General features: G+C 49.3%; 2 protein-coding genes and 2 long non-coding RNA genes across 12 annotated transcripts; 3 read left to right on the top strand and 1 right to left on the bottom strand.

Annotated features, from left to right (window-relative positions):
* Positions 1-15,256: 15,256 nt before the first annotated feature.
* Positions 15,257-38,859, top strand: TP53INP2 (tumor protein p53 inducible nuclear protein 2). 2 transcript variants are annotated; one of them, XM_054081379.1, is made up of 4 exons: positions 15,257-15,383; positions 24,671-25,013; positions 28,281-28,590; positions 30,654-38,859. In XM_054081379.1, exons 2-4 carry the CDS (start codon positions 24,887-24,889, stop codon positions 30,904-30,906), a joined length of 690 nt encoding a protein of 229 aa, XP_053937354.1. In that variant the 5' UTR covers positions 15,257-15,383; positions 24,671-24,886; the 3' UTR covers positions 30,907-38,859. The 2 variants fall into 2 exon arrangements, with proteins under 2 accessions (XP_053937354.1, XP_053937355.1); XM_054081380.1 differs by having other exon boundaries at positions 28,461-28,590.
* A 2,677-nt stretch (positions 38,860-41,536) lies between these two features.
* Positions 41,537-89,754, bottom strand: NCOA6 (nuclear receptor coactivator 6). 5 transcript variants are annotated; one of them, XM_054081332.1, is made up of 14 exons: positions 89,584-89,753; positions 75,798-75,950; positions 75,435-75,709; positions 73,068-73,223; positions 72,384-72,506; positions 70,821-70,949; positions 68,116-68,925; positions 65,226-65,372; positions 63,146-64,265; positions 55,277-55,398; positions 51,385-54,363; positions 47,474-47,510; positions 45,129-45,277; positions 41,537-42,113 (listed from the first exon to the last, which is right to left on the bottom strand). In XM_054081332.1, the coding sequence occupies exons 3-14, from the start codon at positions 75,667-75,669 to the stop codon at positions 42,067-42,069; spliced, it is 6,054 nt and encodes a 2,017-aa protein (XP_053937307.1). In that variant the 5' UTR covers positions 75,670-75,709; positions 75,798-75,950; positions 89,584-89,753; the 3' UTR covers positions 41,537-42,066. The 5 variants fall into 5 exon arrangements, with proteins under 5 accessions (XP_053937307.1, XP_053937311.1, XP_053937309.1 ...); XM_054081334.1 differs by lacking the exon at positions 41,537-42,113 and adding an exon at positions 47,132-47,235 and having other exon boundaries at positions 45,140-45,607; positions 89,584-89,754; XM_054081336.1 differs by lacking the exon at positions 68,116-68,925.
* Positions 89,755-95,979: 6,225 nt separating this feature from the next.
* Positions 95,980-101,688, top strand: LOC104063206 (uncharacterized). Of its 3 annotated transcripts, none has more exons than XR_008452552.1 (6): positions 95,980-96,142; positions 96,530-96,579; positions 97,537-97,764; positions 98,713-98,857; positions 99,121-99,265; positions 99,452-101,302. It is a non-coding gene; the product is annotated as an uncharacterized LOC104063206 (long non-coding RNA). The 3 variants fall into 3 exon arrangements; XR_008452551.1 differs by lacking the exon at positions 95,980-96,142 and adding an exon at positions 101,309-101,688 and having other exon boundaries at positions 96,366-96,579; positions 99,452-99,613; XR_008452550.1 differs by lacking the exon at positions 95,980-96,142 and having other exon boundaries at positions 96,366-96,579.
* A 5,298-nt stretch (positions 101,689-106,986) lies between these two features.
* Positions 106,987-111,798, top strand: LOC128853795 (uncharacterized). Of its 2 annotated transcripts, none has more exons than XR_008452554.1 (3): positions 106,987-107,113; positions 108,455-108,604; positions 110,360-111,798. It is a non-coding gene; the product is annotated as an uncharacterized LOC128853795 (long non-coding RNA). The 2 variants fall into 2 exon arrangements; XR_008452553.1 differs by lacking the exon at positions 106,987-107,113 and adding an exon at positions 107,676-107,979.
* Positions 111,799-141,723: the final 29,925 nt, after the last annotated feature.

The following is a 141,723-nucleotide window of genomic DNA, read 5'->3' on the forward strand; positions in this document are numbered from 1 at the left end:
GCTGCCTGGCCTGTCCCAGTCCCAGCCGTGTCCATCCCAGCGCCACCTCGCTGTGGGCTCAGAGGGGAACCTGACCTGGTGCTGGCCCGTTCGCTCATCGCTTCCACCACTGCAAGATCGGAGGGAAGCAGGACAGGGAGTGCACTGCCCTCCGTGGGTTGTTGATCAAACTAATTGGTCTTTGTTCCACTCCAGCTTTATTTCTTCAGGTCACTCACAGAAATAGGCAGCGATGGAAACACCACCTTTAGCTTCTTAAAAGTTATAGGGCAGCACAGGAGCAGGTGGGAGTACTGCTGACCTTGGAAGTCTCTTCCTAAGGAGGAGCATGTCTGCAAGCGTTCCTCTATAACAGCAGCCTCTTGAACCAGCCCTGCTGATGTCAGCCCCAGTGGTGGAATTACAACATTCTGCCTCCATCTCAGTTGCAGCATTTGGGATGCTGGACCAGGCACATCTAAAGTACTTTGTCGCTATCCAAAGTATTGTTTCCATCTTCTCTTTCACTTTACCACATTCCCACCACCACAGAGGAGATCAGGCCTGGCAGTTGGCTCTGTCTCCAGCATCACCTTCACTCCAGTTCAGTAAATCCCCCCTTGCACAACGCCCTGTGTACCGAGGGTGGGAGAGTGGGGCTGGCACTGGTGCCTACCCTGGCTGCAATTGCAGCTGACTCTTGCATCACCTTGCCAGTGGCCTTCAGCTGCAGAAGAGCAGGAAGTAAAAATGGTTGGTTTTATTTAATGACCTGAGTTGTACACACACACATCATCCAACTGGAGCAAAACCAGGTGTGCAGGAGCAGCAGTTCTGCAGGAGCCTTTCCTTAAGTGTGTGATAGGATGAAGAGTTTTCCAGCCAGAAAAGCAGCGTTGCTCCTAAATATGGTGCCTCTGCTGCCCTGGGGTCATCGCTTTCATTCGGATGAGACCTGGGAAAGAGTTTATTGAAATAAAATTCCTATCCATGACTCACCAGGGAAGGGAGGCTGCGAAGGTGCCTAGGATGCTGGTGCAGGGACGCGGATTTGTTGGTGCAGGAATGGTAGTGGGGTTGAAGAACATGGGGGTGATTTTTCCCATTGGATTCATGCTTTGGGCCCTCTTTTGTGGATCAGCCTCTAACAAATTCACTGGTATCTGTCCTTGCTCAGGGCAGTGTTTCCCGGAGGCTAACCTCCCCTGGGCACAATCCCACACTAGGAGAGAAGCGGTGTCGGGAGGATTTAGTCCTGCTGCTGCCTGGCTGCAGCCCAGCTGGCTCCAAACACCAGCTGTGAATGCGCTTTGCTGGATGAGGGTCACAATGCCCTCAGTAAGGCAGAACTGAGCCACATAGTTTTGAGAAGCAGATGGCTCAGGGATGAGGCAGAGCTCTGGGCTCTGGTCACCCTGTCTGTCACCCAGGGAGACCTTCTGGAGACCTTCTCCTAGGAGAGCCATCCTCCTGCATGGGCAAAATTCCCTTCCTGCCTTCCTTCTGACCATCAGTGTCCACCTCTGCTCCTGTTGACCGTGCTGGTCCTCCTTGGCAGCTTACATGCCTAAACAGCTTGGTCACTCCAGCACCTCAGTGGGCCAGGAGATGGGGACTGGAGTATTTATCGGCAGGGCTCTGGCGGGCTGTGGTAGGAAAAAGTGCCCCCAAACCTTACTTTAAAGTCCTGACTTAAGCAAAAATCACTGAATCTCAGAAACACTCAGAGCTGATGGATCTGCCTTGAAGCCCACTCAAAGCTCTGGAGATCTTCTCTTGGGAGAGCCATCCTGCAGTGTCCAGGGACCTCCTGCATGGGTGAAATTCCAGTGTCCCATCCCGTCGTCCCCCCCTTTTGCCCACCCGTGTTCACCTCTGCTCCCCTTGACCATGCTGGTCATCCTTGATACGTTACATGCCTGAATGGCTCTGTCACTCCAGCACCTCAATGGGCCAGGAGATGCAAATGCTGTACTTGTCAGGCCAGAATGTCAGCAGAGGTCTGGTGGGCCTCAGGAAGAAAAAGTGTCCCCAGACCTGACTTTAAAGCCCTAACTTGGGCTCCACTCGGGAGACCTCACTGCAGAGTGCCCAAGGCAGAAGTGTCTGCTCGGAGCAATGGACCCTGCTGGACTCAAGGCTGCTGGGAGGCCCCTGCCCCAAAGCATTTGCTGACAGTTGCCATTTTGCGCCATGCAGGGCAGAGGGCAGGGTTAGACCTTCACAGGGTTGTGAAGTGCCAGAAACCTGGAACGTTTCCCACTCTGTGCTGTAAATTGAGCTGAATGACCTGCTCAGACGAAAGGACGTCCTTCCTGCACCTTCCCCTCCGGGTTAAACCAAGAGCAGGGCTGTTTCTGAAGATCAGGTTGATTTGGGCACTCTTGTGGAGGAGAGATTGTTCCTGTGCAAACTGCTCAGCAGCCCAGCTGGTAGCACTCCCAGCGGGGTCACTTGACACCTACACCTTCAAAAGGCAGTGCAGATCTGCTCTGGAAATCTCTCACACAGGGGCTGTGACCTCTGTTCCACTGGGACTGTACAGAGCCTGGGCTCACTGCCTTTATTCCACAGGAGCATCTTCAGGGATGATCATCTTGGTTACCCACTTTCTGAGTGCCCTGTGAGCCGTGGCAGAGTGACATGGGATTGTATCCAACCGAGCTGTGACATCAGCAACATGATCCAGTGGGAGGTGTCCCTGCCCATGGCAGGGGCTGCTGGAACTGAGTGATCTCTAAGGTCCCTTCCAACCCAAATATCTCTGAGCACATCAGCTGGGATGGACAGGGACCTCTAAAGAGCCCCTCTGTCTGCAAGCAACACTCAGCTCCGCACTGGGCTGGCTGGCACTGCAGCCAAAACTTGTTTGTCTATATTTAGTGCATTTTTCAGATAACCCTCTTGTTCTATTTTGAGGCCATGTGCTGAGTTAGAGCCCTTTTTTGCTCTTGTGCTCAGCTGTATCACAGGTTCCAAGCCTTTCTGTTTCGGCATCTTCAGATACCCACATTTGGAAGGGGTTGGAGGAGAAGGCACACAAAAGGACTTTTTGGCTTCTTTATTAACATTCAAAAAAGGAGAGAAAATTATCTTTTTAAGCATTTGAATGGAGCAATGAATCCTGGAAACCACAAAAGGCCTTTGCCACCACTCCCTCCTTTCAATGAGACCTTCAGAGGAACAGAAATCTGGGGAAATGTGTGAGAGAAGGGAAGAAGGTGCAGGGGCATCTCCTGCCTTGGGTGGGCTTTGAAGGTTTGATTTCCATAGGCATCACGGAGAGAGCTGAGGGGTCTGAAAGCAGTGAGAGGTCCTTATAAGGCTGCCGTGGCTGGGCTCGGTGAAAGCCACTGTCCTGGTGGAAGAACTTGGCTGGCAGGACCAGGCTGCCTGCCAAGACCCAATGAGAGTAGAAACCTTCAGAACAGCCTGTGATTTGCTCTTTTTAAGGTCAGCTCCTTGGAAAGCACCGTGCCTGGGCAGGAGCAAGCTGACAGTACACGTGTCCCCAGCAGCTTGTACTGATGTGGCAGGCACTGTTGCCTGCCCCTCCATCTTGACCTGAACTTCACTCCCTGCCTCCTGAGAGCTTGCTGTGCACTCCCCATCATGCCAGAGCTCTCTAAGGTTTCAAAAAGCAGCTACGGCTTTTGAGGTCATGGAGAGTGGAGCAACCACACACAGATATGGGGTTGGGCTCCTGCAAGGCAAGCCAGATCAGTTCTACCACAGTGCATGAGCCAGGAAGGGCCAGGAAGGGCCAACACTACAGAACTGTGGATTGTTGTGTCTCCCACACGCTCTGCAACCGGGACCCAGATGGTGCAACTCAGAGACACAGGGTGACCAGGGATTGCAGATGTTTTAAAACTCCTGTATGTGTTGTATGTGTCAAAGGTCTTGGGGTGGTGGCCAAAGAGCAAGGGAAAAACCTCTGACCTCCTTTTATTTGGAGTCCCACCTCCAATGTCACTGTGCTCCTTCCTCCTCCAGCTCCCAGGGAGGTGACACGGTCCTCCAGGGTACACACAGCAGGATTCTGCCTTGCTTCAATCATCTGGGGGAGGATTTTCAAAATGCTACAGAGTTGTTGAAGGTTTTTGGTCCCCTCTCACTGAGCTCTGTAGTGTTTATGGCCAGCCCAGCCTGCACGCAGTGAGAGTGGCTGCACAAAGCCAGAGTCAGTCTGGGGCTCATGGAAGGGCTGTGTCTCACCTGGCTTGGAGGTGATCTTGGTCCCAGCCTGCAGCACCCAACCAGCTCACCCAGCACCCAACTGCAGCAGGATGCCAACTCTTGGCCCCCATGCCAGGCTGCTGGAGCGTGCCCTGCCAGCATGACCAGATGCTTGGCAGCAGCTGGAGCAAACATGACTATTAATGTTACCCATCCATGGGCATCCACTTGACTGCAGGCAGGTGGAGGTATCTTGTCTTAGTCTTTTCAGAGTCTTCAGCTCGTGAAGACAAGCCCCGTGAAGAGGGGCAGGCTGCCAGCCATGCAGAAGGCAGCATGGCTGCAAGGTGGTAGGCACAGCCCAGACATGGGAGAGGTACAGCAGGAGGAGAATCAGAGCCAAGATGAGACCAGGACTCAGTCCTCCCACTGGGCCTTAGTGTACTTCATGTGTCCCAGTTCATCTGGGATCTACAGGAACTGCACCCCATGCCTGTCAACTCAGCTTGTGTCAGGCACCAGATGCACATTGGTGCAGTGGAAAGATTCTCCATGATGGCCTTGATGTGGCTGTGCATCATGGTGTTGCCTCCTCTGGTCCTGTGCACATGGCCGCGGCTCATGTTCCTATGCACATGGCCATAGCTCAGCTCAAAGGAATAAGCAAAAGCTCTGACTATCCCCAGGAACACAGAAAGTAGAGCATGGATGTGTGCAGCTGGGTTCACAGCCTCTCTCTCCAGATCATAGAATCATAGAAAGGTTTGGGTTGGAAAGGACCTCAAAGCCCATTCAGTTCCACCCCCTGCCATGGGCAGGGACACCTCCCACTGGATCCTGTTGCTCCAAGCCCCATCCAACCTGGCCTGGAACCCCTCCAAGGATGGGGCACCCACCACTGCTCTGGGCAACCTGGACAGGGCCTCCCCACCCTCACAGCAGAACGCTTCTTCCTGAGATCTCATCTCAATCTCCCCTCTTGCAGCTGGAAACGCTTCCCCTCATCCTATCCCTGCACTCCCCAATCAAGAGCCCCTCCCCAGCTTTCCTGGAGCCCCTTTCAGTACTGGAAGCTGCTCCAAGGTCTCCCCGCAGCCTTCTCTTCTCCAGGCTGAACAACCCCAACTCTCTCAGCCTGTCCACATACAGGATGTGTTCCAGCTGCCGGATCATCTTTGTGGCCTCCTCTAGACTCGCTCCAACAGATCTGTGTCCTTCCTGTGCTGAGGACTATAGAACTGGACACAGGGCACCAGGTGGGGTCTCACCAGAGCAAAGCAGAGGGGCAGAGTCCCCTCCCTGGCCCTGCTGGTCCCACTTCTTTGGATGCAGCCCAGGAGACAGTTGGTTTCTGGGCTGCAAGCGCATGTTGCCAGCTCACATGGAGCTTATCATGCAGCAGAACCTCAAGTCCTTCTCCTCAGTACAGCTCCCAATCCATTCTCCGGCCAACCTGGGTTTGTGCTGGGATTGCCCTGACCCAGGTACAGGACCTTTCCCTTGACCTTGTTCAACTCCATGCAGGTCGCACAGATGCCCATCCCATGCTCTGCTGTCTGGAGATGTGGTCCCAGATTTCACACCGCTCCCATGTGGGAGCTGTGCTCCTTCCCTGGGCTGAGGCCTTGGCCATGGCTCAGCCAGCCAGGCTGTTGGTGTGGCCACTAAGCAGTGTTGCTGGGCTGGCTGAAAACAGCCCGAAGCTAAATTTAACCCTGGTGGTGTTATATTTTTCTGATCATTGGGGCAGGAGGTGGGGAGGACGGGGTGGGGATGTTTGGGGCATGATGTGTGCACACGGGTGTCTGCACAGGCATCAAAATGCTGGAGAGACACCCAGGGTACGGTAACAGGGATCAGTTCCTATTGCCTCAGCACAAAACCAGACTGCAGATTAAGAGAAGACTTTAGTGTTCCCTTCCTTTCCTCAATATAGTGAGACCTGCCCAGGACAGGACATTTATAGCTGCCCGCCCTTACCAGGACCTCTCTTGGGTTTCACTCCTGGGTGGCACCTGGGAGCTCGCTGCTGTAGGCAGCTGAGAGGAGGGTGCAGATTTTTCACTCCCTGCAGAGGCTGCACAGCCCTGCAGATCCTGCTGGTGCTGCGCCAAGTGCGGGCACAGCCAGTGCATGGGGCAGCACCCATCTCATGCTGCTCAGAGCCACTTCATTTCTCTGTGTGCACTAGGCAGGTGAGATCTCTTGGCCTGGTATCATGCTGCTTCTGCTGGTGCCTGTACCATATGACTCCAAAGCCTTTGTTGCATTCACAGGAGCTTGGAAAGGAAAACTCCTCCTTTGGAGAGATCATAGAATCATGGAATCGTTTGGGCTGGAAGGAACCTCAAATCCCATCCAGTCCCACACTCCTGCCATGGGCAGGGACACCTCTCACTAGATCTGGTTGCTCCAAGCCCCATCCAACCTGGCCTGGAACACCTCCAGGGATGGAGCAGCCACGATTGTTCTGGGCAACCTGGGCCAGGGCCTCCCCACCCACACAGGAAAACATTTCTTCCTAATGTCTAGTCTCAACCTTCCCTCTTTCAACTTAAAACCCTTCCTCCTCGTCCTATCCCTGCACTCCCTGACAAAGTGGCTACATACAAATTCGTGAACTTCCTCCAGGCTCTTCATCTGCTCCCCAATTCCTTCCTTGCCATTTTTCACACCTGACTTTACAATCTTGCTTCAAGAAAGAGATAAAGAGGGTCCTGAAAGCAAGGCACTCTCCAGGGAGAACGTCTGAGGCAACGTGCCAAATGGGCAGGAGGAAAACCTGCAGGCAGCCAGTCTCTGATTCCAAGGGAGACCCAGGCCACGTCCAGAGGACAAGGAGTCAGGGGGCTGAAACACCGTGGTGGAAGCTGCCTTCTCTCCTATCCAGCACGTTGGAGTCTGAAGACACCATAAATAGAATAGAGGTGACTGACTGTGTGAACAGCCATCAACACAGCTGAGGCACTGCCTGGGACAGATCCTCTGAGACTGTTATTTAAGGCTGAGGGTCACACCGAGTACTGGATAAACCCATCCTTGTCTCAGGGTCCTACTCCAGCACGAACTCCTTAGATTGCAGAAAACTCATTAATGGGAAAAGAGAAAGTAGAACAGAGTTGGTGCTGGTGCTCTAGCCAGGACAGCTGAGCACAGTGTGGGCATCCTGAGGCTGCCCCTGCAAGCTGCTGGCACAAGGCCCCTGGCCCCTTCCTGGGATGCTCTGGGGAGACCCTTCTCTCCACATCAGGACAAAATCAAACTGCAGGATGGAAAACTCATCTGGAGGGGATGATGAGTTCCCTTCTCCGCACTTTACTTGAACCTTCTGGGATGAGGATGCCCGTGATGAAACTTCGGCCATGCAGTTTGAGTGGGAGCATGAGTGTTTGGAGGAAAGCCCGACAGAGCAGTTTGAACCAGACCCACGCCACCATGGTGGTGGCCAGCAGCAGTGTTGCCCTGTGGACACCAGCTGCTGGGGAGGGTGTGGGGTGACCCTGTATCATGAGGTACAGGGACCAAAGGGAAGGACCATATCTGAACAGCACCAGCAAAGTGCAGGAGAACTGGTCTGCCTGGGGCAAATTGCTCTGACCCCTCTCTAAAACCTTGGCCGAGCAAGCAAGACTGGGCACCCACAGAAGAGAGATTTGCCGTGGACACCCACAGAAGGGTGTTAAAAGGGGTTGCTCTTCTATTCACCTGCAGCCCAGTATCACTTTTCACTCTTGCCATGGGAGAGCTGAGCCTCTCCTGCCCCGACAGCTCACCGGGCTCAATGCTGGTCTCCAGCAGGACTGACAGCCAAGTCATCTTGCACAAGACAAATCTGTGACAGGAGTGAAAAGAACCAGAAACCCTCTTGTGTGAGACCTGACAGCCTGCCAGATTCACCCAGCCTGGACATTCGCAGGGCCCCAGTGTCATCTGGCATGACCTGATCCAGCAGGCTGCAGCTTCTCCACGGACTGCAGCAGGGCCAGCATTGAATGTCTGCTGGCCTGGGGTCAGCTCAGGTCTTAACCCTGACCATAAGGGGGCCCTAAATGCTGATTCAAATGCTCATCCTCCTTTTGGAACACATGGCTGAGCTCAAGGACTTGAGGGCAACCTGTATATCCTCGAGGTGCCCAAGAGCCTCCAGGGTCCTTGTTCAGGCTGGTTGGAGTCATTAAGACAATAGGAAGAGGAGGCCTTGAGCTGTGGTCCTCACCTCCACACCATGATGTTCCCTTTGGGACACGACTCCCCAGTGCACACACAACCTACGGAGCACACACTCCCCTGTATGGAAAACACTCACCCCTACGGAGCACACACCTTCTCCTGTGGAGAATACCCCAATGGAGAACACTCCACCCCTGTGGAGCACATCCCACCCCTAAAGAGCACACCCCACCCCTGTGGAGCACACCCCACCACTCTGGAGCACATCTCACGCCTGTGGCTAGTAGCATGATCCCTTTTAGGGGTGAGGCTGGTGAGTGGGAGGTAACTGCTGCTGCAGGAACTCCCATGTGGAGCTGGTATGAGGAAGGCCAAGCCCCGGGTGGTTGCAAAGACTGAACTGATCTGGGAGCCATGCCTGGATCAAGGATCAGCTATACTCCAGGAGCAGAGGGGTGCAGAGCAGCAGGGTGGGCTGGCTCTTGGCGTTGTGGTGAAGCTGGGTATTGGCCACATTTGAGGGGTCCCAGCACCAAGATCCCCCTGAGGATGAGGTGGCCCGTGGACAGCAGCTGCAAATGGGGCAGAAGCTGGGCTCCCCTCTCCCTGTTTCTGTCCTTGGCTGAGGCGCTTGAGGCTGCCAGGGGGGTGGCAGTGGCGGGGGTGACGCTGCTGTGCCTGGTCCCACACCAGCCCCTGGCTGCATGGGCAGTGACCCCGGCTGCCTGCACCCAGGCTGGTGAGGTTACTCCATGCTGAGCCACACACCCCAAAACTGCCCTGAGTCAAATGATGGGGCTCATCACACCAGCTGCTATTTCCTTCTGTCCCAAAGCCAAGAGAGGAGCTTGCAGAAAACAAGGCAGATGTCAGGCAAAGGGCACAGTGAGTCACAGAGCTCCTGGGCTTGGGTCACGTGGGGCTGCTGATGGTGATGGGCTTTCTGCAGCGTCCCAGGCTGCGAGGGACACCCCATCTCAGCCAGCTGCTGTAGCAGAAGCTGGCCAACTTCTCTCCTGATTACTTCCCCCTCCCTGGACAGCCTTCCCAAAGGCACACCGCTGCCTGGCCAAAAGCCAGCTTGCACCTCTGGTTTCAAAAGATGTTCTGGTGTCTCCTGGCAGAAAGCTGCTGGTGACCCGAATTCTAAATATAGCGGTGACTCTATTTTTTTTTTTTTTGTAATAAACACAAAACATCTGTACCACGTTCATCTTTAGGAAATAGGTCATTTTGTCAGAGAAGTGTAAATATAACACCCAGATTTCTTTCCAGTGAGGTCATCTCCTAGCTGTGGTCATTCTCGGAGTGCTGTCATGGTTATTGTTCTAGGTAAACTCCTCCATGCTCCTTCACCACTGGAAAACCATGCTCAGAGTGTCCAGTGAATTCCAGACCTAGGCTGCAGCTCTTCATGTGACAGACCATCCTCACCTCAGGTGATAGGCAGTTCCTCCGGGACCAAAGTGCAGTGGGAAGACTGCCTGATGCCCGTTCCTTGGGCAAAGAAGCTGGTTAAAGCTGGTGAGCCAGGCCCCGACCTCTTCCCTGCAATCCCAGGTGCTACATGGGCTGTGGATAACTCTTGGTAGCACAAAGAGGTTTCTTGGGTCTGGAAGGCTGTGGGTGCCCCGTAGGCATGATCAGCATCCATTCCCTCTGTGCCTCGCTCGGGCTGGCAGCTCCTGCCCACTGCAGAGCACATTGCCATACCCACCCCATGGGGAGGATCTGTCCCCAGCCTTGAAATAGTCACGGGTTCCCTGAATGCCTGGCTCCTCACAGAGCCCTAGGCACCTCACAGCTCTTCTCTAGTAGAGGCTGGGTGGGTGGGCAGATGTTTCTGCCCCCAGCAGGGCCTGGGAGCTGATGCTGGCAGTGGAGCAAGGGCAGGATGAGGCTGCAAAGTCCTGTGCTAGGAGCAGTGGGGACCAGGCAGCAAGTGACAAACAACTCCAATTTAACAAGCACCTGAGCCACACCGTGTCCACACAGTCCTGGCTGCTGCAGGGCCTGAATTGAACCCTTCACCTGGGTGTGTCTGGCCAAGCACAGTTGGGTTCCCCTGCCAGCGTCTCTTCAGTGCCTGCGGAGAGGAGAAGGAAAGAGGGAGGAGATGCTGCTGTGGAGATCCATGGACCTGATGCGGAGCCTACCTGAGCCAGTCAGGTCTTGGGCATGTCTGGGGGAGCAGGACGATGGGAGTTACCATGCTGGGCTGTTTACTGATGGTTCTTTCTCTGTCCACTAAATCCTGTCAAGACTCTGCTGTGGTTTCTTAGGGTCTGATGGTTTTGCCCAGTTTAAGTGAATTTTGAGAAGAGCGAGTAGAGGCAGAGCTGACACCCATGGGCACACGTCCTGTCCTCAGTGCTGCTGCTCAATGGGCCAGAGCTGCTCACAGGGAGAACAATGAGAATTTTAAATTATGTAAACCAGCACTTTTTACCTTTTCTTGGTCTAGGACACAAAACCAACTTTAGGCAGGAGCTCCTAGGCAAATCCATCCCAAGGGCCAGGCAGCACTAAAACAGCACCCTGAGGAGCTCAGCAGAGACCCAGACACCCGAGGTGTGGGTTAGTGGTGGCACCTCCCAGTCTGCTTCACTCTGGCCCGATAGGTGTCAGGGTTTCAGGGCAGACCCCAGGCTCCTGGAGCTGGTGCAGGGGAATGGGGTGGCTGGGCCAGGGTGTCCTGCTGGGGAAGAAGAAAGAGCAGCATCTGCTCATTTCATTTTCCTGGTCTCCATTGTTCAAGCAGAGGCTGTCTCTGCTGTATGTGTGTACATCACACACATACATCTTCATTAACTGCTCTTCCCAGCCCCAGCTAATGAGAACACAGCTCGCAAAATGTTAGCAAACCACAGGCTCAGATGGTTCATGGCTTGCATGCACCTGGGAGCTGTTAGGACCTCAGCCTGCTGCTGACCCATACCCCCAGGACATATGGGGCCACGGCTGTGAAATACTTCCTGGTCCTCAGCAGTTCCCTGTGTGACCTGAGCATCACCAGGAGAAATGACTGGGGCAGTGCTCCCTGCACTTGGGGAAAAACTCATGCCTGGGATGCCAGGACCAGCACCTGCCTGGGATGCAGTGAGGTAACCCCGGGGACCTGCAGGGAAACCAGAGCAGCAGCAGAGGCTGGAAGGACACCCTCGCTTAGTCCCTCCTGAAGGCTGGAGACACATTCTTGGAGGGCTTTGCAAAGATCCAGTCATGCTATTATTTCCTGATCTCTTATTTTATCACAATTTTTGTGTATCTGAACCCAGCATCCTGTTTTGGTTTTGGTTTTTTTTTTTTTTCAATAAAGGACAGGTAAATAATGAGAGCCCTGTCTGATTTGCATGCCATTTTTTGAGTGAAACAAAGTACATGTGCTAAACTCCTGCCCTGTGCCTTGCCAGGAGCCATCAGCACTGCTTCCCAAAACCTCTGGGGTGAAGCAGAAGCCAACGTGATCACCATTCCATTGCCAAGAGTCACCCAGTGCTGCTGGCTATGCACCTGAGCGGCAGCAGCGCCGAGGCTAGTGCAGACACACCATGGCCACAGTGAACTCTCCGTTCCCTGCAGGCACGGACAGCTGGTGCTTGCCCTTGCCAGCTGCAGCCATCTCGCACCTTGCAACTCAATTCACTGCGGCGTGACTTTGCCCAGCGACCTGATGGCCAGGTCACCCGCTTTGTGTGAAGCAAATGCAGGCAGAGCACAGGAACAACCGCAAAGCAACTGATAGAAGGAAAAGCATACATTTATTCCCCATTACCTCAAAATCTGGAGAAGCTCTGAACAGCACTCAGGCAGAGGGAATGCAATGGGGAATGCAGGCATCATGGAGCTTAGTCTTTTCTAGAAAGCATGAGAGCTAACTGCTGCTTTTCCCCTCTTTATCAGGGGAGAGCAGAGTGTTTTGATCTTTCTCAGAGCAGAGCTGGAATCTCAGAGTTTCACAAGTCTGTGTTACCTGAACACAGAGGTTCTATCTGCTAAGCACACAAGGCTACACAACAATTGGCACAACAAATGTGTTTTTCTACATCCCAGCAAAGCGTCTGTAGGTCATTCTCACCAGTCTCCTGTTATATTCCCACATCCTCTGTTAAGTTGGGAGTCCCTGCCTCTTATCTCAGGATGCCATGGAGAAGTCGCTGTGGTTTTCTTTCCCTTAGACTTACTCAGTGTCAGCAAACCACTGCTTTCCCTGCGGACTGAGAAGCGGGGTCCCCCCAACACCCACAGGTTCTCCTTGTGCCCTGTGGCAAAGCAACAAGGCAGTGATGTGGACCGCAGCTCAGGCTCATAGGCATGTCAGGATGGGGCGATCACAGCGTCCCGACCACTGTTCCCTGCACTGGTGAGATTAAAGTCATCTTCCACCATCGCCTTTTCCCCATCCATCTCCTGCACCCAGCACTCACAGCACCCAGGGCCGGGCCCAGCAGCTTTTGCCGACTACTCCAGCCTGGTGCACAGCTCGCTCTTCTGCTTCAGTGCCTCTACAGCAGCTTCCCCCCACCAATAAATCACTGTGGCTAAAAACCTGCTGTGGAAGAGGGAGGCTGCATCCCGGTTATTGCAGTAAAAGACAGGGCAGCATGCAGCAGAGACTGAAGCAGTTCCCACCCCAGTGGGACAGAGGGCCACCCCGGTATATCAGCTCTTTTCACCTACAGGAAAGCTGGGAAGGGGCTTTTGATCAGGGAGTGCAGGGATAGGACGACGGTTTTGAGCTGAAAGAGGGGAGATTGAAATGAGATCTTAGGAAGAAATCTTTTGCTGTGAGGGTGAGGAGACCCTGGCCCAGGTTGCCCAGGGGAGTGGTGGCTGCCCCATCCCTGGAGGTGTTCCAGGCCAGGTTGGATGGGGCTTGGAGCAACCGGATCCCACAGGTGTTCCTGCCCATGGCAGTGGGGTGGAACTGGATGGGATTTGAGGTTCCTTCCGATCCAAATAATTCCATGATTCCCTGATTCTATGACACATCAGTGCAAACAGGACACTGGGTAAGCTCAACCCTAGCGAGCTTTATTCCAATGCACATATTTTTATCCACTCCTGCATGGCAGTGGTTAATTAAAAGTTAATTTCTGCCCTCCTGCTGCAGCCAGAGAGCCACGTTGTAATCAACCCATGTGAAACAATCTGTAATAAAAGGAGTGAAATGAAAACCCACAGGCAGTGTGAGTTGCTGACTTCGAGCAGGGACCAGACTGGGGGGGAAGCTGCAATTATGCTGTAACCTCTGTCTCCAGCAATGCCTCCACCGCTACACCCCAAGGTGCCGAGCAACTCCAGCTCTTTGTGGCGTTAATTGAAACTGCTGCTCCAGCTGGAAATGCCCTCCACAGACATCCCAAATGAGTAGATTGCCTGCTTAGGAGTGTTTTGAGCTTCACTAGCTTCCCAGCAGAGTGGGGTAAGAGCTCTGCCAGGTGACAGCTCTCATAGAATGATGGAATGGTTTGGGCTAGAAGGGACCTCACAGCCCATCCAGTTCCAACCCCTGCCATGGGCAGGGACACCTCCAATGGGATCCAATTGCTCCAAACCCCGTCTAACCTGGCCTGGAACACTTCCAGGGATGAGGCAGCCACCACTTCCCTGGGCAGCCTGGTCCAGGGCCTCCCCACCCTCACAGGAAAACATTTCTCCCCAAGAGCTCATCTCAATCTCCCCTCTTTTAGCTGAAAACCCTTCTGCTCGTCCTATCCCTGCACTCCCTGATCCAGAGCCCCTCCCCAGCTTTCCTGGAGCCCCTTTTACTACTGGAAGCTGCTCTAAGGTCTCCCCACAGCCTTCTCTTCTCCAGGCTGAACGACCCGAACCATCTCGGCCTCTCCTCGTATGGAAGGTGCTCCACCCCTCTGATCACCTCTGTGGCCTCCTCTGGAGTTGCTCCAACAGATCCAACAGATCCTTCCCATGCTGAAGTCTGGAAACAGTTTACACCCTTCTGCAACTTCCTTCAATTACAGAAGACTAAATGTTATTTAATTTGTGCCTGCTGGTTGAGTAAAACCCAATTAAATTCTGCCTCTTGTGAATTTGCGATGGAGAATTCTCCCCTGTGATGCCAGATGAGTCCTAACTGTACCATGCCTGACTCAGACACTTAAACTGCTCTATTAATGACTGTTTTAGTACATGTTCTCTCTTTATAGAGACCATTTCCTGCCGTGTGACAAGTCTGGCAAAATGTCAAACCAGGTTTTGGTCCCATGGTCAGCCCGTGCTGAGGGTGAAGGCAAACCTGGTTTTGCCCAGCGTCTTCTACTCCATCTGGCCCACATTGCCCAGAGCAGTGGTGGCTGCTCCATCCCTGGAGGTGTTCCAGGTCAGGTTGGATGGGGCTTGGAGCCCCTGATCCAGGGGGAGGTGTCCCTATCCATGGCAGGGGATGAGACTGGATGGACTTTAAGGTCTCTTCCAATCCAAACCTTCTAGGGTTCAATGATATCTTCAGGATGCATTGTTCATGGGATGTCCCCAGTGAGGTTCCGCAGGTTCCAGCTGTCCCTCGGAGCCCCTGCTTGCTTTCAAGTCAGGAAAAGGCTGGGGGCCAGAGCTGAGGGCTTTCAGCTGCAGCTGTAGCCCCCTCGTGTCCCGTCCAAGTTGTGGACGAAGCCCTGCAGCACAGCAGGGAGCTGTCCCCTCCCCACGGCCCCCATCCCGGCACTGCCTGGGTGGAACCCCACTCGGGACCCGGCTCGAGCCGAGCATCCCCCCCCGAGCCGAGCATCCTCCCCCGAGAGACCCCGGCTCGGGTCTCAGCCCCCCCCATCCCCCCATCAGACCCCGGATCGGGGCTCAACCCGCCCCATCCCCCCGAGAGACCCCGGCTCGGGGCTCGGGGCTCAGCCCACACCCTCCACGAGCGGGTCCCGTCCCGGGCTCAGCCCCCGCCCCCCATTGGCCGGCGCGGGGGGCGTGGCTGGTGACGTGTCGGGCGCTGCCGGCGGCCCCGATTAGTGCCGGGGTGCGGTGGGCACTCGGCACAACCTCGGCTTCCGCCGCTACCGCCGCTCGCTCCGCGCCCCCCCGGGCAGGTGAGTCCGCGACCGAGGGGAGGGAGCGGGGCCGGCGGGCTCCGGGGCGGAGGGGGCGAGGGGAGGGGGAAAAGTTGGGGAAGGTCGGGTCCCATCCCCGTCGCCGTCCCCGTGTCCTCCCCCTACCCCCCCACCGCCAGTTGTTTGTTTCTTCGTCCTCGCATTGAGCCGAGGGGGCTCCGCGCTGCTATTGGCTGCGCCGCGGTGACGTAGCGCGTCATTTGCATATGACATTGAGACGTCATCGGGCGCCACCCTGCCGCGTGTCCCGCCGTGACCCGTCTTCCATCCTCCCGTCCCCCAACCCCGAGCTCCTGTGTCCGTTCCCGTCCCTCCCCCGGGCTTCCGTGTCCCCCCCCATGTCTGTGTTCGTGTCTCCCTGTGTTCACCCCATCCTCATGTCTGTCTCCATGCCCTTCCATTTCCTCGTTCCAATGTCCCTCTGCCTGTGCTCATGTTCCCCCACTCCGTGTCCATGTCCCTTTCCCCATGTCTGTGTCCTCCCCTCTTATGGGTCCTCCCCCCTTGCCCCCCCGTCTCTGTGTTTGTGTCCCTCTATGTTCCCTCTCCCCATGCCTATGTTCCTCACCCCCATGTCCATGTCACCCCTCATGTCCGCGTTCCCTGTGTGTCTGTGTCTGCCACATCCAGGTCCTCCCGAGCTGTCTTCACCCCTCCCGTACCCTTATGTCCATATTAGTGTCCCCCTTTGTCCCTGCCCCCCTGCAATCCAGTCTCCCTCTGTCCTCACAGCTGATGGCTCCCCATGAGGCTCTGCTTTCCCAGGCAGACACGGATGTGTCTCCCAGTTTTTACGAGAGGCTGTTAGGGTGAAAAAGGAAAAGGACTGTAAATACCTAATCCGGATCTGTGTGTAACACGGAAATGGCTGCATCTGTGTTTTGTGTTTAACTGAGTGCTTTCCAGCACATACCTGATGTTTTTGAACACCAACTGTCTTTAGAGCTCGATTTACTTTGTAAATCTCAGTGGTTTAATGAGGTTTGGGCGTGTGCTTAGATGTTTTTATTGAGTTCTGCTCTAACGGGAAGGAGCCGTGGGGCTGTGCGTAGCAGGTGAAGGATGTGGTGCCAGGCTGAGCTGTGCGCTGTGTCATCCTGTGGTGCCACCATGTCCTGGGATGCTGAGCCCATGAGTATGTTGGGTACTGCACATAGCAGCTACCTTTGTTATTACTGCTCGAAGTCACCTGCTTTGGCACAGCTCAGAAATGTTAAGTCATAAAATGTCAACTTTCTTAGAGATTTCATGCCCTTTGCCTTGGGACCTCAGCAGCTTGGCTGGGCACTAAACTTGCTCCCATCTGAGGGGCTTTGTGGAGTGTGATTGTAGAAACATGTTAAAAATGGTGTTACTGCTTCTATGATTTATTTTTTTCCCATACGTATCACACAATCATGGAATGGTTTGGGGTGGAAATCTCACCAAGCAGTTCCACCTCCCTGCTGTGGGCAGGGACACCTCCCACTGCATCCGGTTGCTCAAAGCCCCATCCAACCTGTCCTCAAAAACGCCCAGGGATGGGGCAGCCACCACTTCCCTGTGTAACCTGGACCAGGCCCTCCCCACCCTCACAGGGAAACTTTTATTCCTGAGATCTCATCTCAATCTCCCCTCTTTTCAGCTATTTATTTACCTATTTTTAATAATTATAGACAATGCTAAATAAGCCTAACTATGATAAACAGGCATAAACACTTTTTATGCTGCTGTCGCCCGTCCTGGGGCAGGCTCATGGCTAGATGGTTGCCGCATGGTAGCACCGAGCTTGTTCTGAGTTTCCAGAAAGAATTGTGTAATGGGAAATACCACAGAATCATGGAATGGTTTGAGTTAGAAAGGAACTCAAAGCCCATCCAGTTCCAACCCCACTGCCATGGGCAGGGACACCTGCCACTGCATCTGGTTGCACCAAGCCCCATACAGCCTGGCCTTGAACACCTCCAGGGATGGGGCAGCCACAACTTCCCTGGGCAGCCCTCACAGGAAAACATTTCTTCCAAAGATCTCATCTCAATCTCCCCTCTTTCAGCTCAAAACCATTGCCAGTGTACTCTCCGTGCACCCCCTGATCAAGAGCCCCTCCCCAGCTTTCCTGGAGCCCCTTTCAGGACTGGAAGCTGCCCTAAGGTCTCCCTGCAGCCTTCTCTTCTCCAGGCTGAGCAAGCCCAACTCTCTCAGCCTGTCCTCTTTCAGGAGGTGCTCCAGCCCCCTGGACTCGCTCCAACAGTTCTGTGTCTTTCCTGTCCTGTATATATCTGTACTTCTCTCTCTCTTGTGTGCAGGGGAGCTATAGCCCTGCTAGGAGAATCTGAACAAAGGCACCATCACCCTGGGGTGGCTTAAAGTGACTCTCCTGGGAGCAGCACAGCCACTGCTGACTGCTGCACCACAGGGTGATGGTGCCAGGAGCTGTTGCTAATTTGGCCAAGGCTTTGCTGGGGTAGGGATCCATCCCAGAGAGAGGTGCTGGGCTCCGGCACATGACTGTGCTGTACCATCTTGCCCACCAGACTGAGTCTACAAAGTGCTCAAGCTAGTTATTTTCTCTCTAAAATGAATCTTTCATCTCCTTTTATGTTCTTTTCATCCCCAGAAAAGACAAAAGCTTTTTGCCATAGCTCACTGTTGCGGTTAGGAGCCCCTCAGATCAAATCGGTGCTTATCTGGCTGAACACAAAGGGAAAAACGGAATGGAAATATTTCCTGTCAAGAATAAACCGAGATCACCTGCTTGTAACAGGACTGGAAAAACCTGAGATGTGAACTCTTATCTGAGGGCTTCTCAGTGCTGATTGCACCGCAACCCTGTGCAAGCAAGTCCTGCCTGGCACACATGAGCCCCGGGCTGCTGGGGTGCTCAGGCTCCTGTGGTACCAAAGTCCAACTTGCCAGTTGGCATTCAACCTCCTGTGATTCACAGAGGGCAGAATGTTGGGGCTGCTCTCCAATCTGGTTGCACACTCCTAGGAATATTGCATCTAGTGTATTCCACTGAGGAAATTTCTAACATTGCATAGGACACCACGTGGCAAATAGGAGAATTTCCTGCTTGCTCCTGTCTTGTCGTCCGTGGACAGATTTTCCAGGGCTTGGTGTGATGACATCAAGTAGCAGCAGGTTGGGTTTGTCCTTGAGGCAAGAACCTTCCCACGGCAGTTACACAAGGGAGCCAGTGCGGATGGGGACATGGCTCCAGGGAAGCACCCCCCTTGCTGTCCCGGGATCTGGAGGAACACATCGAGACTCCAGTCCATGCTGAGCTCCTGGGCTGGCCTATGAAAGCCCTTTCAGCTGCTGGCTTGGTCTGTGGCCAATAGTAAGAGTGTCATGATAAAGAGGTTTTGGGGGGATCTTTTCCCCTGCCCCCGCTCTGCAGTTGAGCAGGCTCTGGCTGTGGATCCTACATCTGGTTTGCTGGGGTCTGTCTGTCTGTGCTGGCAGCAGCCTCAGCATGTCTCTCAGCTCCATGGGAACCCCATAAATGAGGCTGCTGGGGGACAAAGAGGCCAGCAGGAGCTGTAGGGCAACTGTAGAGTGACCAAACGCATTAATCCAGCCCTGCCAAACTGTCTAGGCAATCCCTGCCAGCTCTGGTCTCTTCCTTGATAGGGGGTGGAAAGAGGACAGTGCAGGAATGCTTCACTGGTCATTTTTAGAGTGAGTCCAGAGGAGGCCATGAAGATGCTCCAGGCCTGGAGCCCCTCCCATCCGAGGACAGACTGAGAGAGTTGGGGTTGTTCAGCCTGGAGAAAAGAGAAGGCTGTGGGGAGACGTTAGAGTGGCTTCCAGTGCTGAAAGGGGCTCTAGGAAAGCTGGGGAGGGGCTCTTGATGAGGGAGTGTAGGGATAGGATGAGGGGGAAGGGTTTTCATCTGAAAGAGGGGAGATTGAGATGAGATTTTAGGGAGAAATGTTTTGCTGTGAGGGTGAGGAGGCCCTGGCCCAGGCTGCCCAGAGCAGTGGTGGGTGCCCCATCCCTGGAGGGGTTCCAGGCCAGGATGGATGGGGCTTGGAGCCCCTGATACAGTGGGAGGTGTCCCTGCCCGTGGCACGGGGTGGGACTGGGTGGGCTTTGAGGTCCTTTCCAACCCAAACCCTTCCAAAGCATTCTAGGGTTCTGTGATTTTTGGGATGATGAGCAGGCCTCCCCCCTGAACTGTGCTGCTGATGGACCCCCTTCTCCTTCTCTTTGTGTTCTTGAACAGGTTTAGAATATTGGTACATACAGTGTGGTGAAAGCAGCCTGCAAAATGCTTGTCTAATTTAGGTAAAAGGAGCTGGAAATAACGTTTCCCAAGTGGGTTGGCGGAAGGCACCTGATTCCTACCTCTGACGCTGGCTATGATGACTGTGCGGGTATTCTTAGCTCTGCTGAGGAAGGACGGCTCCTGCTGCTTGTCAGCAGCATCCCTCCTGCTGCCAAATATTTATGGAAACTTTCAGGGAACCTGTTGCTGTTTCCAAGCGGAGTTGCTGTTGTTCTTACAGCCTGGGACTTTGGAAGCTGCCAGCCCTGTGAAGCTGTGGCTCCTGCCCTGGCGAGCTCCTGGCACATCCTGGGGCTTTGCTGCTGATCCTTTTGCCTATTCTTAGCTCATGGGGTTATTTGCAGTGGTGGTGACTCAGAAAACTAATTATTGTGTCAAGATTTCTGAAGGGGGGGAAATAACTCTGTGCATCATGGTTTCCTTACTACTACTTTAAAATTTAATAATTCATGCCCTCCAGCTGATTTTAAAAGGCTGTTGGACGTTTTGGAATTTCACTCATTAAGAAACTCATCTGTCCCCACGTGAGTGTCACCTGTGGACTGTCCCCTGTGGTGGCAGCAGCCTGAGATGAGGTGGTCATGCCGATTAAGAGGGTTTGTGGAAGCCTGGGAAGGGTCCCATGGTGGCAATCTTGGCTCTGGTCACCACAGTGTGGGTGGGTGTGTGATTTGCAGCTCAGTCCCAAGGGCATGGTGCATCGACAGTCCCCTTGTGCCCTTGTGCTGGCCATACCTCTTTCATGGACCATATCTGGGCTGCATCCAAAGCAATGTGAGCAGCCGGGCAAGGGAGGGGATTCTGCCCCTCGGCTCTCATGAGACCTCACCTGGAGCCCTGTGTCCAGTTCTGGAGTCCTCGGCACAGGACTGCTGTCTTGGCTTTCTGGGCTGCAAGTGCACATCACTGGCTCACATCCAATTTGTCACCCACCGATGTCCCCAGATCCTTCTTGGCAGGGCTGCTTCCAGCCCCCAGCCTGTGCTGGTCCCAGGGGCTGGTACCATGCAGGTGCCCTGTGTTGCCCTGATTGAACATCACTAGGTCCCCACAGGGCCACCCCTCCAGCCTGCCTAGGTCCCTCTGGATAGGATCCCTTCCCTCTGGCCATCAGCTGCACCACTCAGGCTGGTGTCCTTCACAGACTTGCTGAGGGTGCACCTCAGGGATAAAGCACCTCATCCTGCCTCTCTAACCCAGAGTTACTTAGGATTTTAGACCAGACAGGATAAAGTGAGGGTGAGGATTAAAGCTCATTTTGTCCCTCACTGGCCAGGATCTAGCTGCTGCCTCCATCCCACAGGTTTGATCCTAAAGGCTTTGCCAGCTCCCCTGAGCTCCCTTAGCACTGGCAGGGCTGTTCCGACTCAGGACAAGGGAAGAGATTCTGATCCTCTGCTCTGCTCTCATGAGACTCCACCTGGAGTTCTGCATTCAGTTCTGGAGTCCTCAGCACAGGAAGGACATGGAGCTGTTGGAGCAAGTCCAGGGGAGGCCACAGAGATAATCCGAGTGCTGGAGCACCTCCTGTACAAGGACAGGCTGGAACAGTTGGGGTCGTTCAGCCTGGAGAAGAGAAGGCTGCGGGGAGACCTTAGAGCAGCTTCCAGTCCTGAAAGGGGCTCCAGAAAACCTGGGGAGGGGCTCTGGATCAGGGAGGGCAGTGAGAGGACGAGTGGAATAGTTTTCATCTGAAAGAGAGGAGATTGAGATGAGATCTCAGGAAGAAATGTTTTGCTGTCAGGGTGGGGAGGCCCTGGCCCAGGTTGCCCAGAACAGTGGTGGCTGCCCCATCCCTGGAGGTGTTCCAGGCCAGGTTGGATGGGGCTTGGAGCAATTGGATCCCATTGGAGGTGTCCCTGCCCATGGCAGGGGGTTGGAGATGGATGGGCTTTGAGGTCCCTTCCAACCCAAAACCATTCCATGATTCTAGGATTCTGTGAAAAATTCAGTGCTTGGATCCTTTTCCAGGTGCCCTTCCCCTTGTAGTGGGAGGCTACCAGCCTCCCCCTGTGCCAACTCTTGTCCCCAGCTCTTTCCTGTGGCCTGGCATGCCTGTCTAGGGGAAAAACAGATTGGAATTTGCACATAGGCCACAGACTGAGGCAGGCTGAGAGCATTTCCAGTATCCTCCCCAGCCAGGCAGGCACAGTGTGCAGGTCAGGGGACCCTGCTGTCCTCTTCAGCCTGGAGCAGCTGCTGCATGGCGATGGTTAGCCTTGGCTCAGAACTGCTGCTGGCCTGGGAATGCCACAGGCAGAGCTGCCCCAGTTGAAAGATCATCAGAACCCACTCCTGGTCTTGCATGGGGCCAACGCCACGGTGACCTTGGGATCCAGAGCCCCACATGCCACCCATGGGCTGCTGGGTGCTTCCTGGCCTCTCCTTCCTACCTGGTCACCTGGGGAGGAGACAGCAGTGGGGAGCCCCTTGGCATTGCCAGCCTGGATGGGTACCTGGGAGCAGCGGGGTTTCTGCTGCAATTAGGTATTGAATACATTTATTAAATAAATAATATCAATAAAATATTAAAAGACACCTAAAAAATAGGTAAGTGCTCCAGGCAGGTGCCAGATTCCAGACTGCATGCAGGGAGAACTTGCATGTAATGAGGCCAGGGCTGCCTGAGGTGCCCTTTGCCAGCCTGGCCCCGGAGAGGGGGGATGGATGCACCTGTGGGAGGGAAAGCCCTGCTATGGTTAGCACAGAGCACACGAGAGAGCCCAATGGACCAGTTCACTCATTGCCCAGCTGGTGATCAGCCCCTCTTCAGGTTGTTTCCTAACTTATGTTATGCATTAATGCTCCAGGAAAGGAGGGTGTCTGGATAATTCAATGGTGAGCATACTGGAGGATAGGAAAGGCTGTGGCTTTGCAGTTGTGGAGGTAATTGGCGGCCAGGAGATGCCTTAGCAGAGCCTGCAGCTCTTGCTGCAGTCAGAGGAAAAGAGCAGCTGTGGCTGCCCCATCCCTGGAGGTGTTCCAGGCCAGGCTGGATGGGACTTTGAGCAACTGTATCCAGTGGAAGGTGTTCCCGCCCACCGCAGATGGATGGAACTGCGTGGGCTTTAAGGTTGCTTCTGACCCAAACCATTCTAGGATTTGATGATTAAATGATTCTGTCACATCTCAGTGCACCAAACTCCTCTGCTGGGTGCTTCCACGAGAAGTCAGGTGTGCCTTCTTAGAATACAGTCGGGAGTCATCATTGACTTCCAATTCATTATCGTGAGAGGCTCGTAGGGTTTCAGCTGAGTCCATTTTGGTCACACTGTCCCAGCTGCATGTTTAGCAGCCACCTTTACTCCTGGATGGATCTGGGTGCATGGTGGAGTGGAAGGGATGAACCACAGCATTCATCTTGGAGCAGGGACGTGGACCCTGAGGTCTGGAGCCACAGGGTCTGCCCTGCACCTCTGGGGCAATCAGAGTCACCTGGGGTTTGAGACTTGCCCAGGAGAGACGTGCACTAGAACACTGCTTCCCTGACCATGCCCAGGAGGGAGAGCTGGGTGTTTAGTGCTGCTTCATGCTCCGGCACTCCCTTCTGCATCCATGGGGGAAGAGATCAGATGTGTCCCCACATGTGTCCCCGCATGTGCCTGGGGAATCAAGGCTCCCCCTGATTTTTCATTTTCTGCCTTGTGGAGCAGGTGTTGTACCTCCTGAGGCACCTAAAAGCAGGCAAAAGACAGTGATCCCACAACAGACAAATACAAGCATGCCTGAGCCCCAGAACCTCAGCAAGCACCCAAGCCAGTCACCCTTCCCACCAGTGCTGAGGCTGGAGAGGCCACTTTCTTAGGGGGAACTGAACTCAAACTGGAGCTGCTGGAGAGCTGGCACCTTTAAGTTCCAAGGCTCTGGTGCTTCATGTCTCCATGCACCTTTTCCCTTCCATGTTGTCCAGATGGGACTTCACCGGGGCCCAGGACCACTTGTAGGCTCTACGCTGCCTTGGTCAACAGAGCCATGGACTGGAGTTATGCCCTCCAAATTCACCCACAGCAATGTGCCAAGCAGGGCTATACATGGCTGTCCCCTCTTCCCATATCCACCTCTCGATCATGTTTTAATGCCCTTTAATGTGTCTCTGGACCAAAAAGCATTTTCTCCACATGAATATCACTGTGCACCTTGTCTGTCTGTGCCTTTCTGAGGGCTTTGCAGTCATTAACACAATTAGTGAGTCCTAACATCCCCTCGAGCTGGGGGAAGGTAAAACATCAATGAGCGTAGATGGAGCAGTGGCTCTGCCAGGGCTGGGGTAATACTGTCCTCACCCTGCCCTGCTGGGCCTGGGACAGAGACACGACCTGTAGCCAAGAGCTTTGTCTCCTGGCTCCTTGTAAGGTCCTTGTAAAGGAGCAGTGATGTCACGCGTGATGGTGTCATCTTTGGGGGCTGGAAAGTGGCAGTGGAACACAGCTGCATTGGAAGAGCATCTCTGCTGATACACACACATAGAGTGACAGTAACGACTTTTGAAATTAAACCAACCTCAAGCAGGTATTAGCACAGGCAGGGCTTGAGCACAAAGCCAGCAAAGGATGAGGAGGAGGGAGGGCAGCTGTACTGACGGGGCTGTCAGTGTGTCGGTGTGGGGTTTAAGGACAACTTGTGCCATCCGTCCTGAGAGAGGACAGCAGCATCGCTCCTTTGCCCTGCCCTTGCAGCCACACTCACTGCCTGCTCAGTGTCGTGTCCCAGCCGTGTCTGGTGCTGCCTCTGCCAGTTCTGGTGGATGGGTCCGCGGGCCACACTACCTGTGAGGAAGGGGAAATGATGCAGGGCTCAGTGCAGGAGGGGAACACTGCTTTCAGCCACGGTGCATGATACTCTTGGAGATGGCAGCAGCTGGAGCAGCCCGCGGTACAGACCAGTGTCAGAGCTGCGTTTTCTCTGACCTTTCCAGCCTGTCTGAGCTCCAGGATGCAGGAGGGCCACAGTGCCAGTCAGTCCAAATGCGTTATTCCTTTTTCTTTCCCTTTTACAGGTCTTTCAACTGAAGCCAAGTGAAGAACCTCAGCACTGCACTACACACCGTTTAACTCTGCTACGATTTCACTAGCTGCAAAGCAGCTCCACTGCCACCAAGAGCCCGAGTGTTGATTTTGGCCTTGCCTGCCCATCGCTTCCATCTCCGTGCCTGGGAGCCGTTGCTCAGCAATAGCTTGAACTCACTGTGCATCCTGCTGGACCACTCCTAACCATGTTTCAGCGTTTCACCAGCCTCTTCTTCAGTGACAGCAACACACCAGAAGGCCTGGAGGAGCCCAAACCCTTTGTAGAGGAGGAGGAGGAGGAGGAGGATGGCTGGCTCATCATTGATCTTGCAGGTGAGGAAAGCGGAGGGGACTGTTTTCCCACAGCCTCTGTTGCACCTTGTCTCTCTGGAGCTGGGCAAACCTCTTGAGATGACAGCAGATGAGCTTCTACCACATGTGATCAGCTCTCCCCTTCATCCCTCCTCCCCTGATTTCCCCGTCCATGGTGCCCAGCCCAGTGGTCACCACCGTAGCCCATAGCCTGGTCCTCCCTTTTCCCTTTCCTCTCTCAATAGTGGTTCCCAGTTTCCACCAGCATGGGAGCAGCAGCATCCCTGGCTGGGGCTGCTGCTGCCCTGGAGCCTTCAAGTGCCTCTGTGCCAGGAGGAGACCCTGGTACAGAACCTGGGGATGTCACCCAGGGTTTGGGTGCGATCCTGCCTGATGTGGCCTTGGTGGGGGACAGCAGCCCATGCGGGCTGTCTGCCTGTGAGCTGTGGTAACACCGTGGCCTTGGCTAAGCTGCACCAAGCGCAGCACTTTGCTCGGAGGAGCTGGGATTGGGGTTTTCCCCACACAAGGGCAGGCAGTGGCAGTGCTGCCTGTCCCAGCTGGGGACATGCCACTGACCATCATGTGGTCATGTTTGTGTCATTTGAGTCCATCAGAGTAGCAAATCTCAACTCCAAAGGCCTTATTTTCCCAAATTGCTCCCAGTGCCCATGCCAAGAGCACTGAGACAAGGGATGGTCCATACCTAGAGAGCCCTCAAGTGTTCCCCATTTCCAGGGATGATGATAACCATCTGGACCCTGTTTGACACCAGCCAGGCAGGTCAAATTCCTAGTGTGCAAGAGCCTCTCCAGCTCCATTAAGCATTGCTATTGTAGAGTCGATGACTCAGCCAGTTGCAATGATGATTTCATGACCTTTTACTTGCAAATAGAGCAGTGAACTTAGACAAACAAGAGCTCCTCGATGGTCAGAATGCTATCACAGCTCTTGGGTAGTTGTGGTACCCCAGCCCAGGGGATCACAAATCCTGCAGGTTCAGAAGAAGAATTTCTTCCTCCCTCTTGTAGCATCTATTCTCTGAGCAGATGCTCCCTGCCTGTTCCCTGTGTACTGAGCAGAGCTCTTTTTCGTGATGTGAGTTGTTTATTAGGTTTTTGCCCCATGCTGTGAGCTGGCGAGGGGACTGGAGTGTAGACAAGCCTGGGATGGGGGACAGAGACAGCCTTATGCCTGTTGGGAGCACTGTGGAAGCTGGCGGATGTGGAACGGTGGTGTTGGCACAGGTAGCGCGGACGATTCTCTGTCCCCCAGCCTCTCTGATGACTGTCCCGGGGGGGTCACAGTGGTGACAGGAGAGGGAGCTGGTTGCAAGGAGATCTCTGGAGCAACAGGCGTGCAGCTGCCCTGTGTTGAGGCCAGCAGGCAGCAGCCGCAGCATGCCCAAAACATGCCAGGAGGAGCCAGGAGTTTCCCCAGACAAACACTGGGCTGTTCCCTGAGCCCCTGGGTCCGAGACTGCAGGCAGCTCAGTGGGGACCCAGGGATGACTTTGGTACTAAATGCTCCCATTTTTTTTCTCAATCAAGTGGCCAGGCTCCTGGTGCAAAGCCAGCATTCAGCAGTGTCTGCCTGGGACTGGCCACCCCACTGCTAATATCCACCGGCACCGCTGCTGCCTTTTCCCATGGCATTCCCTGGCCGATGCAGGGCAGACTCATTTCAGCCTGAGTTCTGAGGCTGGAGTTATGCAAAGCACTTCAGAAACTACACCTGCTGGCTCCAGCCCCAATCCTTACCTTTGAGCCACGGCAGCCAGCAAACATCTCCCAGCAGCATAGCAGCCTAACAAACCTCAGAACCTAACAAACCTCTCAGCCAGGTCTTTGACCCACATGTTGCAAAATACTTCTGAATTAACCAGATCTCTCAGGATCAGATGCCCCGTTGCCCAGGCGGCACTGCTCAGCATCCTGGGGCAAGCAAAGAGCATTTCCTCTGAGCTGCATGAGCTGCAAGTCACCCATAGATGTGGGAACCCTGGAATATTCCTGGTGACATTAAAACCCACCTTGGCAAAGGATGGGGACAGGTAGCCATGGACAGCTGGGGCAGGATCCAGCCACGCTGGATCCCCTGCTCCCTGTCGTGGGAGTGCTGCTGGCCTGGGAATGCTCTGGCTGGGCTTGATGGCTTTCTCCCGGCTGACAAATAATCTCCAGCCTGGTATGTCAACGACTATTAATAGCCCAGTGTCCACTGACCCGAAGAGAGATGCTCTCGTGTTCACAAGGCTAATTGTGGCCTGCCCTGAGCCTGGGCTGAGGCCGTGTTGGCCCGCCAAACCAGGGATGTGCTGGGTGGGGAATGCTTGCCCCATACATTGTGTGCTGTGTTTCTCCAGTGCAAGGACACCTTACCCTCTGATTTCTTCTGCACCCTCACCCAGCCACAGGGTCACACATGTCCATGTAGGCACTGCACTGCACCCCTGCCTAAGCCCCCTTGAATTGCTCTGACAAGCCAGGGAATGGCTCTGGGTGTCCTGATGAGCCCAACATTAGGTGCAGGATCCCTTCCCATAACCCAGCCTGTCATTCTGAGCACAGGTAGAAAGAGCAGCAGCCCGAGTGCCTTTGCGTGGTGCAGGTGAGGCAGGGGAGAGGAGGAGGGGTGTGGGGAGCAGCTCCTGGCTCAGCCACCCAAGACTCGGCCTCCAATGGGCTGAAGCACAGTGAAAACCTTTCCTGAAGAATTTATTCCCTTGGTTTCTTCCAGAAAAAGGTGTGCTCTGTTTTTTTTCCTGTGTATATGCTTGGTTCCAATGTTTGTGAAGTGCCAGGCAGTGTTTGCAAGGGCAGGCGGGCCGGTGTTCCTCTGGCGTGGCATGGCACGGCTTGGCTCGGCTCGGCTCGGCTCGGGTGCCATAAGGCCAGGCAAAAGCAGTGTTTCTTTGCCAACTGAATTTCTTCCTTCATTTTAAGAAGGGGGAAAAAAGAATTGCTGCGTCAAACCCAGCTGGTACCCCCACTTTTTGGTCAAACCAGACCCATTTCCATTGCTTGCTGGCTTTGAGCCCCGCTACACTGGTGGCCACCGCGGTGCAGAGGATGCAGGTTGGGGCGCAGTGCGGGGCGCTGCTGGCATCCCCCTCCCTGTCAGGTCCCAGTGGTGCCGTGCCCATCTCCAGTGGCGGTAGTGATGGTGGTGGGGTGTCTCTCGCACTAATGATGCCCCTTTCTCTCCTCCCTCCCTCCCCACTGTACATGGTATGTGTGTGTGTCCCCGCTGCGCCCCGCATGGCTCTGCACCCCCTGCCACCCCCAGGCAGCCGTGCCCGCCCTGGCGCAGCTCGGCGAGTGGGTGCTGGTGGGACTGGGCGCTCCACGCGATCCTGGCCAGGACCCCCAGCTCCACTGCCGCTGCCAGCCACTTCTCCGGCTCCAGCCGGTCCCTGCTTGATGGATGAGAGTTGGTTTGTCACCCCTCCCCCCTGTTTTACTGCAGAGGGTCCCGGCCCTGATGGCATGGGGAGCAGCCCCATGGAGGACCTGCTTATCGAGCACCCCAGCATGTCTGTCTACATCACCAGCACCCTCGATGTGGATGGGGAGGGCCTCGAGGACGATACTGCCGGGTGAGTGTGGTTTGGGGGTACTCGCTGGGGGCTGCCGGCTCTGACACATGCTGGAACACTGGGGTGGACAGTCAGTCCTGGCATCCCAAATCACTGCTGGAGCATTTCACCCATGTGTGGCACATGGGGACATGGTTTAGTGGTCATGGTAGGGTTGGGCTGATGGTTGGACTGGATTAGCTTAGAGGTCTTTTCCAACCATAATGATTCCATGATTCTGTGTGTCCCACCTCAGAGAGCACCTTGCACACTTGGCAGGGTGCCGTGGCCTGTGCTGTGCATAGATGGCAGTCTCTGTGTCCCGAAATACAGTGCTAAGGGGATCACAACACCATGTTGAGACGGCCACGGGTGCAGGACCATGACCTGGCCTCTAGGCTGCAGCTGGAGAGGGCCACATCCTCCTCCCATGCTAGGAGCAGAGTCTCCCAGCGCAGCCGCCCATGCCAATGACGCCTATTACCCCATCGCCTCTCCAGAGTGGTTTGCCAGGCTGGGCTCGAACACAGGTGTTTGCACAGGTCTGGCACAAGCAAAGCAAACCCAACAGGACAAGGTGGCCTTGGGTCCTCACAAGATCCCCAGCTCTCCCAGGCAGAAGGGCGCTCAAACTGCCAATCCCCCTCCTGCCTCTTGGGTGTCCCACAGCCACAGGGACACTGCCAGCCCTGGATGCAGATGTTTCTCTGTGCCCCAAAGCCCGGCTTAGCAGGGGGGAGCATTAAACAGAAATGCTTCACATCAGCCCACTGCCCCTTCTCCCCCACAGGAGCTGTGTGCTGGAACCCCTTACCCTCTTTCCCTGGAGCCACAGCCTCACTGGAGACCCCAGGGAGATTTACCCTCTCCCCGTGGCTGCCCTCTGCAGGGCTAGGACAACTCTCCATGGGCACAACTCTACGTGGGGACAACAGTGCAGGGACAACTCTAACTGTAACCATAACCCCAGCCCTAACTCTAATGGTTCCCGGTGGACAGTTGTCCCAGCAGCATTTTTCCTGCAGGCAGTTGTCCCAGAGAGAGCTGTCCTGCAGAGAGTTGTCCCTTCCTGGCCTCCACTGCCCCACGGCACCTGGAGAGCCCTGACCATACACACACTCAGTTCTGCTGCTGCCAGCCAAGCCCTGGCTCCCACCGTGCTGCAGGACCCCTGCTGCCCACCAGTCCCAGCCCTCCAGCCCCTCCCCTGCGACCCCCTCCCCAGGGCAAGGCAGGAGGAAGCGGAGGAAGCGCCTCCCCTGTGCCGCAGTGCAGTTATTCACCCACAGCGCAAGGGAGCGAGGCGAGCCTGCACCCAGGCCGGGGGACACTGTTCCTCCAGAGCTTCATAGACTCACAGAATGTCCTGAGTTGGAAGAGACCAGCAGGGATTGTGGAGTCCGACTCCTGTCCCTGCACAGCACAACCCAAACATTCACACTGCGTTGGCCAAATGCTTCTGGAATATTGTCAGGCTTGGTGCCACGACTGCTTCCCTGGGAGCTGTTCCAGTGCTTCACCACCTCCTGGCGAAATAACCTTTTCCTCATGTCCAACCTAACCCTCCCTGGTGCATCTTCCTGCCATCCCCTCGGGTCCAGAGAGAAGAGCTCAGCGCTTGCTCCTCCTCTTGCGAGGAAGCTGGAGATAGCGATGAGGTCTGCCCTCCGTCTCCTCTTCTCCAGGCTTCTCCCTTTGCAAAGTTCCCCTGAGGGCCTCAGCTTGATGTCATGAGCTTCAGAGGAACCTCAGCCCTGGAGGGTGCAGAAAGGAGGCCAGAGAGATCTAGAAACCAGCCAGGAGATCAAATGGGTTGCAAGTGAGATGGAAGTGGGGCAGAGTTTGGCTTCCCTCCACTGGGCTCAAGGGACTTTGCCACTGTGGGGACATCCCCATTCCTGTAGTGTCTGAACTTAACCCAGTTGTCCTAGAGCTGCCTGTGCCAGAGCTTCCCTGCCCTTGACAGGTTGGATCCATCCTGGGAATGTGGTATGGTGGGGATGGGATGGAGGCCCTGATTCTCTTCTTGCTAGGGTGGGTGAGGGCTGGGTTTCAGCAGCCACTGACAGCTCCTTTCTCCGCAGGGAGGTGCCAGAGCCACGGCTGGAGCGGCACGTGCCACACCACAGCCGGTCCCTGTCAGCGAAGGCTGCCATCCTGGAGAAGGTGGGGCAGGCACGGCGCACGCAGCGGGCCAAGCAGCTGGCCGAGAGGCACCAGCTCAGCCAGAAGGCACTGCAGCGGCAGAATCGGGCCCGACAGCGCCCGCTGCGCCGGCCCAGCCAGCATGCTGGGACCTTTGTCCACCAGCCCTGCCAGCGCCACTGCAACTACTGACCTCGCCAGGATGCCCGTGCTGCTAGGCCCCCCGCCACCTTCCCTGGCGGAGGGGTCAACCCCTCCCCAACACCCACTGTCCCGATGAACACCGGTGGCACCGGGCTGTGGGCTCACTCCACAGATGCGGCTCCACACGCCTGGCCCTGCTCCTCGTCTTCCTCCCCACCCTCACTGCTTCCCTTGATGCCGGTTGGGCCAGCAGCCCCTGCTGGCATGGGAGCTGTGCCACCCCTTCTGCCCTCGCAGCCACACCAGCCTGCACGCAGGAAATCGTTATTCCCGGTGAAATCACCCGTTTCTGGAATCCATGGCAAATCCTGTTTGTCCTGACGAGCCTGTGACATCAGTGCCTTTCTTCATGATGCCATCACTCTGCGATAGCTGGACTGGGATGTCACAAGCAGAGACACCGAGCACGAGTGAAAAGAGCAACAAAGCAACAAGAATTGGGAGTTTTAGGAAAATCTCATCAGTTGCACTAAATAATGCTTCCTTCTCCCAAAACCAGCAACTCCCCCTTCCCTCCATGATTTTTTAACTCCATTTTTACCATGCTAATACATAAATCCCACTGCCAGTCCCACCAGGGCTGGTGGTGGGGAAGAGCTGGTGGGAACCTTCAGGGCAGGGGCAGCCAGGCGGCTCCTGTGGCCTCATGGTGTATTTTTTAAAGGCAACCTTAAAAGCAATCTCAGGAAACAAAGCACCGTCCCAGTGTATCGCTGCCACCCTCAGCCACTACGACAGAGATGCTTCCAGCCCTGGCCTAGCCACAGCATCTCTGTGAGCAGGCATCCCGCCGAGCCGCTGCTGCCTCACCTGAGCGAGCCCCTTCCTCCTGGAGCCACCTTCTGCCCAAGCTGCACCGATATCCATACATGTGTGTAGGTATGTCTACATGTCCCTGTACACTCAGAAGAGGCACCATTTAAGCCCAGGAGAGTTGGCTGCCCAGCGCTGACCCGTGGGAGGGGAGTGGAGGCAGGGATCTGCGCAGCATCCACGAGGTGGCGAAAGCATGTTGAAGCTAGTGGTGGAAGGATGCTGAAGAGGCTGAAGTCGAGGCAGAGATAGACCTGGAAGCAGCCGCAAAGGAACAGGATGGGACAGGTGAGAGGGTTGCTGCAGTGGAGCTGCAGTGGGAATGCCTTCTCCTCCCACTAAAAATTCAATCCTTTGTCATGAAGGGCCAAATTCCATCATGGAAATCCCTCCCCTCCCTATCATGGACTTGTTTTTGGAGGACACGATCCAGAGTTCTCACTAGCTCCAGCACCAGCTGAGATGGCTCCAAAGCCAGCAGAACTTTGCCGATCTTCCCCCAGCTTCCTCCCATAAGGGTCTGGTTTTGCACCCTGTGCCAGGTCTGACCATGGTGTCCTGCTTATGGCCAGCTCACAGCCCAGATTCCCATCCTCTGAGACAAGAAATAGCCCCACCTTCCCCCCGGCAAATGCTGATTTCATAGGTTTCTTCCATTCTCCGCGTTAACATCCCCTAGTATCAGCTTGGGACCTGGGTTGAAGGATTCGTAAGCCTAGACAGCTGGTATTTGTTGATCTTTTTTAAATGCGATTAAAACCAAACTAAGCCCTCTTAGGAGCACCAGCCCTGAGGCTGTGCCCGGGAGCCTGGACTGTGGAGGAGCCACCTCAGCATTTCTCTCTTGCTGCAATGCCATGGCATTCCCAAAAGCACAGAAAGAACTGAAAACCAACTTCAAGTATCTCTTTTCAACCTTCTTCCAGGCCAGTTTCTTGTTTCAAGTCCTCCCGAGACGCAGTGCTCTCATCACATGGATGCTGAGATGCCTCCTGCCCCTTCGGCTGCAGTGGCCAGTGCAGATGGGCAAGTGCAGTGCTGGCGGCTGGGCTAGGGGAGATACTGGGCCGTATTCTGCACGTGCCAGACTGATTTGGTCCACTGCTCTTTTCAGCCTTTCTGGAAAGTATGCTGGCAGCAGGATTGGTTTCTCCAGGCAGTGGTTTACCAGCAGAGAAAGCATCGTAGGGAAGCCGTGTTACCGTTGAGCCGCTTCTCCTTGTGCCGCATTACAGTCGCCATCCCTCACCGCCAAACATGAGGACCACACTGGAGATTGCCCTACTTCGTCTCTGATATCTGCTTGGCAAAGACACTGACTTGAGGGGAACGTTTACATCGTTTGGCTTCCTGGGCTTCACATAAATGCCTTCATCCCAAAAGGATTTGTGGTGTGAACCGGGAGCACGGCATTTGTAGGGATACTGGTGCAGGTGCTTGTGAAGGCAAGTAGGGGCTGAGCCTGAGCTTCCAACTGTCCAATGGATTCGAGGAGGTGCTGCCTTCCCCGTGCTGCTCTTTCCCATGTCACTGGATGATTCGATCCATGGCCAACAGGCAACAGCGTTAGAGGAAGCATTTTCTCTCTACACCAAATATACATCAAGCCAGGCCGTGTCCTGCCTCCCAGCTTGTTCTCCATTGCAGATTCTGCTTCTGTACATTCAAGCTGCTGCCAGTCCTTCCGAAGCCCTGCTGAAGCCAGAGCCTGGCTGTGACGCTGGCTGCCGCTCCGCAGCTCCAGGGCAAGATGAGCTGGGGGACAGCAACGCTGTCTGGGAACAGTGGCTCCAGGGTGCATCCTGCCATGTCTCACCTGCCAGCCCTTCTGTGTCCACCAGGCTGGCAGCAAATGGTACCGCAGTAGGAAGAACCCCTCATCAAAATCCTCCCCTGCATCCTACTCATCCATCGTGAGCCAGATGACTTTGGCCATGCTGCCAAGTCCTGGCCAGTTCCCAGCACCCATTTCAACTGGCTGATGCTGTTATTCCGTCCTGCTTTTTGGAAGCAAATGCAAACTGATTTCTTTTCCTTTTTTCTTTCTGTGTCAGTCTCAGACATCTTTCATCACGCTGTGCCCAGCCAGTACAGGACATGAAGCAGAACTATTATTACACTTTATATCCAGAGTATGTTTATAAAGGATTAATAAATTATTAATGATGTTTTCATGAAGAGGTTGGTCCAGAGCCCTAGCATCCTGCAGGTCAACACAGCACGCTTACCACAGCCTATACCGGCTCCTGCGATGCCCACCCACCCCTCTTCCGCGGTTGTTTGCACACTCACTCCTGTAATTAACATTAATAATCACCTATTAACGCCCTGCAAAATGACTGTCATCCGCCAGCATCAGTGTAAGAAATGCTGTAGCAGAGAGTGTGCAGGCCAGGCTTTGCAGAAGTCCTGCAAGACTCCTCTCCTGCCAAACGCTGAACACAAGACCTGATACCAAATCTCCTGCCAGAGCAAGAAAATCCCTTCCCACTGCGGTCATGAGTCTCCTCGAGTCTTAAAAGAAGTGAAAGGTGCTTAAAAAACTGAGAACTCTTCCTGTTTGCAGATGTGTGCATGTGTAGGTGTTCAGTAAGTTCTTGCGGGGTGTGGGTTTTAGTTTTATAGGGGTTTTTTGGTTTTTTTTGACCAAGTATTTTGAATTTGTGGTGATCTCTGCAATGCTCCTGATGGAAGGTGAAACAAGCACAGTGCTGGCTGGCTGGGAGGTCCCACTCAAATGGCTGCAATGAGTCTTGCTTGCTTTGCTTTATTTGCATAGGGGGAAACTACAGCACAGACTCAGGGACAAACAAATATGTTGGGGGCTTTAAAAATGTGGGGTTTTTTTCTGGGCTTCTCCGCTGGTATGTGGGGTTTGTTTCTGTTCATGAGGCCTTTGATTGTGCAGTCTCAAAGGATACTGCAGGGATGTGGCAGAAGCCTTTGGCAGCGCTGATTGCTGTACCTCGCAAGAGCTGCAGGGTTCGATGTGCCAACAGCTCCAAAAAGCAGCTCTGGCCACTTATGGTAAATCCGTCCCTAAGCAGCAGCCGCCTCTCTTCATTCACCCATGTCCTAAAAATTCACCTTACAGCTGTGAGAGTGTGGCTGGTCCCTCCTTGGGCCTGGTTGTGAACCACCAGGTATGGATTTTAAGCAATGAGCCCCCGAGGACTTGGGAAGGGAAGTGGAGCTGCGCTGGCTCCCACCACAGCCCTGGGATCTGAAGGCAGCTGGGATGGGGGAAGCTATTGGAGCAATCACATGGATAAACGCTGATGCAGGTGGCAGGCAGATTTGTGGGAGAAATTCTGTGTTTCTTGCAATGAAAGCATGAAAAGGAAATATTCCCTGGTGGAGAGACCTGGGCAACTCATGTTCAGTAAATGCCAGCTTTGCCTGGGTAGCGTGGCAGAGCTGCAGTCGTGACTACTGGGGCTTGGATGGGCGAGCTGGCTCTGGATCTGCAGCAGCTTCCCAGCTGCGTGCTGGGATCGCAGGGAGGAGCAGGCATGGATGGATAGGCTGGGGCACAGGGACACTGGGGACAGCACTGGCAGCACCACTTGGAGTTCATGGATGCAGCAGGAAAGACCCTTTCCACCACTTAGAAGTCCACGTGGTGCAGGGGATCATCTCTGAGCAAGGCATGAGAGGTTTGCATCTCAGCAGCTGCCTCTCAGTACTGGGCAGGGCAGCTGGGCTCTGTCCCAGTGACGAATCCGTGGTGAGGCTCCCCTCGCCAGCAGAACAAGATCGGCACAGGAAGCCCCCTGCAGAAGTGCCACCACTTGATATGACAACCAGATTACAGCAGAACACATTCAAACCCTTGTACAGCCCTGCGACCACCTCCCACAGCAGCTCTGCACAGGGTGATGGCAGGCTAGCGGCTACGGCATAGCCACGGCACAACCATGGCACACACAGGACACTGCTGGCAGCCATGGCACATGTGGGACACCTCGCCAGAGGCCACCACGCACACGGGGCACCTCGCCAGCAGCCATGTCAGACGCAACAAGTCCTTTAATCAAATTTTGGTTCCCGCCTGCGCTGCGAGATGAGGGAGCTGCCAGGGCAGGGACAGCCGCTGCTCTGAAACTCACATTCACCAATGCACTTTCTGTAAAATTGTTGTCAAAGTCTGATCTGGAAGGAAAATTATTTTTTCCATGGGAGTCAGCGTTTCTTTTTCTTTATGGATACCCTAAACACATGGCTCATCCCAAGGATCACCACTGGGGGAATCTTCACCCTTCCTTTAGGCATGCTGCTAACCAATGGATAACGTTCCATTTACATCCTACTGACACCTCTCCTTCTTCTATCTAGCCCCAATGGAGAGGAGAAAACCTCTCCCAATGTCTTATTGTCCCAGTCAGAACAGAAAAACAGATGAATAAGTGCTTCAGTGAGATTGTCAACTGGAATCCCACAGCTTTGCCCTCACTCCTGTGGAGGAGAAATGCCACTTCTGGCATAAAGTGGAATTAAATTTCAGGTGAATTTACTCAAAACCAAGCAAGTCTCCAAAGACTGAACCATATAATAATGAGAAAACGGCCAGTAAAAAGGGATGGGAGACCACAAGTCAAGAAAGTTCTCAGCCTCTGCCTGTTGCTGCCTGATGGAGGACAGCACCAAGCCCTGCTCCCCTGGGATGAGGTGACGGCAGTCCTGGAGGCTTCCGAGTGTCCAGGTGGAAAACCAGAGGCCACCCTTGTCTGGCTGGTGCCATGGTGACTCTGGCCACCGGGGCTTGTCAGCGGCCCTTGGTTCCACAAGTGCTTCCATTTCACTGCTTCTCCTTTGCTGTCTGCACCCAGAAATAGCTGCTGGTCGGAGGGATACCCCCCAGCATCCCCTTCAGTCCCCAGAGCTCCCCCATGTCATTGTCCCTCCTTGGACTGTCTCTGTTGACCTCCTCAGCACAGCTGCTAGCAGGGACCAGAGCCACCACGCTCACAACCTCTCCATCGCAGCGCACTCCCACCTGCAGACCAGTTAATGGCGCTTAGATGGGGTGATTGGCTCAGGGTTTGTCTTCTTCAAGATGGAGCTTTCCATCTCTGCCCATCAGATCTGCTCAAGACAATGTCACAGTCATCAATGATTTCCTGGTGTCCTCAAGGGCTCCTCCTTCACCCATTAACATGACCAGAGTGGCTGTCATGGGTTGCATGAAGCTGTATGAACTGGTGTGAGCTGCTCTGCGGGGTTGGCAAATCCAAGAGGTGTCCTGAAATCCATTGGACATGTTACCACCTCCTCTGCTCCACTCTAGTGGTGGGAGCACTTGTCAGCCACAGGCTCTGGACAACCTGACCCAGCTTGGTCAGGAGATCTCCCCTTGGGCCCTGTTTCATGCTGTTCATCAACCATCAATCAGCCTTTCTTTTTGCTTCTTAGAAGATCTGTGTCATTAATGAAACCCACAACTCTTTCCTTAGAGAAGGATGACGAAGCTGAGCACCTCCATTTAACAACAGAGAAGGCTTTTACACGCAGTCTTCTTTAAAATCCGTTTTTACAGAGATGACGTGAGGTGAGCCTCCATTAAACTCACATTGAGCCCCTCCAGCGCTGGTTTTGGGGTTGCTTTTCCAGCCCCTGGCCCAGACCAAGTACAAAGCTCTGTTAGAGAGATGTAACAGAAGCAGGAGCAGGAAAACCCTGCTGCAAAGCTTTGGCTCTGTCACAGCTACTAACAAAAATCCCTCTGCCTTCTGCTCTTATCACGTTTTATCCTCTGGGCAGAAGGGGAAGATTATATTCCTTGCAAATGGAAGGGGAAATCAGCACAGTAAATTGTCAGCATGGCTTAAAAATGGGTCATGCAGGCAATCCCAAAGCTTCTCTACTCTTTCCCAGTCCCCTTGCATCTCCACATGGAGGAAGCCAGGAGCAGCCATGACCAAGTCTTACTGAGATCTTCTCTGCTTTGTCATTCTATGATTCTATGACACGATTGTGCTTTGGGACATCTAAAGGTAAGGGAACAGCACGAGGCAGAACACTACCACACTGATATTTTCTCTTGCATCGCAACTGTATCCATACAGAGCCCCCGAGCACAGCAATGTTTTATTGGTATATATCATCCTAAGGTGTTCCGCTGGTAGAACTCATCCATGTGCATCACCTGCCTCCACATCAGACTGACTGTCCATGTGCCTTTCATTGTTTGCCATGGTTTGTCATCTTTTTTTTAACACAACTGCAGAACTTGAATCAATCCGTAAACTCTTGTTACGAGTCCTATGCAAGGGATGACTGGGAGTCAGTTTTCAATCTCTCTGTGCTTCTATGTCATTTTAAAAGTAAAGACTGGGATTTTCAGAGAAGCTGAGCAGAACAGATGTATGTTTTTTAGCTAAATCTCTTTGAAAAGCTCAGCCTAAACCCCAGTTGCTTGCTAGGTTTTGCGTGGAGAGCAAGAGCTGATGGCTGAACAAGCACCAGTGCATGGCCAGGACAGACGGCATGTTCAGTAGCCGGTGTTTCCCTCTAAGAGAAAGAAGTGATAGTTGGTCAGAAAAGGTTGCCTTATGCCTTCCCTAACCCTAAATTGTGTTGGAGACCATTGCTGTCCAAGTCACCAGCCCTGTGTCTGCCACCACTAGGTTGACCTGTTGGGTGTTGCCGAGGTCCCCGCCATCCAGAGGCACCCACACAGCGTTCTCCATTGGCCGCGCTCAGCCTGATGCCTTACAACAGTGGGGCAGCTTCTACACCAGGATGGGGAAAAGAGGGAAAAGAGCCCTGTTTTTCTACATCACCTATGCTGTATGACTGAAACCTCATCTGAAACTCAATGCTAATGAAACACGTCCTTTTTGTGAGTTATGCGTTCAGTCGGTGTAAGCGTGGTCAGTAGGGACAGGGCGTCTGCCACGAGTCAAACATTTGCCATGAGTCAACAGACTGAAGGACATGACTGCCTGGGATATGTTAACGTACTCTGCGTGTGTGTGTGTGTGTGTGTGTGTGTGTGTGTAACCTGGTTTGGTTGTTAAGTTGTAATGCTGTCATTTGACTGAAAAAAAATCTAATATAAAGGAAAACCACAAGAAATAATAAAAAAAATATATTTAAGATCAATTTGATGTGTAGTCCTCTCAAACCTGCAAATAAATCTGTTTGTAAAAAGCCTTGGGGTTTGAAATAAGCTTTTAAAAGTCAATGCCATGACTATCAGAGATATATCAATAGGAAAAAGTCCTCTGTGAAGACAAGGACACACGGGGTAGGGGATGGTATGGGCTGAGTCCCTAGGGGGGATTTTTTTTCCCCCCTCCCTGTTCTCATAGAATCTTAAGATCCTTAGTTTGGGTTTATTGTAGCAGAGCCCACTCCTCCCAGTACCCACCTCCGCAAGGGCCTGGCTCCCTCTTCTCCAGTCCTGGAATGGGTGATGAAACCCCTCTCCCTCAATCTCTCCTCTTGTGCATGTGTTCCCAGCCCCTGGCCATTGTGGTGGCCTGCTGTTATGTCCCCTCTGTGTTACCAACATTCTCCATGTGTGGAGGGGTGACAGTGGCAGAAACCAGATGAAAATACTCCAGATGTGGTCTAAGGAGAGGATCGATCCCTGTGGGCACAACTGGGTCCAGCACCCTCCTCACTGCACTGAGCTGGGCTCCACTCGATAGCTTGGACCGCAGAGCTGCTCCCCAGGCAGTCACTGCAAAACTCATCAGTGGGCACCAGTAGAAGGGTCCTTGGCTCCCTCCAGGGCTCCCTCCCAGGTGCAGGATCTTGCATTTGTCCTTTTTCAAGGTCCATGTCCCTGGAAACGGTGATCCTGTCCTCAAGCTCTTGCCTTCCCCCAGCGTGGTGTTCTGAGTAACCCTGTGTGCATCCCTGTTCCTCCCCTTCTTCACTGGAGCATGGACCTTCCTGTTTTGTGAACTTTGTTTAGCTACTCATTCTCCAAAATTTCCCAGCTGACCTGGCCAGCAGTAGCAGCGGCGAGGCCACGCAGGGAGTGGGGTGGACACATATGTACACTCGCCCCTCACCTCCTGGGCAGAAAGTGGTGGGCAGGACAACAACCAACCACACCACAACCCGGCCTCTCCCACCCCACCGGACTTTCAGCAGCCTTGTCTGCCTTGTCCTTAGCACACACTGACACGTGGAACTGGTTTTGTCAGCTGGCAACTAAAGCTGAAGGTTAAGAAACACAACATGGAGGAGGGAAGCAGTAAAGAATCCAGAAACTGGTTCCGATTGGCCGTGCTCGTGTATGTGAGCACAGACCTAGTGACAGCTGTATGGAAACATGTATACGTGGATCTGGAGAAGGGAACAAAGCTGGAGAAGGGTCTGGAGCCCAGGGTCTGTCAGAGCGGCTGAGGGCCCTGGGGCTGTTTAACCTGGAGAAGAGGAGGTTGCAGGGAAGACCTCATCACTCTCGCACGCAGCTCCTGGAAAGGAGGTTGTGGTGAGGTGGGTGCTGGGCTCTGCTCCCAAGCAACAAGTGACAGGATGAGCAAAAACAGACTCAAGTTGTGCCATGGGAGGTTTAGATTGGTTTAGGAAACATTTCTTCAAGGACAGAGTGGTGAAGCACTGGAAGAGGCTGCCCATGGCAGTGGTGGAGTCCCCCATCCCTCGAGGGGTTCAAAAACTGTGTGGCCATGGCACTTAGGGACAGAGGTTAGCTGGCGTGGTGGGGCTTCGATGATGATTAGACTGGATGAGCTGAAAGATCTTTTCCAACTTTAATGATTCTGATTCTATGTTCTATAATCCCACATCTATAACCCTAAAAGAACTAATGCTATTTGTGGGGCCCCCATGACAACTCCCCACTAGGAAGTCCAGGCAATTTCTGTCATTATAAAAGTTGGCAATTTATATTTAATGCCAATTTATATTTAATCATCCTTTTGATATGTAAAAATATGGTTTTTAAATTCATAGAATATCAGAATGGTGTGGGTCAGAAGGGAAGTCAAAGCCCATCCAGTTCCACCCGCCTGCGATGGGCAGGGACACCTCCCACTGGATCAGGGGCTCAAAGCTCCATCCAACCTGGCCTTGAACCCCTCCACACATGGGGCAGCCACCACTGCTCTGGGCAACCTGGGCCAGGGCCTCCCCACCCTCACAGCAAAACACTTCTTTCTGAGATCTCATCTCAATCTCCCCTCTTTCAGGTGAAAACTGTTCCACTCCTCCTCTCACTGCCCTCCCTGATCCAGAGCCCCTCCCCAGCTTTCCTGGAGCCCCTTCAGCACTGGAAGCTGCTCTAAGGTCTCCCCACAGCCTTCTTTTCTCCAGGCTGAACGACCTCAACTCTCTCAGCCTGTCCTTGTAATTCTGTAAGGAAAGAAAAAAGGTAGAAGTATTTGTCTGTGCACAAAGCAATCAGCTCTCTGAAAACGCTTGTTTCTCAGTTTCTCACCACAAGAGCACCCTGGAAAGAAGCCACCCCATTCCCACGTGCATTCCTACCAGTACAGTCATCCAGAGAAAATATCATGTTAAATGGTTTGAAGACTTCCTGAAACGTGTCATGCCATTTAATATGACATTTTTGCTGTGTGTTTCTGCTGAGCAGCTTCCTTTGTGGGGCATACTGTCTTCTGGGTCTCCTCCCCATGGATCCATCACCGACATCCCAAAAGCAGCTCTGTGCTAGAAAAGCTGCACCAGTTAATTCCTTTGTGGTTCAACGAATTCCTTCCTATAGCTCCGTATAAGGAGCTTGCAGGCATAGAGCTTGAAATAATCCTTTCCATTTTCCCATTTGGAATGATTGCTGTTAATAATAATACAATCCAAACTGTAGGACAATAACATTTATTGGGATTCCACATTGTACAAACCCTTAAGTTCTTTTTTTTAGTTTCACTGGTCCATTTCTACAACAAATACATCAGCTCTACTATATAATAAAATTATTTACATTTCCAAATGAGACAGGGTTTGTTAGAAACCCGCTTACTGCTATTCACATACAGTACTTAAACAACAGCACAATACATTATTTTCATACCTAAAAATGACAACCCTGTATTCTGATTTATGAAAAGTGGAAACAAAGAAATTTACAGTTGTCTTCCCCTCCCCTTCTGTTCCATATAAATGCGTTAACCTCGTGCTGACCCTGGACTGCACATTGTAAATCCAGGGGGTTTTAAAAGAACCCAGTTTTTATATCTATTTATCAGTTTTTTAGAAAAAAAATCATTTATTGGGAACAGTAAAATATTAAAATGACTTCACTGTACAGAATTCTGTTTAAAAAAGAAAAATCACAGCTCAAAATCGCTATTGGTAAATTCACACTCATTTACAAGTTTCCTGTTTCCATGCAGTAATTTACTTGGATTTTCTTCTTTTTGACTGCATTGCACTGGCACTCGTTTCTGAAATCAAGAGAAGAAAGAAAGCATGGATAGGGAGTCGGTAAGCTATTCCCCAGGGGTGCACACACCGCCCTTTCGTTTGTCCAAAACCACACTAGAGTGGAAACTAGGATTTCCACAGAAGTGGGACCGGCTTTTCTGAGCCCTAACCCCAAGGGACCCTCTGCCCCACAGCAGTGAGACAGCACAAAGCTCCTCCGAGCGTCTCTTCCAAGCAAGTTTAGCATTTATGAAGTCCTAATATAACAGCCTTAAAACTCAGAGTCATCTATTTTTAACTGCTCTCTTCTTGGGATCCCCCAGGCCACGACTGCTCGACCACTCCAGAGGTCTCCATGGAAGAGCAGCACTGGCTCAGGCATGGACTGTGCCCCAACCACCACAGAGACAGCGTTATAAATTCCGTAGGAGGATATTTTGGAGCCTGCCAGCAAGCTAGGAATCTGGCTGGATGTGTCCTTGGGAAGTCTGCAAGTAGAACCTAAGTCCCTTCAGTGCACATCCCTGTTCACAGCCTGCGCAGAAGAGCACAGAACACTATGTAGCACTGCTTGGAACATCCAGAAGGGCAGTGGATGACATCTTCAGTGCACTTACCAAGTTTCTATTTCAAAACAAATAAAAAAGTAAGGACCAGGTGTATCTGCAGATTTAGCTTTCTTAAAATGTGATGTTAAATGTTAAATGCTGCAATGTAAAAGAGCCCCCCTTTGGCTCTTTACAAAGTTTTCCAAACGAGCTGTGTGTATATTAAGAGTCAAAAGCGAAAGAACATCGAAGACGTCTAAACCCAGAAAAGTGATGGTGCAACTCCACGCTGCTAATGTTGTAATAAAAAACATCGACATTTCAAAATTTAACAAGCTTGCAGTTACAGTAAACACTGAAGCAGCCTCTGCTGGAGAGGTGCTTCAAAAAGTGAAGATACCGGAACAGCACCAGTTTGCAGAAGTGGTAAATCTTAGCAGGCACCACTTCCAGTTTCCTGCCAGAGTTTCCTCCAAGCAGGATGTTAACTCTTAAGGAGCTCGGGCAGCAGAAGCACTAGCCACAGCCATCCCCACTGCTGCTGATGTCTGTGTTTGAGGGAAGGAATGGGGCAGCAGTCACTAGTGGTAAGGACCCATTCCAGTCCTTCATGAGCACCATCAGCATCTCCCTCACCTGCTTTTGCCCGACCGTGAACAGGGAAGCATGCCCTGAACATACAGGTGAGGCTGACTTTCCCTGTGTTCTCTCCTCTTATTCTTCTGCCTCCTCTCTCGTGATGCTTAGCAAGGGAATTCCTACATGAACTGACTAAAGTCTACTTCTCTCTCCCTGCTATATTTAAGCTTTTCCCAGTTGCCACTTCTATAATGGCCTCTATCTTGGAAAGGAACTCTTTTCCCAACCCCGCGTTCGCTCTAATATGGATTAACAAGTTTCTCAGGACACGGATAATGTAACTGTAGAAGTCTGGGAGGAGGCCAGGAGCACACAAAACAGATGAGCTTTCTTAAACTATGAGTGAGGATTCACTCATAAAAATGTGGAACAGAGTAGGCACAAGTGGCAAATCTCGTTACTCCCGCATTCATCCTCCAGCCTCGCCTCTTCCACAACAGCCTTGTTTTGCTCATTCTCTCTACAGTGTGGCAGGAGGCAGCTGCTCCCATGGAGATAAGGGAATCACAGCCCAGGCTACTACTTATGGTATGCTGGACCTTTGTTTTCAAGCAAAACCCTAAGGTACTGTGGCAGTTCCAGGTGTGTTGTTTCAGAAACAATGGGTTTACAGAGGTGAAGGAGTAATAAAGCCAGTACAAACCCCTAAGTGAGCTCCGGTATCATTTAAATTCAATGTTCTTTCCTGTTCCCACGTGTTCAGGCTTTGACGTGCCACTGGTTGTCATCTTTAGGTTTATATGTTACAGCGGGGGTAGTTACGCGTTTCAGATCCCCTCAAATCACCAAATCCATTTTACATTGGCTTCACAATTTTCCAACATGAAAGATAGTTTATTTTCACAATACAGACTTAGATCCTTCTGCACAATCCTGCCACAAGAATTAAACTTAATTAAATTCAGCAGCCACCAAGTGCAGAGCATACAGGTCCCTCCGCATAATCTTTGGGAGCCATTGCACAATTATGCATGGCTGGAAGTCTTCTCCGAAACTCTGAATGCAAATATTCTTACCATTAAACTTTAGTATCTTCACTATGGAAAATGGTTGCTGAATTCAACTTGACTTCCTTTTATAATGATTTTATTTTAATACAAATTAATACCTTTTTGTTCTGGATGTTATCTTTAAAATACTGGTGGAATGTTGCCTCTTGATGGTCTCTCTCTACCCTTTCATCCATCAGAATGTTCCTGACCCTTAAACATACGGAGCTCACACAGTTACTGAGGAAATGTAGAGTGGCACCACGGGCCGCGCATTCTGCCACCTGCTGCAGCTTTGTTAAGAGACTGCAGCCTGAAATAAGCACATCAGCAACTGCTAATGCTGTGGGTTAACAGCGGTAATTCCTCGGACAGAGCAGCCGAGGCTCTGTGCTGGCACACAGCACTGCCCGACGCTGACGGCCGCCACCCTGGTGGCATTCTGAACCACAGCCTTAGCAAGAGCTGACCGTGCACTTGAGCAGACTTAAGCATTTGTGTTGGGTCTTTCAGGCCTGAGGAAACAGAAAAGTCACCTTTTGACTTGAGTACAGTCCTTTTAATGGAAACACATTTCTGCCAAGAGAATTCAGCTTCCCCAGGCAAGCTGTCCAACTGCTACGCTGGTGAGCGCTAGAGAAAACCAGTTCCATTAACTTAACAACAGGAAATGCATACAAAGTTTACTACCAGTACAGATGTTGGTAAGTACTTCAACACCAACCTGCATCTAAACCTAAAAGCACACAACATTTACAGGCCGTAAACCATCATTAGGATCCAGTTACGGAAAGGGTTATGACTGTGAAAGCTCATTACTTCCTGCCCTCTCCAGAGAAAGGATGGTGATGCGTTTTACCTTTTGCAGTACTGGATGCTGACGCTGGTCGGGAAGATCTCTTGCGCTGCCCGTTCTCTACAGTTTCCTGTGAAGCAGCAGAATCCTCTGTTCTTGAATTTCTTCTGTTTGGAGTTTTAGATTTTTCACAATTCTCTTTTGTCTCATTACTAATAAAGTGGGACAAAATATTTCTGATGAAGTGTAAGAAGGATAAGGTTTTTTCTACGCAACTCAGACAAGCTGGAGGATGGACCGACAGAGGTACCAGTTCTGGACTATTAGCACTGAAGATATGAAATGCTAGAGATACCAGAAGCTTTATCAGATGAAGAATGACCTGAGTAAGCCAGAGTATAGTCCATTTCTATTAAAAATTATCAGAAGATACAGAATTGAGAAGTCCTCAAAGAGAATATTTTCAACATTAGAAGACCAAGAAATTAGATGCATTATAAATTGTCTGCTCTGTTTTCCACAGGTGCCACCATTACTGAAGTCTAGGAAAAGCAAACAGGTTACATTAGAGACTGCTATGATACGGGAATATCAAGTTGAAATTGCAGAGGAACACGAGGAGGAATTGTGAAATCTCCAGGGAGCACCCCAGCTTTTGTTTGCCTCACTCCATTCATCCAAGTAAGTTTTTCACACATTAAAAAGCTGAAGGTATATTTCAAACTCTCTTCAGGCTTTAAAGCTTGAAGCTAAAATCTTATTTTTTTAATAACAGAAAGCTTTTTCTGCCATAAAAAATAATTTTAGGTAGTGTGGAAATCAGTGTTTCTTACCACCAAGACAATAAGTACTGTTCTGCACCGTGAAATTAAACTCCTCCTTCATTTTATCACTCTTAACCCTGTGAACTCATCTTGGGGTTTTGGCCTTTTCACCTCCACGCATTAACGCCAGACAATTGCCGAGGACTAAGCAGTTTCTGAAGATAAGCTTACATCCCATGAATTCAAAGATAAGTATTCCTCAAATAAGTGATTCTGCTGATAATGCAAAAGGAGAAAGCAAACTCAATTCCTGCTCTCTCACTTGCAAGGTTTCAAGACAGGCTGCCCTAACTGCCTGAAAACCCAGAGCAGCACTGGGTGTCAGAGGTCCACTACAGAGTTGCTGCTTCAGGGAAGTCCTGTTCTGAGATGAAAAACTACCACAAATACTCATAGCATTCAGTAACAGATATCTGAAATCAAACACAGTTTATCAGTGAAAGGAGAGTCAAGCTTTCCCAAGCAAGGAAACACATAGTAGAGGAGAATGTGGAAGCACGTGGATTTGTCCCAGATACAAAATAAATCATAGAATCATGGAACGGTTTGGGGTGGAAGGGACCTTAAAGCCCATCCAGTTCCAATCCCCCCTGCCATGGGCAGGGACACCTCCCACTGTATCAGGTTGCTCCAAGCCCCATCCAACCTCGCCTGCAACACCTCCAGGGATGGGACAGCCATGACCTCTCTGGACAACCTGGGCCAGCGCCTCCTCACTATCATAGATTTCACCTCAATCTCCTCTCTTTTAGCTTAAAACCATTTCAACTCATCCTATCCCTGAACACCCTGGTCAAGAGCCTGTCCCCAGCTTTCCTGGAGCCCCTTTCAGAACTGGAAGCTGCTCTAAGGTCTCCCCAGAGTCTCCTCCAAGATGAACAATCCCAAACTCTCTCAGCCTGTCCATGGGTGGGAGGTGCTCCAGCCCTTTGATCATCTTCATAGCCCTACAAAAACTTTACAAAAGTCTGCCACCACAGCTGCCCAGACCAAGTTTAAGAGCCTGGTGGGTTGAGAATTTAACATAAACAGATCTTGGACACGATATTTTCTTCTAACAGAACACAACAACCTTAAATTTGATGTTTCAATTACTGAATGGATCGGGACAAGATGAAGTTTCTACCTGCCTTTCCTATCAGGTTTCAGCAAAGTGTCAACAAGCAAACATAGAGGCAATCTGAAGAAAAAGGCAGAAGGACAAACTTCAGAAAGCCTTGCTTTCAGAAAACAAAAATGTACCTGACAGCTAAGCTGCAGGCTTTTGGGGGTTTGGTTTTGATGGTTTCAGAAAATATCGAACAGTGGAATCACCAAGTCCCTTCCAGGACACGTAACACTCAGGCCTGAAAGGATAAGAGGAAACACTGCTGTAATCACAAAGACAGACTTGGGAAAAATGTTCCCTTACATTCTGCATTTCAGCAGTGTTTTGAAAGTAGCCCCGTTTCTTAGCAGGACTGAAAGGATATGGGCAAGAAAATGAAAAGCAGTAGCAGAAGTTGTGCAATTGAAGGAAAGAGAAAGAAAATTCCTCCCGTGAAAGCTACATCTACTCTGGATCTACACAAACCATCTCCTTACCTTTGACCAGCCGCTACCGGAGCATTTGTTTCAAGTTCTACGAGAGAAAGAGATAATTTTAGTCTGCTGTAGAAGTAAGTACCTGCTGACAGGGCACAACTAGCTCACAGTTTTTTCATTATGTGTTAGGTCTGAAAAATAAACTTCCCTTCCCTATTGTTTCTCTCCAAGCAAAGCAAGCAATCACATCAAACCAGGTACCACGTCAGCCCATGCTCTTTCAAATTCTGGCCTGCCCCAGCCAAGACAGGTAAGCTAAAGTTAAAGGGAAACCCGGAGAAGAAAACTGCAGAGAAACTTCCTGACAAGTGCTATAGTCGTCTCCCCTTCTTAAGTTCCATTATAGACAGTTTATTACCTAAAATTCCTATGTTTTATTTGTTTTAAACCTTAAAAATACTAATCTTGATCTATTATGTAGGTAAAATCTTGCCTTGACTCAACCACCTCTCACAGCAGAGGAAGACAATTCTCTAAAGCCAGTTATGCTGCTACGGAATCGGGTAACATCTCCCCGAAGAGGATGTAAAGAGATGTCTGCCCCACCTGCTCTCTCTCTCACAGTGATTTTATACACACAGAGAACGTTTCCTTTTGAGTCTTCACCCCACAGACAGCTCTCCCTTTCGTCGCATACTAATTCTAATCGTTCTACTGTCCATCTTTTAGTTCTCCCCATACCCACAAGATCCTTTGTAGAGACAGAACATCTGTACTCAAACACAGCACCTCTCCTGAGAAACTGCTACTGGTTTTGGGATGATCACTACAGTGTAATTAACTTGCTGTTCGTTTGTACTCCATCTCGCTCTTAAACACTCCGCAGGCTTTGGGACAGCGGGACACCAAACTGTGGCTTTGCCTTACAGACCAGTTTAATACCTTAGGTTCGCTAGGGCATGCACAAGGAGTAAGCGTGTAAAAAAAATAAGAAATGAGATACTGTCTGTCCCTTTCAGGTAAAACCCCCTTAAAACGTGTACTGTTGTAACTCCTCTGAACAAGGATACACAACACTGTCTGGGAAAACAGAGGTCCTGGGTACAAAAGAAAAATTGACTAAACAATGTAGGAGTTCTTCCTCTTCCTGCCCCAAAACTGAGCAGGGAGAACATCCAATAGTAAAAACCAATGGTGTCAGCACCTCCCCTCCCCAGCAGGAATCCCTCATACAGCCACAGCAACTCATGGAGGCAGTGAGTTGATGTAAATCAACAGGGTGCAGGAACCCCTTTGCTTAAGTGGAAGTTCAAATTCAGCCCAACTTCTTCTTTCTGAAAGCTCTAGCTCTAATCATAGTGGAGGTGGCAAACTGATGAAGACTGGCACTTCCATGCACAAGCCCACGCCTATCTGTTTTCCCTACTCATCTTGGAAATGACTTTTTTAAACCACCACAGAACTGATGGTGAAACATCATGATAACAGGTGGCAACAGCAAAAAGTCACCTGCCAGGCTCCTTCCTTGACCCTGCCAAGGGTTCATTACAAGCTGAACAGAAGAAAAGGAACCACAGCTCTCAAATGTACACTCCCAGCATGGCTTTTGGAGATATTTCGGAAGTGTCCCATATAAAAGAAAAAACTGCTTGTCCTTAACTCAAACACGTCTCTTTGCAAACCCAGCTTCTGACTGAATAGCTACAAACTGCACTGGGGATTTTCATGTGTTTTACTTGCTGCCACACTGAATCTCCAAGAAGGCTTCGGAGATTTGTAAAGCATAGCGCATATAACCAAGAATAGCAGTCCCAAGAGCACAAAGACTGATAAAAAAAACCAACCCCAAACTACCAAGCACATTAGTGACCATTAAATATGAAACTTAATTATTTAAAATGCATTCTGAGTTACAAACATAAAGACTTTGGTTCCCCTGTGTTCTGCTTTTTGAAGTAAGATTTATCTGTTCTTTAAACAGCATTTTCTGGTGTTGCACCTGAATTTTTTTTCTGTGTTAAATGTTGAGAGGGTGCTAGAATAAAAGCGGAGGAAAAAAGCATTATTTTCAGAGGGAGTCACAAGAATTTCCTGCTGTGCAATAGGGATGCTATCACAAAATGCTGCATTTGCCCACTCACTGCAGTGTTTCATTTACAGAAGCAATTTTTAACCTACCTTCCCCACCACACACAGTGTCAGTGCAAAAAACAACTTTGGCAAAACTAGCCCAAACACAGAGTAAGTGAGGAAATTAAGTATCATGAACTAGATTTTTAAAGGCATCGGCTCTCCATCAGATCAGGAAATCAAGGAAAGCTTTAGAAGTTAAAGCATTTAGTGTCCCAGTTTAATGCTCAACAGATGTTCTGGGAGAAAAAAGAGCATCTTTGTTAATGAATCAATGCCCTCACTCTTCCAACTCAATTACAAGACTGCAGATATACTCTAGAGGCTCCTTTTGGCAATAAGATGATGTGACTCTGCATTTACTAGGCAGCCAAGTTAAAAAATAAGATGGAAACCCAATTCTTGCCGGGCTAATGCCTTATAGTCTTCTCTGACATGTGATAGTAAACACGAAGACAAAAAAATCAAACATTTCTGTTTAAATAAATAACATTCACTTCCATTTTTCTCCTAACAAACTCAAATTCCTTCTGTGAAGCTTGAATTAAGCGCTTCCTAGTGGCAGGCAGCTACGAGATACAGCTAACAGCCAGAGGGAATGTCACAGTCAGGCTGAAGGTCTCAGTTCCATTGACTTCTTGTGGATTCTCTTTTCTGCCTAAATCCATAGTGTAAAGCACAGCAGCCAGACAGACTGCTCACTTCGAGAGGGGGAGTTTAGTTCCACACCATTTTCAGTAGATTAAAAATGGCATGAAGAAATAACAGCAATGTCACAAATCAGTGACAATGTCTGCCTGTCAGATGCTTAAATTAAAATAGCAGAGGAAGAAAGAGTTCAGAGGGGAAGCTATTTTATGTTTTTGAATTGGGTGTGACTCACTTATAATCACTTTTTCAGCTATTTCTCTGAAATTAGGATTTAAATTTAAGGGGTTTCGGTGTTTTTCCTCCTGGATGTTAATAAGCTGTTTCCCCACAGGATAATGCTTACTCAAAGAGGGAACTACTATTGTTAGGATTAAGTAAAAATATCATAATTAAGACAATACATTGAAATAAGTTACAAAAAGTCTCTGGCAAGACTGAGGCAGAACACCAGTACATCTAGAGTATGAAAGCACCTTTAAAGATTACAATCATAGAATCATGGAAAGGTTTGGGTTGGAAGGGACCTCAAAGCCCATCCAATTCCAACTCTCTGCCATGGGCAGGGACACCTCCCACTGGATCCAGTCGCTCGAAGGCCCATCCAACCTGGCCTGGAACACCTCCAAGGATGGGGCAGTCACCACTGCTCTGGGCAATCTGAGCCAGGGCTTCCCCACCCTCACAGCAAAACACTTCCTAAGATCTCATCTCTCTCTCCCCTCTTTCAGCTTCAAACTGTTCCCCCTAATCCTGTCCCTGCACTTCCTGATCCAGAGCCCCTCCCCAGCTTTCCTGGAGCCCCTTTCAGTCCTGGAAGCTGCTTTAAGGTCTCCCCAGAGCCTTCTCTTCTCCAGGCTGAACAGCCCCAACTCTCTCAGCCTGTCTTTTGTCTCAGCCTTACTCCTGTCACTACTGATACATATACTTTTTCTCCACACTTCTAACAGTTACATGGTCACTTCTGTATTATCACATTGTATCTTCATGACAAATACCCCACTTATGCAATAAATGGAAACTGAAGTAAAACATCTGAAACCTGAATCTTAGTGAAATACAAGCCTGTGTACCGCTCAGAAACAAAGCAATTGTCAGCCTTGCCTACAGTGTCTGTTTACAGACAAAAGCACCCAGGGAGATCACAAAGGCGATCTCCTTGCTCCACCTCTGTGGGGCAGCCCTGGACTCACCTGTACGCTGTGGCAGCTCCTGCTGAGCTCCTGCTTTTTCCTCCACCGCACCGGCCCCGCTTTGCTCAGCTGGCAAAGCACCGTGGGTACTGCCATTAGTGCTCGGCACTGCCGGCACAGGGTCTGCGGCTGCGGGAGGGGCGACAGCCGACAGTGCGCCTGCAGGAGGAGTGCTTGTCGAGATGCCCGGAGACGTGGAGGCAGGAGCAGCAGCCACAGTGCTGACATTCAAACTGCCAGGCCCAGAAGTGCTCTGTTTTATAAGACTGGGTGCTGGGGGTGGCACAGTTTTATTATCGAGCTCTGCTGGTGATTGCTCTGTTCCCGAACTATTTGGAGCTGACGTTTCTAGTCCCTGGCTTTCTGCTTCTCCATCCAGAGCACACTGCTCTTCCCCTTTCTCAAGGGACCCAGTGACCTTCTTGCATGCTTTAGTCAGCAAGAGTTGGCCGATCTTGTCCACTTTTCCCTTCCCCTTACTCGACGAAACAGGACTGCGTCTGTTCCCAGACCCCGGGCTACTTGTAAGAAGAGGTGAAACAACAGGACCCGACTGTGTTGCTGTGATGGAGCACTGGTCACTCATACCACCGCTTTGAGAAGTCTCCTCTGGGCTGAACTCTTTGACCTGCTGGGCAGGAAGATGCGAAGAAGCATTGGAAGAAGTTGTAGCAGGAGAAGGCTGCTGAACAGGAGGTGTCAAGGGATTAAGAACCAGCGGCCTGCTGGTGGGGATACTGGAAACAGGGCTGCCGGATGAGGTGCTGGGAGGAGTGGGCCCAGAAGAGAACTTTATATTCTGTGGTAAATGCAAAGGACCAACAACAGCAACTGACTGAGGCATCAGACTGGAGTTAGAAGTCATCGGGGCTGCAGGAATCGTACTTGACTGAGAGCCCTTCATAACCTGAATTATTGAGGATGAGTTTATAAAAACGGGTGTGATGAACTGTGGGCGGGTGTTAGACTGAGGTGCTGACTGTCCCTCAGAACCCACCACCTTGTTCCCCACATTGGGCATGGTGACAACAGTCGACACTAACGCAGGCTGCAAGTGAGATGGCAGCGATGCTGATGTACTAGCAGAAGATGTAATAGGGTTGGAAGTTACAAAAACTGTTATCTGGTTGGGTGGTAAGGAACCTGAAATGGAAGAGGAGCTAACAGGCCTCTGCATTGCTGCAGGACCACTCTGTGCAATGCTTGAGTTTGTTTCTACGAGTTCCTGGTGCCCTGGATTTGAACACAGCTCATTAATTTGAGGCAAGCTAAGTGAATTAGATGGTTCTTTGCTCGAGGCTGACTCTTGCAGTGGAGGAATGACAGCCACCTTCTTCAGCTCCTCACCAGCGCTGACTATTGGTGCCATTTCAAGCCCAGTTAGCCCAGGGGGCTTAATTGTGACGTTAGGAGCTCCAGAATTATCAAGGAGTTGACTTAAAGAAGTTGGTGCCTCCCTCATAGCTGGAGATACCATGGGTTTACTTTCCTCAAAGACTGGAAGCTTACCGGTGTCCAAGGCCTGCCCGTCTTTTTTTGACTGGTCTTCTGGAACCAATATTTTCATTTCTGGACTAGAGATCCCTTTTAGTTCAATATTGGGCTGGTCTTTATTACATTGAACACCTTGTGCACTTTGAATCTCACTATCTTGTTGCACATTAAGGCTCTCTTTATGGTCTTCAGGAATACCAGTCACAGCAGGTACAGAAACTGCAGGATTCTGATTACTTAGCATGTTGTTATTTTGGAAACTTGTAGTCACAGGTGTTGGCAAAGAAGAGGGACCAGCCATCATATTTCTTTGTAAGTCCATGTTCTGCAAGAGAGGGGGATTCTGCTGAGTTGTCAACGATAGTTTAGCTGCTTTTGAATTCTGCCTGCCAGGGCTTGGTGTAGTTTTCCGACTGGACCCAGGACTGGACCTTCGACTGCTGCTTGGACTTGCTCTCTTTGTTCCTCCAGTGTTGGTTTGTTTTCCTGAATTAATGACCATGCCTTCCAATTTGTGTGACTGTGGAGCAGAAAAACTGGACTGATTGTTAATTGTGAGATTGGATGGGGCTTGTCCGATGGCCTTCAAAGTCGTGGGATTAAGACCCTGCTGATCAAATCCTCTGTTAAGATTAGGCCTGGGAGGTAAAGGAATATTGATCTGGGGAGGGAACAGACCAGCTATAGAAGCATTGAGTCTCTCTGGAGACAAGCTAATTTCTGACGGTTCTGTGCTAGGCGGACGGTTATTTGGAGTCTGCGGATAGTACGGCCTTGGGCTCGCTCTGTTCGGGGTTTTAGGCCTTGAAGTTTGGGATGGGGTGGCAACATTTGGAAAATGGTGAGTAAGAGTGCTAGGCAGAGCATTAGACTGCTGCTGGGGACTGGCCCCTTGGGCAGCGGAAAGTGGGGATGGTCCAGATTTGGGTCCCGTCATCATTAATTGGTTCTGTGAAACTACTAAATGAGACGTCAAATTATTCTGAGCTCCTGATGCTGGGGGGCCTTCAGCTCCACCTCCTTCTGGAAGGGAGGATACTGATGGGACCTCTCTGAGGGGTGAGCTGGAAGGATTCTGTACGTTATCTTGGTAAACCATTTTTCTTGTGTTATTCCCCAGAGGAGGATTGCCCTGCAAGGATATTCTTTGTTTGTCAGGAGACGGAGGCACTGATCCAGGACCCTGGAGGTTCACCATCACTGGCATGTTACCACTCTGCTGCACCGGCACGCGCTGAGCATCTGGATTCAGAGGCCCTCTAGGTAGGTGAACTCCCTGTGGAATGGGAAGCCTGACTGATTTGGGATCCTGCTGCATCATGAGCATCATCATCATCTGCTGCTGCTGCGGTGTCTGTGCTGGTGCCTGGGCTTGCTGTGGCGGTGGCTGTGGTGGCGGCTGCTGCTGCGGTTGCTGCGCGTGTGGCATGAGTTGAGGTGGCACCTGCTGAAGTGGTCTCTGTTCCACTGGCTGAGATGGATAACCTGAGATGACAAAATGATACATTCATTAAAACCAAACACAGATGAGAGAAAGCAGAACTTCCATAACAAGCAGGACAAAGAGAAAGTACCGCAGGGAGCCCGTTTATCCTATGTGAGAACCACAATAATGAAACAGGCTTTACAAATAAGGAGAAAGATTTTATTCCTTCTTCTAGATATTTTTACTTAACGCACGAATGACTTGCATCATATTGAATTAAAGAGATCTCAGTGTATTGTAGCAACTATTAGCTGTTACTCCAGGCTCACGCCACCTGAAAAGTCTCTGCAACTGTCCATGGCTTTCCTTTCACTTACAAATGCAGAGTTGGACTTCCACTAATTAATACTCCTCAAAGAAAATTAAGTGTTCAACAGCTCTGTGGTGCACAGACTAGCTCACCTACTACAGATCTGATGTTTTCTAGTGTACAAAGCACAATCTGCCATGTGATACTTTGGCAAAAACAGTGCTAAGAACCACCTGTGGGGTTTATAATATAAACTCCTTCACAGAGTTTGGATTTAATCCTCCCTACATGCAAAGGATAATGCCAACAGCAAACTCTGTTTCTTAATTCTAGAAAATCTGCTGTCAGTTAAAGTTGAATTTTTAAGGGATGAGTCTGTGCTATAGACAGAAACACAGAACTTTCTATCAGTTATGCTACTGCTGAGTAACTCTGCAGTTTTACAGACAATATCAGCAGGGTGGTACCTGAGAACGTGGCCACCTCTTCATTTTGAGCTAATTCAGAGGAGACAAACAATGGTACCGATTAGTTACTAGGAGGAAAAAAAGCTCTGGACTTGAATATAGGATAACACAAATAAAAGAGCACCATCACAAAGATCAGATAAAAGATCTCCTATAATTAATACATTCAGATAATCCACAGAAAAATTCCGTTACCTGGTGGCCTGCTTGCAAAGTCTGGAAGTTTAGGGCCTGAATTATCTAAAGTCATTCCTTGTTCTCCAGACATCGACGACTGATCACTCTCCTCCAGGCCAGCTGGCCGTGGTTCCGAAGAACTGGAATTAAAATAACTGCATTAAGATTCCATCTTCACATCAGTGTTTGATTTCTGCTTCCATAACTATGTACTCAAGCAATTAATTCCTAGCACCAGCATCTCTGGTATAAGAGGACAAACTGGAACAAAGCCCAGGTCTGCTGGCAGCCTTAAATAATACTGAAAAGCAGACAAGTTGCTTGGTGATCAATTAATCCTAAACATTTCTGTCCTTCATTTCTACTTTGAATCTGAGTTTTATAAGGAAGAGAATGTCAATGGATATTCTGAACGATAAGATATCCACCCAAGAGTATTGAAGGAGCTGGCAGATGTCCTTTCCAAACCCCTTTCCATCATCTTCTAGCAGTCCTGGCTGACTAGGGAAGTTCCACTAGACTGGAGGCTGGCTAATGTTGTGCCCATCTACAAGAAGGGTTGCAGGGAGGATCCAGGGAACTCCAGGCCTGTCAGTCTGACCTCAGTGCCAGAGAAAGTCATGGAACAGGTAATCTTGAGTGCTATCATGAAGCACATACAAGAGAATCGGGTGATCAGGCCCAGTCAACATGGCTCTACAAAAGGCAGATCTCGCCAAACTAACCTGATCGCCTTCTATGACAAAATGACTGGACTACTGGATGGGGAAAAGGCTGTGGATGTAGTCTTCTTGGACTTTGACACAGTTTCTCACAGTATGGTGCTTCAGAAACTGTCTGCCTCTGGACTGGACAGGCACACACTCTCCTGGGTTGAAAATTGGTTGGATGGCTGGGCCCAGAGAGTGGTGGTCAATGGAGTTAACTCCAGCTGGAGGCCAGTTACAAGTGGGGTTCCCCAGGGCTTGGTACCGGGTCCAGCCCTGTTCAATGTCTTTATCAACGACGTGGATGAAGGCACTGAGTGCATCCTCAGCAAGTTTGCAGATGACACTAAGCTGGGTGGAAGTGTGGATCTGCTGGAGGGTCGGGAGGCTCTGCAAAGGGATCTGAACAGGCTGGACCGCTGGGCTGAGGCCAATGGCATAAGGTTTAACAAGGCCAAATGCCAGGTCCTGCACTTGGGGCACAACAACCCTATGCAGTGCTACAGACTCGGGGAAGAGTGGCTGGAGAGCTGTACAGAGGAGAAGGACCTGGGGGTAATGGTTGACAGCTGACTGAACATAAGCCAGCAGTGTGCCCAGGTGGCCAAGAAGGCCAACGGCATCTTGGCTTGTATCAGAAATGGGGTCACCAGCAGGTCCAGGGAGGTTATTCTCCCTCTGTACTCAGCACTGGTGAGACCGCACCTTGAGTACTGTGCTCAGTTCTGGGCCCCTCACCACAAGAAGGATGTTGAGGCTCTGGAGCGTGTTCAGAGAAGAGCAACAAAGCTGGTGAGGAGTCTGGAGAACAAGTCTTACGAAGAGCAGCTGAGACAGCTGCGGTTGTTTAGCCTGGAGGAGGCAGAGGGGAGACCTTATTGCTCTCTACAACTACCTGAAAGGAGGTTGTGGAGAGGAGGGAGCTGGGCTCTTCTCCCAAGTGACAGGGGACAGGACAAGGGGAATGGCCTGAAGTTCCGCCAGGGGAGGTTCAGGCTGGATATCAGAAAAAAATTCTTCACAGAAAGAGTAATTGGGCACTGGAACAGCTGCCCAGGGAGGTGGTCGAGTCACCTTCCCTGGAGGTGTTTAAGGAACGGGTTGATGAAGTGCTTAGGGACATGGTTTAACAGTGTTAGGAATCGTTGGACTCAATGATCCAGTGGGTCCTTTCCAACCTGGTGATTCTATGACTCTATGATAAATCTACTTAACCTAAACAGGCAGGGACACCTCCCACTGGATCCGGTTGCTCAAAAGCCCCATCCAACCTGGCCTGGAACAGCTCCAGGGATGGGACAGCCACCACTTCTCTGTGCCAACCCTCAGATCATCCCCGTGGCCTCCTCTGGACCTGCTCCAACAGATCCATGTCCTTCCTGTGTTGTGCACTCCAGGTGAGGTGTCACTAGAGAGGAGCAGAGGGGCAGAATCTCCTCCCTGGCTCTGCTGGTCTCGCTGCTTTGGATGCAGACCAGGACATGGTTGGCTTTCTGGGCTGCAAGCACAAGTTGCCAGTTTACATTGTCACCCACTAGCATCTTAAGTCTTTCTCCAGGCATACATGATCCTCCAGGAGATTCTCTGGGACAATTTAAAGTTGTTCAGATTCCACATCCAGTAAATCCATTGAATGCAGACAGCTTTTGAAGACTTAGAAATACTCGAGTTTCTATCGCTATCAACACATATGGTCAGAGATGCGAGATAAAGAGGGATGAAGAGAAGACGAACTTAACTGCTTATTAGCTTCATGAATACATGAAGGTTGCAGGGAGATCTACATTATTAAAAGCTCCGAGCTGAAATTAAAGACATCAAAAAAGGCCCACTGCCAACAAAGAGAGGCAGAATCACACAGAAATGCCAAGGACAAAAGAATTTATCAGCAAAATGAGGATCTGAAGTGTATAAAGGTAGAGAGATCGATCCCATTTAACCTTTCTTGAAAGTCACAGTTTCAGGTATCTGTATAGCTGACATGGTGGGACCCAAGCTGTCTGGGTGTCCTAGGAACCATCCAACCACATCCCAAAAGCAGTGCATGACCTTGGAAGTCCCCAAACTTCTGCGGGTCAAAACTGGGGAGAACATAAACGAAGAGAGAAGAAACGGGGCAAACACAGAACCGTTCCAACCACTGCTGAGCGGACAGCTATTACAAGGAAAGTATTTGGAGTTAAACCTCTGTCTAATCCAGCAGAGCAACATTTTTTGTGATGCAGTTGTAGGCTTACAGGCCAAAAAATTTGATGAAAATTAGCAAAATGCATCCTCATGCCCCAGCACCACTGTATTAGCAGCCAGAAATGAATACAAACTCTGGCAGCAAACTCACTCAGAGGAGCAGCAGCCTTTGATGCAGGCATCAGCAAGTGAGCTGGAATAAATGCCTACAATTGGAAACACAACCTCGAATTTGTAATTTTGCATTTGTGATTTTTTTGTAATGGTGGAAGATTAAAAATGCTACAGTTAATAAGAAAAAATGGCAATGCAGAGCATCACTGCACTAAGAGGTTTAACCTAGAAAACAAGCATGGCACAAAATGGATTCTTAGAAACCACCTCCTTGCCAGGTGGGTTGATGAGGAAAACTGCACAAAACCTGCAAAACAGACATAAGAAGAACAGTTACTGTAGGAAAGATTGCATGGTAATTGCTGAATGATTTAAATCTAACTTTGAATGAAGCTGAAATTCACTGGGCATATTTAGCAACCACCACTCGTCAAAAAAAAGACAAATTCTGAATGTGAATAACAAGTCAGATGAGAAGTTTGTGCAAGAGGGACAAATGTTACGTATTTGTTCTTCTTTCCTGTTCTTTTGGATGCATTAAAAAAAACCACCAACTGCACATTAGGTACAGTATAGATTGTCACAAGTGAACATTTTGCTCTACTAGCAGAATTCTCAAGCACAACTTTCAGGTACAAAATCCCTTGGCAGGGTGTGGAGAGACCTGCCGAAGACAAAAGGAAATGAAACCCCCAAAAATCCCAATCCCAAAAAGGGCTGTAGGTGCTGAAGTCACGTGTGGAAAAATAAAATCACAGTGCAGATGCAAGCGGCGTCAGCCCTGTTGACAGGGAACAAGGCTCTGCAACAACCTTTATAGAATCATGGAATCATTAAGGTTGGAAGAGACCTCTAAGATCATCCTTTGTTAAGGATGTTTCCTTTGTTAAGTACACTGAAATCTGACTAAAGCCTTATTTAAGAGCAAGGGATTCTTTTGAGCTGTTATAGCTCAATGGGAAACCTGTCATTTAGGCTTCTTTTACCGTGAACACTTCTAACACGCCAATAGTCCTGTGGGGCTGGGTACGCTCAGAGGAGAGGTTTCTATCTCCATTTATTGGTGTCCTTAAGCCACAGTGAAGCTGAGTGATCATCAGGGAGACCAATGAAAACTAAACCCTAACAAGGCTTTTCTTTAATGATTCATGAATTTTCTTTTCAGAAGAGAGTGCCAACTCGCCCGCTCCTTCTAAATCCTTTGGCATGTCCACGGGAAGGCAGCTCCCTACAGCAGATGTTATGAGTTTTATTGGAACCTGTCTAGAATTGAAGCACTAAGTCCACAGAGCACCAGATCTTTCCTGCCTAGTTTTACAAGGTCTTTGATTTGGAGGAAAAATCCCTTTCTATAAAAGATGCAGATGACAAATAGTGACACAAGGTTTGTACTTCTTACTTTGCTGGAGATGATCAGCACAACCAGTATCACACAAATTGCTGTTGGGGAGCAGCTGTGCAGTGTCAGTGGTTTTGATACAAAGAAAAATAAGATGCTGATATAGTCTGAAAGACCTCAGGATGGCTTTGAGCATCAGGTGAACATCAAACAGGAAAATCCCTCATTACCTGAAACTGCAGGATCTAAGGTATCAAAAGCAGGAAGATGCACATTCCATCCTACTGCTACTATTCTCTACAACCAGACCACACGACACTGCCTTGTACAACGCACTGTCACAGCCCACTCTTAGAATCATGGAATCATTAAGGTTGGAAAAGACCTCCAAGCTCATCCAGTCCAGCCATCAGCTCAACCCCACCGTGCCTGCTAAACCACATCCCGAAATGCCATGGGCACAGTTTTTGAACCCCTCCAGGGATGGAGATGTCACCACTGCCCTGGGCAGCTGGTTCCAGTGCTTCACTGCTCTTTCCATGAATATTTCATAGAATCCTAGAATGGTTTGGGTTGGAAAGGACCTTAGCAGCCCATCCAGTTCCTCACCCCTGCCATGGGCAGGGACATCTCCTACTGGATCTGGTTACTCCAAGCCCCATCCAGCCTGGCCTGGAACACCTCCAGGGATGGGGCAGCCACCACCATTCCAGACGACTTGGGCCAGCGCCTCCCTACCCTCACAGGAAAATTTTTTTCCCAGTAACTCATTTCAGTCCAGAACTAAAACGTTCATGAGGAAATTAATACCATCTTCACGAAGGAATGTCAACGTTGTGCAGAAAATGCAGGGCGGGTCCACGCTCTGACCAAAAATAAAATGACAGAAAATAAAATGTCAACAGTGGCTTCGTACTTGAACACCCTCCGCTGGACACCTCTGGAGAAGGCAGGATAACCTTCAGGTTAAAGGCTCAGAATGATTATTCAAAGGGGTGGGTCACTGCTACCTTTCTGGGTGTTTAAGAATTTACCTCTGAAACTTGGATATTCCCCCAGTATTGTTTTCTGTGCAGAGTTTTTCATGTTTTTTTAAAGCAAGCTGGAAACCATGCCCAGCAGTTCCACCAGGGTTCATGGCACTGCCCCTGCAGCATCTGAATACTCCGATCCAGCTCATTGGCCTGTGCCATCTCAGCTGGGTAAGGGCACAGCAGCTCGACCCGACCCCTGCACCAGTGTGAGCAGTCCAAAGCAAAGGCTCACAGGATGGCTGACAAGAACGAACACACCAGCCAAAAGGAATGGAGAGATTCAGCAACCTCACTGAACGGGCACATTTATTACCTCTCAGTGTCACCCATCCACCTCTTCCCTCCCAAGAGTTGTGGGGTGTACTTCCTTCCTAATCTTTCCCAAAACAAGAAGACCTGCACTGCTTGCACTTGCTATCCTCACACCCAGCAAGTACCAGATTCCTCCTGCTAGATTCTAAATGCAGCTTCAGCTGAGAGAGAAGACCAGCACAATTCCAGGCAGAAACATCTCAAGATATGCATACAATTAAGGAAACAACCCAAAATCTCTATTGCAAATTCAACAGAGGCTTCTGGTTCTTCTGAAAGCATTTCCTAACCTTTGATCATGGCTGCCAGACCGCAGTCTCCTCTTCCAGGGGCTGTGGTACCATGTGCTGCACTCCACACTTCCTTGCCACATTCTACACTCTCCTTCAGTTAAGGAGGATCCAGTTCGAGATCATTTAGGCAAGCCGGACACTCACAAATCCATGGGCCTCAATGGGATTTACCCATAACTGCTGAGGGAGCAGGCAGATGTTATCGCTATGCCACTCTCTATCACCTTTTAAAGGTCATGGAGAACAGGAGAGGTGCCTGAGGACTGCAGAAAGAACCAATGTCACGCCAGTCTTCAGAAGGGGAAGGAGGACCGAGGAAACTACAGGGCAGTCAGCCTCACCTCCATCCCTGGAAAGGTGACAGAGCAGCTCATCCTAGAGGTCACCTCCAAGCACATGGAGGAAAAAGAGGTTATTGAGAGTGGTTAGCATGGATTCACCAAGGGGGAATCATGCTTGACTAATCTGATAGCCTCCTGTGATGGCCTAACTGGCTGGGTAGGTAATGGGAGAGCAGTGGATCTTGTCTACCTCGACTTCAGCAAGGCTTCTGACACACCATCCTCATAGGAAAGCTTAGGAAGTGTGGGGTGGATGAGTGGACAGTGAGGTGGATTGAGAACTGGCTGGATGGTAGAGCTCAGAGATTTGGGATCAGTGATGCAGAGTCAAGTGGGAAGCCTGTGGCCAATGGTGTTCTCCAGGGGTCAGTACTGGGCTCAGACTTAAACATCCTCATCAACAACCTGCATGAGGGGACAGAGTGGACCCTCAGTATGTTTGCTGATGACACAAAACCAAGAGGAGTGGTCGCACCACTGGAAGGCTGTGCTGCCATCCAGTGAGACTGGACAGGCTGGAGAGCTGGGTGGGAAGGGACTTCATGAAGTTCAACCAAGGCAAGTGCAGAGTCCTACACCTGGGAAGGAACAGTCCCTTGCACCAGTACAGGTGAGGGGCTGACCAGCTGGGAAGCAGCTCTGCTGAGAAGGACCTGGGAGTCCTGGTGGACAATAAGTTGATGATGACCCAGCAACGTGCTCTCATGGCCAAGAACACCAAGGTTATCCTGGGACGGATGGAGAAGACTGTTGCCAGCAGGGAAAGGAAGGTTCTCCTTCCCCTCTGCTCTGCTCTAGGGAGGCCTCATCTGGGGTACTGTGTCCAGTTCTGGGCTCCCAGCTCAGGAAAGATAAGGAACTACTAGATAGAGTCCAGTGGAGGCCATGGAGATGACAAGGGGACTGGAGGAAAGGCAGAGAGACTTGTGTCTGTTTAACCTGGAGAAGAGAAGACTGAGAGGGAATCCCATCAATGCTGACAAATATCTAAAAGGTTGGGGGGTGGGAGAATGGGGCCAGGCTCTTCTCAGCAGTGCCCAGAGACAGGACAAAGGGTAATGGGTACAAAAGGGAGCAAAAATATTCCACCAGAAGATGAAGAAAAACTTCTTTCCTGTGAGGGTGACGGAGTACTGGAACTGGCTGCCCAGGTGGGTGTGGAGTATCCTTCCCCAGAGATACAAACCTGCGTGGATGTGCTCCTGTACAACACCCTGGAGGTAACCCTGCCTTAGCAGTGGGTGGAACCGTCAGAGCTCCAGAGGGCCCTTCCAATCCCACCATGCTGGGATTCTTTGACTTACCCAGTAAATGGAAGGAACAGTGCTTTTACAGTTTGGTTTTATACCCAAACTGGAATGTTTGCATGGGGTTTTCTTTAATCTTGAACAAACTCCCCAGCAGCAAAGTTGCCAGTGGGTGATCACTTAAACATTAGAGAAAGTGCTAGAATACATAATATAGGTCCTTTCTCATCCCATACTAGCTGAAAAAACAGTGACGGGTTGTCTGTGGAGCTTCCCCACACCTCTTATAAAAACAAGGGAATATTCAACCTACGTTGTTTGTTCTAGTTGTTGATTATTTTTCTTCTTCCTTGGAGGCTTCTTCTTCTTCGGCTTGTTGGCATTCTGGTTGTTTTGTTTGTTGTTCACACCAAAGTGTCCTGCTGATATGTCGCTTTGCAGAAGGTTAACCAAGAGCGGGCTTGTGAGGGTAACATCTTTATTGACAGGAAAGCCAGGATTCTGCCCACAGGAAATCTGATTGCCATTTGGCGTTCCACTAAACCCTGTATTGAAAGGCAGCCCATGGCCAGAGAAATGACTCCCTGAAGCATTGCTGTTTCCTTGCATTGCTTGCATATGAGAAGGTACCATGTTTGGCTGCTGCACGGGGACATCAGGTAACATTGGTGTCATGTTCACATCATTATTTGTTGTAGTAGCAGTATCCCCAAGTTGCTGAGCTAAGTGTGGACCAGGCCCAGCAGGTCTTAAAACTTGCCCTTGGATTCCCATAACCTGAGAAGGATTCCCATTCACTGGGCCTTGCTGTGCCATCATCTGCCCAGTGAATTGCACCATGTTTCCTTGCATGTTTGGGGTTGGTCCTCTCATCAGCTGAGCTGGCCCCGTCATAACATTGGATTGGTTTTGAGTAGTAAAAGGCTGTTTATTTCCTTGCATCTGCGTGGTCATCATCTGTTCCATGATCGAGTTCTGCTGCAACATGACCTGGCCCTGAGGCCCCATCATCTGATTGTGTGTAGACATCATCTGTTGTCCCTGCTGGGGAATCATCTGCTTGGGAGGGGTCATCCTCTGGGGAGAAGGACCGAGATTTTGGTTTTGTGGCGTCACCATCATTTGGCCTTGTGGCATGAGCTGAGTTCGAGACAGTATCATCTGGTTTTGAGGGTTCAGTGATCCCTGAGCCTGAATGTTTACCATCTGCCCTTGAGAGGATACGATTTGCTGGTGCATTCCCACGAGCTGAGACTGTGGTCCTTGCTGAGGCTGTCCCTGGATGTTGCCCATGTTGACTTGTGGCACCCCACCGGCACCGGCCTGCTGGTTGTTCATATTTCCATGAAGACCCATGAGATTGGTCTGCATCATACTGGGTGGGCCATGCGGTGGCTGCATCTGACTTTGAGGAGGTCCAGATCCTTGGCCACCTTAAAAAACAAATCAGCAGTAAGAAAATGGTTGGAATGGTACAAGAGTTTTCATATGTTTTGATGCTGAGTAAGTTCTCCAAGTGCATTTTCCTCCCTTTTCCAAGAAACTAGAGTATCTGACATATTTGCAGTACTCGGATGCAATATTTGATGCTACTGACATGCGCTGGTTGCCAAAAGGGATCATCACACTTCGCAAATAAACACTTAGATTGGTCCTTCCCATGCACCCCACTGCAAAAGGCACAACAGCAATGTCATTTCCGTTGTTACCTGTACGTAAGTTTGGAGATCTTCCATAGTATTACCTAACTCAACAGAATAATTCCTAATCAAAATGAGCTTCAAACCCTGAGGTTATTTTATAATGGGTTAAAATATAAGCATGCATGGGGTACTGATGAAACGACGCTATCAGGGCATCCATAATCCAGACAAACAATTAATCACAGAATTGTTAAATGGAGACATTTGTGAACTGAAGATATAGTTTTTACAGGATGGACTGTAAGGAGACTTCCTAAGCTTTCAAAGGAGCTTCCAAAGCTTTCAAAGGAATCATTAAATAATCTAGATTATTTTGTTGTTCTACTTGTAAGATAATAACACTTTTGGATTTTTTCTAGACAACAAGTTCCTGTTGTGTTTCATCTTTAATATCCTCGCTTCCAGATGTCAGTGCTACTTCCATTCAAATTTCTTAGCAGATCCTTCCAGATCCCAGTACCCGAGTCCTAATCAATAATGGTTGGGTTGTTTGAAAAGCACGAGTACAGCCTCCAGCCTCCTGCTTTCCTGACCCCCATTTAGCAGCACATGCAGACTGCTCCTGCAGCCCCAGCTAATGAACTCCCTAGTAATGATGAGTTTAATGTTTTGGTATCTGTGTTACACAAGCAAAAGCCTAAACTGCTACAAAAAAGAAAAGAATTGAGGAACACCACATTCCCAACAGACCTGCGTGCTGCATGTTCTGGTTTGTTTGCAGTTGCGGTGCTCCACTGTTCACCGGTGTTCCAGGAGCTGTGGAAGACACCTGACCTTGCATGAAGTTCTGGTTAGCCTGGCCTGCAGTGAACCCCGGTGGGAGGCGCTTGGGCATTCCTGAACACAAGAATTCTTTTATTAGTAGGTATGGAAAACAGGAATTAAAACAAAGAGAAACTGTACCTGGAGCATGACAGGCAGAACAGTTTTTAGTCTGCATTGTCACATCGCAGGGTTGGGCAGAAAGTGGGTTTTGCCAACATATGAAACCCACTGAAGATGTATATAGGTCTTAGTTGTGCAATAATTCTGCCTAATCAGCTACCAGAAAGCAAAAAGTCTGTTTGACTTCTTAGATATTAGAAATTAAAGTAACAGTTTGCTGCTTTCTTTACTGCATCCCAGCTCTACCTCCACATACACAAACCCAGCTTGCATTGCTGTTCCAGTGATGTGCTCCTCTCAACACCAACTCTCCCCATAACACACAGGCACACACTCCTTTGCCCTGCTGCTGGGCGGTACGCACACTCAGAATAACTTCTCCACCCAGAACGGCTGAGAAACCTCAGGAGCTGCTGTGTCCAGAGCCCAGAACAGCTGCTTGTTCAAGGACCCCTGCCATTCCCACTGAGAGCAAACAGTTTTGACAGGGCCCAACCCAGCACAGTGCTCACGCTTTGACATCTCAAAACATCCCCACTGCCCTGGCATGGAGCAGAACCTTCCCTCCACCCACCAACAGCAGCAGCAGCAGAAAGAGATTTAAAAGAACTCACTTGTTAACTCGCTGTCAAACAGACGATGCCACAGAGCTAAAAGCCAACCCTGTCCTTTGTTTTCCTGACCCATGACACACAGACAGAATTTGGCTTTGGCTCCTTCCACAGCTCCAGCTTTCTCATACATTTAATTGTATTGCTTGTGTTAACGAAAGTGGGTTTTAGGTTTGTAATTAATATTCAGAGATAACCAAGTTTAGAGGTCAAACCAATAGACCCATATGCAAATATGGAACATGGGTGAACCACCACGTCACTGTGCTCTGGTTTTAGTGCTGCTACACTTTTAGGAAAACTTTGCATGTAGGAATGCTTGAAGTGAGACAAAAAGTGTTAACATGGCTGATTCCAAATCAAATATAAATTCTGATCTGTTAAATGGCCTGGGTGAAATGGAAGGCATTGGAATGCAATCATCTACACCAAACCTTTACATGCAAGATGGTTAAAACAACTCGGTTAACATAATGCAAGATGGCTTAAGAAGTGAAAGATCCGCAATTACAAATTCATTAATGTACAAATTTCAGCAAGGAATGAGCATGCATGGCAGTCAGGCAAAAATCTCAGCAAGCGGAAGCAACACAGCTTTCTGAAACCACTGTAATCCTGTCCTTTTAAATAAGCCGAGGCGACAGCTCAGAGGATTACTGGCTTTAACAATGAGGTCTATTTTGATTGTTTCATCAGAGTGTCATTTTTTACTCAAAAAAGTGCAGGTTTTGTTTGTAGTAGGTCTACTTAGAAAGGAAGGAGAACTCAGAGGTGATACTGTCCAGAGGTGGTGGCTCTGCTTCCTAGCAAAAGGGATTCCTGAGGGGGACACACTGCTACTGCTGGTGAGGGAAACCTGTAGGGAAATGTGACTACAATAAACAATAACTGCTTCCAGGATGAGAGCCACCAAATCCAGGGCACCAGCAGATCCTAACAGCAACTTGGAAGAGGAGAACTTTGACACACATGCTTCATCTGAACCAAATTAATCTGAATTCACATGAGACCTATGGTACAAACAGTGATAACCAGCAGCTTGGCCAGCTGAGCAGACCAAGAAACAGGTGTTCCTTACAGCTTCTGGACAGACTTCAGACGTACACAGTGAGAACACAAGAAACCAGAGTATACAGAGGTGTGTGTAGGTGGACAAAGAACATGGCTCGTGTTTTGTAAGGATAGAAAGAAGATACTTCAAAGGCTTAAGCAAGAGCTTGTGTACAGGAACCTGAGAGCAGCCGGTATACAGAAAGATGAACAACTTGGTGAGCAGAGAGAAGTGCTACAAGATCTGGCACAGAACTACAAAAGGCTCAAGAGGAAAAAACACCAAGGACACAAAAGAGATCTCGGGACTGACAAACAAAATTCCTTTGCTGTTAGGGAATAACTCTAGGTAAGTAAAAGATGGGAGGAATGCAGAGGAGAAAACTAAAGACAATAGAGCCCAAGGGGAAGCTAAAACATCCCTTGGCCTCTTGATTTTGGAAGAGGGAGTACAACAACACAGCAGTAACAGCTCTGTCCTCTTCTGTATGGGAAGAAACTGATGACACAAAGATAGGGTCAAGAAGAGACAACCACAGCTTAGAAAGAAAGATGCAAAGTAATGCCTCTCTTCTATAGTAGAAAATGTAAACAGTGACAGAAGAAGCTGAAGAGAGAAAGAAAATGTTCATTTTTTCTTATTACACTCAATCTCCCCCAAAACCCCCCCACTCCAGAAAAGAACAACCACAAAACAAAACCTTCACAGCAACTCTGAATCCTGAACTTGCTGAAAGGCACTAAAGTGATTGTCACAAGGACAACTGGCAGCCACAAACAGCAACTGTGCACAGATTCCTTCTGCAGCGGCCCAGGGCCCACCCTTTGGGTACCACTGTCACACCGTGGGACAGAGACAGGCAGCAGAAATGAAGTGATGCTGACACTTATCCACCCATACACTCAGCCTGTGCCTTTATTCTTTATTCTATACATTCCTTTAAAGGATGTTTTCAAAACTCACAGCAACATCAGTTCTAGCCATTTTATGTTCTTTTCTTTTTAAAGCAAAAGTAGATCTTGGTACTTCTTACCTCCTAAACCAGGGTGTAAAACTTGACCTTGGTTTTGCTGCTGCATCACCATGAAGTTGGGGGGCACGTTCCCCTGTTGCACCATAGGATTACGGCTAGGAGAACTGACAGGCTGCTGAAATCCCTGGGGAAGCGTGCTACTCTGGGGAGGCCTTGGTCCCATCTGCTGCTGCGTCTGGTTAACTGTTGGAGATGATGCAGGAGATCCCTGCTGGAAGGAGGAGGGAGAGGAGGCAGGAGACTTGTTGGTCAGGTGGGGTTGCTGTAGTGGCGTAGGAACCCGTGAGGGCCCTCCCTGAAGGCTTTTCATTTGAGGAGCAGTAAACTGGCCAGGATTGCTCATTTGGGGAAAGTTTGAGTGAGCCTGGGAAGCTTGCTGGCTTCCAAAAGGATAAGGAGGTGGAGGATGAGTAGGAGTTTGTACTGTTGCTAGAGATGGTCTTGCTTGAAGTTGCTGCATTTGTCCAGGCAACGGGGCCTTTTTCCAACCCTGGTTTACTGCCAATGTACTCAGTGCTCCCTGAGTTGAAGGAGGCTGAAGTGCTCCAGAAGGAAGCTGGTTCCAGCCAGGGGGAACTGGAACCTGTGCTGGTGAAGTAAATGAAGGTCGAATACCCTGCTGTGGCTGTGGATGTGGCTGGGGAGGACGTGTCTGCAACTGCGTCTGCTGCTGTAGCTGCTGAAAGTTGGCTGAATTCATCTGCCTGTTTACGGGAACTGACTGCATTGAATGGAGCTGGGGAGCTAAAGATCCAGGTGGATGGTTTTGCTGCTGGATATTTAGCCCAGATAAGAGTGGGTCCATTGCATCTATTAAAACAGCAAAGAAAAGTAAAACAAAATAACCTACTGCAGACAAAAAAGGGTAAATTGCTCGCTTGCCTTTGCTTATTCTGCATAAAAGCTGACACTCCAGCGTTCCAGTTTCTCCAAAGGACAGAACAGGCACTGCTCTAACAGTTTACAAAACTTCTGGGAACCCTGAGAAGCCAGGTCTTAGCAATTCATAACTTCTACGATAAGGCATGACAGCGTCGCAGTGCTTGTTGCTGCCTTCCACACACTTAGAATTGTGGAATCACAAAGAATCTTGAGTTGGAAGGGACCCATAAGGATCATTGAGTTCAACTCCGTGCTCCTTACAGGACCACCTGACTAAGAAACCACGTGACTAAGAACATTGTCCAGATACTCTGTGAACTCTGACAGGCTCAGTGCCATGACTGCTTCCCTGGGAGCCTGTTCCAGCAACCAGCCACCCTCTCCATGAAAAACCTTTTCCTAACGTCCAACCTGACTTTCCCCTGGTGCAGCTCCATTCCACCTCCTGTGTCCCATCACTGGTCACAGGGAGAGGGGATCGGCACCTCCCCTTGAGGAAGCTCCAGGCTGCCATGCAGGCACCCCTCAGCCTTCTCTTCTACAAGCTGAACGAGCCAAGTGACCTCGTCTGCTCCTTGGAGGTCCTGCCTCCAAGGCCCTTCCCCATTGGGGTTGCCTGCCCCGGGCACGTTCTGGTGGTTTGATGCCCTCCTCCCACTGGGACACCCAGAGCTGCCATCAGTGCTGGCGCTGGGACCGCACCAGTGCAGGGTGGAACAATCCCCTGCTTCAAGTGGCTCGCAGCGCCATGCTTGATGCACCCCATGCATGGCTGGCCCTTTGGGCTGCCAGGGCGCCCTGATGGCTCCTGCTAAACTCACCATCACCTCAGACCCCTTCCCGAGGGTCTGCTCTCCAGCTCTCTCGTCCCCTAGTTTGTATGGATAACCCACCTGTTTGGGCTATTATCCCTACCAGTTGAAAAAAAGTGGCGTAACAAGGAATTAAGGTATTATCATAAACCAGTATTTCCAGAATAGTTAAACTTTTATGACAAGTGCTGTCAGTAAGAATAAACACTGCAGAGATGTATAGAAGTTGGCAAGCACTGCCACCAGTTTAAGGAGTGATAAGTAATAACCCCTCTCTTTTTCTGTAGTTTCCAAACAAACACTGGCAGAATTATGAAGAATAAACACTCACAGCCCCGAGATCCCCAATCCTTAAACTTCCAATCTGCCTACCCCTCCTGAAAGCACTTGTGCTCAGTCAGGTGCACTTCCTTCCTATTGGAGACACAGAATCCCAGAATCATACAATCATTCGAGTTGGAAAGGACCTCAAAGCCCACTTAGTACAACCCCCTGCCATGGGCAGGGACACCTCCCACTGGACCCGGTTGCTCAAAGCCCCATCCAACCTGGCCTGGAATATCTTCAAGGATGGGGCAGACACGACTCCTCTGGGCAACCTGGGCCAGGGCCTCCCCAACCACACAGGAATTTCGTCCCAAGATCTCATCTCTATCTCCCCTCTTTCAGTTTAAAATCTGCCTCATTCCATCCACCCTTCCCTTACCTTTATCCAAACATAAAGCTCAGTCACCACAGATCTACCACAGAAACACCACTGCCGCTGCTCAATGCACTTGAACAAAATCACAAGTAAGCTGGGGACTTACAGGGCACCCAAATTATTTGTAAAGTTTTACCAGGTTAATGAGGCCAGGGAGGGTTCTGCAGGAGGAGTACCTCCCAGGAAGAGCATGGGGAACACTCTAGGACAGTTCTGGAGCACTCCTACCAGTACAGCCTCAGCCTGTGCACAGCAGAATAGCCATTCAGGATCATGTTCAGCTCAGCACTGCGAGTAAATGTTCCCACCTGGCTGTGAGGAAGGCCGAGGTGTCCTTGGCTGCAGCTCAGCACCAGCACTACTTGCCACCATAGAAGAGGGCACGTTTCCACCCTGGGACATCATGACAGCTGCAGCATTGCTCATCCTTATTAAACCTTAATGATAAAAAAAAACAATGATCAAGGCCTGCAGGTTTTACAAAGAGAACAAGTTTAGATTTTTATTTTTTTCACAAGAAAAAAATATATTTGTTAATAAGACATTTCTTTAGACTTGAGAATTGTCTGTCTGAAACACCCAGCGGACAAGCCTCTCTCTCAAAGCTGAGATTCCCTGAAATAAAACAAGTTCAGGTCATGCTGAAACTTCTCTTTAGCACTAAATGTTTAGAAAGGCCACAGAAGGAAACACTATCAACTCACAAATTCTTTGAGCCTGGCTCGCCATTCAGATCACCAAGCGACCAGACTGCAGCAGTTATACCTGTACTGAGGCGTTTCCAAAATCTGGTACCAAACAGTAGCTGAGGGCATGTAAGAGAAAAAAATTACTATCTTTCACTTCCAGAGGCTGCTATTTTACGAAACAATTTTTCCTGTTGGCCTGTGGCTTATATCATTATTATTTATATTTATACTGTTTACAGCTATATTGTTGACCTGCAGGCAGGAAATGAAGCTCCTGATCATCACAGTGAAGATCAGAGCAGCTGCTTTCAAAGCAAACCTTTTTTTAAATGTTAAGCACAATGATTTAGCTACTGTTTAATCAGGTTTCTAGAGGTGAAATGTTCACTCCACTCCTTCTCATCGACAGCCACACACGCATGTTACATTAACTCAGACAAAAAAATGCTTCCAGTTTTTTTAATTGCTTTAAATCCTATTTACTAAAATACCAATTAGTTTATTTTGTCTTATGATTCAGCTATTAAACTAAATTACAAAGTAGCTTTAACTCGCCATAAAATCTGACTTTTGTAGTTAAACATTACTTATCATGCACATACAATCCGCTAAAACAGAGTTTAATAAAGCTACACCTCTGCACAGAAATGAGTTCTGTATGATCAGATCTCAAAGGTTTATCAGAAGAGAGACCAACAATGAGCGTCCTGTCTTTCTCATAATTATAATGGATTTAATCCAAAGTAGTTCGTTATTGTATACTAAATAAAGGCTTATGTGCATTTTCATGAGAGGTCAAACAGAACGCTGTGAAAACCTGTGCCCGTTTCAAAGTGAATTCACTATCACAGACTCACCTGCTTTTACAGACTTTATAGAAAAAACCCAAAACACCAAAACCAAAACATATCCCAAACCACTAAACCCTCAAAACACACCAGACCAAATCAATCTGCCCCACCCAATTCCCTATGATGTTTGTGGCAGAAAATGCAGCCAACTATTCAATTTACACAATGTGAGACATGGTTTGACAGTACAGAAACAAGGAAACACAGTAATTAAAACACCAATTATGATTCCACAAATAACAGTTGCTATAATCAGTGAAATGTTATGACTAGCTTAGTAACAAATCTCAAAGCGTGTAAGGCCAAACAAACAAAAACTAAAGGAATTTACCTTGTCCCCCTTGCATGGGAAACCCCGTCTCCATGCGCATGGAGTTGCTTGCTCCCAGGGGTCCATTGATCCGCACATCTTGGCTTCTGTTCTGACCTAAAGCCAAATTGATAGCACCTTCCCCTAAAAGAAACGCACAGTGTGGGTGAACCAAATGAGAGGTGGAAAAGCAGAACAGACCTTTTATAAAGAAGATTTAAAAGATAGCAAGGCAGGAGGAACTTCACTATGATGTGCACTTTAGAAGAACAGTTGTGCATTACACTGCCCTCACCTTGCGGGCTTTAAGAAAAACAAATGCCATGACCAGCATTAAATGCACTCAGTTTCATCCCGAGTGTGGATAATCATCCAGAATGGATATTTGAATTGTGACATACACTGAAAACTTAATGAGGAAAGCTTCATATAAAACAATTGGGAAAAAGAAATTAGGCCATGTTTTGGTAGCTAACACTCAAATCTAGGAAGTTTCCTGCTGCTCAGAGGATTTTCAGCTATCATGTTTATTATTAAACCTGTTCTTGAGAGAACAAAAAGCTCCTGAGATGCCTTTTCACTGCAGTCATTCTCCAAATCACTAAATTAGAAGTTTTCCAACAATAATAAACAACACAAAATTGCTGTCTGAGAACACTGAGATTTTAGCTTAATGTCTTCAGAAGTGAGTTAAGTGTGAAATACCTTCGATCTGAACAGAAAGAATTCCCAGGTCACGAAGCTGCTGGTTGTTATTCTGAGCCAGGATCCGCAGTCGCTCAGCAGCTTCCCGGGGGATGTTGAAGGTAACGCGGACGCTGTTCCAAGGCTCGATCTTCTGCAGTTTTAGCTTGTTGGATTCTAGAAAGAAAACCAGTCAAAGTAAGCAAAAAAAGGCAGTTTGCAAACACATATGATGAAATAACTTGGCAAAAAAGCACATCTGAAAAACCTGGAACAATTATTTGTCTTTCGGAATTTGGAGTGGTTGGTCTGCAGAACAGCAGAGTTCAGGCGTGTGGTGACCAATGCTGCCAAACCACTTCAGGCACCTTCCAAAAATAAGTAATATGGAAACTACCCAACAGACATCCAATGCAGCAGCCAACACAATCACCCGATAATATAGATTACTCGAAATCTGAAATCTTCTGTGGATAAACTACTTTGGAAAGATATGAAATATCTGATCAAACCAATTTAGTAGATCTGTCAGTGAAGGAGGTGGATGTGTGAAAAACTGACTGCAAGAATGAAATTCTTGTTCTGGAAATATTTGCCCTACAAATGCCTGTGAAACTGTCTCTTTTTCTCAAAGGCGGCTGCCACCAGAGGCTGAGCTGTACTTCATTAAGTTCTCCCACAGTATCGAGTTTATCTGAGTAGGTCTTTACGTTAAACCCACCACAAAAATTCACACAAACACACACACACACACATATATATATATACACACTTCATTCAGAAGAATGTGTCCTTTCAGAATGCCAACAGATCTCTCCTACTCGGGAATGTCTTGTTCTTAACTAATTGGCCACTGTGCTGTTACAGTGATGGCATTATTAAATACCTCCTTCTACCTATAAACGTATTTTGGGCTGGCAACATGACAGCAGTTGTTTTAAAACCTCCCTTTGTGGAGGTTTCACCAATCCTATATTTACAGTTATTAATGTTATACTATTTTACATGTAAGAACTGCATCAGCACTTTCAGTATTCCTAGATATTAGCATCACTTCCACGTTTTTCAAACATGGTATCTGCCAAGTCTAAACCAATGTTATTTAATAACTTGACATTCAAGTCAGTCCTGGGTGTCCACACAGCCTGGGCAGCGAGAGGCTAGAGAGCAGCTCTGCAGAAAGGGATCTGGGGGTACTGGGTGACAGCAAGTTGACCATGAGCCAAAGGTGCGCCCAGGCAGCCAAGAGGGCAACCGTGTCCTGGGGGTGCATTCAGCATGGCATCACCCACCCAAGCAAGGGAGGGGATTGTCCCACTCTGCTCTGCACTGAGGTGGCCCCACCTTGAGCACTGGGGGCAGGTTTGGGTGCCACAGGATAAAAGGGATCCAAAGCTTCTGGAGAGTGTCTAGAGGAGAGCGGAGAGTTGGAGAAGGGTTTGGAGGGGAAGCTGTGTGAGGAGCAGCTGAAGTCACTTGGCCTGTTTAGCCTGGAGAAGAGGAGACTGAGGGGAGACCTCATCGCAGTTTCCTCCTCCTCCTCTTGTGAGGAAGCAGGAACAGGTGCTGAGCTTTTCCCTCTGGACCCAAGGAAATGGCATGAAGATGTGCCAGGGGAGGGTTAGGTTGGACGTTAGGAAAAGGTTCTTCACTCAGAGAGTGGTGGAGCACTGGAACAGCTCCCAGCCCAAACCATTCCAATATTCTTGCCCAAGCAAGACTACATGACCAAGCAGCTGTAAGCAATCATCGTAAGACACTTTGCAAAGATGCTCAGGCAGTGGCAGATGCCTTTTTCCACATCTAGATGTGCTGGTGAAAGATATTGTCGTTCCCAAAGCCTGGTATCATGGCTGTTGCAGCCCTCAGTGGGCATTCACGGGTACGTGAGAGCACTCCACGTCCTCCAGCAGAAAAAAAAAAAACATCAGCTAGAGCAGGTCAATGTGGCAGCAAAGGGGCAGCAATGCCCTGAACCAGCACAGATACCAGAGAGGGAACATATTCCCAGCTGAACTGCAGTGGTTTAAACTGGATGGGTTTGGTAGCAAAATCCATCTCCTGTGTGGACAAGCCTGGTTTCACTTTCAAATGGCAGAGCAGTATGTCATGGAGGGAAATGGATGAGGAATAAACAAGTGGAACATGAGAACTGAACAGGAATGAATGAACTCACTAATGAAATCGGTTTTAAACAACAGAACAACATTAGAAACTTGTACACTGTGCCTCTGAGAAGAACAGCTCACACATTCACTTAGAATAACTTCAATAAATCTCACTACAAACTAAGTAACTCAAGGCCAGTATAATTCATTCCTCTGTACAAGCACGCTACTAAAATAACTATTTTAAGGACAGTTGAAAAATATCAAGAAGGTACCTTACCCATGTGTAAGAGGCCAGGGACATTCTCCAATATGGTATCTAGTTTCTGCTCAAAGTCTCTGTCACCTATATTTCCTTTAAAAGCTACAAAGATCGTGGAATCCTCAGGAGCAGCCTTCTGCTTTAGTTCATCTTCCTCCAGTCCTGAATCAAAATCCACCTCCAAGTCTTCCATAGCTGAGAAGTACAAGGACGCATACGTATCTTTAAAGTTAGGCAGATCACCCAAACCCATCGATTCCGACCATCGGAGCCTGTCAGACTATAAGATGATTCTTGGAAGGAGAAAAGAGAATAACAATAAGCGTGTAAAGATATTAACAACTGCTTTCACTAGCACAGATCACTAACAGAGACACCTACCGGGTGACCCAGCACTAGGCTCAGTGAGACAAACTGTGTGGCTTTGGAATCGGCGGCCATTGCAGTACCCGAAGTATTCGTCCACCAGAACAGATAGAAGCTGTTTCCTGACAGAATCCTGTTGCACGTGACTTGAGAAGTATTCCAGTTCACCTAAACGACAGTCGGATCGAGGGGAAAAAATAAGACAACAATCAATTACGTTGATTTCTGTACTGAGGACAAGCACGCTCCCAGTATCAATTCTCACAGAGCCTGCCTGCCAGGACATAACACTCACAGCAATACTTCAATTATAGAGCCAGAAAAAAACCCCACATTTCCTTTCAGGGACTGCAGGTGTGATAGGCACTCCTTTGTCCAGCAAATTGCTGCTGAATGGACACCACAAATGAAGAAATAAGCACTCCAAACTGACAACAGACTCCCAGCTTTGGGCAGGCCTCTATGCACAACCTTATTGGCATTTACAAAACATGGGATTTCTGCCCCACACAGCCCCTCACCGCACCGGCCAGGGTACCCAGCACTGAGGCATAATCTCCTGCCTTACACAGACTGACCCCTCCTCCTGCCCTCAGTCCCAAACACGACTCAAAGCCTGGATTAAAAATAAAGCTGATTGTGTCTCACAAGCTCTTCTGCAGCCCTGCAACAGAGAATGAGTAAAAATGTTCCACGGTCACTGATCTACGTTCATAGTGCTTCTATACCTTACTCAGTGTGACCATGGAAATGTTAAAGAGGCTGAACAGAGACAAAACCTGTAAACATTCATGACCAGGTGAACACAGAAATCTTTGTGTTTTCCCCAGACCCCTTGCTGCTCTGCTTTGAATCCCACATTCAGTTTTGGGCCCTTCACTACAAGAAAGACATGGAGGGGCTGGAGTACATCTGGAGATGGGAACGGAGCTGGGGAAGGGTCTGGAGCCCAGAAGCTGTGGGAGCAGCTGAAGGCGCTGGAGCCACTTAGTCTGGAGAAGAGGAGGGTGCTGGGAGACCTCATTGCTCTCTGCAGCTCCTGGAAAGGAGGTTGTAGTGAGGTGGGTGCTGGGCTCTGCTCCCTAATAACAACAAATAGGATGGGAGGAAATGGCCTCAAGTTGTGCCAGGGGAGGTTTAGATTGGCCATTTGGGAAAATATCTTTACTGACAGAGTGGTGGAGCACTGGAATCAGGTGCCCAGGCAGTGATGGGGTCTCCATCCCTGGAGGGGTTCAAAAACCATCTGGCTGTGGCACTTGGGGACATGGTTTAGTAGGTACAGGAGTGTTGGGCTGACAGTTGGACTGGATGAGCTGAGAGGTCTTTTCCAACCTCAATGATACCAGCATTCTACGGCTTTACATAGGTCTGAGTGCTTGGCACCACCGTTACATTAAACAACTCCATAATGCATCAGATGCCCATGAAATGAGAATGACAATTAATCGGCATCCGTGAAAAGCTGATTTCACACATTTTCACACAGATTTCTTGGACAGGCAGCTTCCTTACCAGAGCTGGCTTTACACCAACTAGGAGAGAATTCCTTGTCCTTCTGCATTCCCACATTACTCATTACACACACGCACAGAATTCAGGGAGAAAGGAGCTGTAATCCCCCACACATAACCTTTTTAGTGTACAAGCACACTCATTCAGTGCACTGAATGAGGCAAGCGTCCTGTGAAATACAAGGACTGTATCTCGAAGAAAATTGCACAGAAAAATAATTTATCTGAATATTTCAAGTAAGGTTTTCAGGGAGAGAAATCTCAGACAAATATACAGGCTCTTAAGTGTTGAAAAAGCACATTTAGGTGGAGGGGATGGGGCATTCGGCTTGCAGCAAGAAACACCAGTACTTCAGACAGTCCCTGATACCAAAGAAGTACAAATTTCTCTGTAAGAACACAAACACTGCCAATTTCTTTTTGACTGGAAGCGTCTGAAGCCTCCATCTTCTCTGTCAAAGAGCAGAAGTCTCCCTGACTGCTTAATCTGGGGCTTTAAAGACTTCGTGAAAATGCTGCACCTCAGCTCAGATCCCATCAACTTCGCTTCCATATCCCAAAATCTGGCAGGATTTATTGCAACTACAGCCCTGCATGGCCACTATTAAGATACAGTTTGCTAAATCCCCAAGGACCACATGTTTCATTGGACTGAGAAAATCACGGGACTGCAGGGAAACCTTGAGCTAAGAAAAAAAAAAAACAAGACTGAGCTTCACATTTTACTTTCTGGCTAAGAACATGACAGCTCCCTTCACTTTTTTTATTCACATTATGCTCCTCAAGGATCTCTGCTGCACCCACCTTCCCTCTCTCTCTCTCAAATACACATGTTCAGCCCGTTCTTACATTCAGGTAGGATTTATCTTGGGTCTGACAGGAGGAAGTAGTGATTTGCACACTCTCCCTCTTCAGGCAGGGCACAGCATGTCATCCATCTCCAACCAAATCAATCCCAGCTACATCCCTCATCATAACAATTTCCATAAACTCCTGCTTATAGGGTTGACTTCCATAAATCATGAACCAGCACGTGAGCATAATCAGTGTGTACCTTTGCTCAATGATTCCACATAAACATAAAAAGCCCAAGCACACACAGGTTAGAACTCCAGTCCTTCAGCATTTTCTGTAAACCAGGTGAGCTCCCAGTGGCACACAGAGCATCTCTGACAAGCAAAACCACACCTGAACCAAGCTGCATAAGCACATTACATGAGCTTGAGCGTTCATGCTTACATGACACCACCAACAGGTCTCTGAATACCACCCTCCACTCAAAGAACATGGCCTGCCTCCCTTCCACCCCTGCACCCTGTTGTTTTAGAGGTGCTTTGGATAAAAAGGTATTCCAATTTAATAATGGAAGCTCAGGAAGGACATGGACGTGGATCAATTTCAGCCAGAGGAGGCCGTGAAGATGATCCGAGGGCTGGAGCACCTCCCACCCAAGGACAGGCTGAGAGAGTTGGGCTTGCTCAGCCTGGAGAAGAGAAGGCTGCAGGGAGACCTTAGGGCAGCTTCCAGTCCTGAAAGGGGCTCCAGGAAAGCTGGGGAGGGGCTCTTGATCAGGGAGTGCACGGAGAGTACAATGGCAATGGTTTTGAGATGAAAGAGGAGAGATTGAGGTGAGATCTTTGGAAGAAATGTTTTCCTGTGAGGGCTGCCCAGGGAAGTTGTGGCTGCCCCATGCCTGGAGGTGTTCAAGGCCAGGCTGGATGGGGCTTGGTGCAACCAGATGCAGTGGCAGGTGTCCCTGCCCATGGCAGGACTGTTTATCATAGTTAGGCTTATTCAGCATAGTCTATAATTATTAAAAATAGGTAAATGAAGGAAGTAAGGTGGAGATGAACAGATAGAGAACACAGTAATAACCCAAACGCCCCTGCAACATCGCCTGTGGGCAGCAGGTGGCTGGGGACAGCCCATGAAGTCTAGAGAGTCCAACTGAAGGACGCAGGGCCCAACACGGTGCTGGAGGCTGGACCTCCCCAGCACACTTAGAAAGTGGATAAAACAATGGACTGGCTAAAAAATACAAGATGCAGACTCTCCAAAGGAATAACACAGGTAGGATACAGCAATGCCCCAGTCTAGGTGTGGGCTGAAGGTCAGTTGGGCCCCTCCCTCACCACCCCTGGGGACCTCAGAAGCAATCCGTCACGCTGGGCACTGTCCCTGCCACCAGCCCTGCCAGCAAACACCTGCATCACAAACCCAGTGCCCTGCGATTCTGCAATGCTCAGAAAGCCCTGTCCAGTCCCTGTGAGAGATGGGATTAGAGCAAAATCTGAACCAGCCTGTTGCTGCTCACTGATAACAGCTGAGCAGCAGAAAGCCAGCAGGCTCCAGAGTGATGAAGTATTGGCTCCAGGGCCAAAAACACAGAGGAAAGAACAAAACCCTGCTATTTTGGTGTCCTCATCCCAAGATGTGCTCAACTGCAAACATAACCTTACGTGAATTTGTTTGTTAAACAAGATTTGAAACCTCTTGCACTGCTTTCTCCCAATCACTGTGCTACTCAAAGTGGGTAAACCAAAACAAGGCTTTGTCTCTGAACCCATCCGAGGTTTCCTGCCACACGGTCTATTGATCTCCAAGCTGTTTATTAATTTCAGGTAACTCAGAATAAACACTTTCACAACTGATGGCACACCAGCACATGCACCCTCTTAAAACAAATATGCAGAGAGCTTGATTAAATAAAAAGCAATAGAATCCTGTTCTACACCCGAAAAAGTATTCTTCCAAATTACACAACAGGCTGGAAAGGGTGAGAGTCAAAGGAAAGATGGACTAATATCCTTCACTAGCTGACGGCAAAGTCAGCACTGAGCAGGGTCCTCACCCTCACGCTGACTACAACCAGGTCCTTTGGGGAATCCAAAGATTTGAATCCTTTGGGGAGTGAGAAGACAAAGGTTTGGACAACATAATTCTTGCAGGACACGCAACTCTCCTTGCTGCTGTGACCACTGAAAAATAGCTTTCAAGCAACTTCATAAGGCAAAGAGAAGAAAAAGAAGTGTCTCATGAATGCGCATTCGCATTCAGGAGTATGATTTGAAGGTGCCAGCGAGAAAATACATAAAGGTATTCATCAACATTTTCAGGATGGGGACAGACAAGGTCCAGCATGTCCAGAATGCTGTTGAGAAGCTGGCTTTCCTTCAACAGATAACATACACGAGTGCACCCACACAGGCTGCTTTTAAAGTGTAGCCACCAACCAAACCCAGAAACACACTGATCACAACCCTGCTTGTACTGGAAATCTAGTAACAGCATATCCTCCTACTACTGTTGCAGCTGTTTCCCAAACACAGATCTTGGAGCCTGTCAAATCAGATCAACGAACAAACCTACACACACAGCTATTCTGTGAGAGATTAAAATCCTTTAATTAAGCCAAAAGAAGGGCGATTGAGATGAGATCTCGGGAAGAAATGTTTTCCTGTGAGGGTGGGGAGGACCTGGCACAGGTTGCCCAGAGCAGTGGTGGCTGCTCCATCCCTGGAGGGGTTCCAGACCAGGTTGGATGGGGTTTTGAGCAACCAAATCCAGCGGGAGGTGTCCCTGCCCATGGCAGGGGGTGGAACTGGATGGGCTTTGAGGTCAAACCCAAACCATTCTGTGATTCTAGGGTTCTACAACTGTTTTCAGCAAAAATACTGGGAAAAAAAAAAAAGACTTCTAGACAACTCTCCTGTTGTTACATAGGGAGATTAAATGAGGGCAGGAATCACTGTTACAATACAAAAGAATAACATGCAGTAAGATTTCCTCTGAAACAATTTAATGAGAGAATGTTCCAGATTACTGGAATTTCAAACTTTGGCATTAGAGTCGTAACACCACGAAGGCATCTCAGCTGTCCTCTCTGGGCTGGAGGTCTGAGAGCATCTACAAACCTGACAGCAAAGTCTGTAACGCTCCACACAGAGTGAAAAAGTCTGCTCTGGACGCAGCCCAGCCCTCCCAACACACACAGACAGTCGGAGGCCAGCACTGATCAGCTGGAGAGTCAGGAGGAGAAGGTACAAGAATAAGACACAGTCCACTGCATCACTGCTTGTTTTACCTGCCAAAACGAATCCCACAACTTCAGTATCCTGTGACACGTAATAGGTCTGCAGGTAATTCCAGACTGGCAAACATGGCTAAACAGCAACCCCCAAAAATGTAATCCTTAAAGAAAGCCATCACAGAGATTTATCAGTGATGTAGAACAACAAAAATAGTGAACATAAAAGCAAATGCCTTGATTTTTAATATGCAGTTTTGCATCAAATCCAACTCTCTCCTTAGTAACGCAAAAAGCACACATCACTATGTTCATGTATTAACATCCCAATCTGAGGATCTGGAGGAACCAACCTTTCATTACAGGTAAACGCCAGAAAACTCCCTCTGGCTGGAAATAACATTTTGTTCCTCTAAACAGGGCAAGTTTTATCGGTAATGAGGTATTCAAATCTCACTATAAACTCCTCAAGCTTAAATTAATCTTCAGAAAAGAAAGAGTGGCACAAGGAGGATGCACCTCAGCACATCCCAAGCCGGTGCCCAAAGTGGCTCAGGTGAAGCTCATTCCAGAAACGCCTCCAGAGCCCACACAACGACCTCAGAGGGATGTTTTTATTGCAGGTGGCCAACAAAGAAGGGTTGAACCCATCCCCAGAACTCACTCCTGTTCACAGTCTCATCAAGTCACACTCCAATCTCTCAAGGTAACAAAAATGCAGCAGTAAAGCTAATGGCTTCAGTGAAAACAGAACACCATCCCTAAAACCCAGATGATTTGTATTACATCCAAGTCCTGGTTTTCAGGCGAATTTCCTGCTTACGCGCCAGCCTGCTCCTCAGCAGAGAAGGGGACAAACCAAAACCAAACTGGGGAAGCAGACAAGGGAAGAAGACTCAGAAATACAAAGCATAAATTTGCCATCTTCTATCTAGGTGACAAAGTAAAATGGCTTTAAAAGCCTCAGTATTGTGCCACATCCTTTGCACTTCTGCCAGCCCAGTGATTTGGAGGGGCAGAAGAGTACTCCCAGTGAACCAGATCACATACGCTTTGTAGCACTTTCAGTCAGCACCCAACACTTCTCAGCCTCTGGTATCTGCCTGCACTTTTAAACCAGCACTGTAACAAAGCAGCACTAAGATCCCGAGTAGAAGACCTGAGCGGCGACATCCTAAGCAGTAACTTCGCTGTTTCCAGCTCCATGCAAACCTGCCTGAATGCCATGACCAGACGCCAAGCTGACACGCAAATCCAAAATCTGAACTATGAAATCTTAGTATCTTGTATTAAGTGTAAGCCAAAACTAAATCCAACTTTCTGCATTCCATGGTAGATATTGCATTTGTTTTATTTTCCACCCTTTTTATAAAAGGATGTTCCATGGACTATTTCAGACGGCCTAAAACTGAGTTCTGTACCAAACTGGACAAGAGTTCACGTGAAAGGAGGGTTGTTTGCCCAGTAAAAGCTGTTTTTAAGAATGCCTCAAAGCATCCCATTCAAAACATTCATGCCTTAGGAAAGCAGGGGTGGGAGCCAACATTGGGCTGAAGGGTGGTGAACTGGGGGAAATCATCCAAAATCCTTGGTGCAAGGAATCCAGGGGCATTTTGTTCCTCCCGTTCTCTGTTCTGTGGGAAGAGTGATGCTCTCTCACCACAGTTGGAGGGTACGAGATAGCCTGCAGATACCCAGCTACTCCAGAGAAGAGAGGACTGGGAAAGACAGGCTGCCCCAGCAAGCACCAATACAAAACCAGGGATGGTCAGCCTGGGCTATGGGAAGAACAATTAACTGCTGCTGTCTCCATTCCTGAGACACATTAACCGACACCAGATTTGGCCAAGGAAAAAAACTAATCAAGATTGGTTCATTAACTCCAACTTTCATTACAACAAGTTATCTGATAGAGAGCTTGGAAACGCCTAGGGACTGGATGTGTACTTCAGCACACACCAGGGAATCCACAAAACCAGCCCCTGAAGTCTTCCATACACAGACAAAAAAGCTTTGTTCAGAGCTTACACTTTCCCAAACGTAAAGAAAACAAAACAAATAAGTCTACAGAATGGCAGGCATCATTCACGCATTCTGATACAGAACCAATAGCCACTCTTCATGCTGTCCTGCAGCTCTGAAGCACAAACCACCTAACCGAAGTGTTTCCTACAAAAAGAAAATCACAGACTACTGTAATGCACAAGGGTCTTTGCAGTGGTACCGTAATGTATTCTGACAGCAGGTTTAGTGGGATGCTGCTTTGTTAAATCATAGAACCATAGAAACATGGAATTGTTAAGGTTGAAAAAGACCTCTAAGCTCATCCAGTCCAACCGTCAGCGCAACCCCACCATGCCTGCTAAACCATGTCCCCAGGTACCACGGTCACACAGTTATTGAACCCCACCAGGGATGGGGACCTCACTCTCGGGCATCCAGTTCCAGTGCTTCACCACTCTGTCAGTAAAGACATTTTTCCTAATATCCAGTCTAAACTTCCCCTGGTGCAACTTCATGCCATTTCATCTCATCCTATCTCTTGCCACTTAGGAGAAGAGCCCAGCACCCACCTCACTACAACCTCCTTTCCAGGAGCTGCAGAGAGCGATGAGGTCTCCCTGCAGCCACCTCTTCTCCAGACTAAACAGCCCCGGGGCCCTCAGCCACTCCCACAACCCCTGGGTTCCAGATCCTTCCCCAGCTCTGTTCCCCTTCTCTGGACACACTCCAGCCCCTCAACATCTTTCCTGGAGTGAGAGGCCCAAAACTGAACCCAAGATTTGAGGTGTGGCCTCACAAGTGCTGAGTCCAGGGGCACGATCCCTTTCCTGCTCCTGCTGGCCACACCATGACTGATAAAGTTTCATGAAGTCTGTTGCAACCTCACAACCCCTGCTAGGATGCACTGGGCATGGCTCAACTGAGCCACTAGTTGTTAACCCAGTAGAATTTGACTGACAAGATCATCAGGGTTGCATTAAAAAGCAAGATGGTAACTCCAGAGTGAGTTTCAGGCGCAGCTCCGTTACCCATGTAGAGATCCCAACTCTCGGCAGCTAGGACACCCGCACAAGGACGCTGCCAGCCTTCTTCCCAAGTCACAAGTCAACTTGGAATCAGCAATGCTTGGAGCTGTAGTCTGTCTACTCAGTGTAATATTTGATCAATGAGTTCCTGTTAGCTGCATTATTAGTTTCCTATGTTCAGGACAATTCCCTTTGGAAGAAATACACAACAGTAACGGATGGATACGATGACAGAGCTTTGCAGCATGTCACTTCTCACAAAGATTCATCCATTTCACCAGCAAAAACATAAAATGAGATGCTATTTAAAATCAGATGCATCTTGACAAGAAACTGTGTTAACTTGCCTTTGAAGGCTATGAAAGAACTCCTTTCCAAGCAGCAATCTATTAATTGCTTGTGTTGCAACGAGCTTTTTATTTACAGCTGAATTTAACCTCTGTCAAACCTTTCTGAGCAGAAATGTTCCCCACTCCCCTATCACCAAATTCACACTCAGTTCCATAAATGCTGATGTAATCAGTCCAGGTCTTCCTGCGATTACCAGTCCTGACCTAAGCTTAACTGAAAGCTGCACCTCTGGCTCAGTGCTAGATTCTTCCTTCTCACATGACATAAAAGTCTAAGAAATGTCGCTGAAGTTCTTAAAATTCTGAAACGTTATAAAGCATGTGGAAAATACTTAAGCTAAGTCAAACAGCTTAAAAGCAATTCCTTTGCTACGAGGCACCCAATAACGAGGAGACTGTTTTCCCTGACCAAAAACCCCACCTCCCTACAACAGAATCAGGGACAGCTTTTGTTAAAATCCAGATTGTTCTGAGAGTTTCCTGACTGTACAAAAACTTGCAGCTTCTTTTGTGCTGCTCTGGGCTTTTGGAAGACTCAGATTTCAGATGTGTTGTCTGTTGCCACTGCTGCCATTAAGAACCACGTCATCCATGGTCAGTCTTGCACTTCCCAGTGAAACAGGGACACAAGAGGATTGGACAGCACTGCATCCTTGTGGAGAGCACTCCAAACCCCCTAGAAGGAACACTCCCTGTGTTGTGAACAAAAGAGGTGGCACTGTTTCTCATGCAGTATTATTCTCAACTGAGCCTCACTAAAAACCTGCTCACGTTTTTTCCTGAGGAGGTGCAGCTCCTATAGCCACCATCCTGAGAAGGCAGGTGTGGACTCCTTGACTCTTCTGGGAAGGCGACCCATCAGAACTGCCAGTATGATCCCCACATCCCATCTCTCACGCACTCTCCACTCAGTGCCGGGATGGTATTACAAATGCCAAAACTTCCAGTTGATCAGAAAGCACAGCAGATGTAAATCCTCACTTTTTCCTTGTATTATCCAGCATGGAGGGAGGCTTGCGAGAGTGTTCTTGTGTACACAAATGCACAGAGGGCTCTCATCTCATTCAGTCGCTCTAAGTACAGCCCAGAAACGACGATGAGAAACACAACTACACACCAGCTGCGCAGGCTTGGTCGGCCACTTGGTTTTTAAAAGAATAAAAATAACAATATTAAGACGATATGGACAGGACTTAGGAGAATTTAACAGCATGCGCCTTTTGGTGGGAATAACTACATCATTCCCTGTCACGCATCAAATGTAATGCTCAGGCTCCCACATACACAGCTCAGTATAAGCAACCTCCTGTCCCAAACTATCAGTTTGCATGAAGACAAGTGCATTTAGATAAGGCATCATTAATCTCCCATACTTTTCAATTCTCATACAGATCCGATCCAAACCCCCATGGAGGACTATTCTGCCAGACTCCTCATTCAAGCTGGAGAGCAGGCAGCTGTCCTCCAGTCCCAAAAAGACAATGGTTCTCTGGCACATGGAGTCTCTCTCTTTCACCCCAGCTCCCAAACCAGCCACACTGCAACACATGCTGGGCACCTCTCTTTTCTCAAATCCATAAAGAAGGGTTATTTTCTGTGACAAGGCCACAGTATACACATAACAGAATTCCCTGCTTGTTTCTATTCCTAATTAGGACAACAGCAGGTTCTGATGTGCTATTGAGTGCAGGCGGGACACATCAATAGCAACCACTAATGACAGAGGGCACCGAATAAAAAATGACCCCCAGCGTCCAATGGACTGAAAAAGTCCCAGGCTCCTGGACCTCTGGAGAACTTCCACTACTATCCTTCTGTGTAATCCAAAGCTCAGGTGAACTTACAACTCCAGTAGCAGCACTGAAAAGACCTCCTTCCTTCCAATTCGCCAGGACACCAGACAATCAGAGTTCCTCACACCATCCTCAGCCAGACCTCCAGCTCTCCATGTGTACCAGTGCAAGAACACATCAACTGCATGGCTGGGAGGCTTTGCAAGGTGGAGTTCCTGCTGCATAACATCACCAATCCACTGTGGAGGGATCAGCAGAGTCCCTCACATGTCAAGACAAAATACAAGATATCCATGGCTTCAGTAAAGCAAAGGTGATCTGGCTAGGAGCTGGAAAACATCTCACCTGGAGCCTGATGATTAATAGTCCCTGAGTCAACTTTGTGCCATCAAGGATTCCTTCTCTTTCCACTTTTGCCCCTTGGTTGTTCCTAGCTCTACACATTCCCTCCCGTTACTGAGAATCACAATCATCACTTCTGCTCTAGCCCACCATTATGGAACAAGTTTGTGCTCAAACACTGTTTTTGCAACATCCAGGGTTAATTCTTGCTGCTCAATGCTCTACAGACCAACAGGCATCCTGCTCCCTCATATGCCCTTTCTCTCAGCATTTGTATTTCTCAACAGAGACTTCAGGATTTTGAAACCACCACCACCATCCCACCTTCTGCCCTCCGACTACATTGCTGACCCATACAATGTCACTATTCCCAACGCAGTCAGACTTACAGCCACGTTCACACTCCAGTGACTTAATTAGCAAACACTTTGCAAACCTACTAAATGTAGCATGACTAAGTAACTCAGTCCTAACTTCAGCTTCTGTCCCAAACCAACCAATTTGGTATTAGAAAATATAAATATCCTGTAAATTTGTTTAACAGCTTAGTTACTAGTCTTAAATGCTGAACACCTACTACAAAAGCAAGCAATCTCTGACAGCAGCGTACTCAAAGAGCAGCACCACAACTGTTTGGCAGAATTCACCTTTCCCTTATGTTCCAGTGTTTAACCCACTGGGAAGTGAACGCAGCGGCACTTAAGAGACACGCAGGGGGCCTGGATTTCCCCACACACACTCTCACAGTTGTGTTTTATTTTAAAGAAGAACCTATTTTTTTTTTACTAAAAGTAGTGTAAAACTAGTGCTGTTATGAACTACTCCTCCCTCCAAGTCCTTTGGAAGAACAGGCTTTCTGGAGAGAATGGCTGGAAAGCGCTGCTGGGGGTTTTTCAAGCAAACACCAAGACCGAATGAAATACTCTTCTGTAGGTTTAAACATTGAGAAATTTCATTTCTCAACAGAAGATCAGGTCTGTGTCTGGCCTCCCCCTGCTTTGGTTTGATTTTTCTCTTGGGAGACTCAGGATGCAGTTTTTCTGTGGAAAATCTTCTCTCTAGTAACGAGATAGGAGGAGAGGAAATGGCCTTAAGTGGGAGGTTTCGATTGGATATTAGAAAACATTTCTCCACTGACACAGGGCTGAAGAACTGGAACCGGCTGCCCAGGGCAGTGGTGGAGTTCCCATCCCAAGGGTTTTCAAAACCATGCGGCCACGGCACCTGGGGACAGGATTTAGCAGGCACAGTGGGGTTGGGCTGATGGTTGGACTGGGTAAGCTGAGAGGCCTTTTCCAACCTTAATGATTCTATGGTTCTACAGAAATCTCTCAGCAAAGCCAGTTAACTTCCACAGGAGGCCACAAGGCTCAGTGACCATTTGAAGAGCAGGCAAATTCCTAGCAACACCCCTGATGCCTTGCTGTAGGCAAGCTCAATTCACCAGCTCAAAGACCTGGCTGTTTTGGATAAGTGCCTTGAGACCTTTGTTTCTCTCTCCCCAAGATGCACAGAAAAGCTGGGAAAACTTTCTGAACAGGAAAAGAGCTGCTAAGTCCAAAAGCTGTGGTTGTTACATTTGGTGTACCATTTTAAGAATCGTAGTCATAGAATCATTTAGGCTGGAAGGGACTTCAAAGTCCATCCAGTCCCACCCTCCTGCCATGAGCAGGGACACCTCCTACTGGATCTGGTTGCTCCAAGCCCCATCCAACCTGGCCCGGAACACCTCCAGGGATGGGGCAGCCACCAGTGCTCTGGGCAGTCTGGGCCAGGGCCTCCCCACCCTCACAGGAAAACATTTCTTCCCAAGATCTCATCTCAATCTCCCTTCTTGCAGCTGAAATACCAAATCCGTTCTACGTGGTTGTTCTTAGGAAATACCAAGAGATGCTTTAGCTAAAGAATGAGCCTGCACAATAATTATGGAGACAAACACCAATCAGAGGCATCGTCTTCTCTCTAATAAAACACAAATGAGAAAGGTTTTACTGTATTCAGTCAGGGGAACGCGCACAAAAGCGCGTTCACAACCTCTCAACATCTGGCAGCTGAGAGGTTGTGAAGAGACAAAGCTCCTAAAGCTACAACTCAAACCACATCACGGTGAGCAGCGGAACAGCTCCTGCCTGTCTGTTCCCCAAGGAAGTCTGAAGAGATCAGAACCTGGGTTTTCTGAGACACTTTGAAAGTAGATGTGATTTAGAGGAACACAAAAATCAGACCCGAGGGATGAAGTTAAGAATGCGTCCTCAGGTTGCTGCAGAATTACAGACAAAAAAGGTTCAGACAAAAGCTGGCGATGAAAGAACCATCAGCGCATCCTCCCTGATCCACCTCTCAAAGAACGTCAGCACCCGCGTGAGGTCAGGGTTGAGGAACTGAAATCAGAACCCACGTCCTCGGTAAAAAGGAGCTCCCGGGCCAGAGCTCCTGGGTCCCAGAGCTCGAAGGGGCCCAAGATCCCTGGCTTCCGAGCTGCCGTGGCCGGAACTCCCGGGGCTGACAGCACGGGTCGAGCTCGGGGCAGGGGCGGGAGCCCTCCTCCCCCGGTCGAGGCGGCGGGGCCGGGTTCCCCAGCCCGGGGCCTACCCGGCTGCGGCGGGCGGGCTGCGGGCCGCGTCCCCGCCGCACGCTGTCAGCCTCCCGCCCGTGACTGACCCCAGCGCCGCGCGGCACCCCCGCCCTGCCCTGCCCGTCCCGACTCCTGGGAAGGCCGCGCCGTGGGCCCGCGCCCCGCGCTCACCTGGCACCACCGCCGCCGCCGCCACCCTCGGAGCCGCCGCCGCTGCCGCTGCTGCCGCGCGCGGGAGGGGCGGGGCCGCCTGGGCGGGCAGGGGGCGCGCACGGGGTCGCGCGCCGCCCGGGGGACGCCCGGGACACCCAGCGCAGGGGCTGCGCGCTCCGCCTCCCGCCCCGCCACGTGACCCGCCCCGCGCCACGTGATCGACTCGGCCATGTGACCCGGCACTCCGCTCCTCCGCCCCGCGTGCCCGACCGCCCACCGCACCACGTGACCAGACTGCCCCGCCCGCGTGACCAATCCGACCCCTCCACGTGACCAAAGGGATCAGCATCACGGTGACGAGAGGAACCAGTACCACCTCATCAAAAACCGACCCTATCCTGCGTGCCCAACCTGACCCCTGCATGTGACCGAACGAATACACACCACGTGATCAACTCCCCGCAGCACGTGACCCGGCCCCTTCCTACCTCACGTGACAAAAGCACGGGACCCGACACTTTCCGCCTTCCTGCCATAGACCCACGTCACGTGACTGGTGCCGAGGGGGTGCTGCGGCGTGAAGTTCGGGAAATAGCAGCAATTTAAGGCGTTATAGGAAATTCCCGGGAAACGCGGTCTCCAATGCAGAGTTTTAACTCCAAAAAACTTTTCCTCGAGGTTCCGGACTTTATAAGTGGATCATTCTCTGTTACCCGTGGGATGTTGGAAAAACGTTAATTTAGCTGAAGAATTAGGGCTCAATTAAGTAAGATTAGAATTATAGGTTATGTATATTGTATTTAACATTTGATATATATTGTATTTAGCATTTAATTTTGTTGATCTTTATAGTTAAGTTTGTGCAGACTTCGTGTCTGTCTCTGTAGACAGTGACAGTTTTCTCACAGACCACACATAACCTTCACAAGTATGATATTAGGGAGTGCTTAGAAAGAATGTACTAACAACCTTATCCGAGCAGAGCCTACGCTTTTGCTAACAACCTTATCTGAACACAGTCTACATTTGTGAAGGCCAGAAGCATACCAAGGGCAGTCAACTGAAGATAAAGAAATGCAGGTGTCCACGCAAATGATGAGACAATCTTCAAATACATATGCATGAAGAAATGATGTAATCTGTTTAATATACATTAGATTACAAAACACTTAAGGGTTAATTGCGGACCTGCTGGGATGTCTTGGAAACCTGATTTGGGTTTGAATACCCCAGGTTCCCGGGGCCTCGAAATAAAGCACCACATATAACCTACTGGAATGGTTATGTGTTGTCTCTACGCTAAACAGGGAGATGGGGCAGAAAGGGCAGGGAGCCACAGGACATGGTTTCAGCAAAAGGCCACACTGCTGAACTGTAATTGAAAGTCTGGTTATGAACGGGTCCATGGCCTCGGTGGGGATGCTCAATCCTTACAGAGACCACCACAGCGGAGCTTGAGGTGGAGGGGATCCACAGAGCAGCTCGTGGGACTCTGGGGCCCTCCGGTTATGTCTCCCCCTACAAATCTGCGTTAATAGAAGAAGTGATAAATTGCTGTAAAAAGGCAATGGCACTGCAGAAAATGTCTGGGTTTCCTCCTACCAGGTAGTGCTTTAAGCAGAAAGCAATTACCTTGTGGTGGTACAGAAAAGAATCAGAATGGTTTAGATTGGAAGGAACCTCAAAGCCCATCCAGTCCACCGCCCTGCATGGGCAGGGGACACCTCCCACTGGATTCAATGGCTCAAAGCCCCATCCAACCTGGCCTGGACACCTCCAGGGATGGGGCAGCCACCACTGCTCTGGGCAGTCTGGGCCAGGGCCTCCCAGCCCTCAGGAAAACCGGTGTGGGGGAGAAAGCAAGAAGATGAATAATTAGCTACAGATGTGGTGGACAGGGTGGGCGTACAGAAGGGTCATCCTCTCCTCATCTCTGAGGAGCCCTGGTTTGTGCTGGGACAGTGCTGCTGGATAAAAAGATCTCAGCTGCCAAGTAGCTGTTTTCCATAGAATCGTAGAATAGTTTGAGTTGGAAGGGACCTTAAAGATCATCTAGTTCCAACGCCCCTGCCATGGGCAGGGACACTCCCCCTGGATCAGGCTGCTCAGGGCCCCACACAACCTGGCCTTGAACACCCCCAAGGATGGGGGCAGCCACAACTTCCCTGGGCAACCTGTTGCAGTGCCTACAACACTCTCATAGTGAAGTAGTTTTCCCTTGTGTCCAGTCTAAATCTGCTCCTCTCCAGTTTACACACTTACCCCTAGTCCTATCACTTCAAGCCTTTGTGAACAGTCCCTCCCAAAGCAGGATATTTCAAGCAGATTTTGTCCCCAGGTAGCAGGGTCAGCTCTGGGGGACAGCCTGCCTCTAAAACTGCTGTAGTCGCTGGAGGGGCCTTTCCTGGGCAGCATGTTTCAGTCTGGAGTGTTCCTACTCCATTGTCTCTCCTCCCTCCACACAGACACGTTTCAGTTTCAAATAAGCCCTGCCTCCAGAAAACTAGCTCTGCCTGTCAGAGGTCTCTAGCTTGCCGATGTCCACCACTGAAACATGGAAGATCTTTTCCAAAACTGCTGTGATGAGAACATCTGGATGCTACAGGATCCTCTCCACTGGATTCTCTGTAAAATCTTTCAAATCTTCAGTGTTTCTGATGTATTCATGAAAAGAGATGCAGGTTTCCCCTCAAAGTGTTTACAAGGCGGATTCCCCTTTCTCTCTCAAACAGTCAGTGTCCAAGACCAGTGCCTGCAGTGGTGGTAGGCTCTGAAGTGGTCCACAGGGAAGGGACAAACTCTCCAGGACAGTTCTCCACAGGACAACTCTCCACTGGAGCCATTAGAGTTCGGGTTGTCCCTGTAGAGATTTGTCCTAGACACCCTAGCCAGAGGGACTCAGAAGCCACTAGAGGGTCCAGGTCCCCTGCAGCAGCCAGCTGGCTGGCTGACACTGACAGGGCACTTTAGGAGTCACCGCCCCAGCCAAGGGACATCTCAGAGAGATGCTGGCAAAGCCACAGCAGAGCTGTGGAACACCAGTCGCCATCTCTGGAGACTGGGGACCTGAACCTGCTGCCGCCAGCTATGGCAGCAGCTCTGCACCCTCCCCTGCCCCTGGCAGCCCCTGGTTCCTCAGGCTCAGAGGGAGGCTTACTGCCAGGAACTGCTGGCTGGAGTGCAGAGAACACATGGGTAGTGTCACGAACGTGCCCAGTGGCAGGAGGGGACGCTGGCCCAAGCTACACTGGCAGTGTGGCTCTAACCACCCTGACAGCCCCAGCAGCACAGCACCCGCCCTCATCCAGGCCGCGTGGCAGTGGGCTTCATCCCTTTGCAAGCGTCCCAGTGGCAAATGGGAGTGATGAGAGCAAAACAGCACAGCGGGAGGGCCTGAGCATCCTCAGCCCTCAGCTGCAGGACAGCGGTGCTGACTCTGGCCTCATCCCTCCTTCAGACTTTTATACGCAGCAATCAGTGTTCGATGCTCAAGTTGAACAGCAGTGCCTAAGCTAGTGAGCGCTGGTTCTTATCTGTGCTCATGGGGTGGCATTGAGCCTGTGTGAGACCTACTGGTAACTGAGATAATGCTTAGCAGCAGTGTCTGTCTCCAGCTTATTCCAGTGTAAAAAACAGGATACATCAAATGGGAGCAATGCAAACGTGGGCAGAGATGGCTGATTGTGTCCCAGGTCATAACAGTCACATTTGGCAAAGCCATCTGGTTTTCTTTTCTTTATTTTGTTTGGGTTTATTTGATCCTTCAAAAAAAATTCTTTATTGTTTTTCTCAGCAACTTTATATTTTGTGTCCTGAGCTCCTGACCAACACTGCCATGTAAGAGTTTCAGGACAAAATTCTCTGCTTCAGAGCTGTTCGACCTCTGCAACAGCCAGGTTACAATCGGTGCAGTTGCTCTGCAGACACACAAGCTCCTTTATAGGAGGCCTTATTTCACAGAATCATGGAATGGTTTGTGTTGGAAGGGATCTTAAAAACATCTGTTGCCTCGTGCAAAATAGGCAATTTCTGTTGTCGTAAGAGGTGACAATTTAAATGACAATTTCTATTTAAGACACCCTTTTGATATATATATTTCAAAATTTTTTATATATATATCTCAGATATATAGTTCAAGATTCATAGAATCAGAGAATGGGTGGGGTGGAAGAGTTTGTGTCTCCTATCAGGGTTGTCTCTCCCCCAACAGGGTTTGTATCTCCCCCATCAGAGTTTGGTCTCCACCATCAAGGGTTGTGTCCTCCCCTGCATCCAGGTTTGTGTGTCGCCCCCCCCCCATCCAAAAGGGGGGTTTGTGTGTCTCCCCCCATCAGGGTCTAGTGTCTCACGCCAGTCAGGGTTTGTGTCCTCTCCCCCCAGTCATGGGTCTGGTGTCTCTCCCCCCATCATGGGCTGTGTCTCCCCAATCCAGGGTTTGTGTCTCTCCTCTCCCCCCATCAGGGTCTGTGTATCCAATCAGGGTTTTGTGTCTCTCTCCCCCATCAGGGTCTGTGTCCTCCCCCATAAAGGTTTTGTGGTTCTCCCCCCATTCAGGGTCTGTGTCTCCCCCCATCAGGGTCTGTGTCTCCCCCCATCAGGGTCTGTCTCTCCCCCCATCAAGGTTTGTGTGTCTCTCCCCCCATCAGGGTTTGTGTCTCTCCCCCCATCAGGGTTTTGGTCTCTCCCCCCATCAGGGTTTGTGTCTTCCCCCATCAGGGTCTTTGTCTCTCCCCCCATCAGGGTTTCTGTCTCTCCCCTCATCAGGGTTTGTGTCTCTCCCCCCATCAGGGTCTGTGTCTCTCCCCCATCAGAGTTTGTGTCTCTCCCCCCATCAGGGCCTGTGTCTCCCCCCATCAGGGTCTGTGTATCTCCCCCCATCAGGGTCTGTGTCTCTCCTCCCATCAGGGTCTGTGTCTCTCCCCCCATCAGGGTTTGTGTCTCTCCCCCCATCAGGGTCTGTGTCTCTCCTCCCATCAGGGTCTGTGTCTCTCCCCCCATCAGGGTTTGTGTCTCTCCCCCAATCAGGGTCTGTGTCTCTCCCCTATCAGGGTTTGTGTCTTCCCCCCATCAAGGGTTTGTGTCTCTCCCCCCATCAGGGTCTGTGTCTCTCCCCCCATCAGGGTTTGTGTCTCTCCCTTCATCAGGGTTTGTGTCTCTCCCCCATCAGGGTTTGTGTCTCTCCCCCATCAGGGTTTGTGTCTCTCCCCCAATCAGGGTCTGTGTCTCTCCCCCCATCAGGGTCTGTGTCTCTCCCCCAATCAGGGTTTGTGTCTCTCCCCCATCAGGGTTTGTGTCTCTCCCCCATCAGGGTCTGTGTCTCTCCCCCAATCAGGGTCTGTGTCTCTCCCCCCAATCAGGGTCTGTGTCTCTCCCCCATCAGGGTTTGTGTCTCTCCCCCCATCAGGGTCTGTGTCTCTCCCCCCATCAGGGTCTGTGTCTCTCCCCCCATCAGGGTCTGTGTCTCTCCCCCATCAGGGTTTGTGTCTCTCCCCCATCAGGAGTTCTGTCTCTCCCCCCATCAGGGTTTGTGTCTCTCCCCCCATCAGGGTTTGTGTCTCTCCCCCATCAGGGTTTGTGTCTCTCCCCCCATCAGGGTTTGTGTCTCTCCCCCCATCAGGAGTTCTGTGTCTCTCCCCCCATCAGGGTCTGTGTCTCTCCCCCCATCAGGGTTTGTGTCTCTCCCCCAATCAGGGTTTGTGTCTCTCCCCCAATCAGGGTTGTGTCTCTCCCCCCATCAGGGTCTGTGTCTCTCCCCCATCAGGGTCTGTGTCTCTCCCCCCATCAGGGTCTGTGTCTCTCCCCCCATCAGGGTCTGTGTCTCTCCCCCATCAGGGTTTGTGTCTCTCCCCCCATCAGAGTTTGTGTCTCTCCCCCCCATCAGGGTCTGTGTCTCTCCCCCCATCAGGGTTTGTGTCTCTCCCCCCATCAGGGTTTGTGTCTCTCCCCCATCAGGGTCTGTGTCTCTCCCCCATCAGGGTCTGTGTCTCTCCCCCATCAGGGTTTGTGTCTCTCCCCCATCAGAGTTTGTGTCTCTCCCCCCATCAGAGTTTGTGTCTCTCCCCCCATCAGGGTCTGTGTCTCTCCCCTATCAGGGTCTGTGTCTCTCTCCCCATCAGGGTCTGTGTCTCTCCCCCCATCAGGGTCTGTGTCTCTCCCCCCATCAGGGTTTCTGTCTCTCCCCCCATCAGGGTTTGTGTCTCTCCCCCCATCAGGGTTTGTGTCTCTCCCCCCATCAGGGTCTGTGTCTCTCCCCCCATCAGGGTTTGTGTCTCTCCCCCCATCAGGATTTCTGTCTCTCCCCCCATCAGGGTCTGTTTCTCTCCCCCATCAGGGTTTGTCTCTCCTGCTCTCCCTGCTCCGCCCACCTCCCGCTCGCCCCGCGGGGCCGGTGACGCTTTTCCTGGTCTCTGCCCAGCCCCCGCCGCACCGAGCGGGGCCGGGCCAGGGTCTGCCTCTGCCGCAGCGAAGACCCCATGGGGCCGGGACCGGGCGGGTCATGGCTGGGGCGGCGCGGGGCGAGGCCGGGCTGCGGCGGCAGCTGCAGAGCTCGCAGGAGGCGCGGGAGCGGCGGGGCGAGGTGCGGGGAGAGTCGGGAGGAGGGGAGCGGGGAGCGGGTACCAGGACCGGGGACCGGAGGCGTCCACAGGGACCGAGGGAGCCAGAGGGACCAGAGGGAGCCGCAGGGATCCGGAGCTGCGGGAGAGATCGGAGGGGCGCACTGAGTGGTGCGGGACAAAAAGATCCGGAGGAATCCCGAGGGATGTGGGAGAGCCCGGGAGCGGGGCGCGGGGCTGGGGGAGAACAGGGGAGTCCAAAGGGGTCCGGGGCTGGGGAGGACCCGGGAGGGAGCGGGGCTGTGCAGGGAGAGCGGCCGGGGCTCCCAGTCTGTTCAGCCGGGAGAGAGGAGGCCGAGGGAGAATCGCAGAGGGATGAACAGAACCATCAGTTCAGCCTGTGGCGCCAGGTGCTGACCGTCATCCACCGCTTCCTGGAGATGAAGACGGCCACTGACCGGTGCGTAGGCGTTGAGGCTGGACCTCTTGCAAACTGAAACGTAGCTCTCCTTCACAGCCACCTTTTGAGCTTGATGTTCCTTTAGTTGTGGCTGAAGGTCTAATTTCTCCTTTGGTAGCCTGGGGCGATGCTGTTCAGCGCACTTTAGACTCTTTTCAGAATTGCTTTGTTCAACGCTGGTTTCGGCTAAACGTGAGGGTCTGGGGCTGTGGGCAGGGAGAGGCCCTGAACCGGTGATTGATGTTTGGGCTCCTTCACACAGGTCCAGGCCCGTGTGGACACACTGGAAGAGACCCACGAAGCTGTGCATGTGGCAGGCAGAGAAGTCTCTTTAATAGAATGATTAAAGTCTGCCTTAAATATCACTGGGTTTCTTTTCCTACACCTCCTTATGGAAAGATCATTCATGAATATTTCTATAATTTTTTTCTTCTTTCCATCTCAAGGTTATTCTGGTCAGTTCCTATCTGCTTCTCTCTGTACCAACATCACTGAGAGAAAGAACAGCTTCTCTACCCTGTTACTGCTTTTCTCCAACTGATTGTGCTCAGTTTGATACCTCTTTATAGGACTGTTTTCTTGTTCTTGGGGTCTGGGGTGTCCTGCACAAACAGAAATAGTCTCGCTGTTATAGTGCATTGTTCTGTTGTCAGCATGCAATTCAAATGCTGGGTTGCTGTCAGCCATTTATCGCATTTGATTATGAGCCTTCTTTAATACAAAGAATAACTTGAGGTACTGTTTACTTTTTGTATTATTGTGCTTTTCTGTTACAACATTCTAGGCTTAATGTTACTGTCCAGCATGTCTTGATCCCAGTGTCAGATCAATGATTCGTCACTGAGAAGATGTCATCTTTCCTGCCAGCTTTACTCTTGCACCGTTGCGTGCTCCAGAAGCAAGGCAGCTGCTAAAGACGGAGGTGTGAACATCAGCTCTTTCTTTCCTCTCCTCCAGAGATTTGTCAGAGCTGAAGGCAGAACAGATGAGGATTTTTGGGTCTGTATTTGTGCACTGCTCCTGCCTGAACCGTGCTGTGCAGCTCTGGGAGCCCCTCGCTCTGGGGAGACACGTCCTGAAGGAAGAGGCCCAGCAGCAGGCAGGACAGGAAAGAAGCCAGAAGGCTCAGGAGCTGATGAGCTTAGAAGTGAAGGAGGACCTGGAGGAGTAGGAGCTTCAAGACAGGTAAAGGTGTTTTAAACCTTGCTGTTAACAACATTATCTTTTGTGGCTGCTTCTCGGATTCCTAGTTGGGCTGTGTTCATGTTTGAAACTCCCGCTCTGCACAGCCTTCTGTCTGTCCCTGATCAGACTGTTGCCTTCAAGAGAAAACCCGTCTGAGTGGCAGAAGCTGTGCTGAGTAAGACAAGGTGGAGAAGAGATCACATGTTAGAGTGTCTTTGCCATTGAGCGCTTTGTGGTGAGAAACTGAGACCAGTCCAAAGAGAGCTCTGTCTCTTGTTCAGCCCTTTTGCCACGCAGGGCTGTGCTGAAGGAGCTGGGAGGAATTTGCCCAGGTCACTCATAAGGACGCCTCTGTCCTGTCAGTTGCCAAAATCCCAGATCAGTGGGGTTTGAAGGGCTCTCTGGAGCTCCCCCAGTCCTCAGCTGCTTTGAGCTGAAGACTGGGCTGGAGGCCTCCTGGGGACCCTGCTGGCCTGAATCATCCTGTGATTACTGCAGTGGAATTCATACGTATCTCCTCCCCACACAGATCGCAGGCCCGTTCTTTGTTTCCCTGCTGAGGGCAAGAGTGACTGTGGGAATATAGATCTGGGGTTAAAAAGTCTGTTTGACTCAAAGAAGAACTTTGGGAAGTCTTGTGTCCAGTATGTGAAAAGGGAGAGAGAACTACCAGGCAGGAAGCTGCTCTTCTGAGAGTTCCTCAACTTTCTGGAAACATTCTGTGATTTCTGGAAGTTTGTTTTCCTCTCTCAATGAGGAATGCTTCACCTCTATCAATGATGAAGGGTGGTGGAGCTCAGGCAGGGAATTCCAGTGTTCTTTAGGTGTCAACAGAAAGCTGTTGGAAATCATTCCAGCGACCTTTTCAGGGACATAGTCTGTACTCATGGCTTTGGAAAGGAGGAAGCTTTTACATGAAGGACTTGTTTGTCGTTCCCCTTCTTGTAGCCTGAAGGACGTAGGTGCGCTTGAAGGACAGTGTTCCTTATTATAGAGCGAGTTGGTAGCTGCGAGAGAAGCGCTGGGGGAGCTGCACCTATGGAAGGATCTGCTGTATCAAGAGAAACACAAGCTGACCATGGCCCTGGAGAAGGTATGGCCTCTGCATTCCTAGGCAGCAGTTGTGGGAGAGGGACTTGTGACAGCAAGGCCACCGCAGATGCTGTTTCTGGCAGCAGGAGACAGGGAAAATGTTCTCCGTCTTGGCAAATTGGAGTACGCAGGCTCTTTGAGGTAGTTGGTACCCACGTGCATCTGGGGGACACTGACCTGGGGGGAAGTCAGAGGCACATGGGGGATGTGGGGTCACTGCATGGAGTAAGGGATTTCCCTGCCCTGGTTCTTTTGTCTCTGCAGGCGGAGCAGTTGGTGACAGAGCTGACAGACTCAGAATAGGCTGAATGGTGAGATAGCTGATCTACGTGCTGCAAAAGCCAACCTGAGCAGCATCAATGAAGCTCTTGCACTGGATAAAGTGCAGCTGAACAAGCTTCTGGTGCAGGTGAGCTGAGCTGCCAAAGGTTTTGCCAGATGTTCCTCTCCTGCTGCTGCTTCTTTTCCGAGCTCTTGCCTTCCAATAGTGGGACTGACTGGATATAGAAACATTCCTTTCTCTGTCCAAGCCAAACCTCTTTCTTCCTAGTAAATCTGACTGCGTTTTATGTCCTCTGTGCTTGTGTGATTGTAGCTGGAGGAAGAGAATGAAGTTCTGTCGGAGATGGTGGATAAGATGGAGAGAGGAAAGGAGAAGGTGCGCTTGTGTGAAAGAAAAAATGAAGAGGTCTGTGCAGAGGAAGCCCACCTGGAGGAGCTGCTGAAGAACACAGAGGAGCAAGAGGAGGGACTGCAGGTAGGGCTGATGGGAGTGGTAGAGAAGAAGGAAGAAAGCCAAGAGAAACTCCACTATGTGAGTCCCAAATCCTAGTGCTTCTGGGTGGGTGTTTGTCTGCTGGGCTCAGTGGAGCTGGGCTGTTGGGTTCAGCGTGGTTTGGTCAAGGGAGCAGCTGGTAGTGCTGGAGGGCAGAAGGCTTTGTTTGCTGCTTGTGGGAAAGGTGTCGATGGTTTGCCTGGTTGTTGTGCAGTTCTCTGAGTTGTCCTCTGCTTCTACAGGTGCTTTGAATGCAGCTGTCTGTGTTGGCCTCTGTTTTGGCTCTTGACAAGCAGCAGAGAGTTGATTGTGTTGTCTGTGAGTCTGAGTGGGACTCCTGTCTCGCATGGGGTAAAAGAAGCAAACTGGGTAGCTCTGAATCCTTTTTCTGAGGCAAAGGACACAGTTGCATTTTTCTATTTGTGCTTTGTATTGTGAGGTCTGAAACTTCCAAAACTCCCAGAAGGCCAACAGCCTCCTGGCTTATTTCTGCCATGGGGTGGCCAGCAGGTGCATGGAAGGGATTGTCCCGCTGGGCTCTGTGCTGGTGAGGCTGCACCTTGAGTCCTGGGTTCGGTTTTGGGCCCCTCACTCCAGGAAAGACATTGTTTAGTGGTGGAGTTGGCAGTGTTGGGTTAAGGGCTAGATTCAATAGTCTTAAAGGTCTTTTCCGACCTGAACGATTCTGTGGCTCTCTGAGCTGTTAAAGCCTCTACAGTCTTTGAGGAAGAAGATGGGTAAAAAGGGCGTCAACCATTTCAACCGATTTTGGTGCCCTGCAAAAGAGCTTGGGCGTATCATGGCCCTGGAGGAGAGGAGGGAGTTTGTCACCATGGAAATGTCAGTTTCGCCATGTACGGTCTTGAGTATTATGGGATAGCTTTGAGAGGATTGTTTGTTTCTGATGGTCTGTTCTCTGCCAGAGAGGCTGAGTTTTGGAAGGCCTGGAGTGTTTGGCAAATAGGCAGCAGAGGTTTGTGTTGAAGCACAAAAGTGAAAAGCCTTGGTTAATCTTCAGGCTTGAAGGCCGGCGAGGTGTTCACCAGGTGGTGCCTCGGACCCCTTCTTTGTGTGAGAGAAGTGAACAGTGCTGTGACATGAGGTGCTGAACCGAGTCTGCTGTCTCTTTGGCCACAGCAGCCAGGCTTCCACAAATCCCTGAATGCTGCTGCTCCCAGAGGGGCTGTTCCCTGCCAGGCATCACCCCATGGCATCCAATGCCTCGACACCGCAGGAGGGGACACTTGGATCTTGGATTTCCTAGCAGAGAAACCCTGTGTATTTTCAGTTTCTTCAGTGGGCAAAGTTGCTTCTGCTGAGGCTTTCCTGAAAATTTGCAGCCCTGGAATAGATTCTGATGGGATTTCAGTTGGTGAGGGGGCACGTGTGGAAAAGGTGGTGGTTTTTCCTGACAGCCCTTGCTTGGGGTGCGTGCGTTTGTGCTGGGGGAGCCTTCTGCTGGCACCCAGAAGGCCCTTCCCCACCCATCTGGGTCAGCAGTGCCGGTGCCTTTTGGCAGCATACTTTTTTGGTGTGCCTTTTTGGTGCATACCTGGCGGAATCTCTTCCCCTTCCAGCCCCAGCCCAGGAGCTCTTTCTCCTCCGGCAGGATCAGCAGCGGCCCTGGCACAGAACTCCAGGGACAAGACTCTCACTGCCCGCTGTCCCCGCTCGCAGGTGTCCCGACAGCAGGAGTCGTTGAGCCACGGGCTGGAGGAGCTGCGCCAGGAGCCCTCTCGCCAGGCGCATGCCCTGGCTAGGGTGTCCACGGAGAAGGAGTTGGTGCTGCAGGAGAAGGCTGCCCTCGAGGTGCACTGGCAGCCACAGAGCGGGACAGACAAGGCCTTTCCGAGCAGCTGGAGAGGCCAGGTAAGGCAGGGAGGAGACCTGAGACAGGACATGATGGAATATCTGTGATGATAGAGGTGGTGAGCGTTGCCTGAGGAGTTATTGCATCCTGCCTGCTTTGCAGGTTTTCCATGGACAGAAAATGGACGAATATGGAAAATGGAAAGAGTATCCCCTGATGTGACTGTTATTTTTGTGAGAGCTAAAGCTGAAAACTGTGCTGAGCCTGGGCTCATGGTTATCCCCTTGCCTGTTGCTGAGGGAAGCCCAAAGCAAGCCAGACCTTGACTAGAATGTGAAGTTTCTCCAGTTTTGGTATCTTGTTTGTGCTTTTGGACACGGATCTTTGCTTACCGAGGAGTTTGGCTTTAGGCCTTCGCAACTGAGGCTATTCTGTACGGATGCTGTGACTAGGACATGGCTCTTTAGGCTGAAGTTAGAGGCCCGTGCTAAGACTCTGGAAGGTTTCTGTTCCAGGGTAGCTCCTGTTCGTGCAGCGCAGGAGCCAGTGTGGTTTGCATCATCATCAGAGAAACCTCTTTGGAATTCTCGTCAGGCTTTGGGTCCTGGACTCGTTACCATGTTCTTCAGAGACAGACATCATGGGCAGTTACGCAGGGAAGGAACAAGATTCTGTCCTTCTGCTCTTTCAGGTTTCTAAGATCAAATGTGATAAGTTCTGTTTTCCAAAAAACAAGAAACCAAAAAAGCACAAAAGGTTCAAGGTATTTGTCCTCACTTGGGGGTTCTAGAAGAGCGCAGAACTTGCAGAGCTCTACAACTGATAGTTTAGAGATTGTTTGTCATGCTCCGTAACTGCACACTTCCCCACCGCAGAGTGTGGTGTTAGCAAGGCTGCAAATACCATTTTGAGTCGGTGTGTTTCCCGAGAGCTGCTGCTGCTTCTGAGCTCCAGCTTCTCTTATCTGATCCGGCTGAATTCAGTTTGATCCGTTCTTGGGTTCTTATTGAATTATTTAACGTTCGGCACCTTTGTTTAATTTTTTTTGCAAAGGGTTGTCAGTTCTGAAGAACCTTTGGAACAGATAACAAAAACCCACGATGGTTCTTGCCAGATATTGCTCTCCAGAGCTTTTATTGCCACTTTGGGCCCTCCCTTTTCTGTTCTGTTTTGGAGACTGACTTTGATTTGTGCTTAAAGCGGAGCGTGTTTCCTTTGGGCTGCCAGAGCCTGCTGCCATCAGAAATAGGTGCTTGTTCTCCTTGAAGATCATCCTCATTGTCCATGGAAGTGTGCTCAGGGTTTTATTGTTGCCCCTCACAGGTCCTGTTGCCCTGAAGAACGTTGTCCCGGGAGGCAGCACTGTGCGCTGTGGGAACCTGGCCCACAGGGCGCTGTGTTTAGAGCAGAGGGAACTGCAGCTCCTGCTCCCAGAATCCTGTCTGGTTGAAGCCTGGGGATGAAGGTTTACCTGGCAGGGGTTCATCTTCCATTGTAGAGGGGCGAGTTGGTTGGGTGCTGGCTCCTTAGCAACGCCTGAGAAAGCAGCAAGTTTCCTCTTGCGCTCCCAGCAGTTTAAACTGAATGGTCCTTTTCTCTGTTTCCAGTTCAGATAAAATCTAGTCCAGATTTCTTAGCAATGCTGCTCAAGCACGAGATTTTATTGCGCCATCTGATATATTTCTTCATCCCTTTGAAATACAGAGAGTCTGGAAAATTACCTGCCTATCCCATCCCTGCATTATGAACAGCGAGTTCGGAAGCGCGAGTTACCAGGGAAATGCTCTTCTTCTATGCCCCTGCAGAGCGCTTGGAAGAATGAGGAGAGAGGGCTGTGAGCGGAGCATGGGCTCTTGCTGACACAGCCTTTGTGGGCGCAGCTCCCTGTGTGTCCTTCATCAGAGGAGCAGATTTGGCTCTTGAGACCAAACTGGCTGGCCGTGTGTTCTGCTGGGCGTAAGGGGAGCCTGGACATTCCCTGGAGGGACCTGCGTTGCTGTTTGAAAGGGTAGAAATCTTTTTCTGTCACAGATTTCCATGTACCCTATTTTCTGTACAGAAGTGTAGGGATCTTGAGCGACTTCTTCGCAGACAAACTGCCTGTGGGCATCAGGAGCAAGAACCTAATTTCTCTCTATGTTCACAACTTGTAGGTCAGGGAGGGGGAGCCTGGAATCGGTCCTGTTTGAGGCTCAGCAGCACTTATTTCAGCTGGAGACTGGCAGGAGTCAGCTTGAAGTCCAACTTCATGCAGTCAGGCAGGCCAAGGACGTGTTGCAGAGTGAGAGCTTCATGTGCTTGTTCCTGGTGATCCCTGTGCCTAGGGAAGATGGTGTAGAAATAGCTGTCTGTCCGCAATGCTTTGAGGAGTGATGGAGCTGGAGCGAGATCTCTCCTGCACTGCAATTTCAGTGTCCTCAGGTCAGTAAATTCAGAACCATTGTCGTGTAGACTCTAATCTTGTCCTTTGTGGTGTTTGCAGGGGAAGTTGAAGTGAAGTGCCTCCAGTCTCTCAGGAAACTGGTCTCAAAGAGGAACTGAACAAGCTCCAGAAGGACCTGGTAGGAACCAGTTTACTTCTGAATTCCTCAAGCAAGCTGTGTTGGCTGGATTTAGAAGAAGAAAAGCCTGAGTGTGTGAGATGGCAGCGATCATCTGACCCTGGTGGCAAGTTGCTAGGCCATACAGCAGAGCCAGGGGCATGTACTTGCAGGCAGCATGAGCAACAGGGCGAGGGAGGGCATTCTCCTTCTCTACTGTGCTCTGGTGAGAGCTCACCTGGAACCCTGCATCCAGTTCTGGAGTCCTCAGCACAGGAAGGACGTGGATCTGTTAAAGCGAGTCCAGAGGAGGCCACAGAGGTGATCCGAGGGCTGGAGCACCCTCGGATAGATAGATCCGATAGATCGGATAGATGAGAGAGTTAGGGTTGTTCAGCCTGGAGAAGAGGAGGCTCTGGGGAGACCTTAGAGCAGCTTCCCATGCCTAGAGGTGTTCCGGGCCAGCTCGGTGGGACTTTGAGAAACTGAATCCAGCAGGAGGTGTCTCTGCCCATCGCAGGGGAGTTGGAACTGGATGGTCTTTGAGGTCCCTTCCAGCCAAACCATTCTGTGACCCTGTGATTTCTCTTCTACTGCAGCCCTGAAAGCAAAGAGCCTGGTCAGCTCCAGCTTTCAGCAACAGGAAAGATAGGTTTGCAGCCGAAGTATAGCTGGGCAGAAAATCAGAAATCAGTGGCTGAATGAATGTGATCTTGAGACAGAAAGATGGAAAACCTGTACCTGGTGGCAGGTCCCCGTAACTCGCTCTCCGTTTGTGTTTACAGAACGTCACGGAAAAGCTCCAGGCAGAGCTGTGGGAGAGTCAAAGTCAGATCAAGGCAGTGGAGGACAGGCACAAGCAAGAAATGCAAGCCATCAAAGAGGATATGAATGGTCCTCCTTCAGCAGAGGGATGCTCTACATAACAAGGTGACTGGAACCGCAACAGATCCTCCAGCCATCCACCAGGTGGTCTCTGCCCTTCCTGCCTTTCTGTTGCAGAGGCAGGCTGATGGGCTCCGACTGCCCGCAAAGTGTGGTCTCCATCTGGGCTGGGCTGGAGGAGACTTTACTGGTCAGCTGAACCTCAGCTGCTGCCCTGGACAGATGGGCCAGTCCTTTTGCCTGATGGCCAGCAATCATCAGAATGGATTCCTGCTGGCCCTCTCCCCTGCCAGCCTTGCCTTCTAAGGTGTTCTTTTTCAGATCTGAAACTCTCAGCCTGTCCTCAGGATGGGAGGTGCTTGCATGGATGTGGTGATCCTACATGGGTTTTTAACAAGTCAGCCGTCTCCATTGTCAATCTGGTCCTGTCACTACAGGGTTGAAATGTCTTTCCTTTTCCTCCCAAGGATATGATACAGCTGACAGGGACAATACTTACAGTATTTGACTGCTTTGTTATGTTTTGCCTTGAGGTGGAAGAGTTGACGTCCTCGGCTAGCAGCCTCAAAGAGGCCCAGCAAGTGGCTTCCTGCAAAGCCTCAGCGAAGATCCTGTATGAGGCACATGGAGCTGTCAAGGCTGAAGACTGCTGGAGGTTGTGCACCTCCAGAAGATTCCTGGAGGAGAAGAGGAGTCGAATGGGAGGAGGGTAGAACATCAGAACAAGGAGCTGCAAGACGTTCTGCAGTCCTTGAGGAGCAAAGGAGTCAGATGGGAAGAAGTGCAGGTGTCTCAAGCATAGAACGTTCAGGCTTCGTTCGAAGGTCTTTGAGAGTGAAAATGCCAGGTAAGTGGTTAGGCTGTGAGACTCTCCGTTCAGTTTAATAGACTTCCTCCTTCAGCTCTTTGCATATACAGGTGGCTCTGGCAGCATTGCCTAAAAAGCAGTTCTTACCTATCCATGCAGTTACCTTTCATTCTCTTGAGTGTTTTTGTTTCCTTTTTGTTTAATCCTTCAATTACAGTTTTTCTGAAGACAGTGGCTTTCTGGAGTAGTCCTTTGCTTCAAGGAGGTGTTTTTTTATTAGGTCAGCATCTTCAATGTTGTTAAATGAAACTTGCAGGTGTTCCAAAGCTGAAGCTACAGCCAAAGGAGGCAGGACGAGATGGCAGGGTAATGAGCCAGATAGCTCCATCAGCTCCACCTCGGCCCAGGAAACTTTAAACCTTTGGGCTCTGTATTGGTTTTCCATCCTGATACCTTTCTTGGCAGAAACCCATCTCAAACCCATGATTCAAACTAAGCCAGATTCCCATCTGAGGCCCCCAAGAAATGAGAACGTTTCTTATTGCCATCTGTTTTCTTTGTTCCTCCCAAAAACCCCAACGTGTGTCTGGAGAGGCTCGAGCAGGGTCCTCACAGATGTTGATGTTCCCGAGTGTCCAAGGGTTGCCAAGAAGGAAGGGAAAGGATAGGTAGGCTGCTTCTCTTGGTGAGGTTCTGCCAGTCTTCAGCAGTGTCTTCACTGAAGAGGAGAAATGAAAACAGTGCCTCTTGCTTCCCCTGTGAGGAATCCTGGCAGCTTCTGTAAGGATCTGAGGATTTCCTCCAAGCCTTCATCACCTGTTTGGTATTGTCCTTCATTTCTCGAGCTGAGAGTTCTGTGGGCGCTGACAAGCCTTAGGAACTCCCCAAAGATCACCTCGCTGTCTGTCACTGTTGTTTCCCTACCAGAGCATTGCAAGTGAGGGATAGAAAATGTTCTTCATTTATCTACAAACCTCCCCCTTACGGTCTCATCAGCCAAAGGAGAATCTTCTTCCCCAATGTCTTCCTTTCCAGACTTTGTGATGTTTCTGTTCCCACCCCCATCTCACCGTGCACAGGGAGTATTTGGCCAGGAACTTACCCTTCTCCTGTCGAAAGGGCACAAGTTTGGGTGGGCTGCCAGCCTGGCGCAGGGCTGAACAAGCAGTCTCCTTGTTCAGACAAACCTTAGCAGACAAAGCAATTTTCCCTTGGTTGTGGGAGTCCTAAGAGTTTATTGAGAGTTGTACCACGTAGTGATGAGTTGCCTGCTCTCTCTTTCAGACTGACTCAGTCTCTGGAGGAGAAGGAATGAACCTCAGAGCCTGGAAAACAACCTTGCCCAGCACGAGGAGGTGTTTCGGCTGCTTTCTGCTATTGAACAGGCCCAGCTGCAACATTCAAACAACAGAAGAGAAACAGAAGAGCTCAACGAGCAGGTGACCTATGCACTAGCATCTTCTCCTCCAGGGACATGGAGTAACCCATTCAGCTGTAGGCTCCAACTTTTTTCCCCTCCCCAACACTTTAAGCACCCTTCTTTTCTGCTCAGACTGTGCCCATTGAGGTCAAGGGCTGGATCTGCCTCTCTTTTCCCCATTTCTTTCATAGTTTCATGGCATTAAATCTGTAGGAGGAGAAATAGAAGGCTCCTTGGGAGCATCTCAGTGTCTGTTCCAGATTGCTGTCCCCAGAAGGTGTTCCTCCCTCTGTCGGCAACGAAGCTATCTGGTGACACAGAAGGGGTTGTTGCAGTCACTGGAAGGTGCTTCCGTCTCAGCCAGTTCATCTGGCGTTTCGGAGGGTGCAGCACGAAGGATGCCGATTGTCTTCCCTTCTTCTCCCAAGGGTCCCCTGGCAGCCCTGCTCTCCGTGCAGGGATGCTTGATTCTGCTCCCTCACCTTGGCAGCCACCTCCTCTCACCCACACCGCAGAGCTTCATTCCTGAGGCTGGAAAAGCCGGAAAGCCCTCAGCTGGACCATTCCTCTGGGACGGGAACCTTCTTTTGGCCCTTCAGCCTCTGGGTAGCTCTTTCTAGCTTATTTTGCTCCATTTGAATCCGTGGTTTTGCGTCTTCTGTTTCCAGTGTGGTTTTGTTCGAGGAAATTCTCCTTCCTCCCTTGCTGTGCTTGCTGCTCCGCCGCCTCAATCGCAGCGCTGTTTTTGAGGCTCCGTGCGTCTGTGATACAGACACAGGCGCTGGCGGGAAGAAGTGCTGAAGGAGGAGGCTGGCCTGGCCACTCGGGAGATGCAGCGCATAATGTCTCTCCAGCAGGGAGCTCTGATTACCATGCAGAGGAAAGGTGTGACAAATCCCAAAGTGCTTCTTCAAGCATGACACTGACATCTGTTCTTTTCCTCTAACGTCTCTCGAGTCTCCCTGGTCACGCAGGAAATGTAACAGTCAGTCTTCCTTTGGCTGCTCCTTCCTTTTCCTGTAGGACACTGATCTGACTCTTGCCTACCAGCTCTGTTCTTGTTCCATCGATGTTGTTTCTGCCTGCTCCTAACACTGTGGGGGATGTGCTGCCTTGCCCTTAGCCCTGGCCTTTCAACAAGCAGAAGAGCAAACTGTATTCTGTTCCTCTCATGAACCTCACCACGTTTTTTTCTTTCCTCTTTTCTCTGCCTGGAAATTTCTTTCTTTGTGTCTCTGTTGGCTTTGGGCCTGGAAGACACAAGCAGGCAGATAAGAAAATGATGTTTTCTCTGCAGGGATGCGTATCAGCTTTGGTTTTGCTTTGCTTTTCACCTTCTCCTTCATCTTTCCTACTGCAGAGACACAGATGGTGGAAGGCAAGAACTCTCTCCAAGTTGCCCTGCAGGAAGAGCCTGCTGCTCTAAAGGTGGAGGCTTGGACTCTACAGCAAGAGGTGGCATCTTTGGAAAGGGAGCTCAGAGTCTGAGAAACAGAGAAAGGATGTCGTGGTGAGGCTGGGCAGATGCTAGTGAAGGGCCATTTCTTAGTATATTCTGGCCTTGTGTTAATAATTTTGAGGAGCAACTTTTCCAGTGGAGAGCTGGTTCTGTGTGGGGTTGCACAGGTTCACCCAAATCGGAGAGGAGATGGGGTACACAAGTGCTGACCAAGTATCTCTCATTTTCCCCTTCCTTCCGCTCTTGATTCCTTTGTTAGCCCAGGACCTTTGCTTTCCTGCCAGGCCATGGAGCTGAGTTAGCAGGTCCTCACCTGAGTGAGAGAGGACAGTCCACAAAGGAGAGGTTGCTGAGGTGACCAGTGTCACCGACTGTGTGGAGAGACCACAGACAACACAAAAAGAAAAATATATTATTGATGCCAGTGCTTGGGGTTCGGATTAACATTTGCAATTGTGTTCTTCTGAACGCAAGTAGGCCAAGATGCCGTAGCCACATAAAACTCAGTTATGACTCAGGGTGGTTATTTTCCTCAATTCTGAGGGTTCTGCCCTTGAAGCTTAAGTCAAAGTAATTTTCAAACTTGTCTTATTGACATTGCGTGGTTTGGGCAATAGAATCATAGAATCACTAGGTTGGAAATCGACCCACTGGATCATCAAGTCCAACCATTCCTAACAATCCCAATAGTTTGTGTTCCAGATCCATATTAGATTTCTAAAGATTTGGCTCTGGAAAAGGGCTGAGAAGACAAAAGTCTGCTGATAAGAGAAACTGCTCCACGTTGCCCGCCTGAGAGCAGACAGTGAGGAGCAAATAGAGAAATGTGCGACGTAAAACTGCTGATCCACCTAATTATGCATGGGAAACCTAGTCCTGATTTCAAACACAGAGTGACAGGTGGTGATCCGAGGGTTATGCCCTCAAGAGGGGCAGTGGGATTCTAGAGGATGGTGCCAGGAAAATCCTATGAGGTGGAGGTCAACTCTCTTTGCTTCCTAATAGAGAGAACATTGTCGTGCCCCCACCTAAACCCTGCTTAGCCTGGACTTCAACTCCAGGCTGCCGGTCTGGCAGCTACTTCCCAGAAGAACCCACTAGAGCTAGAAGAGGTTCAGAGAAGGGCAAAAGGAAAGGTGTGTCAGGCTGGGCGAGCTGGGAAAGACGCAGCCTAAAGGGTGGCGCAGGAAGGGTCTACACCACCCCGAGAAGCAGGGAGATACGAGGGAGCAATTGTTCCCTCTCTTCTGCAAGAGCTGAACAAGCGCCGCTAATGAAGCCAGAGCCTCACTGGGAGCAACTGCCCAGAGTGGTAAAGGTGCAGCAGTGCAGCCCCGTGGAGCTCCTTGACAAAGGGTGCTGTGAGCACAGCAGGTGAGACGGCGTCAGGAGGAGACTGAGAATTTCTCCCGAGCGCTGGCGTTGAGGAGATATCAGGTAAGTCTGCCCCAGTCGTAGGCTTCCTACCCTGGGAATGTCCTTACAGGCACCTGTGACGCACAGGGCACCAGCCGGGGCGTTGCAGCCGGTGCAGCTGAGCTGACTGGGATTGACGTTTTCCTACTTCGTTTACAATGCCCTGCAGAAAAGGGTTATGGACAGGGCTGATAAATACAGTGCAGCTCTTGCATCTCTTTGAGTGTCAGTAGAAAATACACATTGAACAGGAAAACCAAGTGAATATTTTGGGTTTTGCTACTAAAAGCTCAGACTTCAGCCCTTGGTGCCACTGGAGCAGCAGTTCAATCCTAGTGTGAAACCCAAATGTATATGGAATGATTGGCTCTCCTCCTCCCTATTTTGCAGCACGAACAGGACAGCCTGGAAGCACTGAAGAAAAGCTGCTTGGTGAGATAAACCTTCTTCAGGAATCACTCACAGCCTCTGAAACTCAAGCAGATGCAGCGACAGATAGGAATCGCTACCTCAAACAAGAACTGCAGACCACACTGTCTGTCTTAAAAGTTAAAAGTGAGGAAGTGGAAACACAGTGGGAGAAGCTCCAGAAAGAGGCAGCAGAAGCAAAAGCTTTGCAGGAGACCCTCACTCACGTGACTGCTGTCCTGTCAGACAGAGAGGGAGAAATGATGTTGTACCAGCAACAGATGAAACACACTGGAAAACTGCATCAAAGCACTCTTGATCAGGCTCTTAAAGACATAAGAGAGAAAAACCAGGTGACAGAATCCCAGCAAGAACAGATACAGGAGCTGGAGAAGGAGCGAGAAACACAAAGGACAGTTATGAGCAGGATGAGCAAAGAGCTGGAGGAGAGGGACCAGGAGATCAAATTCCTGGAGGAGAAAATAACAGATCTGGAAACAGCACGGTGCCTCACAAGTGAGAAACCTGCTCGTGGATCTTGATCGAATGAAAGGAGACTTGAAGGAGGAAAAACACGGGCTTGTGTCTCTGAGCCAGCAGATCCAAGAACTGGGAAAGTAGAGAGAAGAGGTGCAATTTCTGCACGCAAGCCTCGAACACCTGAGAGCAGCTTCTTAAGGACAGAGAGAGTGAGTGTGATTCTCAAAGGGATCAGATAAGATTCTTCCAGCAGTACAAAGAGTAGCAAGAGGCGCCTGCAAGAGCTTCACGGTGAAGTAGGAAAAATGTCCCTTTATCTATAAAAGACAAAGAGCTTGAGTGGCAACAAAAGCAAATCCAGGAAGCCGGAGAAGCCATGGAAAACAGCTAAGGAGTGTCCGTGACCAGCTGGAGCGGGAGCTTAGAAGCCCTTAAAAGAAAAGGACAGACTCCTTGACATCCAAGAGCAACAAAGAAGGAGCCATGAGGAAAAAACAGAAGAGCAGATGAATGCCTTACAGAGAAACTTAGAATGCATTGAGGTGATGCTGGAAGAAAAGGATTTCATGATTGAATCACAGAAGGGAGTGATTGAAGTCTTCCAGAAACAAGAACAAGAACAGCAAAGAAGAATCCTGCAGCGTCTTCAAGTGGCACTAAAAGGAACGAGAGCAAGAAATTGTATTCCCTCCGAAAGGAACTTGAGGTATGCAAGGAAAGGAAGAACTGCACGAAGCTGAGCAGACAAATCTTCAGGCAACAAAGGCTGAGTCTGGAAGAAAGAGAAACAAAGATCAGGGTTCTGGAGGAGGCGCTCTCTAAGCTTCAACAGCAAAAGGAGGAGACAGTGATGCAGACCAAAGCCCTACTGCAAAAACTAGAAGATGCTGAGTCTTCGCTAGAAGCTAGAGGTCAAGAGATGGTGTCCTTGCAAAAGCGTGTCCAGGCCTTCAAGAGCAAGAAGGCATTAGAAGGCAAGCGTGTACTTGATCTTCTGAAGCAGAATGACAGCAAAGTCCAATGGGAAGAGAAGGCACAAGCCCTGACTCTTGCCCTTACCAAGAGTGAAATGGCCAATAGGACTCTGAGGGAAGAAGTAGCTGTCCTGCGGTGCAGGGTTCAGAGAGGGACAAGGAAGAGTTTTCACCTTCAGGTAGGCACTGGAACTGATCCTCAGTCAACTAAAATCATAGAATCACAGAATGGTTTGTGCTGGAAGGGGCCTTAAAGCATATCCAGTCCCACCCCCACCCCGCCATGGGCAGGGGTGCCTGCCACTGGGTTGCTCCAAGCCCCAATCCAGCCTGGCCTGGAACACCTCCAGGGATGGGGCAGCCACCACTGCTCTGGGCAACCTGGGGCCAGGGCCTCCCAAACCCTCACAGGAAAACATTTCTTCCTGAGATCTCGTCTCAGTCTCCCTCTTTCAGCTTAAAACTGTTTCCCCCTCGTCCTGTCCCTGGACCTCCTGATCCAGAGCCCCTCCCCAGCTTTCCTGGAGCCCCCAGTTAATTAAATCAACTCAGAAGCTGGGGATGGGTGACTGGTTCTGTCCTAGAGAAGAACACTCATGGAAGAGACTCTGTTGTTTTGTCCTGTGGAAGGCCAAGCAGAAGGGAAAAGGGGATTTAGCACTGTCTGTTCCCGAGTCCTTTCACTCTCCGTGATGTGTTGATTCTGCCCTCCTGATCTTTCTGTAGCAACCAGCTCAGTCGCCTCTCTGCATCCCCTCAGGCTCGTGCAGAACATCGAGCAGCTCTCCTGGCTCTTGGAGAAGAGAGTGCTGTCACAGCAGCTGGAGTGTCTGCAGCGAACAGTCACAAGGCTGGAAGATGAGAAGACGGAGCTGAAGCACCACAATGCTGAGCTGAGGAGGACTCTTGAGGCAGGTAAAACAGGCTGTCACTGCCTCTGCAAAGCCTCACGTGCTCTGGACCACAACACATCTCCACAGCCAGCACTATAGAGTCCTCCTGCTTGTTGCTTTCCCTCTCCTTGTTTGGGGGCAGGTTTCTCTGACCCTTTCTCCTCCTGATCGTGCAGATGGAACATGAACGGAGGACACTGAAGAGATATTTCAGGCATCAGTCACTGCCAGATGCCTCTGGATTTTCTGTCTCCAACTCTGAGCAGCAGAAGATGCCCCCTTCCAGACAGGTGAGAACGCAATCTCATGTGGTGGGAGGAGGCTTCTGGCCGTACAGAGGAGCGATGGCAAATCCCCATGCAGCAGCCCCCTCCAGCGCAGGCCTCATAGAAGCTGAATATAAACCATGGTCCTGGCCAGGCTGGAGACTCAAACCAAGACCGTGCAGGAGCTCTGCTCCATGCACAGCCCTCGGCTGGCTGGTTAGGGCACCCCCTGGGTCTGGGGAACAGCGGGACTGGGACTGGGTCTCCCACCTGCTGGGAGGTGGTCTTGGCAGCTGCCGGCCGCTGTCCCGCTCCCCACTCCGCATTACCTGCACAGGCGCAGGAGGGTGGAGCTATGGCTGAGCCGGGCAGCGCGGGGCTGTCTGAGCTTGGCCTTTTGCCTCTTGCAGGTGTCCCTTCTGCAGACGCAGGTGGTGCAGGAGCAGGAACTCAAGCAGGGCTGCGCTGAGTGCTGGGTTGTCTTCTCTGACAGCCTGTATCCAATAAGGGCCTCAGATCCCATATCCCCACGTTCCTGAATCCTGTTCCGGAATCAGCCTGTGCCTCCAGCGGGTCCAGCCTGGGAGCTTTCCCCATGCCTGCACTGGAGAGACAGTCATCGAGGGGGGGTTGACTTTGTATCTTTGTACATGTGTTATTTTCTTTGTAATATTGCTTTAATACCTATTCTTTTTGTAATATAGTCAATATTTTATAACATACTATTATGTCTACATACTGTAAACATAAATGTTGTATGGTTTATAACCTATTATTTAATAATGTTTGATTCATAAATATTATTAAATGTAATTCATTAACTTTATTTATATTATTTTCTTGTATTTATTTAATATTACATAATAGTATTCAATATTATTTAAATGAATGCATTATAATATTATTTTTAATAAATGCCTTTATTTCCTTTGGAAATGAAGCAATAGGAGTAAAGCTGATTTAGTTATTGTTTCCAACCAACAAGTGTCTCTCTCTCATTTTCCTTTCCCCTTTCCGAGGGGGGGCGGTGGGATTGGGACACAACTGCCCGTGTTTGGTGCCAAGCTGGAGGGGGCTGAGCCGTGACAGCCTGGAGAAGCAGATGGACCTGAAGAGCAGAGAGAATGCCTGCCTTTTCCAAAGTGCTCTCTCAGAGCAGCCTGGTCAGGCCCCACACAGCCCCTCTGGGCTGTTCTGGCACTTTCTGTGCTGAGGCAGAGACTTTTGTCTGCTTTTCATTTTCAAAGGAATTCTTTCTCCAAAGCCCTGCACAGAAATCTCCTCACAATGGTGTCCTGCTGCTCCCTGCTTTCTCCAGCAGCTGCTTCATGTCCCGATGTAAGAAGCCTTGAGTTGTGAAGGCCCCCACGCCGCACTCCTTGGTAAGTAAGATCTGTGTCCAATGCACAGAACAAGAAAGCAAAACCAGAGAGAAACTTCATGTTTCAGTCCAGGTCTGGTGTGGTCTGATGATTGCTTAGTTCAGAGCCGAGCTGGCTTGCTTCGGGCCTCCCACTTCAATGGCTGCCAGTGGCACCGCGAGGGCAGCCTTCTCCTGCAGCACCAACTCCTTCTCCGTGGACACCCCGGCCAGGGCTTGCACCTGGCGAGAGGGCCTCCTGGCGCAGCTCCTCCAGCCCATGGCTCAATGAGTCCTGCTGCCGGGACACCTGTGAGTGGGACAGTGGGCAGTAAGAGTCCTGTCCCTGGAGTTCTGTGCCAGGGCCCGCTGCTGACCCTGCCGGAGGAGAAAGAGCTCCTGGGTCACGGCTGGAAGGGGAAGAGCATCCACTGCACGTGCTCATGAATGGGAATTCTCAGGAAAGCGTTCAGCAAAAGCAGCAGCCACCACTTCTTTGGGCAACCTAAGCCAGGGTCTCGCCACCCTCACAGCAGGCTAAAGCTTTAATCAAAGTCAACTTAGCTTTCTGGTTAGTATATATCTATGCATAATCACATTTTGCCATGCATTTTGCGAATTGTACAATGAGCAATTGATAGTTCTTTGAAGGCTGTGATGATTGTAAACAAAGAAGGGGAGATGTAGGCATAAAAGGACTCTACTGCCACCCATATGCCAACGCAAGTGGCCAATGCCTTGGCATACCTGTGATATCAGCAGCAAGCACAGAGCCAGCAGCTGAGGCCCTGAAGCTTGCTAGCGAGTTTAAGACCTTGGAATCATTAAAGGAATGTGTAAGTCCCTAAGCAGAAAAGCAAAACATGAAGATAAGGACCACATCTGCAGCATTAGTCATTGCGCAATGGAAATTCACGGGGGTAACTGTTAGCTGGGTAGAGAAATATTATTTAAACCTTTGCCTTTATACAATAAATGATTTCGTTTGTCACCCCAAACAGAGTCCATGCCTTAATCGCTACACTTTACTAAGCCAGGTCCATCTATGGATATCTGTGTCTGGTTGGAGCTGCTCTGCCTGAAGCCACAGAAGTGCTAGTCAAGAGAATAATGGTAAGACCCTATGATTAACAGAGAGCCCTGGGGTGGCATGTGCACAGAGAGTACAAAAATAGGAGCAGAGGACACAAGGGAAGAGCACACACACTCGCAAAACAAGCCCAGAGACAACAAAATGGGCACAGAGATGCCGAAACCAATCCAGAGACCCAAACCTAAGGCCCCCAAAATGGGCTCAGAGACCCAAAAAAACAAGTCCCCAAACTGGGCACAGACTTCAAAAAATGGGCGCAGAGTCCCCTATAGAAGACTCAGGACCCCAAAATGGACCAGAACTGGCCTAAATGAGCACAAAGACATCCTAAAATAATCACAATAGTCCCCACAATGGGAACAGACACACAAAAAAGCAGGTACAGAGACCCCCAAAGTCGGCCCAAGTGTTGGTGGTTTAATGAAAGTTTTTTTATGTAAGTAGCAGAGCCAGGCTTGATTTAAATTATGTAAGTTAACTGCATATAGATTATTTATCCACTAAGTATCAATAATCCTTGTTTAAAAGGTGTCCAGAGTACAGTGAAGATTTTATTCACTGCAATAGTTCTCAGAAGCATATCGATGTTACATACAATATGCATTACGTAATGATGTTCTCATACACCATTTAGACAGAATCGAACATTATTTAAACATCTTTGATCTGTCTCATACAGTAGAAAAATCACAGAGACTGTCCTATTTCTCAGCAGTTGCAGAAGAGCAAATTCTAAAGGCATTTTCAGCTGCTTGTTGTTGATCCTCCTCTTTGCCCTTGTCCCACCAGTCTTACTATCACATGCAGCCATGTCTTTAGTACAGTCATCAGGCTAAAATGTCCAAAACTGACAAGTACAATAAAGCTGTCATAGAGAAGCCTAAAATAAAAGCAGACCCCAGACATAAGAAGAAAGGTTGTGGAAATGCTTATATTTACATCAAGTACAGACACAGTCTTTGCTTTTGTGTCAGCTGAGCTGCACTCCTTCCTCTCACAGAACTCAATATGATCACTGCTGCAACGTCATTAGTCAGGCTCCGACTGCAGGGATTTGTGAATCGCAGGCATGTACAGAAAGCAAGTCAGCTGGGGTCCAGTGCCTCTAAGTTACAGAGCGCTGGGGTGGCGTGGGGGAGAGGGAAGAAAATACCCTAAAGCTCTGCCACTTTAGACATCCTGATGATGTCAACACACGGATCTTTTCACCAACAATTCTCTGAGCAGAAGCTCAGAGAAAACTTCAGCATACAAACCTTATAAAGCCACGTGGGTACATAAGAAGAGATGATTTGTTTGAGAAGCACAGGGGACTGGATTGAAAAAAAAAAGGAGAGGAATTAGGAGCCCTGTAGAGAGACAGAGGATTATAAAGAGTGCAAGGATTAGCAGAAAGGATCAGAAATAACAAGAGGAGCAGGAAAGGAAGATACAGAATGAAAGGAAAACTAGAATAGCAAAAGTGAGCAATACAAAGGGATGGGGAGAGAAAGAGAGGGATGGAAATAGAGAAAGGAAGGCAAGGCACTTACAAGCACAGAGAAAAAAAGGAACTCCAGGGATTAGGCCAGTGAAATGGTGGAGAAAAAGAGAGGGATGCAGATTGCGACAAAGACGGAAAAGGGAAAACACAACTATGGGCACAGAACAAAGACAGAAGACTGAAAGAAAAGGGAGAGAAAAGAGAACAGAAAAATAAAGAGGGGTACAGAGAAACCAAGGGAAAACAACAGTATGGCAGTATGGTGAATAAAAGGAACAAAAGTCCAACTCCAAAATATTTGATACCTAGTCACATCACTGACACAACAGCCAATGTTGTAGTGAAAGAGCACATACTGTCATTTCTAGTAAGGGTCCTTTTGTGTATTCACTTGTTTTGCTACGAAGGTAAGGCAGAGTTAATAAAACACAGCTGCTCCCCAGGCCCTGTTTATGCCTTTGAGGGATTTATCCTGCCCTATTCACAGGTGGTGGGTGGGGAGGCCCAGAGGTATATAACCCCCAGGACTTGCTCTAGGAGGTCATTCAGCTTCTGGTTTTCATTGAGGATCATGCTCTGCTGTTCTTTTAACTCATTGTGATTCTTGAGCAGGTTAAGTTATTTTGTTAAGTTTTTTTGTGTCTTTTAGAGAAGTAAAGGCACTTGATGGAGGCAAGAACTTTGAAGGAGTCTAGGCTACAGCTGTGACCATGGGTTTTTGTATACAGATATGTGTGTGTTTGTTTAAGGTTAGTAATCTTTTATTGGTGTTGGAGGTGGCAAGATGTTTTAATATTTGCTATCTTTTTATTTCCTTCTGGATGCCTTTGCCTAGGGTTTCTGGTTATGGGACAATTTGTTGCTGTTCCTCATTCTGTGTGGGATTGATGCATTGGCCCTAGAGCCTTGCAGTTTGTCAAAGGCACCTTGTAGGTTATAATAATGTGGAATTCAGTTTTTCTAGTCTAGAGTGGGAATTTGTGCGTGGAATGGCAGAAGATGGAAGGGCCAGCAGAACCCAGGAAAGGGTTTAGAAGGCACAGCTCTCAAGGAACAGCAACATAGAAGGGTTATGTGGTTCAGATACAGGGCAGACCATGTTAGGAAGGAGGAGGGTTCCTTCTCTGACCATTCAGGAGTGGAAAAGGACTGGAATGGTTGGGGACTGGGGGATGGTTAGGGGAAGGGACATAGGCTGATCAGTCTTTCTTAGGTTCATCCACATTTTTATTTGATCCAGTCGTTGCATAGCTTTGACCAGTCAGGGGCTTTAATTTTTGTCAGAACTGAAGGTGTAATTGACTGACACTCCCTAACACAGTACTGTTCACATGTTTCCATCTTAATGGCTGAAGAGCTGCTAAAGCAATTTCTTCTGTTTTTAAATAGGTTTCTTTTTCTTTTAATATTGAAGACTTTCTACACAGAGCTGGAAGAATCTTTACCGGAATCCCCCCTTGGAATCTGCCGCTCCTGAAAGAAGGAGCCTGCTGCCTCCCTTGAGGTCTGTCCGAGCACCCTTTGGGCTGCTGCTGGGAGGCTCCTGACCAGGCCCTGGGAATTCCTGATGCTGCACCCGAGGGCAAGAGCTGCTTACCTGGACCCGCGCTGCCCGGCGTCAAAGGGTCCCACCAGCTTCAGAGCCAATGCAGAGGGCATCACCTGTCCCAGCAGAGCTGGGTGGTCTGCAGTAGTCGTCTTCGGAACAATTGTCACCAGGAAGACAAGCTCCAGCCTTTGCCAACAGACTGTGATGGCCCTGTTGGTACCACCTGAAGCTGTCGAGAGGTTGCAGGAATTGTGGCTGGAGTTTTTGCCTCAGGGTTTACTCTTATGACTGCTCATCCACTAACCCGTATCAGGTGAGACCTTGAGGAAACAGAGGACGATGAGTGGTGCATGGCTTCTAAGGCCCCAAAGGTGCTTCCTGGGGACTGGGCTGGCGCTGGTGATTGAGGATGGGCTGGATTTTTCCTTGGTGTTTCTGTACCTCCAGATCTCTTCTGGAAGGACGGGCGCAGCTTGTCCCGCATCCCAAAGAAAAAACCTAGGCAAAACCCACTTGTTAAATATCTGACAACCTCTGGTTGGGGCATCGGGATTGGCAAGGGCAGTTGTAAAGAGATCTGCTGTATGGCAGAGATGGGCAATGCTATTCTAGCCCTACACCTGGAGGGAAAGGAGCGTTCCAGGTAGCCCTGCACCACAGGATGGCCTTCAGCGCTGTGCCCATCACTTGAGAAAGGTCCCTGTGCACTGGTCTGCACCGCGTGCTGCACAATGCAGGTCCACATCAGTGACTATGGGGGACCATCCATAAAACAGCAGCTCAACTTCAGCTACTGCATGAAATAGCTGGAGAAAAACCTTCTGGAGGGGTGTGAATGGCCTGCCAGGCGTAACGGGACAGTCAGAAAGAACCTCTTGAGGCAGCAGTGAAGTACCATTTGTTGTTGGGATTATTAATTTTGAAGGGCTGCATCTTAATATACCCATAGCCACAATAAGGTGGGGTTGTCCCCATTACCCACAGTGCACTTGGCCCCAGAGCTCCCATGTAACAGAGTTGTGATGTCACAGCCCGTGTTCCAGTGGACCCTGCCATCACCGGGCACCGAGCACAACACAGTGTTCTGCCCTGCTGTTGAGACGTGTACTGCCTTGCTCTCGACAGCCCTTCTCTGCTTCCAACACAGCCCTTCTGCCCTGATCCTGACACAGCCTTTCTCCTCTGCTCCCAAAGCATCCCTACTGCCCTACTCCTGTCATACTCCTTCTCCCCTGCTCCCAGCCTTTGCGATGGAGACCAAAAGCTGCCTGATGAGAGTAAGGAGCTTCTGGGCGCCGAGGCGGGTGGGGGGGACAGGGTGCGTGCCAATGCCCCTCGGGGCAGGGAGCATGGGCTGCTCACTCCTGTGCTCGCCTGATCTGACAGATCCGCAAGACCTTGCCAGCCTCCCGAGTGCTGAAGGAAAAGAAGCGCAGGATTGTCCATCTGAAGGCCCTGCTGTGTGGTTTCTGGTGGGTTCTGGCATCAACGAGTTGCTCAGTCTCCAGACGGCTCATGGCTGGGGACGTCCCGCAGGAGCCCTATTGCCCCATGATTTTCCCCGGAAATCTCGATGGGGGCAGCGGTGCCTGAGACCCGCATCCCACAGGTCTCCTTGTCTGGCCAGGGTAGGACCAATGCACTTTTCTGCTTGGCTTTCGCTCAGGCTGTTTAACATCATGCGGGGAGGCTGGCAAGGGGACTCCTGGGAAGGTGGGTGAGAGGAAGGACTTGAGTGAGGAGGAGCCGATGGATGTAGATCTGAAGAATGATATGGATGTGGAGGAACTGATGGAGATAGATGTGCAGATGGATATGGATGGAGGATGTGGAGGAAGAGGACATATGGGTAGACCCACCAGCACCACGACAGGCAAGTGCTCCTCACCCACTGCCCTCAGCCAGGATGGGGCTGGGGCCCTGCTGCAGGAAACACAGCACCCGGTCCCCTTGTCCTGGTGACACAACAGCCACCATGCACCTGCCCTGAGCACCCATCCGCTTTGGGAAGGAGGAATTTCCTAGGCAACCCTCATCTAACCCTAATCCCAGGCAGGGCTTAGTGCTGGTGGCAGAGTCCTGCTCTCCCCAGCGTGTCCCAGAGCTGTGGCAAATCAAATGCCCATCGGGATGAACCTCAACCTGCTGCTGCTGCTGAGCCGGCTCGGGACCCTCGGCTCTCTGGATGAGGTGCTGCTCGTTATCCAAACGGCCGTGCCTCCTGCTTTCCCTTCCAGGCCTAACAGGGGTGAAGAGAGAAGAAGAGGGTGAAGGATATGGAGAAGATGAAGGAGAAGATCGTGAAGGATGTGAAGACGATAAGAAAGGAGATGAAGGGTATGAAGAGGGTGATGATGGAGAAGATAGAAAATTAGGCTTTTTGTTTTTGAGTTGTTTTAAACCAAGTAAAGTTCTATTGCTGTTTGTTCCGAGCCAAGCTCTCTCTCTTAACCTTGTGTTTGCTATGGACACAGGAGGCACTTGCAGAGCTGAGGTTTCCGCTCGCTCTGCGTTCCCCAGGCTGGAGGGGGCTGTGGGTGTTGGCACGGCCACCCCAGGGCCAGGGGGTCCCTGTGCACAGAGGAGGTGCTGCTTACGCAGGGGATGGCCCTGGGAACCAGTGGGGTTCGTGGGACTGTGGAGGGAGGAGTCCTCCGCAGCAAAGCTGTCAGCGACAGGGAGCAAGCTCTGATGTGACCATCAGACGTGCAGTGATGCCATCAGAGCAGCCAGGAAAGCTTCTGCCTCCCGTTGATGCTGCGAGAAAAGGAAAAGGCAACTCCCGGAACAAGAGCCCTAAAGGACGCAGAGTGCTGAGCGATGCCCTGGAGGAGAGCACAGCCTTGGGCAGGGCGGGTGCCCAGGGTCGGGGGCAGGCGGCTTTGCAGCTGTGGGTGCTGCTATTTAGGGCGCGGAAGCAGCCACGCCTCGGGGTTGGCCGTTTGCTTGGCGTCCCGCAGGGCTTTTCCCCCGGTGTTTTCCCCGGAGACTCAATGCCAAGCAAAGCAGTGCCAACGTTGCCCTGCCGCGATTGCTGCCGCTGGCAGGGTGACCCGCGGAGCGTGGGAGGGTGCTGGGGAGGGGGTGCCGTGGGCCGGTGGGGTGCAGGGTCGCTGGGAGCAGGGGGGAGCGGCGGGTGCTGCCCGGTCCCGTGGGGATGTGATGCCGGGAGCTCCGGGAAGTCGCGGGTGCGGGGCTTGCCCCAGGGCGCGTTAGCCGCTGCCCTCATTAACGAGCAGCTCATTAGCGGCAGCCGGGGACGGGCGCCCTCCCCGTGGAGGCGGGAGCGCCGCGGGCTGTTCGGCTGAGAGCACCGGCAGCGGGCAGCAGCGGCGCTGGAGCCACAGCCCTTCCCCGGCGGAGGGATGGGGCAGCGGGGCACGGCCGTGCTGCTGCTGGCCCTGGGGGAGCCTCTCTGCCCCCACCCTGTCTCCCGCGGGGTTTTCAGGCAGGGATCCACGAGGGGTCCTCTCCCTCCCCCTGCCCCCGATTCCCTCCTTCGGGTTCAGCGCTCTGCTGCCTTCTCTGCCCCCTTCTCTCCACCATCTCTCTCCCCATCGGGTGTCCAGGCACAGGGCGATGCGGGGTCCCCCCTGTCTCTCTCCCTCCTCCTGGCTCGGCGCTGTGCGTCTCTCCCGGGTGGGTCTCGGCTGCCGCTGCCCCCGCCTGTCCTGCCCTCCATGTGTGCTGGGTGCAGCTGAGCACCCGGGCAGGCTGGCACTGGGGCGCCCCGCCTGTCCCCACATGGGCTCCCCTGCCCTGGCAGGGCGGGCTCTCTCCGCCTCTCTGCAAACGCCAGGCAGGGCTGGGGACGGGCGAGGGACCGTGCCGGGTTCGTGGGCCACCTGCGTGGCAGGGGGAGCTCGCTGTGCCGGGGTGGCACCGGTGCTGGGGCAGCCCAGGGGTGCCTGGGTGCCCCTGGCAGGGAGGTTGGCTCTGTCTCCGAGGCTCTGGGTGCTCACGCTCAGCCCTCGGTGGGCTGCCAGGGCGCCCGGCTGGGCTGCTGGCATCGGGCACTGCCTGTGCCAACACTTCCCGAGGCTTCTCGGAGTTGCAGCGAGTCTGTGGGTGAGTGTGGCCCCCAGTGGGACCCCCTGCACGTTCCTCCCCGTGGTGTCGGTCCCCAGAGGAGCTGTGCTGGGGGGTGTCTGCAGCGGCACGGCCAGGGGGGCTTTTTGGCACTGCCCCTGTGCTGGGTGCTGCCGTCTGAACTCTCCTGCACTCCTGGATCCCGCCAGGACATGCATGCACCTGTGTGCTCCCACCTTGCCCCAATTTCCCACAGCCCCAGTGAGCCCCTCCTGCCGTTCCTCCACCCGTCCATCCGTCCGTCCATCATTCCGCTGCAGGACTGAAAGACGACACGGACTCCAGTCAGGTGACAAGATGAAGACCTCTGTTAACAGGCTACACGTTATTTGATAATCTTGCTGGAGCTATTGTGCCAAGAACATCAAAACTTTATTCATATAACGCTACATTTTACCATATGTGTTATGATATTATTGGTGAATGCTGATTTTGCACTACGTGACCACATGCCCTGTTTTTCTAATTCTTGGTTTTCTTCTTCTTGCTGGCTTAGCTTCAACTCGCCTGTGTTACACCTGCTTATTCGTATTGTTTTCCTCCCTGGAAGGTCAGCCCAAGGACATGTTCTTTCCCTTTAAGTTAGTGATGTGTCAAACAGCTTTGTCCTACTCTCGCTGAGCCCTGCATCTCCCCCTTCTTTCCAATTCTATTAGCCGAGCCTTCTATTAAACGCACTTGCTAATCATATTCTGCACGCACCGCAAGATACATGGCAAAAGTAACAGTGCTAATAATATAATCGCTAAAATCACACAAAGTCCCTTAATCAGCTCTCTTACCATGGATTACAGTTTTGTCCAAATCCCAAAAATTTAGGTCATCCTTGCAGTCTCTGCTGTAGACATGTATACTTTGTTTCGAGCGACACTGTTTTGCTCTGTTTAAAATCATTGAATTGATGGGTGATAGCAAGGTCAATCTACCTAGCGTATAAGGTCCCCCACAGGTGTTAGAAGGTATGCCTGGCCATGCTCCATCTCCACAAATAAAAAATACCCCTGGTGGTAGTTTTAATGGTTTTTTATGGGGTCTGGCAAGAAGCCCTCTGGGTTGTATCATTGCACCGTGGCCCGTCTCATTCTGAAAGGCAGGGGCTGTGGCATTTACTATCATTGCGTTGGAGGAATTTCTTCCTGTGCAATTGAAGATTACACACGCATCAGCTTTGACCGACCCCAAAATATCCAATTCTCGAGGTTCTAAATACATCTGGGGTAAATAATCTGCCCACGGGTTCCACATATCTACACATCCTTTTATCATGTTTTCAGGCTTTAGGAGCCTACAGATATCGGGGGGGGTGGCCATCGCACTCACACTCACAGCTATGAGTGGCCGTTCACGGCCACTTTTCCATATCTAGCGGGACTCTTACGAGGCATGTTTGAAAAGGGTTCTTGGGTGTCGCCATGGATAGACACAGTGAACTATTATTAGCGACATTTGCCAGGGTAACCCATACATTTGGTCTCTGAGAATCCTGAAATATAATTACTAAAACTACACATAAAATGGTTAAAACGAAATAAATAGAAAAACTGTGAAAACTTCATGTTGGAAGGTCCTTTGAAGGTTGCTGATGAACTTGATCTTTCTTCAACCCGGGTCGGACTTCTCGTGCTGGTATCCAATGCAGACTGTCTCCTATTAAAACACAAGCATATCCCCTTCCCCATATAATTAAATCATAAGGACCTTCCTAATTTCCTTCCCACGTTCTTACCATGACTTTCACTTGATTTTTATGTTCAATCATTCTTGTTGGAATGGTTTGCACATGTTTCACTATTGGAGGGATTAAAGTATCTCCCAGCAATGGTAAAAAATTAATAACCTATTGTACTTCAGCTAACCTATTTGCGAGTGTTTCTCCCTGTTCCCCCCTCACTGGTACAGTATCTGTCTAATGATACACTAACAGCTGTGGATATTTTTTCTGAAAGCCTTGTTAGTCGTGGTCAACATAAAGCTGACACATTGTTGGCGCATTTTTCATCCCTTGTGGTAACATCACCCATTGATATCTCTACACCGGTCCCTGTCTGTTTGTGGTCGGAACCGAAAAGGTAATTTTTTCACTATCGCTGGGGTCAGAAGGTATGGTAAAAAAACCCAAGTCCTTTAAGCCAATAACTAAAACATTCCAGTCCCTATAAATCCTTGAGGACTGAACAATGGCTGTCCTTCAGGCCAGTCTTTTTCTGCCATGACAGTGACATCTGCAACAGTTATCCACCAACACAGTTATTTGAATTGTTTGATTTTCTAATATCAACGTCACTTTTAATTGTGGTTTTGATTTTTGAATTTTCTAATGCTCATGTTATCTGTTTATCTTGTCCTGTAGATCCAAAGCCTCCACTTGCCCTTTCTTTGTTTTTTTTTTGTTGTTTTTTTGGGGTTTATTTTTACCATTACCGATAGGACCAAAAGCTTGGAGTGATACCTTTTGGAAGGCATGAATCCCTTATTGTGATTGAGGAGGTTGTGGAGAAGATCCAAGAGGGAGCATTTGCTTTTGTCACGCGTCTCCACTGCGCGCTGGGTTGCTAGTTTCCTTGGTTCTTTAATATTAAGGGTTTACCCCCAATATCGTATTGAAACAGTGTTGATCATTGTAAAGTGACAACCTTCTCGACATTTATTGTAATGGTCTAGGCGTTGTTGAGTTCTTGGCCCCTTTCGTCTGTTTTCACCTGTATGGGAATTCTTAAGGCTGCAAATGCATTAATTTTTCTATTCCTTTGCAGTTTGTAATCCTCAGACGATCCTCCTTTTGGACTCTTAAATGATTGCTCTCATTAGTGTCTGGCTAAAATCCCCTTTACAGTTGTCTGCACTAGGACCCTAGCAGTTGTTGATCTAAGAAGGGACACTGGAATGCAGAGTATTCTTCATAAATTGTTACTCCCCGAGAGAGAGATAAGGACTCCCAAGCTAAAAGAAAAAAATAAAACACCTTCAAATTATAAACAAAATCAGGAGAAAAAAAAGGAGGGGGGGTCGGAAAGGGAGGGGGAACTCACATACAGCCACAGGGCTGGGTTTGTGGTTTTTCTTAATTTTCTTTTTCTATTTTTCGACGTTCTCTTTCTATTTTCTATTTTCCATTTACTGTTCTGGTTTTGTTTCTGTATTTTCTATTTTCTTCCTTTTTTTCTATTTTTTTTCCCTCTCTTTTTTTTTTCCCCTAGGTATTTTAAAATTTTGTCCTCTGCAGCCTTTCACTTCAAAGGTCCCAGGCAACTCTACCTGTTTGTCGGCTTAGTGGACATTTGAGATTGAAAGGTCTCAGAGTTGTCTTTTTAAGATTAATCAAAACAAACAGAGGCTCAAACTCCTATAACAATGTGCAAATCTTACAAACGTTTTAAAGCGCTTTAAACACACACACACAGAGAACCACTCTTTTGAAAGCTAGCTTAATATACCCATTCAGTGGTTGTTTACGACCAGTCAATAAGAACAGCACGATGAATATTTAAACTACACACGGTACCGAACACATACAACACTGAAAATATGCACATATATTATAAAATAAGGTTTGTATCGATTGTTTTAACAGGTAATAGTCTTTGGTTGTTAGAGCATTTCGTGGCCAAAGGACTATCCCGTGGCGGCTGGTGAATTATTCCTGCCTGCGATGGAGCCGGCGGCTGCTCTCGAGCACTGGGGCAGTGGGCAGCTTGGCAGCAAAACTGTCAGTACTTTCTCTTTTTACAGCTTTTCAAATTTCTTTGGTCCCTTCATAACTATCTGGTTCCCGGCGAAGATCTGCATCTCGTAATAAATCGTAGCGAAAAAATTTGCAAAAGTTCAACCTGTTCCCACGGCTGCGCCTCCTCGAGGAGGAGGACTTGTGCCTATCTGAATTACTTTCATCCTCAGAAGTTTTCACTTGGTAGTGGAGGATAGGGGAGTGAATTAGTGGTATTCAGTGGAGATCTTACATCGGAAAGAGGTGGGCAGAGGATATGTACTACAGTTAATCGTTCGCCTTTACACTGTGGCTCGGGTTCGCTCGCAAGTTCAGCGCGGCATCTTGTGAGTCCTGTTGTGAAGAATATAGATGTAATTCGTGCCAGAAAACACAATGTAATGCCCTGTTGGTGCACGACCTGCAAATTAGCATTACAGACGAACAAGGTAGATACCTTGCCGATATCAACCCTAAATAGAGGAAAGCTAGAAGCAAAGTTGAGCTCCTACGAAATTGCTGCAGCCAAATTTGTTACCCATAATTCTTGTGCACGAGATCTGGACGGGAAACGTCGGACTGTAAGTACCGTTTGGTTGGGTGGATAGCCAAGTGTGCGTTGCTTGAGATAAAACAGGGTTGTGAAGTGTGTGGACCTCTTCTAGGTGCATTTCCAGTCTCCCGCTAGGGACCTGGTCACCGAAGGAGGGAAGTGAGTGAAAAAAGGGTGAAAGGAGTCACACTTGGCGGAGATGGGGCAAAGGAAAGGTAAATTCCCTAGCCCCAGGAAGGGCCCCACAGAGAGGTCCTCGGAAATGGGTAGGGAGCGAGTATAAAGTGAAATTCCCTAGCCCCAGGCAGGTCCCACAGAGAGGTCCTTGGAAACAGATAGGGAGGCAAGTTACCAGAAAAAAACCCTCGACAGTCCGCTGGGGTTAATGTTCAAACATTGGGATGAATGGCCATCCTGGAAGGAGAATAGTAAGGAGAAATGGTCCATTACTGTATGGAAGTTTGGACTAGGAGGAAATAAGGCCTGACCATTTGTTTTGGCAATTTTTCAGATCTTTTTGATGATGGATTGTCAGGTTTTGAATCTGTATATGGGAAGGAACCATTCAGCCAGGAGGAAAGGGACTATGCTTTATGGCAAGGGTCTCTCAATGAGGATATCATTGTACCCTTAAGAGAGAAAAAGAAGGACAAACAAAATTGGGAGGTTTTAGTTATTTACCACCCCCATATGAAACCAAGGGAAGAGAGGGGTGGGAACCCCCCCAACTCCGGAAAATGGAGGTCATACCAGGCGCCTCCCACAGTCCCCACCCGCTTTGCGAACTAGAAGTGAGACCAGACAGTAGAGGAGGGAACAACCAAAGGAACATCTCCCCTTACGTGAAGTTCCTCTGGGAGGAAATGTCGGGGGAATAAGATTTGTAGGCAGTTCCACCTCAATACAGAGGATGTAAGAACATTTAGAAAAGAAATGGAGCAACTGCTCCATGGCCCCTTGGGGGTCTCCGCAAAAATTAGACCAACTTTTGGGACCAAATACCTATACATGGGAAGAAATTCAGTCAATTTTAAGTGTATTGTTTACTATGGAGGAGAGGGAAATGATAAGGGCAAGCAGGTATGCGAAATTGGGAAGATGACATCAGCGGGGTCCGCCGGGGGAGCAGAAATGGCTGAATCAAAATCCCAATTGGAATCATCAAAATGTACACGATAGGCAAAACATGTTGAATTTTAAGGGAAATGATTATTCAAGGCATTAGGGAGGCAGTTTCCCAGGTGGACAAAATATGTTTAAGCCTTGGGAACATCAGAGGAGAGATGAATCCCCTGAATGTTATTATTGTGGAAAGAAAGGTCACCTTAAACGAAACTGCAAAAAGAAAATGCAGGACAAAGAAAATGTTTCAGGAGGATTAGGGGTGTCCAGGGGCTCTACGTCCTGGGGGACAACATCATCACCAGAGCCCTTGATAAAATTATGGATAGGTCCCCAGGGGGAAGAAGCCATCTTCCTAGTAGACACCGGAGCTGAGAAATATACCATTTGAAAATTACTGAAAGGATGTCAATTGAGTAAGGAAAAATACCTTGGTAGTGGGAGCAAAGGGGGAACCTTTTAAAGTTCCCATCATTAAGAATGTCTTGATAAAATCAGATACCAAAATCTGTGTTGCAAACTTATTATTAGTTGAGGAGGCAGACTTTAATTTATTAGGAAGAGGTTTTAATTGTTTCTTTGGGAGTCAATTTGGACCAGTTGATAAAGATCAATAATGGCTGAAGTAGTTAAACAAATTACAGCCGAAATACAGAAGTTAGCACACATCCCCGTCCAAACTTGGAGAGGCTGGGACATGGACCTGTTTTCCTGGCTTCCGGAAGTCCATGGGGAAAACAAATCTATTTTTATTTGTTATGTGAATTAGCCACATTGTTGTTTTTGCCATATGCTATTCCATGTTTTATACGATTGATTCAAAACGTTATAAATCTGAACGCCAAACCACGCTGTCGAGAATAAGGATTATATAAGTTAATGCAATCCCAATGACAAGTTTAGTGAACTATTAAACAATTTAATAGAAAATAAGAACATGAGACACATAACTGTTTATAAACCAATCCGGACAAAATCCCCAAGCGACGCAATCCAGAACAGAAATACACCACCCGTGAAGTTTCAGAACCGTCTTTTGGTGGTGTCAGGATGATGGACAACCTGACTAGGGACCAGAAGAGGTGGACAACTATGGCTCCAATTTCCTCTCTCTCCCGTAGCGTTGCTGCATGATAGTAAGGCCACCCGACGCTCACCTGATGTGACTTTCCATCTTCTGTTCATCGTGGTCTTTTCTCACAGGGGCGATAACGCTAGGAAAAGTCCAACAAGAAACTATGCGCCGCCATGGTGACTAACCTTGTCCTTTTTTTTTTTTTTGTTTTGTTTTTCCTTTTTTTTATAAAGCTGGTCTCCCAGTGCCTGACTGAAACTTCAGGCCATGCCTGGTGGCCTTAGTGGTCTTGTCTCGGTCTTGGTCTCAGTATTGGCCCTTGGACAGGTGGAAGGGGGAGGCGGTCTTCTTCTCTAAGCCAGCCCCTAGTCACACACTCATATACTGTGATGGCAGCCACTATCACGAGCAACCTGCATGATATACCCCACCAGCATGGAACACAAAGGGGTTCATCCCAGATTCCCGTCATTTTTTTTCCTGGTGGGATGGGTGCTGGTGGCTCGGCTGAAGCTAAGTGCGCAATAAGACCCTTTTCACCCCTCCTCACCTACTAGAACGCATGCGCAAGCCCTGGACACATGCGCTTTAAGTTAAAGAGGCAGGGGTATTTATTTATTTTTTTTTTTTTTTTTGCTGCTTATGTTGACTCCGACCCTCAAAACCCTACCGCCCAGACCGACTGATAATATGTCAAATTAACCATTGACAGGTTAAAATGGACTGAAAGAGGGTGAAAAGAGATACCAAGAATTAAAATATCGGTTGATAAGTGCCTCATTATGGTATATTCAGGTCATCAATTCAGATCAAGGATTGCATTTTTACACCAAAGGTTCTTGAAATTATCATAGTGGCCTTAGGTATAAAATGGGAATATCACACCCATGGCATCCCCAAGTTCTGGTAGAGTTGAACGAGTGAATAGAGAAACAAAAATGGCATGGATAAAATGTCTTCCATTAGCCTTATTAAATGTTACGACAATGCCACATTCGGAGAGTGGTTTAGCACCTTTTGAAATGTTATATGGGATGCCATATTCCCATGGTATGCCCATTGATCACCCACAGGTAAATGATATGTCTATTCAATCTTTATATAATACTTTGCCTATTAACACAAAATGTCCCCTTTTGTGGATTGCAATACATGAAATACAACTGGAGATATGTAATGGTAAAAGGCTAGAAAGAAACCTCCCTCACTCCTCAATGGGAGGGACCATTTCTTGTGCTTTGGCTACAGATACTGCAATACGAACTGCTGAGAAGTGTTGGACCCATACGTCACGAGTGAAAGGACCTATTCAACCAGACTTGGATAAAAATGAATGGACAGTGGTCCCTCCCTGCCCGAAAGCCTGATACTCCGGATTCGACGCCGAACTGATGCAAGAGGAAGCCCAATCCACAGGAACAGTGGTATCGTCAGTGAAAAGATTAATTGTGGGGAACTAGAGTGTGTTTGTTATCCACTTATTTGCTTTATATGCAATTATTGCAAGGAAAAGTGAGTCTGTCATTGTAGATGTGGTTATACTCCCTGTGGGGTATGTCTGGAGTGCAAAAAATACTGAATAGAACCTCCGTATCACAGGACTTCTAGGAACTAAAGAAATAGATTCCCAAGAGTAGTGGAATTATTTTTAAACGGAGTCCAAGGAAAATTAAGAGTGCACCCTAATATAGTTGCCCTTGAGTGTAGTAAAAGCGAATTAAAGTCCCTTGTTCTGCACCAGCAGTAAGGAAAAGGAATTGGGATGCCCTTTAAGAAAAGAATGAGCTCCAGCAGTCCTCCCCTGGACTCCCTGAAGAATATCCCTGCTGCCAAGAAGATGGCTCCCCTCGCTGCCGGAGGCAACCCGGGTAGGCGTAGGAAGAGGCAGAGGGATACGAAAGTGGGAATGGATAATAATCGTACTAAATCTAATGACCGATGGGACTGCTGGCTCATGCTCGAAGTGTTACCAAAATGTTAAATATGGACGCCAAATCATACAAGCATTGCAATTCTTTCGCACATTAACGCTGGTTGTTACGAGGAGAGATGACTAGAAAGTTGTTATATCCAAGGGCAAAAAATTAGGTAGCGGAAAACTTTGGGAGTAAACAGGACGGGTTTGTTAAAAGATTCGGGTACCTGCCCCAAAAGGAGAAATATGTATAGCTCTTTTACTCAGGGAGGAAAGTGGGGCTTATACCGATGGAGGGTGGAGTTCAGGATAGAGATAAGGAAGAATTAGTTGGAACGCTAGCCAGTATTTACAGAAATCGAATGATCGGGTACAGAAATCGAGATGATCAGTACAGAATCAAATGATGGGAAAAGGATGGCCCCTCCCTTTATGAAATTAAAACCTAGACTTAGTGAGTGGGATCTCCCCGCTCTGGGTAAAAACTTATCTGTGGACTCTTGATTGCAGAGAATAGTTACGGAACTGAATATATCGTTCTGTTTGGATATGCGGAGGATCCCAAATGACAGAAACAATGGGCCTTGGAGAGGGGAAGGGATAGGCCCCCCCAACAAACTTTTAATCTGGAATTACACCATTCTTCGCAAAACATCTAGACCCGAGGGATGGATATTAAGCCATGAAATAATAGGACAAGCCTGTATAACTTGAGAAGGATTAAATTTTACTTAATATGTAGGACATACTCCTTGTAAATTAACATTAATTACCAATGCTACCCATAAGAGGTGGTGGCCAAGACCCCCCCTCAGGATCTGGTCCAGCAGCTGTAATGGGAATGAGACAATATGACTGGAAAAATATGACTGGGGCCAACTCATTTAAAGAGATTGAAGACCTTAGAATTTCTGGGATAACTCGGAAAGAAACGATCAGAAATGGAAATCGCCGGAATGGGTTATTTTGGATTTGTGGAAAGAGCCTACAACGAATACCTAATAGACAGGAGACGGACTTGTGCTATAGGAATAATACAACCTGCATTCTTTTTAATACCTTAAGCAAAAAGAGAATGTCTTAGGAAGACCATTATATGAAAACTTTAGATAGAAATAAGCGTTGATATTAACATTGGAGGAGTGCAAACCATGGGGGAGAAATGAATGGCCTCCTGAGAGAATCATAAAATATTACAACCCGGCTATATGGGCTCCAGACGGACGTTGGAGATATTGTACCCCAATTTATATGCTTAACCGCATAATAAGACTACAGGCAGTAGTGTAGTTAATTACTAATCAAACTGCTCAAGCATTAGAGCTGATAGCAAACAATTATCACAAACTCGAGCAGGGGGTATACCAAATCGATTAGCCTAGATTATTTGTTGGCTGAAGAGTGTAGGAATTTGTGGGAAATTCAATAATTCCAAATGTTATTTAGAAATTGATGATAATGGACGAGCTATTACAGAAATAGCTGAAGACATCCAAAGAATAGCTCACGTACCAGTTCAAAAATGGGATTGCATTTTAAAAGATGATTGGTGGGATAAATTATTTGGAGGAACTTGGTGGAAAAGAGTGGGATTTATAATTTTATGCTCCATGGTTGGGTTGTTATTTCTACCATGTATGATTCCATGTTTTATCAAGCTGATCCACTCTGTGATCCAAGGAATGCAGGTTTCTGCAGTGCCCCTGGATCTAGAGAAGGCTGCTAGAGGAAAAACCCACTCCTTAATGATAATAAAAAACCAAACGAAATTCTGAACTTTCAGCAGCAGCCAAAATAGTAAAACAATTTGAATCCAAGACACGAATTAATCATATTACCATTAAAAAAAAGGGGGGACTGTGAAGAATATAGATGTAATTCGTGCCAGAAAACACAATGTAATGCCTGTTGGTGCACGACCTGCAAATTAGCATTATATAAGGGAAAAAGGCCCTGCTGGAGTGATTCGGAGCCTGAGTAAGGACCCCCTAGGGAGGCATGGAACAATAGCAGGAGGACTGCGGATTAACTTGACAACGACCTGAAAGATACCTCATGCAAGAAACCGAGTTCAAAGTACAGAAGTGAAGATAAGGAAAATGAAAGGAGATCGCCCACACGGACAATATCGACCTGCAGAATAATATAAAAGGAACTGAGAACTCGGACTTAAGTGTGTGTTGTTGGTGGAGCGGAGAACTCCCCAGCGCACCCAGCGCTGTTTGCTTTTAATGCTTTCCCATATAAATATAATAAAGCGATCTTTTGCAGAAATTACGATGATTGAGTATTTTATAACACTGCCTTTAGTTGGATATGATTATTTCTTAACAGCTTCCTCATCCTCAGAATCACTCCACAATGGTGATGGCTTTTTTATTTTCCTTGAAGTCCTTTTAGAAGTCACCTTTAGGTCCTTCAATAGTGGACCAGGAGGGTCAGGATTATTTAAGCAGTAGCCTCTGCTTAGATCTTATTGTGCTTTAAAATCTTTTGGTGTTTCGTATAGCAATCGCCATGTTACTAACACACGGGTAGCATTTCAATTTCCCTTTGTGGCATGTTCAAACAGTAATTCGCCAGCCTCCTTCCAAGTGCCAATTGTCAAAAACACATGGTGATTCCACGGGCACATTTCTTACTCCTTAACCATACTAATAACAATTCGTTCTTCATAACGAACTCCTTTCCTTTTCAAAATATGCTTAAACATTCGATATCTTGGATTGAAGACAAGTGCTGCATCTGTTGTGGCACCATTATTACGGAGCCATTTTAATAGAATGCGCACTTTAGTCTCATCATATTTGACTCCCCTCTTTAGGAGGAGTTGGAGCAGGGTAGTTTTTGCGATTGCCTCTTGGTTCTGATGTGCCCCCTGCCCCATGTCTGCCCGACTCCTCACCTTTTATGATAGGTGATGTCCCGGTTGTTTGCGAAGAACCGCAGTCCAGCTGACGATTCGCTGGGGTTCCCGCCAGCTGCTCGGAGCAGTTGTAGACCTCAATAGCCACACGATGGCGCTATCACGTCGTGGCTCACCAGTTGGCAGGACTGAAAGACGACACGGACTCCAGTCAGGTGACAAGATGAAGACCTCTGTTAACAGGCTACACGTTATTTGATAATCTTGCTGGAGCTATTGTGCCAAGAACATCAAAACTTTATTGGTATAAAACTATTGTTTACCATATGTGTTATGATATTATTGGCGAATGCTAATTTTGCACTACGTGACCACATGCCCTGCTTTTCTAAATTCTTGTTTTCTTCTTCTTCTTGCTGGCTTAGCTTCAACTTGCCTATGTTACACCTGCTTATTGTATTGTTTTCCTCCCTAGAAGGTCATCCCAAGGACATGTTCTTTCCCTTAAGTTAGTGATGCGTCAAACAGCTTTGTCCTACTCTCGCTGAGCCCTGCATCTCCCCCTTCTTTTCATTCTATTAGCCAAGCCTTCTATTAAACGCATTGCTAATCATATTCTGCAAGCACCGCAAGATACATGGCAAAAGTAACAGTGCTAATAATATTATTGCTAAAATCACACAAAGTCCCTTAATCAGCTCTCTTAACCATGGGATTACCAATCCTAAAAATTTAGGTCATCCTTGCAGTGTCTACTGTAAATATGTATACTTCGTTTCGAGCAACACTGTTTTGCTTTGAGAAATCATGTTTAAAATCATTGAATTGTTGGGTGATAGCAAGGTCAATCTACCTAGGGTATAAGGTCCCTTGATCTTTCTTCAACACAGGGTTGGACTGCTTGTGCTGGTATGCAATGCAGACCGTCTCCTGTTAAACACAAGCATATCCCCTTTCCACATATAATTTAAATCATAAGTGTTGCTGTTGAGACATGGTGCGGTGATGTGGAAGCAATTTCTTTATTGAAGTTACAGGGCTGGCCGGTGCGCACTTGATCTTACATGCGCCTCTTATACCCTTTATTAACACACGCGTCTCCGCATGATTGGATTAGCTTATACATAAACAATCTGTGAATGGATGGCACTACTTTTGTGCATGGTCCTATATTGTCTGCCCACTTCCCGTCCATGATCTCCCTTCCAGGTGCATTAAGCAGGGGTCCTCAGCCTGCTGTGGACTCCCACAATTCCCCTTTTTTGTATTTTTGCTAAAGAAAATTGCCCGTTAAAGATTGCTTGTGTCGGCTGCTGTGGGGCCTTTCGCAGCAGACACACAATGCAGGGCAACATCAACAGCACAACTGCAAACATACCCACTCTTGAAACAGGGAAGTAAAGCAGCATCAACATTTGACCGCACTGAGTAATATCGTAGGTGCATCTGAGAAGTATACAAGCATTGACTTGTACTCCATTTCTACTGATCCTAACAGCTCTAACTCATGGTTCCAGTACATGACTTATACTCTATTTCTACTGATCCTAAAAACTCGTTAACTTGTGGTTCCAGTATATGATTTCTACTCCAGTGTTATGGCAGTTCTTAGATGTTAGCAATGGGCTATCCATCACACTCATCTCCTGCTCTTTGATTCTCCACACGTGGCCTCGTGGCTTATCCACAGCAGGGGCGAACACAATGAGCAGGGTACTACCAAGGTCCTTCATCTGTGGAAACACAAGCATACCCTCGACCCCAAGTTAATAGCTTGCATGGGCCTGACCACTGACCACGTTTGAAGGTCCCTCACTTGAACCTTCACTCCATCAGAAGTAGCTGATAGATAATGTTTGGTACTGGTCCTAATGCTACCACAGATACTAATTGGTCAGCCTGGCATTTCCTTCTGCTATAAAAACCAGGTAAGTCAGTATGGCTTTTTATGTGTAGAATATAATAGGGTAGGCTGCGTTTTTGTACAGTGTCCCACAGGAGCTTCATAACTCCAAACAACAGGTGGTTTGCCCTTGTCAAGAAACTGTTTTATCCAATCTCCGCACTAGGCCTGCAACATAAGCAGAGTTGATTACCACATTTATGGCTTGTGGAAGTGTTTGAAATTCCAATGTTGACTGCTCGTAATTCCACCACTCTTGGGGACCCTTGTTGATGCTCAAGAAAATGTTGCCAATTTTGTCCATCAAACCATGTACAGCAGCTTTTCCTGTTTTTTCTCCCAGACCCACCTGTGAAAACTGTGGGTCCATCAAACAGGTGCTGTTTTGGCTTAACAATTCTGTGCGATAGAGATTTGAGTTCCTAATTCACAAAGTGGATGGGAAGGAAAATGATACGATATCTGGCCTGTAAAATTAAGTAAGCGCAGCTGAAGTGCAGAAACTATTGGCAAGACACCATTCAAAATATTGCACTTGTAGAGGACTAACAATACATTCCGGATCTCGTGCCAATAGTTCCACACATTGTGTTCGAATATTTTATAATGAGTTGAGTTAACAGCTCATCTAATCCTGCAGCAGCCTTTTTTTTTCGAAGATGGTAAGAAGATCCACTCCAATATATGGAGGGGGTCCTTCCCACCCCTGATCCCACTGCAGGAGTGCAGCATAGGTCATTGTTGCCTTCCACAAAGACCAATGCCTGCACAATTACAGTCAGGTCAATGCGCCAGACATGCTTTTCCTGGAATGGCTTGCTCTACAAGTGTCAGAACATTTCTGGCTCCTTATTTAAACCTGGGTGCTGCAATATCTGTGTCCCCTTTTATCAAATCAACTAGGGGTTGTATTTGTGATGGCGTAAGGTCAAAATAGGGTCTCAGCCAACTTATAATTTAACTATTTTTGAACATCATTTTAAAGTCCTGATTTCAGTTATTACTTTAATTGCCTGAGGTTGGACTGCTTTGGCTAGTGCTTTCATGCCCAAGTACAACCACGGTTGAACATGTGGTAACTTTTCAGGACTAGACTATAACATTTCAACATTTATCTAGGTGTCCCTTTCCAATTCTCCTAATTGTTCTGGCATTGCAGCAGTCAATAAGATGCCATCCATATAATGACAGCAACAGCATTCAGGGTATTTCTGCCGTAACACACTCAGTGCCTGGGGCTACAAACCATTGACAGATAGTAGGGAGTTTTTCATCCCTTGGGGTAAAATCTTCCAATGATATCTTTTGTGGGTTCCGCATGATTAGTCGAGAAGGAACTGTAAAAGCAATTTTTTCAACATCTTTTTTACTAAAGGAATTGTAAAGAAACAATCCTTTAAGCCCATGTCCCATTGCATTGGAATCATTGTTTGGGAAAGTAGTCCCAGTTGTAATGCTCCCATGGTTGCCACCACCTCATTGATTTTTCGCAGGTCATGTAATAATCACCATTTTCCTGTTTTCTTTTTGATCACAAAACCCGATGTGTTTCAAGGACTGTGTGACTCTTCAACATGGCCTGCAGCTAACTGTTCAGCCACTAATGTGAGCAGGGCTGTGAGTTTCTCTTTGTTAAGGGGGCCACTGATCCACCCAACACTGGCTTATCTGTGAGAGCCCATCGCAATCTTAAAGTGGGTTTTTTAATGCCCTGCAGGATAGTGACCCCTATGGAAAATCTGCTGTTATACGGACTCCCCATTGTCCCAAACAATCTCAACCCCATAGATTTAAGGTGGCTGGAGTAATAGAAGGTCATACAGTGGTGTTTTGCCCTGCAGGATTCGTGATAATTACAGGTTTTTGCCTGCAATAAGACTAGTAGCCATACCTCCTAGTCCCACTACTCCTGAAGTTGCAGGTGTCATGGGCCAAGAATCAGACCAATCCCTCCGAGCGATGATAGTAACATCAGCCCCTGTGTCAAGCAGTCCAGATATTTTAATGGAATGTGAAAAGCGGTGTTCATAGCAAGAACACATTTCATTTGTGGCCTTGTGTCTGAGAGAGATTGTGACCAATAAATTTGAGGTGATCTGGTGGATCCAAATACCCCATCTCCATGGATGACTTGCTCTGTTTACGAACACTGCTTTTAAAAGGCACCAATTGTGCAATGCAAGTTCCCTCTCCTATTGTAATGTAATGGGGGACGGGGGGGGATAGTTAGAAACCATCGCAAATATTTGTCCTGTAAAATCCTCATCAATTAACCCCACATGGAACTAGAATGTTTTGTAAAATAGCACTGGAACGTCTGCGATAAGTAAGGCACTGAATCCATGACCAATGGGCCCCCCACACTTTCAGAGGGACCTTGTGTACCCCTGTGTATTAATAGTGACTGTGTGGGCAGTGGCTACATCCACCCCCTGCTCCTTTGCTGTTTTTTCTAAAAGGAGGTCACAAAGGCCTGGCCTCCTATTGCAGGAGACCAAGGGTTCTTCATGGGAACGGGTATTTGTGTCTGGGCGTGTCCTCCCGCAATCTGTCTCCTGTTTCACGGCTGTAACAATTGTCCACTTATATGATATTTGGACTGGCATTGTTTGGCAAAGTGTCCAGCTTTCCCACACCTGAAACATTTGCTAACAGCTGCCTGTAATCACTGATTTAGCATTCATTTTTCATTCTATTTGAACAGGCAGTTTTTAGATGCCTGGTCTGGTTACGCTTACAACATACTTTGTTGGGTGTTCCCATGGCTGCCATAGCCGCAGCAAGAGCAGCCATTTTATGGTCTACTGACCCCATCTTGGCACAAGCCATGATCATAGTTTCAAGAAGTCGGTTCACCTGGCAAGGCATGTATTATTTTTTGACAATCCTGCATTAGCATTATCTCACGCCAGTTGTGTGATCAACAGTGTTTTTACATAGTCCATCAAAAACTTGGCATTCTACAGTAGCCCATAGCTTCTCTACAAATTGTAAAAATGAAAAAATGTAAACTCTTGTTTAATTGTTTTATATATTTAGCCCTTGGTTCAGCGATCTCAGCTGTTCTCATCAGTGCTTCAAGACCCATTGCTTTAACTTGTTCAAGCACTAAAGCTTGCCACTGAGCTTGATGCTGTGGATTATTAAACTGTCCAGTTGCTGTTAAAACATCTGCACTGTTCCCATGTCGGGGATCTGACTAGGGGAGCTGCAGAGTCTGTATTGCCTGTGCTTCTGCCTTTTGGATCCAAGTATTTAAAAAAAATGCACACTGAACAGGCTTGAAACATAATTTTGTGCAATTTGGGCAAAGTCGTATGATGTCATTTATTCCATAGTTAGTAACCGAATTAATTGCATCATTGCAGGGGAGTTGGGACCGTACTGTGTAACGGTTTTTTGAAGTTCCTGTATAATTTTCCAGGTGTATGGCCTGTGCTCATGCATGATTCCCTGCCTCGGGTCTCCACGGGCCACTGGGAACTGCTATAGCTGTCACAGGACTCAGCGTCACATTCCTTTAAGGGTGCAGTTATTGCCTCGGGAAAACACCCAAAGTCCTTTCTGCATAGCCTGTTGTTTTTACCTTTTGCCAAAATAAACAGGGATCATACGTTTCTCACAGTAACCTGTGCTGGGGGTAAATCCCACACCTGAGGGTTGAGGTTTTCCAGAGGAACCCCCAGAGGTTTGCTTGGCGTTAGCCTTGATCTTTCTGTTTTTTGAAGCAGCCAAACACTGCGCCCCCCCCCCCCTCCCCACTACGGGATGGTCCCAATCGTCCAGCTCATCCAGCAAAGGTGGGTATACAAAGGGATTGTATGCTTGGGCGGCCCTTGCTCTTCAGGGGCAGTGGAGGTGCATACAGTGTTACGGTGTTAGCGTGCCGTCAGCTTGTTTATATATCAGACAAGCTGAGTCAGTTTCATCTTCTGACTCATCAAGAAGAAAATTTTTTTGCACCAACCAGATGGTTTATTTCTTGGGTGCGTTACCGATCTCCTGAATTTAGGCGTTGAAACTGAAATAGAGATGCAGAATCTGGTTTAGCACTTAATATAGAAAATTCCTCTTGCTCCGTTAACAGATCCTCCAGCAAATGGAAGCTCATCTCGGGAGGCGAGGGGTGAAGATCTTGCTCTGCCTGATCCATCTGTTTTTAAAATCTTTCAAAGTATTCAAACAAGGCATCATGTGGTTAACAAAGATACTGACTCTGTCTCTGTGTGAAGCACTATCAAACAGCCTGTTCCGTATTTCTCTCCAATTCAAAACATTTAAATGATGTTATTGTGTCAGGACTATATCCCTGCTTCTTGCTCCATAAAAGCATTTTTTTTGCAACATTAATTCTTCCAGCTTTACCCCCCTCTTTTTTTTAGTATTTGCTTCCACTATGCCTCATTATCATTTCTTCCTCTTTGTTAATGAGGCTCCCATCTTTTTTCCCAGCAGTTCACCTGCATTCAATGTCTCCTCAAAGGCCCGGGATCTGGAATTAAGCAGCTGCTCCTGCTTTGTTGGGGCTCTTGGCCGTGCTCGTCGAAACTCTCTCAGTGGCTGTGCCACCTCAGGGAACCCCCAAAACTATATCTTGTCAGAAAACTTCTAGCTTTATCATGTCGGGGGTCAACAGATGTCGCTGTTGAGGACACGACACGGTGATGTAGAAGCAACTTCTATTTATGTTACATGGCTGGCTGGCCGGCGGCTACTTTATTGGTCTTACATGCGTCTCCGCATGATTGGATTAGCTTATATATAAACAGTCTGTGACTGGATAGTACTTCTTTCTCACGCCATCCTGTATCGTCTGCTCACTTCCTGTCCCTTGATCTCCAAGTTCCGCAGGTGTTGCCTCCTTGTTTACATCTTGGCCTTCTGGGTACAGTAAGCAAGGGGGTCCTCAGCCCGCTGTGGACCCCCCACAGAGGGTCACGGATTAGGGTGTCCCAATGTGAGAGTCCCCAAACTGGATGTGATCCACTCTAGCAGCTGTTCAGAATGAGAGCGAGTGATCTCAGTGTGAGGTGAGCTCCATCTGCTCTCCTCACATGCACAGACACAGGTATATGTCCAACTCTTTGCTCCAAGCTTTCCTCCCTCTGGGAGATGCAGTTCCCCATCTCGCCTCTTTTCAGGGTAGTGAGCAACCAACTGTATAATCGCTATAAGATCTCCTCTGAGCCTTCTCTTCTCCAGGCTGAACAAGCCCAACTCTCTCAGCCTGTCCTCGTATGGAAGGTGCTCCAGTCCTCTGATCATCCTTGTAGCCCTCCTCTGGACCTGCTCCAACAGTTCCATATCCTTCTACATTGAGGATTCCCAGAACTGGACGCAGGAATCCAGATGAGTTCCCAACAAGAGAGGAATAGAGGGGCAGAATCACCTCCCTCAATCTGCCTTCTGGGCTGCGAGAACACATTGCTGGCTCATGTCGAGGTTCTTATCAACCAGCACCTCAACTTCTTCTCTGCAGGGTGGCTTTCAAATCACATCGTCCCCATCGTGTTACTGAAATCAGGGATTTAGCCCTGACCCCAGGTGTAGGACCCTTACACTTGGCCTTGTTGAACCTCATGAGATTCTCACAGCCCCACTTCTCCAGCCTGTCCAGGTCCCTCTGGATAACAATCCCGTCCTTCTGGTCTGGCAACTGCACCACTCATCTCGGAGTCCATAGCCAGCTGCAAAGCAGTATCTCTGAGCCTTCCCTGCCAGCCTGCATACTTTCCCCTGACAAAGGATATTCGCTTGTGTTCTCAAGTGGTGGATGTTCTTCAGGCTACAAAAGGCCACTGGATCTGCCTGTTAAGTCTGGACCACACCTGCACTGGTAGGATGACCAGAAATGTCTATGCTACTGATCCCTTGCTCCATCGTGGTAGTCTCTCTTTCTCTTACCCTCAATTACGTCTTCTTCCTTCAGATTGCCCTCAACACTCTCGTCCTTGCTGTCTGCCACTAGTCCACGGATGTTTTCTAGCACAAAGTCATCTTCATAGCCATCACCCACCAGCTG

The sequence above is a fragment of the Cuculus canorus genome, chromosome 16 (genome assembly GCF_017976375.1).
Source record: "Cuculus canorus isolate bCucCan1 chromosome 16, bCucCan1.pri, whole genome shotgun sequence".
NCBI lineage: Eukaryota > Metazoa > Chordata > Aves > Cuculiformes > Cuculidae > Cuculus > Cuculus canorus.

What these genes read in the sequence shown, in the direction of transcription:
- NCOA6 (XM_054081332.1), bottom strand. Translation starts at nt 75,669, where the DNA reads ATGGGTTTGGGTGATCTGCCTAACTTTAAAGATACGTATGCGTCCTTG. An exon ending in CCAGAACATGCAGCACGCAG is followed by an intron (nt 64,266 to 65,225) that starts GTCTGTTGGGAA and finishes TTGTTTTTTAAG; the next exon opens with GTGGCCAAGGATCTGGACCT. An exon ending in CCGGTAGCGGCTGGTCAAAG is followed by an intron (nt 45,278 to 47,473) that starts GTAAGGAGATGG and finishes CCACTTTATTAG; the next exon opens with TAATGAGACAAAAGAGAATT.
- TP53INP2 (XM_054081379.1), top strand. Translation starts at nt 24,887, where the DNA reads ATGTTTCAGCGTTTCACCAGCCTCTTCTTCAGTGACAGCAACACACCA. An exon ending in GCTCATCATTGATCTTGCAG is followed by an intron (nt 25,014 to 28,280) that starts GTGAGGAAAGCG and finishes TGCCACCCCCAG; the next exon opens with GCAGCCGTGCCCGCCCTGGC. An exon ending in CTCGAGGACGATACTGCCGG is followed by an intron (nt 28,591 to 30,653) that starts GTGAGTGTGGTT and finishes CTTTCTCCGCAG; the next exon opens with GGAGGTGCCAGAGCCACGGC.